Source organism: Calypte anna, chromosome 4 (assembly GCF_003957555.1).
Source record: "Calypte anna isolate BGI_N300 chromosome 4, bCalAnn1_v1.p, whole genome shotgun sequence".
In the NCBI taxonomy this organism is placed as follows: domain Eukaryota; kingdom Metazoa; phylum Chordata; class Aves; order Apodiformes; family Trochilidae; genus Calypte; species Calypte anna.
In genome coordinates, this window is record NC_044247.1 from 3019752 (window position 1) to 3141647 (window position 121896).

The 121896-nt window shown below is 43.9% G+C and overlaps 1 protein-coding gene across 2 annotated transcripts; it reads right to left on the bottom strand.

Moving 5' to 3' along the window:
- Positions 1-54639: 54639 nt before the first annotated feature.
- Positions 54640-118830, bottom strand: LOC103535635 (gamma-aminobutyric acid receptor subunit beta-4). 2 transcript variants are annotated; one of them, XM_030449011.1, is made up of 9 exons: positions 118534-118830; positions 114690-114778; positions 95065-95132; positions 77771-77991; positions 65013-65095; positions 60742-60879; positions 58569-58721; positions 55585-55829; positions 54640-55089 (listed from the first exon to the last, which is right to left on the bottom strand). In XM_030449011.1, exons 1-9 carry the CDS (start codon positions 118611-118613, stop codon positions 54712-54714), a joined length of 1455 nt encoding a protein of 484 aa, XP_030304871.1. In that variant the 5' UTR covers positions 118614-118830; the 3' UTR covers positions 54640-54711. The 2 variants fall into 2 exon arrangements, with proteins under 2 accessions (XP_030304871.1, XP_030304870.1); XM_030449010.1 differs by having other exon boundaries at positions 55573-55829.
- Positions 118831-121896: the final 3066 nt, after the last annotated feature.

Here is a 121896-nt window from a genome sequence, read left to right on the forward strand (position 1 = left end):
GTGACCAGGAAACGATCCTGAGTGGGTTTGATCCTGTTAGCTCCCTATTACATATATGCACAGCCATAGAACTGCCACATCTAAACCATTTTTTGATCAATTTTTCTGTCAGCTAGTCAAACTTTAAAAATCATGTGTGTTGTCTGCTAATAAGAATCTAAACATATAACAGTGGATAACAACATTACTAGTATACAAATGCAGTGCTCTGCTTAACAATTTTTATCCTGATTTTGAAGCAAGGAAAATGGGGTCTGAAAAGACAAATCTCAGTTAGCAAACTGTTGACAAGTTTGCATGTGAGACAGCAAGACTGTGTGTACTATAATTTTCCTCCTGACTTTGTTTGAAAGATTCCAGCCCAAGTCAACTCAACCCACCCTTTGCTGATTTTCAACATTAGATATGTCCCCAACTTTTTTTTTTTTTTTAACATTGCTTTCAGACTGACTTTCTCCCAATTAAAATCCAATCCCTGAATGGTTGGTTTTTTTCCTTGCTTCTAAATGTTGATAAAAAAGGTTTTTCTTCACTCCCTCAATTTGATGTGACAGGCTCCTGACATGAATAATGGACGTATTTCTTTCACAGGCAAATCAACTTAATTTAGCATGCTTTTATACTTTCAATAGCAAAGCCACAAGCCTGGAAATTCCAGAAGATCCTTTAGGTTTGCAGAAATCTTTAGAATTAGCAGAAAATGTATAGAGTAAACAGCACTTATTTTGTCAAAATACTCGAATAACTTCTATGCTGGAATTGAAGATGACTACATCACTTCCTAATCAGACTGTGATTTATATTCAATTGAGGCTGAACTGCAGAGGCTCAGCCTGCTATTTTGTTAAGGGAGAAAAAAGGGTAAGAGGAATAAATTATCACAAATATTAAATAGAGCTCAAACCCAAACTCTTCTAAAACTGAAAGAGAGAAGTGGAATTTGAAGGGGAGGTTTACCCAATAGAGGCTGCATTAGGAGAACTCCATTCTGTGGCCATTTTCCTGGATAGTCACACCTAAAGGATCTGCTGCTTTTTACAGGGTCCTGCTGCCCAAGCAATGAGGAAAGAATAAGAATAATATTTATCATTTACACAGGAGGACAAGGGATGAAAACAATACACCAGCTTCAGAAAATAACCTGTATATGGGAAGCCCTATGCACCGATAGGTTTTGTTTTAGGGAGATCAAACTTAGTGCCCTGTCTAGCTATGATATCATTTTTTTAAGGGTAGCAGCTTCATCTCTGGCTACATGATGCTGGAAAAGGTATATTAATGAGATGCTATAAGGTTTACTTTATTTTAAATTCTTCTTTGAAACTTCAGAGTCACTTGGAATTCCTCCTTGGCTGTGTGGTTTCAGGATGTACTGGAACAGACTGGTACCTCCTTCTTGACCTGCTATAAATCTAATGTGGAGCTGTAAGGGTGAGCTCTGCTCTTTTCTGCCACAAAACTCTGAGGAAATTAGGAAAACTTTCTCAACTTGCCCTCTTCACCATTAGGACTCAACTCCCAGGACTGCTGCTGGTCGAAAGCAGCCTAATAACAGTATCAAAGGAAAACAGAGGTTAATTCTATTGTAATTACTTATTATCAGAACACAAGCAGCTGTAACAACTCATTCATTAAAGTATCCTGATAGTGTGGATATTAGTGAATAGTAGATAGGTTAGCTTGAGGAGTACAAACTCCATTGCTAAAAATAATTGTTTGTATAATTAACTGTTAAAAAAAACCCCTTCCCTTCTTTTCAGCACTAAATAAATAAAATAGAAGCTTTAGTTTAAAACATAATTTTCTCAAATGAAATGATACTTGACTCTAAGCCATCAGCCCGGGTAAGGGAAAAACATGCAGATGCTTCTTTGGATGAAATGTGGTTCTGTAGCTAACTGGATCCCAGCATACCTCCAGGTCTGCCTGTAATAAGTAGTTAATCAGCCAATTAGAGGAACCAACAATTACAATTGGGAAGAAGGGAAAAAGCAAAGAAGATGGGGGAATGAGTCAAGGTAGGCTGTAATCCCTTTGAAAAGGTTTCTAAAATTAACTCCTAAATACATTCTACCATACCTTGACTGATTTGTTTTCCCCTTTACTCCCCCTTCTCTTTTTCCTACTCACTGGGGCAGCTAATTGCCTGATTAGCTAGCAATTACCTTGGGGACCAGCTCTGCATAGAGTCTCTTTTAATCCAGAATTTTATTGACAAAGGCACCAGAGCAAATTCATCTCTAGTGCAAGCTTGTTAAAGTGAATGGGCTAACACCCAGGATAAAGTTGATCCGTCGTATCAGAAGCACTGTGTTTTTAAAGCATTTGGTTAACTCAGGACTTGTAATATTAAATTCCTTTTTGGCAAAATCTGTTCATTTTGGCTAGAAGAGAGGAAGCTTGTGTGGGAAGTCAGTCAGATGGCCGATAACTCTCTCTGGCTGACACCATTGCATTCTTGCTGGCATGGACTTTTTATTTCCCATTTTCCATACTGATTAATTTTTCTAAATTCTAACTCTCATCAAAGCAGCAGCTCCAGAGGGCAGGAGACATCTCTTATCTCTGAGCAGTTAGCCTGGTATGTGTACAGCAGACATCCTCAGCTAGGGGAAGCTGTGCCTACACAGCAACTACAATCAGTACAGTGCAGCTTAGCTGTAGTAGGTCCTCCCCCAGTCCATTTGGGCCATTTTTTACATGACTTTCCCTCTCCTTGTTCCTAGCATTTCTGCTGGCCTCCTGCAGCCCTATGAAGGGTATTCTGTGTTGTAAGAATCAAACGCAGTGTTCTAGGCACCAGAAAACCCAAATGGGAAGCTGCAACTAGAAATCCTTTGGGTTTGCATATGCCTGTGTTGTCTGGAGGGTGGAGGGACTGACTGCTTCTGCTGTTTCTTCAGGCTGTTCTGCTGGGAGGAAGTATTGAAGGGGATGGACCTTACACATGGTTACCTGGCAACAGGTAGAGCATGATATGGGAGGGAATGAAATTTGCATTTTGGAAGAACTCAACCCAAAGAGCCAACTTTGAACATTTGAGCCAAAACGTGGAGGCTCGGGTTATTGAGGGATCTGGCAAATTCCCCAGAATACTCAGACCTAGCAGGAACACATCACTCCTCACATGAAAGGGGCTCTATTTTACAGTTTCAAACAGTACATGAGTTAAAGACAGGCTTGCCTGGGAGGAGAACAGCTTAAAGACAAGTAATATTGTTTATCTATGAGGGTGATGGCTGGAGGAAACAAGGTGTTTTTCTTATGGCATGCAAGGATGTAAAATTCTGCTGCTGGTTGTGGTTTTCTAGGCAGGTAGATGAAACAGTAACAAGTTTATCATGAAATCTGTAACTGTGCTGTTTGTGTTGCTGCAGTCGGTGCAAGCAAAACTGCAGGGGGGGCAAAGAAGTTTTGCAAATTTAGAGACAGGAGCCAGGGACACTAGTCATAAAAATCACAGTGTAGAAAGGTAGAGGGACAGAGATGAGAGATATGGTTGCATCCTGCTCTATGCAGCTGTCCAGAGCCAGTGTGCAGTGGTGACATGTTCTGTAGCCAGGTATATTAGCTGAAAAAAATCACCATTTCTACCTGAAGCCAATTCTGCATGGGAGTTCACTTTCATTCACAATACTGAAAGGGCATAATGTGAGCATTTTCTTGCTTAAGATGAAATTTTCCAGACTAACACAAGCTATCTTGTTAAAAATGTTTATGTTAGGGTATCCAGGTTTTATCTGGAGCAGTTTGGGGGCACTCAGAGAAGCCATTCCATAAATCAAGCAAGCAGCTGGGCAGTGGTGACTTCTGCACCATAGCAACAGCTGCCTGCAGAGTGGACATCTGCCTGTTCCTCCAAGGACTGAAAAAAGGGAATCGTAGCTGCTTCAGTGCACCTTAAGTAAGGGTAAGATTTCCAGAGGTTATTATCAGTGACTAGGATTTCACCTTTCTAGACAAACTGTCATGACCCTTTCACAGAGAACTTGAGTTCAAAGGACTCAGCTGGTTGTTGTTTTCTAAGCAGGCAACTGTTCTGCTTCTGTATAAAACTATTCTGCGTAGGCCTGTAAGTCCCTAAATAATGTTAGCAATTTGGGATAAGCCTAATCCTTTCTCTTGAAAACTTCTGCACTGTGATATACTTGAAATGAGAGATTTGGGTTGGGAAAACAAAGAAAAAGAGGGGAAGGTTACCTTCTTTTTTTCATAGTGAAAACATGTTGTCCAGTTCAAGGAGAAGCTGAAAAAAAAAACCAAAAAAAAACCCCAAACCAAACCAAAACACACACGCACACAAAAAAACCCAACAAAAAACCCAAAACAAAACAAAAAACAAACAAACAAAACCAAAACAAGAAAAACAAAAAACAAGCAATGATGTGATTACTGAGCATCACTGGAGGAAAAGAGGTGCATGTTGTGAGAGTCAGGACTGAAGTAGTGTCTTGGATCCATTTTATCAGTCAATGTATTCCTAGGATCAAAGAATTCCTAGGGTCACTTTAGGTGAGCAGTGTCCTTGTCCAAGGATTAAGCTTTGGTAGGGGCAGGTGGCTTTTTATTCTTACTTCCTCCATGTGTGCTCTTCCCACAAACCATTAGCAGAGGATTTCAAGAAGTGCAGAGAGTATGAAGGGATTGAATGGAAGGTCCAGGAACATATCCTAGAACCTCTTATAATTGACAGGTTTTCCTATAGGCTAGAGAAGTGCTTTTCAGCTTGAGCCTATTGAGATCTCAAAGTAAAAAGGTGGATGCTATGCTGGGCTATGCATTTAAACATTTTAAGTCTTCTGTCCTTGTAAAAGGAAGGAGAGAAACAGAGGTTTTCTGTAAATTGCTTAGTAGAAGGCAACCTGAAGATGGGATTGTTAGTCCTCTTAGCGAAGAATACCAGTTTGAGACATTCCATGTCTAGGAAACTGCACATCATGTTAGAAGTGATAAGATTATTTATTTCAGCTTTTGCAATCTTTCTTGTCATAAACTAGCCATGTGTAGTCATAATCATAGTAAAAAGGGAGTGGATAGTGTGTTTTTGAGGTTTGCTTTAGAAATAAGAGTGTGGTTTCTGTATGTAAAGCTAAAAGGAGAAATTTTTTATCCTATTCTAATTTCTTATTCATTCAATGTCTCTTAAGGTTGAGTTTCCAATAGTCTTTTGTATGACAAATAAGAGGGAGGAGAACCCTTAATGGGTGCTACTCTCCTACACCTGCACGGTGTCAGCAGCTGGGTGCTTGGGTGAAAGAAATTTGTTTTCAAAGGTGTTTCAAAGGTTCTGTTTCATTTGGAGACTGGGATTTGAACAGTTTTTGTTCACTGCTAAGTATAGATTAAAGCTGTAAAGGCCAACAGCTTAAGCAATCAACCCATCAAAACAAAAGTAAAAATAGAAAAATATTAAAAGTAAAAATAAGTAAAAATATTAAAAAGTAAAGTAAAAATATTAAAAAACAGGACAAAAGGAAAAGAAATTACTGCTTTTTAGCAAATCAGTCAGCTCACCCTTTGGGCTGTGCACTGTGCTTCTGCCCTGTAGTCCTTCTTGACAGGAGGCTTTCCCCTCCCACTTGTGCCAAAGGTGACCACAATAATTCAAACGAATTCACAGCAATGATAAATTGTCACCTTAAAAAAAAAATCAAATATACAAAAATCTACTTCTCTTGTCATCCTTCTCATGCCCCCATGCATCATTGTACAGGCTCTGAAGAGACAAGCTGGCTATTACAACGTTGTCAGGGCTCTGCTAGTTTTCTAGTTCAAATCCTTGTTCATGCTGTTTGCTAAGTGCTTGTTCACTGTGACAGCTTTCAGCAAAACAGAACACACTGAATGCTTCTTTCCAAACAGCTCTGTCCTGCTGGGTTTCAAGTGAAACAAGCCCTTCAGACTTCATCATGTGAACTTTTCATAAGGAACAATCTCCTTTAGACAATTCCTTTCAGAGATACTATCCGTGAAACTGGGACTTGGGGATGAGGTGACATCACAGCCTTCTTCCTCTGGCCAGGGTCATGGCCACCAAAGTTGTATTTGTCAGGAGGCCTCCACGTGGCATGGTGCATGATTTCCTTAATTACCTAAAGTTTTCCCGTTAAAAAAAAAAATCTGCAACATAAAACTCTGTTTTAGTACATTTTCTGTTGGAGGAAAAAAAAAAAAAGCGAATGCTTTTATGGAGTCAGCAAATCCTGGGTCATAAAAATCATAACTTAGTACTGAAAACATCACTCACATGCAGTTAAATCTTGGAGGCAGATGTGCCAGAGCTGGCAGACCAAAACTGAGGTTGATCTTTGCTATTTCATTTTTTGGTATCTGTACCTTGTGTCATTCCCTTCTGTCTCACTTGCCTGTTCTCTCCTTGGTAGCATCCAGATGTAGAAACAAAGAGGAGGTTTGATGAACAAGTCAAGGTGCACGTGTTCTTCCCACAGAGCTAGCTAGTGGGCATGGGAATGGGGCAAAAAGGGCTGGGTTAGGGAATCTAGGAGCAAGCAAAACACTGCATGTGTTTCAGCAGCAGGAACTGAGCTCCCTGGTCTTGTCTTATTCCATTGCTGAAGAGAGACCTTAGAAAAGTGCCACCACATTTCCAGGAGGGGGATGTTGAATTGGTGACTAGTGAAAAGTATTCCAACCCAGCTGACCACCACCTCAAGCATCTGCCATGCATGGGTAGGGGAGAAATGTGTGGTAGAAGCACAAGAGAAACTGATATTTCTTTTTTACTTTTATATTGTATGAAAGAACTGTTCTGCACTGCTTTACAAAAAAAAAGAACAAAACCCCAATGTGCATTAAAATGTCATTGACCTTAAGTAACTTAAAAACCTAGTGGAAAACAACATATAAAAATGTCCTTCAACCCCAAGTGGGTTTTGGTCCTTCATGAAAACATCCTAATAGCATGTGAGCTGCCTGTTGGTGAAACTGGTGATTGGAAATACTGTTTAACCACCATCCACGTTGAAATATATACCCATTATGAGCTTCAAAATGCTTCTTTTCCTTAACACAGTTGTATATGATGTTTTTTTCCAATAATGGATAAAAAGCTTAAAAAGTTCAATGGGAAAGGAGATTGATATGCATGGGACTTATTAATAGGAATGGATTCTGATATCCCAGCCTAAACTTTGCATTTTCACCAGGTCCCTGTGTCACATCCAGAATCATAGGAAGTAGGTGACAGCTTTGGAGGGCAGCTGTGTGGACCCACATTTAAACAGTGCATTTGTGGTTTGACAATGCAAATGAGGCAAATCAAGGGCTGGCTGTTGCCAGAAGGATCATAATGCCTTCTTTCCTTTCACTGCCACTCATCTGAACAGCTAAACTTCTAGCCAGGCAAAAAATGGTGGAATGATGCTTAGAAACATAAGAGAACAGGATGCATTGGAGCACTAAGTTCCTTACACTAAGAAAAGGTGACATAGCAAAACTGATGGAAGTAGACAGTGCCCAAGACTGCAGAAGATTTGCAGTGCCCTCAGGTGTCTCACAGAACTGTGGACCTCAGAGAGTATTTCTTCTATCTGTGTTTCTATAAATGTTTCTGAGCTAGGTTTTGTCTGGGTGACAGAGTCATTCTGTGGGCCAGACACAGTTAAAGGACAAGTGATAATGAAAGTTGTCATTCCAGTCTTCAGAAAAGGTAAGAAGGAAGATACAGGCAATTACAGATGTGTCAGCCTCACTTCTATCCCTGGAAAGGTGATGGAGCAGCTCATTCTGGAGGTCATCTCCAAACACTTGAAAGAAAAGAGGGTTATCAGGTTTATCCAACATGGATTTACTAAGGGAAAATCCTGCTTGGCTGATGTGAAACCTCTCTATGAAGGCATGACCAAATGGGTAGATGAAGGGAGACCTGTGGATGTCATATACCTTGACATCAGTAAAGCTTTTACATATGGTCTCCCATGTGGAGTCTCCTTCTCTGGAGACTTTCAAAACCCACCTGGATGTGTTCTTGTGTGGCCAGCCCTACGTGATCCTGCTTTGGCAGGAAAGTGGGAATAGAAGATTTCTAAAGGTCTCTTCCAACCCCTAATATTCTATGATTCTATGATAAATATAAAAATTTTCTTGACAGCATATGTGCTCTTCAGGATACTTTCTGTACTATCTTTGGATGAAATTAATTGAATAGACTGGAAAAAAAAAATTGCTTTCTTAAGTCCAGAAGTAGCAATTTGTTTTCTAGATCCATTTTTAGTTAGATTGGGGAACAGCACTGATCTGTCTGAATTTGGCCAATAATTCAAGATTTTGGAACACCTTCTTGTGGAGAGGCCAGGATAACTACCCTGAGACAAAGACAGGAGATTAACTTGGCAAGATTCAGCAACAACATCTCTTTGGGAAAACCCAGAGTGTAGACTTAAAAATTTTGTGGATATGGGGACAGGTAAACCTTTCCTATCCTATGATATTTCCACACTGCATCTTGTTTCTTTTGTTAAGGGAGCTGGGCTGTTCCAGCTACATTCTCTACTGGCATCATTCCCTCCATCCTGATTCCAGTAGTGTATGCAGAAGCACTTGTGTCCAGGACACAGAGGTTATTGACCAGCAAGTCCCTCCTCATGACAACATATCCAAGAACCCTGCTAAATAGAAATTCTATTAAAGGCATCACTGGAAGGTTAGAAAAATTAGTACATGATGCAAAAGGAGGCATCTCTTGGGAATCCACTTCCATTTTTTCTTCACCATCAATGGGGTTCTCTGGGGCTGAACCACTTCAGTGCTTTGAAGTTAAAGGAGTAATTGGGATAGTGACAACTGTTTTTTAAAATCATAGAGTTTAGCTACTCATAGTAGTAGACAAACTGACCAGGCAGCTTCCTGGATTGCTAGCTGTGGTCCAGGACTCATTTACCTGTGCAGAAATAACTAGGAATGTGCAACACCAAAATTTTAGATGTTCCTTTTAATTCTATTTGTTTCTCAATGAGAAATATTGCTCACAACTGCTAGAAATTATGCACTGGCCATATTATACATTTTTCCTGCAAGGTTCTATATCAAGTGATTAAAAAATTGGATCAGGCCTGGTGTAATTCCACAAGTTATTCATACTCCTGTGTAAATCTATGTACATGTGGAGTTGTGCTATTGATGAGCTAGTAGCTATACTTTTTTCTATCTGCATCCTGTCTTAATGATAAATCACTTCTATGTGCAAGTTCACAGGTATTTCCATACCCAAATAAAGAAGGAAAATTAGAGGTTAAATTTTAAAGATATTGAACATGTTATATATCTGCTACATTTCAATTGGTGATGGAATTCCTCAGTAATTGTGATCCCCACATTGACATGGAAAAGAGAGACCATTTTCATGCTCGAATGTTTACGTCCATGTCTTTTCACAACTCAAAACCACAATGCTGTGTAATTCCCATTGAGACCACTGGGAGTTTTCCTTACTCTGTAATTTGAGATTATAAAGTCATTTTAGCAACAGTTGGTGACTAATCATTAATTCTGCTACAGAAAATAACCCCAAACAACAGTAGAAGAAAACGACCTCTGAAGAGTCCTAGAAGATTTACAAATCATTATCCTATAATGTCTGTTTTAAATTTAATCATATGAAATCATACTTGACATTAATGATATTGCTTTAATGTGGTTTGCCTTAAAGTGTTCATAATCTCCCTAGCTGTCTAGTTCACAGTCATCTGAATCAGGCAGTGATAAACAACCAATTCCAGGATCAGCCACATGTGGAAGTTGGTCATCCAGCTTAGATAGTGTAACCTGTGGCTGTAATTTACAGAACCTCATAACTAAACCAGCTTCTGCTTGTTCTTTGTCCTTTAAATTCATATAAGACCTTACTTATACCCACAGAAGAAAGAAGAGTAAGAGTAATGTACTCCAGCTGGAATTATTTGCAATCAGGTATTGCATTTATTTATGCCATGTAGATGTACATAAATCCTCTGCTTAGCTATTTTTCTTTAAAAGTTCGTATCACAGATTTTGAGTGCAGGCTGAAATAAATACAAACAAGTGCATTCATTCAGCTGAGGGGTTCTCCCATTCACTCCTCTGAATTCTCTCATCACTCTCAAAAATGAGAAGCACACGTTTCCAAACGAGGGAATGAGGGGGGGCACTGGGCTTGAACTTTTTCTATGCAACTCTTGCTTTTTCACGATTCATTAAACCTTTTCTCCCTCGCCTGTAATTGGACTCCTCTCATTTACATGCATGAGGGATGCATAATTCTGAGAGAGGAACTGTGGTAAAAAAAAAAAAAAAAAAAAAGTGAGAGAGAGAGAGAGAGAGAAAGAGGAGATGGCCAGAATGCAGGAGACATGGGAAAACTTGGCAAGAGCACATAGCAGCACTGTAACTCTGGTTCTGCTGTGCAGGGAAGGGAACTGCTGCTCAGAGAACATTGGGCTGCCTCGATTGACCCTGGGGCCAGGGCTTACTTCAGTCTTTGCAGTGACCTCAGAAGTGCTGCCCTGTGTCCAAGGCAGCAAACAGTTCAACTGCTTGGGATTCTCTGGCCATTGGCACCGGATTAATTAATTAATTATTGCTAATAGAGCTTTGGGTGCTACTCTGTGGCCTTCAGGTCTTAAATCCCAGCCACTAAAGCTGAGCTGTTTTGTTTTTTTAGGGAGATTGGAGCCTCCTTAGGGAAGAGGCTCTGCCTCTTCATCCCCTGCACTATGGAAAATAGTTCTTTATATCCAATGGATTTTTCTTTCTAAGACAATGTTAGATGTTTAATAGTAATATTCCTCCTGTTCATGGTGGGGAAAGTCTCCAGCAAGAAGATGAACAGTTATAGTTGGCTTTATGCTTAGTTAAATTACTACTCAGAAAGCTGATCCTGTGCTAAGTAGAAACTGCTCCTCACTTCCTTTGCATGGGCTCTGCATATTTATGCAGCTCTTAAAGTTGTCATGCCACTGCTGAACTACATTAAAAATACTCTTATATCATGTCTCTCACTAGTAATTCCTAATTTTAAGATGAAAATGTATTTGAGCTCATTAGATACTGAATAACAGGATCTAGATACTGAATAACAAATATTACTTTTTAAGCTGTTGCTTAACTATATAAGGCATAGACCAGAGTGTCTGCATGTGGGTCAGGAAAAAATTAGGCCCTGCAGAAGGATCATTTCCTCTCTAGGGGCAGAGGCTCTGCTCAGTCCTGCCCCTGAGGCTCTGCCTGTGGCTCTGCTTTCCAGCACACCCTCAGGGGGAGCAAGCAAGAATATTATTTTTCCTGGTAAAAAGATCACTAGCAGATCTGCTGAGTAATACTGTGGTCAAAGTATAAATGCCTTCACATTTCAGGTGAATTTTTTTGCAAGAGAATATGCAGGGCATTTACTTCTGGAGGGAGTAGCTGGCTTTAAATGCTTTTCTCAAAAAATAAAATTTAAAAATAAGCTGATAAAATAGAAAATAAAATTTAAAATATCATTTTTTAAAAAAAATTCTATACACTTGAAAAATTAAATATGACTTGATGCAATATGACTTGATGCCTTATGCTGGTAATTATTTGGTAATTTTCAAACCCTTAACAGAAAGAAGTAATGATATTACCTTATGGTGTACTGAGAGCGTTATGTCTACTCCACTGTTAAATGTAGAAGCTACTGCTTTTTTTGTTATATTTCTAATTATTTTTTGTAAACTCATGGAGTACATTTGATAACAGAAAATATTTAAACGTTATCAGAGCTAGTATTTGTTTGCATCCTGTTCAATTGGAAAAGTTTCTAAGGAGCAAAATAAAACTACTCCTACAAATATATAAATGAGCATTTCTCCTAGGCTCTGACTTTATATGCTCAAGTCATCTTTTAGCATAATTTATATTTATGAGTTGAAATAAACTAGAAAATCCCAGCAGGGAATGGGCAGCCATGCTTCTGAACTTCAGTGTGTCCTTTTATTTTGATTTGAATGGTAAGGCTGTTGCTTTAAGCAGGAGAAAATACTTATACATTAGTTGTACTGGCCTGTTGTAAGACCAAAATGATCCCCAAAACTGGATATACATCTTTCCAGGTTGATTAATGAGAAGGGCTGAAAGCAAAAGTAAACACTACCCTTATAAAATAAAAGAAGTTAAAAGATAAATGTTAAGGACCTTTTTATTTTTGTAGAATAAAACAAGATTTAGTAGCTTTGCACTTAATTTAAATGAAAAGAATTGCTACCTTACATATTGGACTGATAATGCAGGGGAGAGTGAAAACAAAACTCTCTTTGTAGCACTGACACCTCCCATACTTGTTCTGAAGAAACTTTTCCCCTTGCTATCTGCTAGCCAATTCTAATTAATGCTGCACATTCCTTCACTGAAATAATTTAACACATAACAAGGGGAAGGGGGGTGAAGGAAAAAAAAAAAAAAAAAAAGGGAAGAAACTCTCAATGCTGATGATTGCCCCGTTCAAATTATGGGAGTGAAAGCCTTGGGCCCCCTAACCTACTGTCTATAAAGCAGAGCTTTGAAAGAGAGCTGCGACCTACAAAAGCTGTCAATCTCCCTTGCCCCTAAAGCCTGGGTTCACATGGATTCAAGTGACAGCCTCCTCCCCCACACACAATACATCAATCTGTCTCTCCCCTCAGCACCCACAGCCCATTGTGAGAGCCGCAGGTGCCTCACAGCACCCATGGCCGCCCCCGCGCTCCCCTGAGAACGCAGCACAAAGGGGCCCGGGCAGGGCTGGATGAGGTGCTGGGCTGGGCAGATGGGCCAGGAGCTGCCAAGAGGTGGCTGCCAGGCAGTGGTTTGGGGGTTTGACTTTTTTAAGGGGAATGCCTCTGCTTCAGTCCGGTGTCTTCCCTCACTCTGACAACTCCAGCCACCTGCAAGTGGCCAGTGCTGGTGTGGTACGGGTTTGTGGTATGGGTTCGTGGTATGAGTTTGTGGTATGGGTTTGTGGTATGGGCTGTTTGGTGCTCAGTTTCTGGCATCTTGGGAAGAATCTTGCAAATGGATGGCAGCACTTTCTGAAGTATCAGTTAACACAGAGGTGGTGGCTGCTCCTGCTAGGTGAAGTGAACTGCACAAAGGGGCTCAAACGACCTTCCCGCCATCTTTCATCTATTTCCTGACTGACCTGTACCTGTTTGGCAGAAAGGCAGCATGGGCACATTGCTGCTTGGGCACTGAAGGACAGTCCCATGGTCTGTGCTTCTGGTGGGACTAAAAAGAACTCAGTGGCTATTTGATCCTGAGCTTTGCTTGGTAAAGATACAGTCTGTAATAGTGTCACAGATTTTCTGTAGACTGAGAGTAAACTGCTTTGTCACCTGATGTCTCAGTTGCCCCTATGGAAAATGGAGTGAAGGTTTCTCTCTGTAAATTTGGGGGGATTGGGATGTGTCTGTGTTGTTGTACAATGCCAAGCACAGTTAATTTCTGCTGTATGACAAATTAGTTGCAATGGTAAAGTAGATGATAGAGAATATTTGCATCTTATGCTACGTCTTGCTGATGCACAGCAGTAGAAGTGAAAAAGTGGCACTTGTTCACCTTCTGCCGCTCTCCAGGTCTGAACTGTGAATGTTTCCTGTCCCCCACTCTTTAGATCTGCATTAATTGATTCAGATTTGGAGAATCCAGAGAATAGCTGTGTGTAGTGAAATGAGGGAACCAGGTGCCACTAATTGCCAGGTAGTGGGCATGAGCTTGTGTTAAGCCCACCTGTGCCTGATTAAGGTGGGCCCTAACTGCACATGAGCAGGATTAGGGGGCCAATAAAAGGTGAGGCCTGAAGCACAAGCTCAGCTCATTCCTGAGCAAGCCAGCAGAGAGGCTAGCTGATTCTGGAGCAGTAGCACTGAGCCAGGCTAGTCAACCCTGAGGGCAATATTTGTGAGTTTCTGCTGGAACACTTGTTTGGACCTTGGAGCACCGTGACCTAAGAGAGGTTTGTCTTGCAACAGCTGTGGAGCTTAATGTGTCAGGGAACTACACAAGGAAGCTGGAAGCAGGGAAAAAGATGCTCATCCATACACATGCAGTTAAAAGTAGTGAATAAGTGGCCACAGGAGGGCCACAAAAAGGATCAGAGTGCTGAAAAACCTCTCCTCTGAAGACAGGCTGAGACAGTTGGGGTTGTTCAGCCTGGAGAAGAGAAGACTTTGGGAGACCTTTTACTGGCCTTCCACTACCTGAAAGGAGCCAACAGGAAAGCTTGGGAGGGACTTGTAGTGATAGGACAATGGTTAATGGATTTAAACTGGAAGAAGGCAGATTTAGACTAGATATGAGGAATAAATTATTTAGTGTGAGGATGGTGAGACACTGCAGCAGGTTGCCCAGGGGAGTTGTGGATGCCCTCTCAATAGAAGTGTTCAAGGGCAGGTTGGATGGAGATGGGACGAACCAGCCTGTTGTAGTGGAAGGTGTGGAAATACCTAGATGATCTTTAAGATCCCTCTTAACGCAGGCCATTCAATAACTATATGATCAGTTTTGGTTTTTTCTGAACACTTAGAGCACAGGTCTATTCTGATCTCTTTCAGTGGAATTACATACTCTGCTTCTGAGTAAACCAAGAATCCTTGTAAACCCAGAAGTTATCTTGCCTTTACTGAAGTTAAAATATGAATGAAATAAGTTCCTTTCAATTTCCCTTTATATTTATCAAAGATAAACAAGCAAGTAAACAAAAAATAACAGCAGAAGCTTGACTTTTAAAGTTCCTTTCCAGATAATTTTGAAATTCTACGAGTCTCCCTTTCTTGTCTTCAGTGTCACAGCTCCACTATTCCAGAGCTGCACCTTCACCTTCAGGCTTTGCTGGGCAGTGGGGACATCCCAGAGCTCAGTAGCATGGCTGCTATAGCAATGTGAGTCCTCCAGCACTGAGCTGAGTGCAGGCTAATTGCTGAAGTATTTCCTTTACTTTTTGGTGAGGTTTTGCTTCATTGGTTGCAAATTAAAGAGACATTTCAATTCAAGTCAGCACACTGAAATTATGTTTTCTCTGCTTTGAGCTTGGTCCTTAGATAGATATATCCTTAAAAATAAAAAAGGAACTGGAGACTAATTTGGTTCTAAGCATCATTTAGAAATCAAAAATGTCAAAGTGCAGAGCCTATTTGTATTTGTGATGATAACATTTGTCAGTGAAGACAGGTAAAAATCATCTCCTTGCAGCAAAATGTATTCCACTTTGCTACCTGAAGAGCTACATTTCAGATGGGTGATTTGACTACATCAGCCAGAGCCGGGGCCGTGCAGCTCAGTCCCAGCCAGGTGAGCCTAGAGGCAAAACTGTTTTGAGGCAAGTTTTGGGCCTTCTGCCTAAATATATGACAAAAGCAAATTCAAACAGACATTGGCCTATCTCAGCACTTTCTTGCAGTATACAATGATCATGTTGCCTTTATACTTATGATTTTCTTCACTAACTTTCAAGACTAGATGAGTGGATTATCAGTGTATTAGAACATGGAATAGCTCAGCTGTTTCAAGTTGAGCTTTATATTCAATAAGTTCCTAATAAGTAAAAATTCTCTAGCTTTAAGTGTAGGACCAAATTATTAAACTGGAGGCTTACAGCACTTCTCATCCTTGCTTCTGGGAACGTTGCTGTCAAGTAGCAGCTTTTGTTTCCTTTTCAGGGCTGAGTTATCTCCAAAGTATCTTGATGATTCAGAATTTAATACTGGTTATTAATGACAGGGATGCCCAAACTTTGCTGGGACATGACAAAGCACAAACCAAAAATTATCTGAGTATCATCATACGTTACTTTTCTTCTTGACCACAGTCTTAGCTTTTAAAATCTTGTGGCCAGAAATGTCATGTAAGAGTTTCCCTGAAGCCAGCACTTTATTAAAGATTTTAGAGACACCTTTTAGAGACACCTCAGGCAAAAAAATATCTGATGTGCCTGATATCTCTATTGTGGTTATCTGCACAAGGAGACAGGGCCTGGCAGCTCTTGCTAAGCAGTGCTCCAAATCAAGCTTTGTTCTCCTGAACTTAGGAGAATCTTAAATCTTTGCCTGGTAAGGGAATAAGTAGCTAAAATATGGCCACTTTGAAAGTAGCTGCTATCATGGAATAATAAATATATTAAAAACTTGTCTAGCTCTTCAAAACACCTATCAGCTTCTTCCTAGCAGCCTCTATCACACACACACAAAGGCAACAGGCCAGACACTAGGATGAGTTTAACTAATCTGAAGTAGTGTTTGCAGAAAGGAAACTGAACTATGGAAGTGATTCATCAGCTGTATATTCAGACTGTTGCACTGGGCCTTAATTGCTTCTGTTAACATCACATTCTAGAGCTCATTAGTGATAAACAGTGTATATTAATATAATTCAGACAAGAACTAAAGATGAATGCGGAAATCCATTTGCTGTGATGGCCATTAGTCAGTTCAGAGCTGTTGAATGATGCTTGAGAAGCTAATATGAATTGGGAGAGTCAATATTTCATCAGACAGATCCTCTCATTTTCCTGTGAAAAATGTCTACAAAAATTTACTTAATGAAAATTGCATGCTTAAAAGGAACACATACTATGCATTGTCCTATTGGCCTCCTCAACATGTCAAATTATAATGAGTGGAGAAGTCCAATTTTAGGTCTGATAGAAGCATGGCCACTTCAGGAGAATTGTCCTGCTTGTCATAGTGGTAAATCTGGCTCAATGTTGCTGACTTCAGTGTTTTCAATTGCAGAGAGTTCTCAACTTCATTTCCATTCTCTGGCTCCAAGCAGGTCACTGGGACTGTAAATCACTCTATGTTAGGGTTTTTCTGGATATGTCTGACTGACAGCACAATCTGTTGCTTCTTGTTCTTAATTCATAGTAAGGAAATCCCACAAGTAGCCTTGAATCAGGTATTATAAATATGGAATGTACCAGTGTAGTCTTATTCACACTCAGGAGCAGTTGTAGAGTTAAGTCCACCTGCTTCCTCCCCACACACCATTTCTTCTCCCCTGTCTCTCTGAATGCCAACAAATGTCCATTTCTCTTTATAACTTTGTGTTTATTGCCTTTTTTCTTAGGATGTAGAAGACCCACATTGCTGGCAGCCTGTGTGATCTGAGGAGCAAACACGGTGCAGGTGACACAAAAGACACAAGCAGCAGCTTCACCCCTGCCATGGGACTTCTATCCACAGGTCTGGTGAGGCACATCTGTTCATCTGGTGTTTTTTCTGTCAATTCAAGGGATGAAAAAATGCAAGGGAGTTTAGCAAGTAAAGGTAGGGAATGAGGTCCTGGATATTTGAATGGGCTTCCAGTTGTGGTGTAGAAGTTTCAAAGAGAATCTGAAACATCTCAAGAGAATTCAAAGGAACTTGAAAACAGAACATAAGGTCTTGAAGGTTAAATTTGAGAAAGTTTTTAGTTTATTTAAAAAATAAAATGGTAGAGAAGTAGTTTGGATATTGAGGTTTTTTTATAAAACAGGGTGTCTGGAAAAGAGGTCTTTCTATGTATGTTTATAAAAGGCCTAGTGAGATTTAACAACTAGAAGCAGAAATTCACTACCTCCAGAGGGTATGTCATTTCTTACTAATAAGGGGATTGTACAATGAGAAGTCTTGCTTGACTGAGCTGATGGAGTGTAGTTGTCTGGAATACAGCCCCAATATACACTTTATTAAATTTCTGGGGAAGTTTTTGTAACCTTTATACCCAGGGGGCAAGACTGGATGTCTGCAGTGCTGCCCAGCATTGTCTGCAGATACCAAACTTTTATGGAAGTTGGAAAAGTGCTAAAAAATCAGCTGGATGCATTCTTACAAAATTATACATTATTTCTCTTGACAAAGTTCAAATATAAATTGCCTGTCCTTCACCAAACAAGCCCCAGTTTCTCCTACATCTTTTTGGTTGCTCTCTGCCATGTGATCCATCAACATAAATTACTCCAACCTACACTTGAGGAAGTCAGCATAAAGATATCTGGTAATAGAGATCACCTATTCCTTGTGCTGATACTGTGCCGCGGAGCTTAGGGTGATAATTGCTAATGTCAGCACAATGATCCCGTGTTTAGTCTCGTTTCTTACTTATTCTCCAGAGCACTCATTTCTTTCTCTTTCCAGTGGAATTAAGAGGGCATTTCAGTTTACAGGAGGCAGCACAGCTGATCCCTCTGCCTGCATTTGCCAAACTCCCGGACTTTTCAGAACACAAAACGCCTGAAGTTACCCTTCTCGTGTCCCTCTCCAAAAGGCTGGAGTTGTCCAATCTTCACCGCTAATCCTGCCTTTATTTCTCCCACATGAGAGCTGGATCCGGTTTGCGGCTCTCGCAGGAATAACTGAACAGCGAGGGGGCTGCTCCCCGCGGCGGGGGCGGCCGGGGACGGAGCCTTCGCCCAGCGCGGCCCCGGGAGCGGTTCCGCTCGGCAGTCGCGGGGCTCCTCCTGCCGCTGGGTCCGCACGGAACCGGGAGCTGCCAGGCCGGCGGGATTTTAATTTATCCTCCCCTCCAGACCTTTTTTCAGCTGCACAACGCAAGGCCAGAGCTCTGATAATTCCCTCCTTAACCGTGGCTGATGTCCAGGGAAAGCACTGATGAGGTTACTGCAGTTTTTCTGGGGAAATGAGTTAGTTGCACGGGAGTGCTCTTCTGGTTTAATTTTTCAAATGTATAGAATTTTTTTTAAAAAAAGATATTTTAAATTTTATTTTCTATTTTATCAGCTTATTTTTAAATTTTATTTTTTGAGAAACACACTTGCAGAAGTCTAAAACATTGACCGTGCATGATCTAAAATACATGCCAAAGAATCAGTTCTAATATTTTGTAACCTATTTAGTGGATCATGTCAGCAGGTACAGAGCAGCTGATCACTACTATTAAGCTGAAGAAAATCTGAATTTACACCAGCTGATTTACACCAGTTACTTACAGAGTAAGTACCAGACTGGTAAGTAGGCTTCTGGATTTCAAGTTAGAAGACTCTTCTAACAAAGTGGTGAAAGGTAGTCCAGAAGTTTGGTGGTATTTTACTGAGTGTGTGAAGGGATGAAAACTGTGCAAGAAATTGTATGGGTGCACTGTACTATTGCACCTGGAGATGTTACAAATAAATGGCACCTTCCCCTTACATAAGATCTTCTCTTTAGTTTTATTACCTCTGTTCTCCTCTCTCCTCCTCCTCGTGACCAGATGTATCTGTGTGGGATAATATTCTGAACCCAAGGAATGATGGACTAGTCCAGTAAGACCAGGGTAGAAGGAGGGAAGTTGTGTCCCCTTGTAGCACTCTGGAACAGGTGGTGGAGTTGAGAAGTGGCAGAATGCTCTTATCTGTGTTGGCCTGTGGACTCCTGGACATGGGACTAAGTGGCTTTTTGGGCAAAGGTACCAGTGCTCTGCCAGATCCTGTCAGAAGTGATTTTCAGAGTTAGTTTCCCACTACCCAAACCTCAGTGGCCCTGATGCCCATCTCCCACAGCACAGATGAAAATCCCATGTCAATCCCTGCCAAGGGATTGGTATCTCACCAGCTCTGTCCTTGATGCTGTTTGGTGTTTTGGAACTCTCTGCATCTGGCATGTCTGCTTTAACTTCTTTATGCTCTGTGACACTGAAATGGAAGCAGTGGTTACCTGAAACAGCCTTCTGAAGGAAATACTACCCAGCTCCAAAGGAGACTGAGCCGGAGAAAATGTCCAGAAAGATGCTTGAAATCCAAACCCCACCTTGAAAGGTCTGAACTGTAACCTAACAGAACCTTTGGCTCTTCTGCTTTGTCGTTGTTATCTCTCAACAGAAAAGCCTCTGATGAACAGAGAGCTATGTGCAGTATGGGGCAGGAATGATTTGTCACTGCCATCTTCCCACCACCTCATTGTCCTGGACCCTAGAAACAAGAGTAATGGTAACAGTCATGTAAATACTCTGAGCAGCTTCCTATCTCCTCCCTTTGCAGTTGTGCTGATAGCAATCACCAGTATGAAAACCCAGCTGCAGCAAAGGAAACCAGAAACCATTGCTGGTAAACTGTGTTCATCTCTGCCTTAAATGAGGGTAGAGTACTGCACTTAGATCAGCTACTTGCTATCACTTGCTGCCCATCTTTCTTTTGTACACCAACTACTGAGCAGAATGTGGTTGTTCAGCTGTGGGTCAGTCTGCAAGTGCCTAAAACCAGGAAGGTGCCAGGAGCTGTTTTACTTCTCATAGCTTCACAAGGTATGTGACTTTTGGAAATAACATTTTTCCCTTCATCCTGAGTGACTTGTGAAGCAAAAGGTAAACCAAGACAGCAAAAAAGATGAGCAGCAAAAGGATTGTCACTGTGAAGGGTACAGAGTCATTCTGAAATCCAAGATTTTTCTGTTTGTGATACTTCAAGGATACCCCTGCAATGTAATAAAGAGTTTTAGTTTATATAAAAAGTGCATTATATTGTAAAAATTTAAGAGTAGCAGGACTGGATTATGGAGAACCCAAGCATAGTGTTATGTGCATTACTGACATGAGGAAAAGACATTCAAGGGACACCATCTGGCACATACAACCAGTGCAATGCATTGAAAAAATGCCTATATTGTTGCATTCTGTGCTTTACTACTTTAGAAAAAATTGCTTCTCTTATCATGTCCACACTTTCTTGCACCAGGAAGAAGTGGAACAGGAACAGCTTATTCTCTAGCAGTAAAACCCAGAATTGCTGGGGATATACTGGTCAAGTGATTTGCAGTCTGCTGGGACAGGAGGACTGGAGAGAGAGCACATCACTTTTGAGAGCCCCATTTCTCCTGAAGCTCTCCTGAGGTATTCTTTGCTTCGAAATGCACTTTTCTGATCTTACTGTGCTGCAAGGTACCACCTCCAGGCAGCATGGTATTTTCTTGGAAAGTCATAATTAGAAATTGATAGAATGGGAGAGGAGTTTTTAAGCTAGAGTTCTTTTTCCTCAGGTGTGGAGAAACCATTCACAACAGAACCAAGCAAAAGAAATGTCAAGCATCCTTCGAGGTTGTCATGAAATCCTCATAAAGGGAACCTGGAGGTGAGCATGACCTGATAGCTCCCTCTAGCTCACACTTCACAGAAGTTCTCTCCATGTTACCAGTGGGTGTTTTTCTACTGTGCTTTGCCATATTTCATGGTGAGATTATCTTTCAGAGGCTGGGCTTATGAAGAAAATTCAAAAAAACAGGGAGAGTGCAGGGAATTAGACTAAAAGAGTATTTTTCTCTACACATTTAATCACAGTAAAAATGTAAGTATAGCACCATGTGAGGGAGTGTTTACATTGGTGCATCTGCAGTATTTTACCCTCTGCTAGCCAAACCCATTATTTCATGGATGAAATAGAGTCAGTTGCCATCCTCCCTTATTTGTAGAGCTGATACAATGCTCTGGCAAGGCAGCAAAAACTCTGGCAGCTGCAAAAGAGGAAAGATATAAACTCCTCAGGAATGTCTCAGATTATGAAAGAGCTTTGAGTTTGGATTCAGTAGAAGTTGATTTTGTTCATGCATCAAAAAGGAGGGAATTGTCCATCTTAAAGCACCTCACCCACGAGAAGAGCTTCCCCTTACCAGGTGCCCCACATGGCACAAGCAACAAAAACTTGCATGTCCCACTGGGTGGCTGCCCCATGATTGTGTCCAGAGTGTTAATGGTAATGAGAGCTATACCAGGGGATATCTTCATCAACAGGCACTTGTCTGAACTAAGACAAGTCCATCAGATCCTTTTCTAAAGTAATGGTTTTGTCCTGAAACTGGTTTTGGTCTGCTGGCAGTGACACAGGCTTTTGTGACAAGCAGTGGTTTCTCCCATAGTGTTCCTGTTCCTTTATAAAGTGGCTGTGGCATGGCAGGAAACACAGGAGTGGCTCCACCCCTAACCTGGGAAACATGTTTGTCCTTCTTCTGTGCCATGTGGCTGCTTACAGGCTACCCAATGAATACCTTGTCTTTGGAAGAGCATGGGAATGAATCAAAACACTGTAAGGAGCTATTTTGGGGTTTCCTGATAGGTTTTGGTGCATGAAGTCAGTGGAGCTGTATTCACTTACATACCTTGGGATTTCTCCCACCTGCACTGAGGAGTATGGACTTATTTTCCACGTCATGACAGCTGGAAGTAGGGCTTGTTACTCTGAACACTTAGGGCTCTGATGTGGAACTTTTCTCTCTTTTAAAATAGACCACCTGAAGCTGGTTTGTTATCTCTTACCTCTGAGCTGAGAGGTCTGACATAAGATGACAAACTGACTGAGGGGGAAACTACTTTCATTGTAAGACTGTGAGCAAAGTTCTTGGGTGTTTAGAGAATTTCTCGTGTGGTGAGATTACCCTGAGACCCTTATGATTACTGTAGTTCAAAAGCAGCTTGTTTGTGGCACCATTGCTAAAAGGAACAGAGTGCAGAGATGCTGAAGCAGAACTGCCTGCAGAGGACTGGTCCATGGAGCAATGCAGATTGTAAGGGACCTCTGGAGCTCACTTACACAACTGTCTGTGCAAAGCACAGGTCCTGGCAGGTGGCTCAAGGCTTAATGCCACTGAATTTCCAACTGGCTCATCTTTTCAACTGAGTTCTTTCTTCAGGCCCTTTGTGGTCACAGGGCTGCGTGGAAACTAACAGGGGTCTTGTGTGATGGCATAATGTGACACTTCCCTATGGAAAAGCTGCGGGCAGGACTGCCCTCCCTGCCCGCTTTCCAGTCTGGATTGCAAGTGGGATCTGAGTTAGCCACGTAAGAGGTCACACCCTTGGTACCAGCAGATGGAGATGCTGATCCCTTCCAGAGTTGCCGCAGCTATTTTAAAACCACTTTGCAATGATCTTTGGTTCTTCTGCCATCGTGTGGCTGACAGAGGGATGCAGGGCTGGTTATCCGCGTGGTAAAACCTCGGTTCTCTTAGTAGTGACAGCTTAATGAATACAAGGTCTTTTAATAAGGATTGGCTGTGAGGTTTCTCGCTTGCCTCAAGGCTCCTTCAGAAAAAAAGGACTTAACAACTCTCGGGTAGCTCTCTACTCCCGGCCAGAGAAGGGGAGTACTGGGAAGGCCTCCGCAGCTTGGAGTGGAGGAGTCTGGAACCCTGGATTGCTGGCATGGACAGACTGAGCTGTGCAGGGTGTCCCTGTAAGGGGGCTGGTGGATAAAGAATATGTTTTCTTCAGCCAGCCTGAAGATGCAGCAGTGCTTCAGTTGTACCCTGCATGGCTCTGGCAGAGGGGAGCCGAGTCCTACCCCAGTAGGACTGCTGATGAGTAGGGTGTTGGAAAGTCATAATTAGAAATTGATCGAATGGGAGAGGAGTTTTTAAGCTAGAGTTCTTTTTCCTCAGGTGTGGAGAAACCATTCACAACAGAACCAAGCAAAAGAGATGTCAAGCATCCTTCAAGGTTGTCATGAAACCCTCATAAAGGGAGGTGCCTGGTAGCACAGAAAGTGAGATGGAGCACAGAAAGTGGTGGGAGCCATTCTTGCCATGGTGGAGTGGTGGGAGTCAAGGTTCTTGCCAGCAATATCAAGGTAGCAATAACAGCAGTGTGAACAGGAACATGCATGAAACTCCCAGCACTAGTGCCTTTTGCTGAAGGTCAGGCTTTCCTGGATTGCAGGCTCCATACAGTTTAGCTCAGGAAGGTGCAGGTTCCCTAGAGGGAGACCATCAGGGTGAGGGGTTTAGCTATCTTGTCAACCTCACATCTTCCCCTCCGCACCACTGCCCAGATCAGTCCATCCCATCTCATGCTTGTGACTATCTTGTGCAATGTCCCTGCCCAAGTCATCACATATGCAGGCAGATTCTGAGTGCCAGGGGTTCTATAGCCCCCTGAATCTTTTGTATAAGGAGAAAGCATCCAGTAGCTCTCTAATGAGAGGTCTAACGTGGCCTGAGAATTTATGTCTTTCAAATGAGAATTGGATAGCTGATGAGATCTCTTTTTCAAGTACATATGCTTCCCATTCCTACAGTTGTCATTTTACCCATTATAAAACCCCAAAGATTGTATTAATTTGATTAAAATGAGAAACTTTGAATGTAATAGAGTCATAGAATATTCATACTAAGTTCATATAACCATGGCACAAAAGCCAATGATATGCCTTCTCCTCTCCCCTCCCTCCCCCTAGCATCCTTGGTAGTCAATAACTCAGTAATTCAGCTACTCAAAATGAGACATAATAATCCACTCCTGTGACTTGCTGAAAGACACAGCACAGAGCTAAGGTTTCACTCTCGAGTTTCCCAGCAACCAATCCATGACATACCACAAAACATATTATAATTCAGCTCCTCAGAGAAAGAGAAATCAGTGTCACAGAAAAGTAGAGCTCTTCCACCTCTCTGTGGTAACTGTCTTCAATGGCCTTATTCTCTCTTTCTGGCAGGTCAAGTTTACTTTGTTTGGGAGGGCAGAAGGTCCAGTTATCAGAACTGTCATTCGAGATGGCATCTGCAGTTTCACCCTTCCTTTCTGCTGTATGGCCTTATGTCCCCAGAATGCCCACTGTCTCTACTGGGAAACCAAGCAGGCACAGATAAATCAAAGTTTCCTACATCCCACCCATGCCCAGCTGACATCAGTAACTACAGTACAGATCTATCTAAAGATCTACAGTACAGCTATCAGATGATAGAAGATGTGAAGAATCATAGCCTTTTGCTTGCTTCTAAGCTTTCTGTCAGTTTTATTTGTTGCATCCAGATGTTTTTGGAGAGAAAAAGGTCAACAGTCAGTGCTCAATCACTCTCTCTATTCTGCTCATATGTATATATGGACCTTAGATGAGTTATTGAAGTTGCATCTGGGATGGGGCATCCCTGGTGGCAAGCAGAGGCTGTGGAACAAGTGGCTGGAGAGCAGCACAGCATAGAGAGGGACCTGGGGCTCCTGGTTGATGGCAAGCTGAATATGAGCCAGCAGTGTGCCCTGGCAGCCAGGAGGGCCACTGTGTCCTGGGGTGCATCAAGCACAGTGTCACTGCCCTGTCAAGGGAGGGGATTGTCCCACTCTACTCTGCACTGGTACCCTGAGTACTGGGTGCAGTGCTGGGTACTGAAGTACAGAAAAGACATCAAGCTTTTGGAGACGGCCCGAAGGAGTGCAATGAGGATGGTGAAGGGTCTGGAAGGGATGACTTCTGAGGAGCAGCTGAGGTCACTTGGATTGTTCAGTTTGGAGAAAAGGAGGCTGAGGGGTGACCACATTGCAGTACAGGAGTTCCTCATGAGGGGAAGAGATGGGACTGGCACTGATTTCTTCACTCCTGGGACTGAATAGAGGACTTGGGGAAATGGTAGGAAGCTGAATCTGGGGAGGTTTATGTTAGATAGCAGGAAAAAGCTTTTCATCCAGAGGGCAGCTAAGCAATGAACAAGCTCCCCAGGGAAGTCACAGCACCAAGGCTGCCTGAGCTCAAGAAGCATTTGGAGGAAATTCTCAGGCACATACTGTGTTTCTTGGATTGACCTACACAGGGACAGGAGTTGGATTTTATGATCCTGATAGGTTCCTTCCAACTTGGAATAGTCTATGATTCTATATTTGATAGTGTAACAGAATAGATACTGAAATTCAGTATAGCACAGCAATAAAAAGCATTTTGATAGACTGATAGGTTCCTCCCCCAAGGTAAGACATTTGAAAAGCTTGATTTTCAACATTTTTGCCTGAAAAATGATTTAAAAATAGAAACATTTCCTTTGATACAAGAAATCTGGCTTCTGCTAAGCAGTGCTGTTGAACAAGCACATTCAGTGGTGTTTTTCCTCTATTGTCTCTTTACAGAGAAAAAACTCCATGCTGCTCCCTTTCTAGGTGACATCTGTTACCAGTGAGAGGATGTGACAGGCAGTTTAGAAGTTTCCTTTTTCACCTGCTCAGGAAAGGTGAGCTCTGAAACTGGCAGCAGTGAAGGGATTTCTTGCCACTTTCTCTTTTTGAGCTTCACTGCAGGTTTGTGCCTTGGGACTTCATCACCCCAGGGAAAATACATCCCACTTAAAAGCACTGGAGGCAAGATAACTCACTGAAGGAAGTAATAATCAGAAGGCTTAAATTATCTGTACAGAGGGCTGCATATTCACTGGGAAGTGCTTAGATGTTTCATATTGATCAAATCTGAAAACAGAGAAGGCAGTCCTGACATGGTTAACAGAGAAATGATAAAAGTAGCATTTCTTCTTCTATGTCCTGAAATATTACTTCTCTTCTCTTTTAATTTGTGCACAATTTTGGTCTTCATCCATTTTAACAAGAGCAGTGCAGAAGCTTTCCTCTCAGGTGTTCATTTTTTTGGTTTTTTTTTGTATTTTCTTTTTTGCCTTTCCTCGCTTGGCCCTTTTTCTCCAAAGCACTTTCTTGAATGGAAAATGGAAGCCATCTGCTTCTAATGCCAAGCTGCTTGCAAATGGGAGCAGCCACTTTACTAAACACAACTGCCTTCTGGCAGAAACAGACCCACCTGGGACTCAGATCTACAAGTGGACAATTAGCAGCCAAGTAGTGGACTAAAGCTAGTTATTTTTAATGCTGCCCTGAGGAGATAGGTCAAGAAAGGCAAAACATTATTATAACCAGCAAACTGTAAGCATCTGAAGCTTCTGAAGTGCCTAAAATGTCTGCATACTACATTTCTGCATAGGACCTGGTAGCTGGAAGATATTTTTCTCATCATGTTTAGAGCAAGAATCTATTGAAAAAGAAGCCTGAAGCACCCTTGATGACTATTTTTCATGTGTCCATTTTAAAAGCCAGTTTTGTGGGGTTTTTTTTTTTGCTCCTCATGTGATGATTTTTCAGTGCTGGCTGCCAGCACCACTGGTCCCTGGCAGTGCTGGAATGGCATCTTCCACTTGTGCATCCATGAGGTGAGGTGGTGGCTCTGTGCTAAATCCATGTGTCCAGAACCAGATTAAAAGGGCAGACTCCAAGTGATCCACCTGTCCGGGCTGCCAGAGGACCTGAAAAGGAGGTGCCCACAATCTCCTTATACTTCTTTGCACATCAGCACCATAAACCAGCATTGCTGGTCAGTGAGGGTGTAGATCAGAGGTGGACACTGCAATGGAGCAGCATTAGGACCAACCACCTATTGCACTCTTACTTGCCTGTAGTTGCTGTGATGCAATTTACCATCAACAGAACAGTCTGACAGCCTTGAGCTGTGGGTATGCCAGGGTGAAACTGCAAACCTGCTGGAATCACTTCCCCCAGAGCAGACATCTGGCTGGACTTTGCTCCTTTTAAGTTTTTAGGTGTGTTTCTTGAAGGAATTGGGTCATTAGAGACACAACTGGAACCTCTTTGTCTGAATCCTGCATGTACTGTTACGACTGCTCTTCAAACCATAGTCATGTAGTGCTAACTTGGCAGCTGAGTTCCCAGAATAGCTGCACGTGATTTTTTTTTAAATCTGCCATGATGTCAGAAAATTTCCCATTTTAGCTTTTGCCTCATCTATCAGCTATAACTTGCTCATGATTGCAGAGCCATAAATAGAGGCGAGCAGTTAACGTAGTCGGAGAGTCACAAAATCATTTGAAGAAGTCAAAGATCATTAAAGAGGGAGCCAGATTCTCCTACATGGCTTTTATTGCCCTAACCTCATAGCGTGATGAGAGTCATTAAAATGTGAGGGAAATACACAATGTTACATTGTATGCAGGAAAGCTCTTTTAACATATTGTACATCTGTCATTGTGAAAGACCTCAGACACCAAGTAGATAAATGTTTTTTCTTGGCCTAAAAAAGTCAGAAGCTGATAAGGAGGGACAGACAGAGGAGGGACTTGCACTCCGCTTCCAGAGCATTATTTGTTTCTCCTTGCAGTGGCTGGAAGGAATAATATCCTAGAAACAGACTATAAATGCATCTTTGGGTGAAAGCTTCCATACATATCAGAAGTGAAAGAAGGAATCAGTAAGTCTGCCCACCTGTGGGTGCCTACAGCTCCACAATTGAAAGTACCCAGCAGCCAAGTCCCTCAGCATAAGCTGAAAGCTTCTGAGAGCCCAGGAGGGTGAATCCAGGCTGCACCCCTCTCATCCTAAAACCCTGTGAGTCCTTCTGAGGTTGTGCCAATTGGTAAGGCACTTGTCTTCCCAAAAAGACTAAATCCTACATCACTTCTAAACGTCTATTCAATCAAAACACTGAATATCTCTGCCACAGCCAGTGAATCAAACTCATCACAGAGCCTGAACAGCAACAGGCTAAGAGGCTGTTAGGGAAGTTATTATTTAAAACAGAAACAGTTGCTTTTCTTTCTTACTCGTAATTTACCACAAAGCAAGAACATTTAATTGCACAACATCTGAAAATATACTTACATGTACCTACTACTTAAGGAGACTGTGAGCACACTCACAATTATATCATTATATATATTATACATATAATATATATAGAATCATGAGATTATATCATGCAATCTTCTGGGATAGTTTTAAGTCTGATTTAAGACCTCAGATTCCAAGACCTGCCACTAGATGGTAATAAAAACTAAAATCATGAAACTAACTGGGTATCAACATCTCTGCCAACTGCAACCTCAGGAGTTTCCCAACACTACACCAAAAACCCTCTTTGTCTCTGAGACCAGAAACAAGCCACTTGCCCCTTCAAAGTTCAGCAGACCAGCATTACCTCCTAACCACAACAACTTTTAGTTCCTTTAGTGCAAGAAAAGCTCATGCCCAGTGGTCCCTGTGAGTGGGGCCGACTGCCATGGTCACAGGACAGAGCTACCCCACATCACAGTCCCTCCTAAGGCCACGCAGCAGCTTTAGGCAAGTCTTTCCTCCCCATTCATGCAGACTCCCATCTTCCTAGAACCTATCCATGCTTCATGCACTGCTTCCAACTGAGCTGGACTTCCTAACCTGCAGATCAGAGCAGAAAAGTTTTTACTGGATCTGTCACAGAAAGGACTGAGAGAGACTGTTAGGCTTTGTGTCATATTAGAGCCTTCTAGCCTAATTGTGGCTCACATATCCCCCTCCTTCACTTCATTTCAGGTAAGGGGGAGGTATCCTGCCCCCACTTTATACTCAAAAAATCACAATTTCTCTCAGATTGCTGAATCTACTGAAAAGCATTCAGTAAACCTGTGACTAATTGTAGCCTTCATCTTGCCAGAAGCAGATACAATATACCAGACATCAGAGCAGGTCTGATTGCATCCTTTAATATGGAGACAGTATTTTTGGATCCAAAATTATCAGAGACAGTCTGGGACAGAGCTAGATTTTCAGCAGAAAGATTCACATGCCTATTCAGGCTCTTCTACCCAAACAGACCCCACCTAAACACCACCTTTTGAAACACTAGGCACTCGCAGAAATTTACTGGATTGTAGGTGCAAAACCAGCCTCAGAACTAGCATGAGCTCAAAGCCAGTTCAGAGCTTCTCTTTCATCATCTAGTCACCAATAAACCAGAGATTTAGTAGAAACACCAAGATTATCTTTTATATTTTAATCAGATTTATTTCTCTGTGGTTACCTGAACTAGCTCAGTCTCCTCTCCTGTGGTCAATTCCAGCGATAGAAGTGTGGGGGGGTTCATTGCTCTTCAACTAACTAATTAAGTAGTTGCTCTTCAATTGCTCTTCAATTAACTAATTGCTCTTCAATTAACTAGTTAATTTCTGGGATTTTTCCTTCATTCACAAGCCTTTCATCCTGACTTTAGAAGAACCACCAGGCCGAGAACTTCAGCCACTCACTTCTAACCTTTTCTGCATACATTAGAAGAGAGCACACTTGGTCTGTGCTGTACAAGGTGGTCACAGCTTCAGGAGCCCAGCTTTTCTTCAGATACAAAATGAGGAGTGGGAGAGTTTTCCCACTGCCAAATGGGATAATTCATTACATTTCTTATAGCAAGGCAAAACCAGGGCACTATGATCCCAACCACTGAGGAGTCCCAGAAGGTGGCACTTGCTTTTCATTCTGAGGAAGGTATCTACAGAGCATCCCCCTTGGGATGGCAGGGGCTCCACCTACTGCCACTTCCACAGGGATTATTTTCTCCCTCTAGCAAGATTTGAATATCCTGAAAGGAAAATCTTAAGTAGAACACTTAAAACACTCAAGTAAATGGGACTGCTTGAAGCACTGCACTGCTCAGGAGGTGTCAGGAGCTAAATTATTCCAGAAGCACCGAACCATATGCTGTCAGGAACAATCCTCTGTTAGCAGAGAGAAGATAGACAAAGCAGCCTGATAGATCCCTTCTTTCTATCCAACCATCTATAAATTCTCTGTTAATGACTTGTAATTGTGTCCTACATGTCAGGACACATTGTGATTCCTTGCTTGATAAAGTGTTGGGGCCAGTAAGATCATTCAATTATCTGCGCAGTCCGATGTCTCCCCCAGCACAAAAATCCTCCCATCCCAAATTGGCAGGGATGTCATTCTGTCCTTCTGAAGGGCCCACGGGGAAGGGATCAGAGCAGAGAGGAACATTCATTCTCCTCATTTAAAAATGCAAAACACATTCAGGACTGCATGTAATGGTCGTGTAAATCTTATTCCCATAAAGTGTCTGCAGGGCTAATGCGTGCAAGACATTAATCATATTCCAGCTTCTCCCAGATGTTAATTCATCTGCAGAGTTTTTATTTTAAGGCTTTGTGTATGTTTTCAAGAGGCAAAATAGTATCAGCAAGAGCTGGTCTACTCAGAGCAGAGATTTCCATGGTCAGGAACAAAGCCCACCTACCAAGTCCCTGCCTGGCAGGTTTCACTCCCTGACTGAGCCCTCCCTGGCTCAGACAAGTGTCACCTCACCCTCCATTCAATGGTGCCCTATGGTGAAGAAATCTGTCTAAGGGACAGTCAGAAATATATTTCCAGATCACTTCCTTCAAGTTCAATCTGATTTATTCCCAGTCGGTTGTTTGGCTTTGATCAATGGCATAAATCTTAATTATTCCTTTTATATTTCATTTAAAATTCCAACCACTGCCTCCTGGAATTAGAATCTGATTTGTGAATAAACACTGTTTCCTGTTATCCCACCTGCCTGAAACGTCTTACTAGGAAAGACCCCATGATGGGGAGGTGACAGTCTCTCAGGGAATGGGGTCTGCTGCCTTTGGGAGCAGGAACATGTTTGTTCCAGACTGAGGAGTACCACACCACATCCAGAGAGATGGCAGACACCTCATCAAAATGCTGCACAGATGAATTTTCCTTGGCAAGACAGCAAGTGACTCCAAGTTACAGCAGCAGGGTCACCATGCATTGGTGATTTTACATTACAACTTCTGTTCAAAGTTCTTTACTGACATCACTCTCCACCACCACATCTGCTCACCCATCTCATGGGTCTCACCAAGTCTATTTGTGTTCCTTGCAAAAGCAACTTCCCAGATTGCAAGGGTAGCCTCCCTGTTCAGCCTGCACGTTTTTCCTTCAGGTAAGCCCAGGAAAGAGGGGGAAGGGTTGGTCTCATGTTTACCAGCCAGGCAGCAGGTCTACCCTCAGCCCATTCTAAGTCAAGAGCTATACTTAAGCTCTGGCACAATTTCTGGGTCAGTCTTCAACCAGTCCTGACTGAAGTGCTATGTGGGCAGTTATCTTCCCTTGCCTCATGGTGATCACAGGCTCATGAGAGTTTTGTACTGTCACCAGTCTGCCTTGTTCAATATAGTGAGGTTAAACCTCACTGGTGAGGGTACTTCTGGCACTGTGGTCACCCTCTGTCCCCAGCTTCATTTTCCTTTCCTTGGCTTTCTTGTCCCGCTAGATTTCAGGGGTAGACAAGATGGGAAAGGGAAGATGGAGGGAGAAAATCCTTTGCCTGTGTTCAGTCACTGGGTAAACAACATAAGCTGAGACAGGATGTGATGCTGGTTTGCAGCAGGCAAATCTAGGAATCAAAGAACAAAGTGACCTGGTGGATAGGGAATACAATGAACTACTTTCTACTCTCCTGTGTACAAACCTTGTACTGATCTTGGAAAGATGGTGAGAAGAAGAGCACACATCTCCTGGCTTTGTGAGCATACAATTAGCTTGCAGAAAGCTGCATTTTCAGAATGCAGCTCTGGTGAAAGCCTCTGGTAGACTCCTACTGCTTTCAGTAGCACTCATAAAGAAATCCAGAAACACCAGGCATGTTGCTGTTGTAAACTGATGAATTTGTCAAGCATATTTTTACAATTTTACCATGCTTTTACGTGGTGCAGAATCACAATCTCTTTATGCATTTGAGAGAGCTTAAATGTCTTGAATTGCTTATGATGGAAAGATGATTTTTTGCATGCTGATGCCATCTACATCACATTGAGGTAGGAGTTTGGAGGCAGTATGTGCCAAGGTTAGCAAAAGAGCAGTTTACCATGGTACAACAGTGTATGAGTTTTGACTTGGGAAAGTGGGATGTGAGCTGTAGTGCTAGTATTGCTGGATTTGGGAGGATGGGTGCCTTCCCTGGGATCAGAAGAACTCCCTTGCATTGGGTTTAAAGGGTGGCATGGGAAGAGTGTTCCAGCCCCTTGGCAAGCAGTGTCAAGAATACTGTCAAACACTGTCAAGAATAAATGCACCTTGCTCTACCAGGTGGTGTGGCCTTAGGGTCTGAAGAGAGGGCATGTGTCCCAAAAGATATGGGGAGAGAAGTGTCAGATCTTGTTAAATATCCCATGGTAATTTAGGGAAGGGAGAGCAGCCATACTCTGCAATATACAAATGCTCCTGCTAAGTCAGATGTGTGATGGGTCAGGAGATGTATTGGCAGTTCCATAGGTGAGGTGTTTGTCCCCTGGGCCCTTTGGTTAGGAATCTTCACAGCCCAGCTCTGTCCCTGGCACTCTGCATCCCTGTTGATGAGGGTGGCCCTGCACAGAGCAGGAGGTCCTCAGCATAACACAGGATCAAATCCCTCTTACAGAGGGTTTTTTGAGCTTTTACTTCTCTCTTTGCAACATATAAGTGCTCCCTGGTTTCTGCTGTATTTAATAACAATTGAAAACTCACTTTCTTTCAGCCAGTCTTCAGAAGAGTCCCTGTTGGAGCAATTTAAACCCCTTCTTTCCTTAAGTAAGGCTTTAGCTGACAGCAGCTGTTTCACTGTCAGTAATGACAAGTGGAAAGGAGTGTGGAGCTGAACGTGAAGGAGAAGCAGAAGGAGCAGTAATGGAGTAAAAGTAATGGCCCATCAGCCAAACTGGAAATGGTGATGTGTGGGAAGAAGGTTCAGAGGAAAGTGAACAGTGGAGAAGCTGCTGAACATCTCAGCCAAGCCTTTGTGTGGTTGCTCAGCACTAGGGATCATTGGTGTTGTTGTGATGATATTCCAAGCTATCAGTCCCTTATCTCACAGGTCAGGCTGCATCAGTGGGAGCAGAGTTTCTCCAAATCATCAGTCCAAGTCTCTGACTGCTGCTTTTGGAAGTTGGTAGTGGGTGGTTCTGGGGTTCCCCATGCTTGTGACTGTGGACCACAGCTAAGACGATTAATGTTGCGTTGTATCTCTTGTCCTCACAGATGTGACAAGGATGTATAGGCTGATGGAGCATGAAATTATGGTCTCAGCCATAACTACAGCCCATTTGGACAAAATATCTCTCTACTTTCTTGTGAGGGAACAAAAGAGGAGTCTTCTGAACACAGGTGGGGCCGTGTTTACCACTTAAGTAGACCCTGTGAACGACAGAGAGATATTGCCTCTGTTCACAAGGACCAGAACTGTGAGCTGGGGGCAGGCAGTGGCACTTAGGAAGAGGGAATAACTTTGTACTGGAGAATCCTTCTCCATCACATGCCCATCTTCATGGTTCATCCCAGCCAGAGACCATCTCTGGCCTTGCTAACACTCAGTGGAAAGCAGAAGGGGTGAAGGAGGCATGGGCTCTCCCTGTACAGCAACGCAGGCACTGGGGGCTGTTAAAACTCCTGCTTCTTTCCAAAACTAACCCTGCCTCTTGGACTCATCCCAAAGAGCTGCATACATACATCAGGTGCATTAACAAGTAGGCTTTAACATACCTCAGCAGGCAACCCTGGCCCTGCCCGGCCTCCTATGGCACAGCTGGGAAGACCAAAGCTGTCATGCACAAGTGCCAGTCTGAATGATGGTGACAAGGGAACAAATTTGACTAAGGAGTAGGGATCAGGCTCTGCCCATGTCTTTCCTGACAGCAATGGGAGTTTGGAGAGGAGCTGGTGTTGATTTGATGTTCTGTGCTTTATAAGGAAGGATGAGGAGCAATTAGGGGAGGATCTGGTACCCAGCCCGGTTTCACACAGCACTATGTGGAAGCAACTCGGCTCCTGGCACTGTGTTTTTCAGCCCTTCCCCTTGCTCTGGGTGCATGGAAACACTCTTCTCCTCCTTCTAGCCCTCCACTCTGTAATTTAGAGAGGCACCATGGTGCACAATGAACTTGAGTCTTTTCAAACCTCTCATTGGGAGCTCAAGAGGGGAATTTCCCTATGGGATCACACTTCTGATGTGACTTTGTAACAGACACTCATTATCAATTAATTATGCATTATTAGCATCCATTACTTGTTCCTATTATGTGTACATACATGTGTAGCACTGAATAACAAGGAAATTGTGCCAAACAGTTAAATGGCCTTCCACAGAGAAACAGCCACGAGAAGGAGGCGTTTATCAAAAAAGGAGGGAGTTTAGTGAGGACTGGCATCAAAGTGGATGGGGGAAGGAGGCAAACAGATTATGCAGGAGGAAAGGCAGGACAGAAGGCAAGAAACTGGAAGAGACATATGAAATACAGACTGTTTTCATCCAAGTGGCTGAACTAAGGCAGTCATAGGAAAATTGGGTCAACCACTATGGCAAAACAAAATAAAACCCTAGAGATCAGTAAAGTTAAGGGTAAGTGGTTCCTTCAGCAGGAAGGGAAAAATTTCCTTTATGGTCTAGTCTGGTTTTGAATGTTAAGCTAAAGATAATTTCCGTCAGTTTTGAAATTTTAAAAATATTTTCAAAATATTTTCAAAATATTTCAGTTTGGTATCAAAACAAAAAAAAGTTTTAACTTGTTCTGCATGATTTTGGCTGAAACTGTTTTTGGAATTTGACCCAAATTTGCACAAAAGTTGGGTGTACCTCCAAAAGGGAATTTTTCCCTTTTTGAAATCAGCCAGAACTAGAGCAGAAAAGCAGATCATCTGACACAGCTCAGAGATGCAGCTTGTGTGAAAAACACCAGAACTGCATCAAAGCTGGAGAGGGGAAGCTCAGATTTTCAGAAAATTACAAGTGTCAAGTTCTCAATTTCTTCTTCTGGGAATTCTCTTGTTTAATAAACTCATTCTAACAAATTAATCACAGCCCCTCTGGTATTCAGCATGTATCATAACCATTTTTAAGAGTGAGGAGAATATTTAGGGCGAAATACAGGAGCCAGTGCCAGACTTTGTAGAGATCTACAGCTACCTCAGCTTTCATACAGCTGAATTAACTTGCTCTTTTCACATGCCCACTACTTAATATATTCATGGATGTCTGCTTCTTAGCTTTGGTCTGTGCTGAAATGATGTCCCCAAGATAGGGAATCATAGACCCATAGAATGTCATATTGGAGGGGACCTCAGGGATCATCTGATTCAACCCTTCTAATTTTATTGTTTATATGATATGGAACTTAAAATGTTCCAAAGAGGGGGAATCCACTACCTCCTCTGGGAGACCATTCCAATGTCTGACTGTCCTCAGAGTGAAAAATTTTCCTTTTGTGTTCAGTCAGAATCTCCCAAGGAGCAACATGTGCCCACTGCCCCTTGTCTTGTCCATGGGACTCCTTGTGAACAGGGAATCTCCTGTAAACTGGACAAAGAATAACTTTTTTTCACAGGAGCATCCAGTGTGCTGAAGACCTTGTTTTCAAAACCAATATAATTAAATCAGCTCCAAAAACAAAACCAACAAAACCTGCTTAGGTCAGCTTCTAAATGCATTTCCTTAGACCTGTGCAAGTGCTGGGAGGATGCCATGATTTCCCATGGCAATTTAGTCTGAGGCCATGTGGAAAACATTACAATTAATTTCCCTGCCACCAAAATAAACACTTCTCAAACCAGACTGTGTACACCCAGACTGGAGTTGTTCATTTGAATCAGCTAAGAGTTCAGATAACTGGTGCAGGCAGAACCTGAACTATGTGGACTTGATTTGCTCTCTCTGCACAGGGCAACGACCCATTCGGCTCTTGACTCATGTTCTTGCAACATTCCACATTGTCAGATGTTTACAGGAGGCAGAAATAGAGCGATTGGGCCTATCCTGGCCTGTTTTCCTGGCGTCCAGTTTAAACAGCACTCAATCTAACATGGACTTCCCCTTCTGCTCTAGAAGGAGAGTTGGAGGTCAGAAAATCACTTGCTTTCCTCAAGGAAGCTGGGAAGGACCAGCTGAAGTTTGCATTAAAAGTACCTGTGCTGTGACAAGCATCACTGAAGTCAGGGAGTCCACCTGGGACACTCCTGGTTTTAACAATCCCTGAGATGTGGTCCTCTGTGGCACCGTGCCACAGAACTGCAGATAACATTGCTTCTGGTACAATCAGTAAAGCTCAGCTCAGAAGAAGGCAGTGATGCTGAGGAGCCACAGCTTCTTCCAGCTACATTTCAGAGAATCACTATTAAAATTTCACAAGGGAAATTGTTTATGCTTCAGTGCAGCGAGCAAAAGCATTCCATTTCCCTCCTCTGCCATTCAGGCTAAATTTGACTCTCCTTGACACTTGTATCTTTGAAATACATCCACTGAATTTAGTCTGGATTTCCACAGTGGAACCTGGGAGCGGAACATGGAACCTTATTTATTTATTAAGGTTCTATGGGTTTGAGATTTGCTGTTGCAGTGGGAAACTTCATCATATTTTTATGCTCAGTTGCGGAGGATTCAGTGCTACATCCAGAGGAACAGAGCCAATTAGCAGAGACAGGGCTGCAGATGTCTGCACATTGTAATCCTCCTGTGGCATTGCTGAGAGTGCCAGCTTCCAGGAGATCCAAACAGGGTCTTCCCTGGCTGAAGAGACTTTGACGTCGGTGCTGATGCTGAGGCAAGGGAGACACAGGTGGATTAAAATAGCACAGCTATTATCAGCTTCACTCAAAATTCTAGTTCATTTAAATTCATTTGTCAGGCAAACAAGAAAACTGGCTGCTTCCTTGAGCTACTGTTCTCCCTCTGGCTCCAGAAGCATCTCAGTGCCAGGAACAGCAGACTCCAAGGTCTCTCAGCAACGTGGCTCCTGGGGATGGTCCTAAATTCTTTCTAAACACAACCAAGTGCTGGTGGCTCAAGTTGCATGTGCTACTGCACAGCAGTGGGATATAAGGATGTCAGTCCTTTCTACTGTCTCAGTTACTTTTGAGGTAAGGAACCATCCCACAAAAGAAGTCCCCATAGGCTGCAGGCTTCCTTCACTGCTCCCCTCTCTCCTATCTTCTCCCTCCACAACTCTGTTTCCCCTCCCTTACCCCTTCTCCACCCCCACCCCCTGTCCCTGCCCAACCTCCAGATGAGAAAACATTTTCCTTTCTCCCTTCCCAGAGGTGATTTTTGCTGAATTCATGAAAACAAGATGAACATGTTTCACACACAGCTGCCCATCCTCAGAGATCACTGGAGCGAGAGCAGGAGCTACATCACTGGGTGCTCTGCGGCAGAGCCCCCGAGACCCATCCTCCCCATCCCTGGGGATGTGGCTGCTCTGCTGTGTTCAGCTGGGTGTGAGAAGGGCTCATTAGGGACAGTGGACTATGGCAGGCTCTGGCCATGGTGCAGGCAGTGCAGCTCCAGTGCTCTCTTTGCTCTCTCTCCTCCACACTTCTCTGAGGAGGATCCACCTCCTCTCAAACCTTTCAGAGCCATCCCCAGCTGGACACATGCACTTCTCAGCCTTCCACTCCAGCCCTGAAGTATGTGAGCAGCCTGTCCAGGGAAGGGGAATTTAAGACAGGGAGCCTGGGTTTTTATTTAGTTTGTTAAGTGCTGCAGCTACTTCCCAGAAAGGAGATACTGAGCACATGAAATGCCTGACCTCATCTAGAGCTTGTCATTAAGTTTGTAGAGGATGGCACTCCTCTGAGGATGGGCTTTTCAGAACCATTTGCCCTCCTGAGCAGATGGTGGAGCAGCCTGTGACTTGCTGCATCCCTGGTTCTTGTTCTGCCAGTCCTTGTGGAGCTGTGATAACCCCTTGACATGTTGATTATTAAGGATCTTGCTAGCTCTGCTCTCTGATGTGCCAGCATAACCTTACAGATTTCAGGTGTGCACTGGGCCTCAGCTCTCCATCAAAAAGAAGAGGGTAATATATCACCATGTCAAGGGACTGTGATGGGCTCAAGCAGAAGGCTACCAAGGAGTATTCATATGCCTAAAATATGAATTCAGCAGGTGGCAGTGATTTTACACAGCTCCTCAACAGTGCTGACCATAAGTCTCCTCAAAACAGAGCTAGCAATACAAATGTTGGGTGGGAACAGCTGCATTTACCCATAATGACACTTGCCATTAGTTTTTTGTGACACCAGTGCCTCAATGCCCCTGAATCTTGACCTCACCATAGAGCTGGTCTGTACTGGGTGCTTAAGTGCAGCCCAAAGCAGAGATCGCATCAGAACTGTACTGGGTCTGTGGACTGGCACCATCACAAACTGGAATGACACTGCTTTCAAGATTCTTCCCTAGACACTTCTTGTGCATGAAGATATCTCCACTCTGTGGTCTTTTGCATATTGTAGACCTTAGGCTGTTCCCTTTCACTAGTCACTTAGATAACTCAAGCCAGTTTTACCCCTTCCAGGCACAAGAAGCATCCCACTAATTTGAAGCAGCTACCTTGGTGTGCTAATTGCTGTCCACATCTCCCTCAGGAATGCATTCCCTCTCATGGGCTTTGCTTATATGAGAACATTTAAAAAACCTTGTGTAATAGCTCTTGAACTTCCCTCTCCTACTGACAAAATAACCTGCTTGGATGTTGTGGGGTAGGCACTGAACGTTGTGGGGTGAGCAGTGGATGTTGTGGGGTGAGCAGTGGATGTTGTCTACCTGGATTTCTCCAAGGTTTTCTATTCAGCTTCCCACATCTTCCTGGTAGAGACACTGCTGCATTATGGTCTTGACAAGTGGTCTCTGTGGAGTGGTGAAGTGGCTGATAGGCTGCACCCAGAGGTTTATGGTATCTACATCCTTTTGAAACTGGCTCCCTGTCACAAGTCAGGTCCTCCAGGGATTGATATAGGGCCAAATGCTGTTTAATAACTTCATAAGAGATCTGGATAACAAGATCAAGTATACCCTGATGAAGTCTGCTGATTATACTAAACTGAATGAGAAAATGGATGCTTTGGAAGGGAGAGACACCTCGCAGGAAGTCCTGGACAGGTTGGAAGGACAACCTTTTCATACAATTAGGATGCCCCAGGGTGCACAATAGCTTCTGCCAATGCACCACTCACGTTTTCATAATTGCCCATAAGACTTTCTTCCTCAGTTGCACAGCAGGAATCTTACCCTGCCTCCAAGGAGACTGCAATCCTTCCCCTCACTCCAGCTGGACAGCTCTAGCAGTAAATAACATCAGCTCATCGAGATGACATGCTGCCTCTCTTTCCTCACCATTGGAGGGGAAACAAGCTCTTCTCTGCACCAGTGATCCTGGTGAATTCCCCATCAAGAGCATAAATGCTCTGCAATTCTGTGATGTTCCAGTGGACAGGCTACTGCATCAGGGGATCTGAAGACCTGAAGTTTCTGCTTTTCTTGTTTATACCATTCTTGGGTCCTCCCTCTTGCTCTACTTCCATACCTCCTGGGGCATTCACATGCTCCTGTCATGTGAATCATAATCCCTGTTTCATAACATGAAGCCAGGTAGAAATTTTATCCAACAAAAATGTAAAAAAATGAGCAGTCGTGTACTTCTATGCCACCCTTGCTTCCACTGCATAAATTCAGGTTATTTCTTTGTCCAGCAAAGCTGATCAGAATCATCATTGCAAAACAGTCCAAGACAAGAAAGCTATATACTTCTGTGGGGGTGTACTCATATATGGATGTTACAGGACCTCAGGAAATTTTGGACCTGGTACAGATATAGAGTTAGACATAAACATTCAATAATCATTAATTATTTGCTTTTTATTTTCTCCAAAATCTTGATTTTTGTCTTGAAACCTATTACCTGAAAAATAAACATTTAATGGCAGATTCCTTTAATTTATCTTCTGATAACAGGCTCCAGCAGTCATATTTACAAGAGCTTGTCTCCATGACAGAAATTTACTTTTTGTTTTTAAATGCAAACACAGCCCTGGATGGATTCCCAAGAAATAAAGAACATGTTGTTTGGGGTCCCTTTGTTTGTTTTTGTTTATTTGGGGTTTGTTTTGTTTTGTTTTGTTTTGTTTCTGGTTTTGTTTTTGTTTTAATGAGGACTTAGAACTAAGCTCGTGATTAATGCACCGAAGTAAATTAAACCAGTTGCCAACTTTGGTTTAAAGTTGGCTCATTTTCACCCATCTGATTTTGAAACAGCAGAATGTATTTTGCTCAAACTTAAAAAAAAAAAAAAAAAGCTTATATTTGGGAAAAGAAATAGAGATTAGAAATATAAAATAGTAATAGTATTTGTATATACCTCTTGGGCATCCAGTGCTAAGCAGAACAATGGCAGGGGAGATGTTTGTCAGAGCAGGATGATGTCCTGGTGCAGCAGTTTCTGCTCCAGCCAGAATGCAACTGATGTTGCTCAGCCAAGTGCTGACTTTCTGATCCTCTCTTAAAGGAAGAGGTTCAGGCAGTACCTGCAGCACCTGCCTGTAACCTCAGGGTTTTAACAAACTGGGCAGCAGCTCCTGTTGTGATCTTCACAGCTCCCTAAGGAGGCTGCCTCTCCACATAGGAACTGAAACATGAATTTGGTTGAAAATGGACTTACCATTCAGCAATAAATGGACAGAATGAAAGAATATACATGGATCTACCCTGTGGGATGGGGTACATGGTAGATGGGCCATGTCAGAACATTGTAAGCTCTATGTCATGCCACCAAATGCTGGCTTTTTCTGCATGGGAAGAGTTCCTGAGTGCTTGTATAGCAGAAATGTTAGACATGGAGCACAAAGAACACATCCTTATATCTGCCATATCTGCTGATAGTACTCCTTATTTCAGTGAGATACTTTTTAATTGGTCTTGGACGTTTACCTGATAGCATCTCCTGAGAGAGTGGTGTGAGTGCTAAAGCTAAAATCTTCTGTTGTCATGTAGCTGCAGGTACAGGGGAATGGGTAGAACTTTTTTCCATACCATAATTAGGGGCTGAAGTAAGACCCTTCCTTGACACATTATAATGACCTCTAGGGAGCTCTTCTAAATTCTAATTTAGGACCTGACCTGTAAATACACAATGCAAATGAGAGTTATATTTATCACACAGGAAATTAAAGGTGAACTTTTGTCCTAAAACTGGTCATAAAAAACTGTCATAAAAAAAAAAGCTGTCTGGAAGGGCTTATGTAAATCCAATTTTTAGAAACTCATCAGGAGACAATATTTCCACCTACAAGACCATGCTGCCATGATTTGTGTCTTCAGCCTTGCAAGACCACCAGCCTCCTGCATTGTGCTTAAGATGATGTCAAAACTTAAGCCAAGCCACTGACCATTAGGCTGGGACAGAGCCTGACATGCAGTGTCTGTGTCTGGGTTGTTTGACCCCAAGAACTTCCTGGTGGCTTGTAGGAAACAGATTTTATGGTTTGGTGGTTTTTTGATGAGTAGCCAAAGGCCTTAAACCTGTTTTGGAGGTAATAGGCCCCTCTCTTTCATGGAGAAGGAGCCTCCCTCCCTTCAGCAGGCATCTCCTGGGATGCAGCATTATTTCTGCTCTCTGTCTGCAGCATCCTGCCCAAAGAGACCCTGCAGCCATGGAAAAGCCCTGTCTTCCTACATAGCCCCTCAGGTTTAAGAAATGGAGCAACTGAGCTGGCTGTGCCAAGGGAATAGGGAGGGTATCTTCAGCCTTTTTGTGACTGCACAGCTCTGTTTAAGGAGAAAAGGTCCATGAGCTGGATTCAAGGTTGAATCCTCTGGCTGCTGTTGCATTTCCCATGGGCTGGTGAGAACACATGGAACAGTTAATAATTAAACTGTTGACACAGTGCCCGATTTAGACAGCTGCTTCAGCATCAACCTCATTAGGAGAAGTGTATTGTCTGGGGGAAAGCCACATGATCTGAACAGCAAGCACAAAATGTCTGGGCTCCCTCAAACTATGTGTTGGGGTTGCAGCTGAGTCAGCTCAGCTCCTTCTGCTCTCCAGGCAGAAACTGACTTATAAGGGATTTTCAGCACAGGGGCCATTAGGTGAGACTTGACAAGACAGCTGGCTGGAAAATGTTTGTTGTTCTTATTTTTTCTTTCAAAAACCTGCATTTTTTTTTCAAACACTGAAAAAAAAAAAAAAAAAGAAATCATGGTGATTCAAATGAAATGCTTTTCAGCTGCCTTGAAATAAAACATTTTTATTTCATTTCAGTTTTAGTATGCATTTTGCTCTCAATTTTAATTTTTCTGAATTTCCCTCCTTCTGCTTCTGTCTGCCTGAAAGCAGACAATGAAAATTGTGTTGATACAGGTAAAAACATAATTTATTTTTGGACACAAAATGTTCTGAATATATATCAACAAAAAATGAAACCTTTTTGACACTGAAGATTTCACATGCATTAAATATATTAATTTGAAATTTCAAAACCAAGTCTTTTTTTAGAACCTCTGCTCTTTCTCAAATTTAAGAGGCTATATATTCACTTTAATGAATGATAGTTGGCAGAAATTAGTTCTGCTGGTTGGCAGAACAACACACTATACTCTGCCTTGTTTCAACCTTTCAGACTTTCAGAGGTTGATCTGCAGTGGTATTTCCTGCAAATAGTTAGGAGGGAGTGTAGCAATATTCTTGCATGCTGTTATACAAACTGATCTTGATGATTTCTTCTTTCCAATAGCAAGAAACCTTCTAGAATAAACCAGTCTGAACATGCTATGAATGTTTTTACAAAATTTGCACATCACTTTGGATATTTCTATTACGCAACTTAAGTGTCCAAGTCATTGAAAAGCCAGAGGATTTTGGATGCTTTAATCACTTAAGGGCTTTGGAAAATATGGATCTCTCTAATTATTTGTTTAATCAATAAGTTTACTAGCACCATGAATGATAACAATATCCCTGCTGTTACCAACAAAAAAATCCTTAGCAGAGGTGGGCATGTAGTGGATTTCACAGGCTGGTTTTTGCTGTGAACATTGTAGACCAACCCTATCTGGGCTTCCAGGATGAGTGAATAAATACTGGTGCAGCTTAATAAGGATATGGATTAATATAGCAAAATTACTGAAATTCTAATCTGGAGAAAATAAAAGGACAGAGGGTATTTATCTTGGGCAGATGTGAACCCTGAAGATTGTCTGTGAATGTGAAGTGATTATTAGCACCTTGTCCTGAACTACAACTAGAAGAAATCATTAAAGCTTTTTCCCAGTTGCAGTATGAGATCTTGCCATGGAAACCCAGGGGACAGCAGATTAAACAAAGGAGAACAGGGAAGTAAGGTGAAACTAACAGGGCTAAAATATCACTTTAAATTAAATGCGACAGCAAGGTGAGGAGTTTTTCTAGCAGTTAAACATCAACACAGTTATCACCTTAATAAAATGAAGGCAAGAGGAAACAGAGCATCACAGAAGGTCTCTGGAATAGCAGGTTAGCAGGAACACACCATTTCAGATTTAAAAGATTTCTGTTGTGCTGCTCTCATCTGCCACATTCATTAACACACTCAACACTATACACTTGCTATTTCTCTTTTAAAGCTACCAAATAATTGGGGTTTGCTGTTTCTGTTGGGAGGCCAAAGCTTCTTCAGCTTTGATCTGTAGTTTTGGTGAGTCTGAGACGCTCAGGGGTCTGAACACCCAAGACTGAGAAACAGCTGTCTAGGTCACACATTAGGTTCTGAATAGCTTTAGCTTTAAGCAAATCTGGGGTCAGTGGGAAAGAAGTCCAAGGGGAGAGTGCAGGAATGCTCTCTGGGCATCCACACTGCTGCAGCTGTGCCAGGAGGCAGCCTCTCAGCTCAGCAGAGCTGCAGGGTTTTTAAAGACATTAACTGTCCTAAAAGGTGGTGAGGAGAGCTAGAAGCTGGAAGGTACTGGTTTTATATTACATAGACTTCACTGAAAAAAATCCAAAGACAAAAAAATCTTCCTCCTCATCCGCTGCTAAATAATACTCACATCTGCTGAACTGGCTGTAGTCGGTGTTGGAGAGGAGAACAAGGACAGGATTTCACAGTTTGAATGCTGAATGCATCATTTTTTTCCTGACTTTTCATCCTAGCACCTACACTGATCCCAGCAAAGAAGAGATACAAATACCTGAATGCCCAGATGGAGCATATCAGTGTCAATATTCCTGCCTGAGTGTGAGAGACGATGCATCTCTGCTTCAGGGATGCAAGGATGACTTGCACATCCAAAAAACTTCTAGGTTACCTCAAAAGACTGAGCCTTTTAAACCTTTAAAAAGAAAGCTGGGAGCTTAAGACTTGGATTATTAACATGAAATACCTCAATGTCTTACTCTTAGGTGCATAAATATTTTCTGAAAACAGTCCTGTCTAATCTGCTTTTGGTTAGCATGGCAAAGTCTAGAAGTGTTTGCATACTTTGTTTGCTTGTAGAAATATGACTCAAGAGCCTTTGAAAGTGTAATATCTGATCTTTACTCTTCAAAGGCAGGGTAAGTTACTCATCTTATGGTGGAAAAATAGGATTGGGGATTTATTCTAATTTTCCCCTGTCCTCTAGGCAGGACCTTAGAGCTTGTGTGCATCCCATGTTGACTGTTTCTCCTGTAAAGGCTGCATTTTGTAATTGTCACTTTTTCTGGGTAGGGGAAAAAAAGCAAACCCAAAAGCCCAAGAAAGATTCCTAACCAATTAATAATTAACAGCGTTCAAGCACATTTATGTGTACATACAGCATTTGTTAAAAAAGAAATAATTTTTGTGTTTTAACAACTCTTTTTCAAAAAAAAAAGAAATTAAAAAAAAAAAGAGAAGAAATGAATGTACACATTACAATGTTTTGGCACTGGTGTGGACCATTTTTAAAAACACTTGTTAGTATTTATAATGGTTTGTACAAAATTGTAAACTATTTTCAAGTGAGTTTGTTTTTACTTCTGTTCATCTTCACTTTTCAAAAACTGTCAATGCAAGAACTAAAATACCCCAAACAAAACCCCAAAACAAAATCAAGGCAGCTCTCCTCACCCCTTCCCACCCTTATCCCTGCCTACTTTCCCCAAAAAACAAAAGAGGAAGGAAACAGTTTTTTCAATCATCCAGCAGTAACTGATGAGCACACCCTTCCTGGAAACCCTCCCATGGCACAGGTTGGGTGCCAGCATCACTCTGACTGACACAGGACATCTCTGAGAGCAGAAAGTGCCACCCATCAGCCACACCTTCCCACCTCTAGAGTAGACAAAGATGGCTCCTTAAGTAATTTTATTTTTTGTTTGTTTTTCCTTTTTTTCTTTTTCCCTTTTTTTTTTTTTTACAAAAATTTCTACATCTACACTTTGCTAGAAACATTATTTCATTATTTTTCTTTCCTTTTTTTTTTTTTTTTACATTAGTTGAAGCAGAATCTGCTTTTGTGAAAAAAAAAGACAAAGATCAAGGTCTTACTTCATGCAGAAAATGCAAATTAAAGATCATAAAAATGGGTATTTTGCTCTGTGTGTTTGTTTGCTTTTTTCTTTTTCTTGTTTTTTGTTTTTTTTTTAATGTTGTACAAGATGCTATGCAGCCACTCAGAGGATGTTGAGATTGTTCACAGCAGTCCCTTTATTAGTATACATGGACGTTGATCTCCCTGTCCTGTTGTCATTGTTTTCAACTGAGATTTTTTTGTCTGACTTCAGCCAAAGTAGGATGTCACCAGTTAGAGAAGATATTGCTGCTTTTTTGTCTTTAAGGAGGAAATGGATGGGTGCAGTTTGAGAGGATGATACGTTGGTATAAATGGCCCAGGCTTCCCTGGGAAGGATACCCCAGCCTTGGAGATCTGATCTTGATTGCTTTCATAGCTCTCAACATATCCCCGTGGTGAGTACATCATGAGTGGGCATTTGTCCTCCAGAAATCCTTTTGAAAGGGGACATGATTTAACAGAAAGACACAATATTATGACATGCTAGGCAATGGAAAGAACAAATACCACAGACTGGACCATGGTCATGCCACCCAGGGCCACGTGTACCTGCCACCTGATGGATTTTTCTGGGTGACTTTTGAAGCAGTCCTTTATTCTCAGCTTTTCCAATTTCTTCTCCAGGATCTAGCCATTCATCTTTCCAGATGTTAGAAACTCCTGTCTGTGGCAACACCTATCTGTGGGTGTTTCTAGGGAGTTGCTCACTAAGAAACTTCCCTTTTAGTCTACCAAGCACATTGGCCCCAACTCAGTGAAGGTGTCAGATCCAGGCATGATTGTGAGCAGATGCACAAGCATCAGGAGTACTCCTGTGCTCAGAGTTGAGCAAGGGATGGGGCCTTGCTGGACTGGGGCACTGTGTGGGTTTAATCTCACCATGTTTCTCTGCTTTGTCCATCCCCTTCTTGCTTCAGTGTGATTGAAATGGCAGAAGGGAAGGTTAGGGCAACCTTATTGCATCATCACCAAGCCTTGGCTGGGCCTGAAACTCAGGGATTTCTGCCCAGCCTCTGCCTGTGTGAGGCTCTGGGACACTCTGCCTCTCTCTGCCTCCAAATTCATGTGGCATGAGGCTGGTGAGATCTCTAACAGCTCGGGATCTGCACTCATAAAATGTATATTCCTGTTCAAAACACCCCTGATGGGTCACCAGATATCCCTGAGAACTTAAGGTCCTGGTGGGCCCCAGTTTATGGAGAAAGAAGGTTAAGCATCACCAGCTATGTCAGCACCAGCTCTCTCACAAGGTGCACCACCTCTTTGGCCTCCCACCTGACATGTCATGATATTGCACAAAGGCCACCATTGCAATAAGGAGTTACCTGCTCACCTCCTGCACTCACCACTGAACCCTTTGATCTCACTGGAAATATCCATTGCACTGCCAAGGCTTGGTGCTGCAGCAGCATAGACTGTAATGGCCCAGGACTCAGTCAGGGGATGGTGATGAGGAAGAAGAGGCCAGACAGATGTACCACCCTTACTGGGAAAAAATAAAGAGGATCTGCTCAAGGACTGGGTGAAGCTGAGAAAGTTCACTACAGTGTGGGGCAGAGCACCTTCCATTGAAGAGGGTGTGCTGATACCTTTCTCTGCAGAGGAGAATTGAGATCAGCCACAGAGAGGAATGCCTCTGCTAACCTTACACAGGGTGTTCCTGATGCTGAAAACCAGGCCATTGCCCCTTGTCTCAGCCCCCAAGCAGCATCAGTATCACAACAATCATGTTTCCCTTCCTTACTGGCCTGGCTTCTCCCAGCCTACTGATCCCCAAGCCCTCCCCATCAGACTCAGCAGTGCCATGGCTTTCTGTGCAACTGGGCAGTGATGAGCCACATGGTGGAATATCTAGCAAAGCACACTGCCCAGATTGGTGTGGAAATAACAGAGAAGATCTTTGATCCTCCTGCCTACACAGTCTCTCCACTGGATGTCCAGTAAGATCCCCAGATAAGAACTGGACCCATCATCAAACTGAATATGGCAATTAGCCCTGGCATAGCACTGAGAGCTGGGAGGCATTAGCCTTTACAGAAGACAAACAATTATGATCCACTGTTTAAAACATATTGAAGAATTATCACCCTCTTCAAAAAATTGTTATTCACCCCTATGCTATCTCATCCTTTCTAGAGGAAAAGTCTGCAGGTACAGATGTCAAACTCAGCCTGTGCAAATGATAAAATGGGTCTGCCATTTCTCATCTCCACACCTTGTCATACACATACATATCCAATATTACTTTGTGAGCACTTTCTGTCTGTGGCACTGGCAAGTTCTGGCTTAGATGGAAGCAGGCAGCCCACAGCATGGAGCTGAGAACAGGAGGTCTGGGATTGTCTGGGTCCATTGTCTGTAGCATGGGATGATGAGAGCAAAAGCTTCTTGGAGCAAGGGACCACATTTTGTTTCAAGATTTTCTAGTCTAAGGAACAATGGGCTGCTGGAGATCATGCTCACTGACTTCTGCTGACAGGAATCTGCACAGAAGATGTCCCTCAGGCCAAATTCAATCAGTGTCCTACAACTGAGCCCACAAATTTGAGTGACCTCATTTTCAGAAGCCCAGTTCTGAACTTCAGTTGAAGAATTTGCCTCTGCAAAGCCACCAGCCATTAAAACTGGACACTTCCTGACACTTGTCACCCTAGAGTACATCTCAGGGTGGAAAGCAGTAGCAGCAACAACAGCTTCTCAAAGAAAGTTCAGGTTGCCACTGCCTTTAGTGCATCTGCATTATTTAGTTTCTGCACGTGATACCTTGTACAATCTTCACCCCCTTCACTACATCCAAGGATACAGTAAGGCATAGTGCAGGCCACCTCTCCAGAAAGATCCCATGTGCATAAGAGATCAGGGTCTAACTCACAGACTCTTTCCCTTGGCCTCTTCTTTACTTCACTTGGAGGTGGATCAGAGTGCCAGCCCTAAGGTCACTGTCCTGTCAGGCTGTGCCTCTGTTCAGGCACAGGTTTGACCTCCAACCCCTGTGGAAAAAGTCTGGGAAAATGTGCTATAGTATCAGTCTGGAGGACGTGCTTCTTTATTATACTTGTCACCTTTCAACTGTTCTTTACTTCTGGATGTACAGAATGATTTTTATTTAGTTTACATCAAGACATTAGAAATCAAACATTAAAAGAAAAAAAAGAACAAAACCAAACAGAAATCAAATGAAAAATTAAATCCAAGCCCCAACATCATATACACCTTCTCCTCCTCAGTCTCCATTTCCTCCCTCCATCCCACCCTTCCTCTCTCCCAGCATCTGTTAGCTCTTTCTTCCAAGACAAGTTTCACATCTGTCCCCTGACCTATGTCCCTTAATCAAGTTCTAAGCCTCCTGTAAAGGCACTGTACCCTGCTTAGTAAGTCCAAACTCAGTTCTGAGAAAGCATTTGGTAACCTGCATGGCATTTCTTGCCCAGTTGGCCCTGATCTCTGACACCAGGGCAGAGCTCAGCCACTACTCCAGCTTGGCACAGTATTTATTCCTCTATACATCCCAGCCCAGCTCCTGCAGCATTATCCAGATGCAAATTACTGTTCCTGTCTAAAGGGACTGACCCATACTTATGGCAGAGCACCTTGAGCCTCCCCCTATTTCCCAGCTCCTGACCTCACCACCTTCCAGAGACTGCAGCCTCTGCCCACCAGGTTCTGCTGCCATGGTTGGGTGTCCTTGAATGCCACCTGCAGCTTGACCCAGCCTGTCTGACCTCAGCTGAGGTTTTCAGTGCTCTAGTCCCTCCAGACCTATTTCACATATATTTTCATTGCCTCTGCCCTGTTCAACTCTCTTCCAACAACCTCCCCCTCATCCCATCCTCTCCATTATGATTTCAGTAACTGCCTTCCCTGAAGTCACTGCCTTCTGCAGCCTTCTGGTCTGTAGCTCCAGAGGTTTCTTCTCTGCCTGATAAGGGCTCAGAAATTTAAAACCCCTTCCTTGCCCCTACAAAGAGACAACAAATCCACCCTACCCCTTATCTCCTCCTGCCAGAGCCTCTGGAGCAGATCTGGCCAGACTGGTCAGATCAGTTCCAAGCATGGCTCTGTTTCTGGGAAGTGGATGTGCTGTCTATTGGACAGAGGAAGTGCCAAGCCTTGGAAGGTTCTCTACTTATTTGCAAGACATAAGCTGCTGGCATGGTGTCAGATATGCATGCAAGAAAGCTGGATTCTAGTTAAGACCTAGAGCCCTGTTTGTTTCATGCACTGTAAATGTATCCCTATACACACTACAGCCTGGTTTATGCATGAAGACATGAATATAAAGGTTTACATTTTACTTTTACCCTAGTAACCAAAGCTTTACTTTCAGCTGTGGAATAGCAGGGATTTGCTATCACAGTTCTTCTCCTCTTTTGCTCTTTGTCTCTTCAGTTCTTAATAATCAAGATCAAGGGCGATAGGAGGGGAACAGGTAGAATTACAGTCCCAAGGTCCTAGTTCCTAAAGGTCCCTGAGTGACAGCACTATACAGTATCAGAAAATGAAGCGGTAGAGTTGAGTTGGCCATGTATAACCTGAGAGAGATTTAATTCTTACTTCTCCTCCTTCTTCACCTCCTCCACATGCCTGTCTTAGGCTGTTACACATGGGAAAGGTGCAAAATATTCTCCTTCCAGTCCAGCTCCATCAGGAAGTCTGGACCATCCTTTATGCTCATGTTACAGACTGCTAAAAAACATCAACCAGCGAGGAGCAATCCTGTCCCAAGCTGCAAACCAAGCTCCAATCAGAATTAGCTTCTGCACCACTGTAGCAGAATTCAGAAGCTCCACTTTGGGCCAGCACTCATTCTTTCCTCACCCTTTTCCCCACTGTTCTCCCTTTGTGAAGCAAAGATGGCACACAAACTGCAGCATAAAAATCCCCTCCATCTTTGCAATAAAATGAGTCCTGTACTCACTGCAGGAGAGGTTCATGCCTCACCTTTCCTCCTGCATGTCATAGCTTGACATATCTGAGCCTTGTCTATGATTAAAATTAATTTTGTCCTTCTCTATCTCCTTCCTCAATCACTGCACTTCAAAACAAGACATGGACTTGTTGCCTTTCTTATGGGTGGCCATAGACCACTATAGAGCTGCCACCTCAGGTCTAGAGGAGGGCATTTCTAAGGGTCTTCAGCATTCTTCCTTCACCCCTGTAACATTTCTATTACTCACCACACAACCTAACAGGACACTTGGTTGCTCTCCAGAATTCTGCCCCATCACCAGAAATTATAAGGCAGTTCTTGAACTGTGAAAGTCCTGACTGCGTGCTCTTTGGCAAAGATTATTGTGAAGGACCAAACAGTCCAGATGCCTGGATAACTAAGACTGACTCTATGAAGTAAAATTGACCTAGTAATACCAAGTCAGAAACATTCAAAGAGAGAAACTAGTATGACACCTGATAATAAGAGAACCCAGGTAACAGAGAACCAAGGCAAAGGAGTCTGGCTCACAAACCCAGCAAGTGGAGACATCAGCTGAGCAGTGCTTTATCCCTGGAAAGCTACTGGATTGTCACTTTGAAACTCTGGACTCAGTCTCTACTTGAAGTTTCAAATACTTAGCACAGCCTCCCACCCCCCCCCCTCACCCCTACCCCTTGTGCCTCATCTCCAGGTGCTGGGCTGGACCTGTGAGGCACTGGATGGGGTCAGTCAGGACCCCACTTTGTGTGGGGCTGCAAAGACCACAGGTGGGTTTTGCATCATCTTTGTGATGCTGCCCCTGCCAGTCCTGGGGACCAGCTGAGCTAGCTCTTAGGTGGCTAATTCCTACCACACATTTGTCAGGCTTTTGCTACCACTATCAAATTACTGGAGTTCCTGAGGCATCTCCCTCAGCTTCATAACTTCTTATCATATAGCCATTTTTCTCCCTCCAATCTTAATAGGTTTCTTGTAATGGCCTCTTTTGTCCTTTCTTTTGTTCTGACCACCCTTTACATTGCAATCACATACATAAAGGGTAAGTGTTTAGATATTTTATTTAATCATCAATCAGCTGACTAGAGTCCCTTTAAAAACTGAACCTGCTGATAGGCAGTTTCCATCTGGGAACTGCAGCCATCTGACATACATATATTCACCTCCATTACACTGCTGATGTCATAAAGCATAACCTCTACTTCTCTTAAAACATTTAAAAGCTATTTCCAAGTGGAACATCACCAGAAAGAGTATTTAGGCTAAGCTTTAACTTCCTGTATATGATGTATACAAAACTACCCAATCTAGCCCTAGTCCTATCACCCACCTCCATTCACTCTTCAGACTTTTATTCCTATAGAAACCCATCTAGACCATAAAATACAATAACATTGGGAAATTTGTTTTCAACAGCATCACTCTTGAATGTGAAAACCAGTAAGAGACTGGTATGGAGGGCAATTGGGAATCTGATTTTACAGTTGTGTTAAAAGCTTGGTGAGCCCAGGGAGGCCTGGACCAAATGTGTGCATGCATGAACATGAGAGAGGGAGACAGATATAAGGGATGACTGAGAAGGATTGATGCTCTACTTTTCTCCTCAGGGTTCTATTAGTGGAAAATGCATAAGACACATTACTGATATAAAAATAACTTGTTACTCTGATGAGCTCTGATTCTACTTCCTCAAAGTCAAGAAAAAACTTTTCATTACTTCAGTGTTGCTTGGTCAGGCCTATAATGATTCACATTTCTATAGCACTGTACAGACATAAATTAATGAATGAAAAACGTGCATTAGACATCTGTAATCTCAAAACCAGGAATTTATCAGAGGACCACTCTGCTCCACTGAGAAATGAGAATCAAGGGGAAAAGATGATAAAGGGATGGTTGGAATCAATTCAGCATGTGTGTGTTTGGCAGGTAAAAACCTCCTTCAGGTAAGAACAAGGTTCCTGTCATTACTGCAAGAATAGCAGAATGACCCTAAGGTTAAAGGTTTGCACTTGTGAATTTATTATCTTCATGGCTTCTGTTAATATTATAAGGAGATTATCAATCATCCATGATTGCCAAAGGGGCCAATAATTCAGAGATTTTCCTGAAAGTCACTGACTCCTTTGGAAAAAGTTGACCTTGCTGTCCAAGGCCAAGTTATCTTCTGTACCTTTAAAATGAATGCCTGTGGATGGAAACTGCTACGGACTTAGGGACTTCCACAAGCACTGACAAACTCAGCATTTTCATTGCAACTTTCACCCTGGTCTGTCTTTGAAGACCATTCTCTTCCAGTGGGATAGTGCTCTATGGAATCTACTGCATCCTTAGTGACATCTTCTGTAAGAAGGGACACAGGATGCTCTTCTCTACACTGTACATGTATTAGCAGACAGAAAACAAGGCCTAAAGAAGCAGAACAGATCAGAGGGTGCCAGCCCACCATTTCCTTCTGAACTTCTTAGGAAAGGGGATAGGTAACATTCCATTTTCACCCTGAATTACAACCAAGTTAAACGACATCCACCCTTTCCTGCACCTATAGACTGTGGTCACTCAGTGGACTGGAGTGTGAAGTCCCGTGTCTGGCACAAGGAACAGTCAGAGAGGGGGAAGGGTTGATTTTTCAGAGTCCTGCAACTGCTTTTTTCCCCAGATTCAGTTAGAAAGATGCAGGGTGGGAATGGCCAGGAACAACTCCTCTTTTCAGGGCTGAATCAGCTTACTCTACAAAAGATCAGATGCCAGCATTGTACAGCAGCTCTTTCCCACTGCTGATCCTCAAAGTCCACTCTTTCCTTAGCAACTACATATCTGCACAATCTACCTCCCCATCTCTGTCTCTGGAATACAAGCCAGGACTCTGATCTCCAACCTCACGAAGCTGCAATGAGCAAACAACCCTGCTATTCCCCCCCAAACACTGCCGGTTAAATGTTATTTGTGTTCTCTTTCTACAAAAGACATTACAAAACCCCCCTCCCCAGCTCCCCTCCCCAGGAAACATGCTTGTACACACACACATCCATATCTACATACATGCACACGCACAGATGTGCCACACACACTTTCATACAGGAAAAACAGCTTGCAAACTCCTGAAGGTGGAAAAAGGCAACTTGCCAATGTGCCTCTGTTTCTGATAAGCTCCCTCCTCCCCCCTCCCATAACCCCACCTTGCCCTTCCCTCCCAAATAATTGCCTTGTCCTCCCCTCTTCCCAGCTCTTCCAAAATAAATATTATTTTTTATTTGTTGGTTTTAAAGATTCTTTTAGGCTTCTAAGCAAGAGAGAGGGAGAGAGAAAAATAAGAGAAATGTCATAGCATGAGAATGAGCCCCCAGCACTTCATGGATCCATGAAAGAACAAACATGAAGGGCTTAAGAGCAGTGACAGAAGAAAGATTAAAAATATAATAATACGTGGAAGAGAAAGATGAAATTCAATAGTGAAATGGAAGTGAGGATAGTGCAATAGTAAGCACAGCCAAAGATAACCCATCCCCCACCAGTTTTTCTCTCAATTTCTTTAAATATCCCTCCCCCCTTTTTAAAAACTTTTGGGGGTTTTGTTGGGTTTTTTTGTGTCTGCATTTTTCTTTTTTTTTCTGTAATTTTTCTTTTTTCTTTTTTTTTTTTCTTTTTTTAGTTTTGGGTTGTTTGTTTAGTTTTTTGTTTAATTGGTTGGTTTGTTTTTTTTTTTTACAATGGTTTAAGTCCTTCAGCAAGAAACCAAAACCAAGACAAACACATTCCTCCCTGAAACCAAACTCCCTCTCATATTCCCTTTTGTCCCTTAAACACACCCCCCCCCCCCAACTCAGTGGTTCTAAATGTGCTGAAAAGAGAAGAGTAAGCTTAGAATAAACCTAATGACTCAAAGGAATAAATGATAATGATAGTAAAGAGCAAAACCCAAACCCAAAAGACCACAACACTCCTGTGTTGTCCTTGTCTGAGTGTATGTCCCTATCTCTCTCAGAGGCTGCAGGCATCAATTTACATAGTACAACCAGTAAACAAGGTTGAAGAATCCAAAGGTGATTGGAAAAATGATCCGTGACCATTTGTCAATGGTGCTGACATCTGCCAGGTCTGGGATTTTGAGCTTCAGCTTTGATGACCGCCGGCGGAGGCGGCAGTTGGCACGGTTGCGGGCTGCAGCATGGTGGGTCAGGGGGACATGGCGGTCCAGGGTTGGGTGGTGACCAAATCCATCCCGAGAGGCCAGCTGTTTCCGGAACTGGATTCCTGAGCCTTCAAAGGACATGACAGAGTTTCGAGAGTCGCCGACGCTGCTCATCATGTCCGTAGTGAGCAGCTCGTTGTTCATCTCCAGAGTGCTGAGGAGGATGTTACCGTAAGGGTCAACCTAGAACAGGGAAGACAGAGAGAAAGGTGTTGGAGATGCCCTGTGTGCAATGGACGCAGGGCCACCGCCATCAGGGATGATTTTGAACTGTTTTCTATGTAACAATACCTCTGATTTGGTCATTTGTGAGCTCTGAACCTGGACTTCTGCATTTGAGAATGTTGTCCATTGATGCTGGAGTAGAACTAGCCACGTGCTCACAGCAAACGTTTGAGCAGGGTGGTGTGATTCTGCAAACACCGTAGGATCGAAAGCCACAGGGGTACTTTTGAGTACACCTGCCCCATGCAAGAGGATGGTCCTGATGAGACTGGCTTGAGGATGATGACAACATGATCGAGGAGAAAAAATTCCCAGTAACCACCAGACAGGTGAACTGGATTTCCTCATGATGAGGAGAAAGGCTGCTCCACAGCTCACCCAAGACTGAATGAACAGTGGAGAGTCTGGATTCTCCTGTCACAAGGAAAGAAGGGGACAAACCTGTTCTCTCACCCTCTTCTCCTCGTAGCGGTGACGCTCGTTGTTGGCCTTGCTGATCCGCTCACTCTGTTTCTTCTGCTGCCGGGGGCCTCGCCCAAAGAATATGTAGTTGACAAAAGCATACTCCAGGAGTGCCAGGAACACGAAGACAAAGCAGCCCATGAGATAAACATCAATAGCCTTGACATAAGGGATCTTTGGAAGAGTCTCTCGCAGATGGGTGTTGATGGTAGTCATTGTAAGTACCGTGGTAACCCCTGGAAGGAGAGGGTAGGTGCTCTGTTACCAGGGTGCAGAGGTTTTTCTGAAATGCAATTTTTAGCTTCCTCATCCCTCCTCTCTTCTGGACAACCACAGAAAGAATGGGAGCAGTGCAACTGAGAAAAATTGTCAGTAGCCTAAGCCCAGCTGCCCAGTACCAATCAGTGCAGAAAACAAACCAGCCACCAACAGAGGGAGAAAATGCCAAAGCTGAGAAAATGCCAATCACCAGAATGATGAGGATGAGCATCCTCCCTACCTTGGTTTTTTACGTCCTCCCTGATCCTACTTCTTTCTGTCACTAGGGTAGGAAACATTCATTTTTGTTCTCAGTCTCTCAACCTCTTCTCTCCCCTTTTTTTCACACCTTGAATTCATCAGGCTTCCCTGAGAACTACTGAATGCCTCAGTATCTTTGTCACTGATTACCACTAATAATGTTCTGTGTCTTTCCAGAGCCATGAATAGGACAAAGAGTGAGGAGATTCCCTCTTCATGCTTTGTAGACTCTCCATATCCTTGACCACATCACTTTCCACCTTCCTCTCACCAGCTTCACCACTCACTAATTCAATTATCATATAAACTCCCATAGTTCCCACACTCTCCTTTTTAGGCTTATTCATATTTCCTGCTGCTTAAATATTTCTTGGTTTCATTGAACACTTTTTTCCCCATCTACTCAGTCTCCAAGTCAGAGCCTGGTGCAGTCTTTTGCTTTGCTTTTGTTTTGGTTTGGCTTTTTTTTTTTTCCTCACAGTTTCAGTCCTCTTCATCTATTTCTTCTCAGTCTCTTCTCTTCTCCAGACTGTCAGAGTGGTCTTAGATCTGCCTCTTTTATAGTCTTCTGCCATCTTCAAAAAGAGAGCAATAAGCCTTCATGCTTCTTTTGAGGGCAGTAACTTTTCCTCTTAAACCTAGTCTTATTTTCCTACTTCTTTAGCTTAGCTGTCCTGCTTTTCTTACTAACTTGCTCATCTCTTTTTTTTTTTTCCTAGTGTCTCTCCTCCTCCTCTCTCTCTTGGCAGCTTTCTTAGTATCCATAATCCTAATTGATCTTCTGGTTTCAGTCCTATCTTTAGAGTGATGGCTCTCAAACCTCTCTGTGCATCTTGGACCTCTGCTTGTCTTTTTCCCACTTACCCTCATTGTGTCTTTTGTGTCATTCCCAATAAAAGTTTTAAGGAACTAATATTCTTCAATTCACAGAAAAGTAAACAGAAGGGAGATATATTTATATACATCCAATATACTATATTGTCTATATTTAGATTGCAGTTGAAATATCCAGAAATCTGGGGCAAGGAAAGAAGGACTAGAATATTCTCCATGTCTCCATTAAGAACTGGACAAATCGTAGTGGGGGATTACAACATAGACAAAGAAGAGCTTTTTGACTGTCCAAGCAGGAAAAAATGGACATAAAGGGACCATAGGAGGCTGTGGAGTTTCCCTCTGAAGCTTTTTAAGGACAAGTTAAATAGAAATCTGCCTGGGATAATTTAGGGAGAGCTGTTCCCATTTTGATCTTTCTCCTCTAAATGCAGATGTCAGCAGAAATTCAACAGCTGTGCATCTTATGTCCATCCTTCTTGTACTTTCACTATGCCAGCAATATCCAGCATGGTCTCTTTTTCTTCTCACACTGATCATACTCTTCTCAATGCAACTTACCTTTTAAATTTACTATGATCTTTTTGTCCCCTGCCCATCTCCCTGTTCCAGCATCTTTAAGTAACACAGCAAAAAATCTACTCTTACACCGTTGAACAAACCTCCTATAAGTCCTTTCCAACTCTGTCTTCTCCTAGAGCTAATTTACACTCCTAACCTTTTCTAAACCTCTACCCATGCTTCATTATCTCTCTGAATCTTTTCCCACTCACAGATTAAATTCTTCTCCCTCCTTGGCTCTCCTGTCTCCTCTGAACTGCTATTCATGTTGCACAACCCCATTCTCATATGCCACCCATCCCCACTTTCTCCTGTCCCTTCTTCAAAACCCTCATCTGCAATCCACACACATTTCCTTTCTGTTGCCTAGAAGACCTAATTTTTTTTCCTCTTATAGGAAAACATTCCTATTTAGGTGAGCAGATACTTAAGAAAAACTTGGACTTTAACTGTTGTTTGCTTTGGTTAGGAAGGGCCTCGGCTACAAAAAATGTCTGTATTGGGATTAATTTATCATGAAAACGTGGGATACCACTCTCATGTACCATGTGTAATGGCCACTCTTTGGCCACCTACCTTCAGCATTTATCATCCATCTAACCAGGCCTGGCACACCTGTTGACCAAAAGGTGCCCAAACTTCTTAAGAAAACAAGTACAAACCAGACTGAAGGAACTGCTGGGCTCACAGTATGTCTGAGTCTCCTAAACCTGAGAAGTTGTGACCATTTATTCTTTTCTTATAGACTTAAAGTTGTACCCACAGAAATTTATGGCTGGACTTTTACTCTTTCATATAATTCAGTCTCAAGCGTGGGAGGTGATGGTACTTCTGAATAAAAAAAGTCAATCTCAAGTTTATTCTCAAAAAAAAAATTCCTTCATTTAGGATAAAAGCTTGACAGGCCTATGCAGCTTAGCTGGTACCTTATTAAAAAAAAAAAAAAAGTATTTTCTTTCATAGATAGAGCTATTCTCACTGATCTCCCTCAAAAAGAAACCAAAACCAAACCAAAACAAAAACCTACCACCTTCTTCAACATATAATGAAAAGGTACATACCCAATGCCACTCGTGCAGCAGAAGCATCATAATTGATCCAGAAGGAGACCCAGGACAAGATGGTGATGAGAATAGATGGCATGTAAGTCTGAAGGATGAAGTAACCAATGTTTCTCTTAATCCTAAAGCTCAAGGATAAACGCAGGTATGAACCTGTCAACGAGATGTTACAAGAGAGATCTTGTTTGAGAAGAGGGCAAGGTTGTATTTATGCTAAAAGCTTAGGTTACGAATTGAAATTTTATTTGAAAAATGTTCTCAAGAGACAAGGATATGAGAAATCTATCTTTTGTTCTTCACTTGGTTTTGCAGACCCATCAGTTTTTGGAAGGGGGCTCTTCAGACTCTGCTCAGGTGGCTCAGAATATTAAGAAAGGAAACTCTATATAAGGTACATTATTATATCAGACATCTTGGGATAATGTCTTTTCAGTGCTGAAATTGCTGCTATGGTATGTGCCAAATGGATACAGGCTTACACAAGAGACTTTAACCCTACATCTGGATGCAATGAGATTTTTTTCCAGTATTTCATGTGTTAGCTTCTCCCAACAACAGTGAAGATCTGAATCATATTTTTCCCATGTTGTTCTAAAAATGGGTTATGGTCAGTCTGGGCACATTCATATGCAAATAAAGTATTGTGAGTTAATCTGCAAGCCTTCTTTTTTTTTCCCAAGTTGTTGCAACTTTCTCCTAATCTTTTAGAAAACCTAATGGGAGTAGTGAGGATAATAAGTACTTTTAAGGTATTTCCACTGTAGCAAGGTCATTGTGACAATGACCTCTCTCATTGCTGTGAAATAAAGTCCAATAAGCTATTCCTCCTTCCTTAGGCAATAAAGTAGCCTTAAATATGAGTATAATTGTGGGTCAGCAACTGAAGTAACAAGAGGACAGTCTTTAATATTCAAGGAGGCAGACTGGGAAGTAGGAGGTTATGTTCTCTCACCATTCTGTGCCATTTGAGTAGCCTGAACACAGTACTTCACCAGCCTTTTTTTGAAAATCTTATCAATTTAGACTGTAAAGTTCTTTTGGAGAATACTGAATAGATTACCATTGCAATAGTACCCTTCTCCTCCCCAAGGCCTTACTGTAACAACATCACCATCTGCCAAAACTGTGATGGACTCAGGCTGTGATTTCATGGCAGTTCACGATTCATCCTGTTTAACAGGTGTGTTGCACACTGTATTGGCAGTGAACTACATCCCAGATCAAAGCAACCAAAAAACCAAACCTCTCCAACTCTCCAGCACATAGCATCTGAATCATCCCAGGTATTCTCTCCAGATCTTTTATTGCTGTGCACAGATGGGTCTGCACCATTCCACAGACCCCTTACTCTTCAACTGATACATCCTTCTGCTACCAATGCACCTCCATTAGCTTCAAGAACTGGTTGCAAACCACACGAAAATAAGCTAAAGGTTGAGAGCCTTCTAAAGAGGTTGTGTTTGGAGCTCACTGCATGTTTTGACCAAGAAATTAAAACAATTGCAGCAAAAAAAACCCCTAGACTGAGTATATTAGTTCCTCAGCATCTGAATCAGAGGAACAACTGCATTGACATTGATCACTCAGTCCTGGGGAGGCCACACCTTGAGTCCTGTGTCCAGTTCTGGGCCCCTCAGTTCAGGAAGGATATCGAGGTCCTGGAGCAGGTCCAAAGGAGGGCAACTAAGCTGGTGAAGGGACTTAAGTTCATATCCTATGAAGAGAGGCTGAGGGAGCTGGGGGTGTTCAGCCTGGAATAGAGGAGGCTCAGGGGAGACCTCATCACTCTCTACAACTCTCTGAAAGGAGGTTGGAGCCAGGGGGGGGTTGGGCTCTTTTCCCAGGGAGCCCTTGTCCCTGGGAACCCCTAAACCTTGCCCCTTGTCTCAGCAAGACAAGAGGGCAGGGTCTCAAGTTGTGCCAGGGGAGGTTTAGGTTGGATATTAGAAAGAATTTCTTTACGGAGAGGGTGATCAGGCATTGGAATGGGCTGCCCAGGGAAGTAGTGGATTCTCTGTGTCTGGAGATATTTAAAAAGAGCCTGGATGTGGCACTCAGTGCCATGGGCTGGGAACTGCAACAGTAGTGGATCAAGGGTTGGACTTTATGATCTCTGAGGTCCCTTCCAACCCAGTTGATCAGCACATTGCATCTTCCTTTAGCAGAAACTCACCAGTGGTGAAGACCACTTCCCTGCTGACCAGCCTCTGCTCAATGATAGTGAACTGGGGCAGCTCTAGCACCTCCATCCCTGTGACAGCAGAATCATTTCCTTGCCAGAAGAAGACAATGTCATCAACCGTGTAACCATCTGCAGAGGGAAAGAAGCAGAGAGAGAGAACTAAGCTGACAGCATGGGTAGTAAGGTGGTCTGGAAAAGGACCCAAAGGAAAGGCTGACCACCAGATAACAAACATGGCCTCTCATGCACTTTTCTTCTTCAGCTGAGCTTGGGAGTACAGTCCCCAGGAGAAGAGGAAAAAATTAGTCAGAATTCACATTTTTAAATAGAATTCATAAGAACACAGTGAGAAGTGACCCATCCAGCCTCGAATTGCACTACAAAATCTCTATGGTTGAGATGACAGGGCCTTGTGCATCAAAAGCCTCTGACAAACACAACACAGCATCTTGGGTTTCAAAAACTTCCTGCTTTTACCAGAAGGGGGAGACCACACAATACGATCTGCTGGAGACTAAGTAAACAGAGCATTTAAGTATTAAAAATTCCCAGACAGAAAAAGATTTACAAAAGCGGTTGAAAAGAAATTGGAGTATCAGAGCATTAGTACTTCCAGTCAAAAAAACCCCCAAAAAACCCTATAAAAAGACCCCAAACCTAAACAAAACAAAACAAACCAAAAAACCCCAAACAAACAACAAAAGACAAAAACAAAAAAAACCCCAAGCAATAATGGGAAAAGTGAGGTGAGGAAGTCAGGCTGGTGACAAATACTCATTCCTTCTGTTTCAGGGTTAATGGATTTATTAGCTCAGACAAAGGTACAGCCTCTTACTTTAAACTCAAACCATACATGACAGACAGGGTTGCACAGGCTGGAAGTGCTGAGGAGCCTCAGTCCCAGAAGAGAGACTCTCCAGGTGCTCTGGATCCATGGGGAATGAGGGCACTGAAATCATGCAGCTCTTCTGCCAATAGTGGGATGTTCACAGCTCTGCCCATTGCCCTTATGGGCAAGGACTCATCTCTACTTGAAAATTAACAACACTGATGGCACTGATGGCTTTTGTAGCTTTGTGATTATTGCTGTACAAGGAGTGGCCTCTTTCTAAGCAAAGTGCAGAGTTTTATTGGGAGCACCTCTGTGTGCAAAGCAGCAGTAAGATATGTACGGGCTTTGGTATGGCACGATGCTAGGCTTCTTTTAGAGCATGCACCTCAGCTGTGCCCATAAAAAGCTTTTGTTCTCAGCCTGCACTGCAGCATGACAACCTGCCTCATCCCCATGTCCTCACAGCAGGGACAGGTGGCTCTCAACACCCAGCAAGGCTACCATCCTCTAGGGAGAGATGCCATCAAAACTAGAACCAGTGTATTAGTGGGATCAGGGGAATGAAGAGCTGTGGAATGTAACCTGGAGGAAAAATACTCCTACCCAGCCTTAGGGGTCAAGGGTTTCCACAGATTAGAGCAGAACCTTTGGTGTCATCCTGCAGCTACTGAGTGGACAAAGAGCTGAGCAACCTGGTCTGATCTCACAGCTGACCCTGCTTTGAGCTGGGATTCTACGTAGAGATACCCTGAGCTCTGCTTCCCAAACTGAATTATTTGATGACCCTGTAGTCTCTATGCCCACATCCTGCACTCTCAGTCATTGCTGTGTTTATCCAGGGGTGCTAAAAAATAATCTTCCAAGTGCCATGCCAGATCTGCGTTTGGTCTAAAACCCCCCTAAACCAGGACTCTATCTCCTCCCTGACTGCACACTCCTGCTCCCATGGCAGTAAGCAGTTAACCACTCACACCCATGAGCCCACAGAGATTCAGGATCCCGAAGTCATCCTATCTGCTGCAGACTCTGGGGTGTCACAGTCTGTTCCAAGTGCCCCGTCTTTGAGAGCTAGAACTGGTATTTGCATCTGGTGGCAGCATCTGTCCCAGAGCACTGTGTCCAAGTAAGTCTGGAAAGCAGCAAGAAACAGCCACATCCCCCAGTCCTCCCAGTGGTGAATTTCAGTGGCTCAAACACTCCTACAATTAAAACCATCATGTGCACTTTTACATTTGAATTCATCTGGCTCAGACTTCCAGAGTTCTGAATTTTTTGAGGTTAGCACCAAGCCTGTAAACAAATCACCTCTCCACTTCCCTTGCAGTAAACAAACAAGATTGAGCTATTTAGGTTTCTTACTGAAAAACATGTGCTCTAGTGCTTAAACCATGTCTTAGCATCTCTTCCCAACCTCTTCTGATTTCTCAATGTCCTTTCTAAATTTTGGAAACCAGAGATAGCCAGAGCCTCTTTCCCTGTCTCAAAAGCCACATACTCAGAGGCCAATAGATCCCCTGCTCTGACTCACTGCTCCCCTGCTTTATATAACCAAGGTTCACTCCAGCTGTTGCTCTACTACAAAACCTCCAGCAGCAGTGCTCAGGGCTGCCATCCCTTCATCATTTACCCCTGTCAATACCCATGTAGGTACAGGTTCCTCAGTCAGCCTTCCCCACACTCCTGCATTTAGCTGCATTCAGGTGCATTCTGGATGTATTCAAATTGGGATGTATTCAAACGTGCAGCGAGCAAGACATGCAGACTGCTGTCTTCACCATCCACAAATCTAACAGCAGTGACTTCAAATTTAATTCCTAATCAGCAATGAAAATGTCAAATTACAGTAACTAATTTTAGGAGATGGCACAGTTAGCTAGCTCTGTTCCATTTATTCTAGGACCTGCTTGTACTGGGCACTGATTTTTGGTTTTTGGTTTTTTTTTTAACTATGGCATTGTGCAGTATGAAATCAAGCATGCTTTTTGAGAAGCCATTTTTAAAAGGGATTTGAAATGGAAAGGTTGTGCAGTCTAAAAATAAAGTGTTTCACTTTGATTTCTATCTTTAAAAGGAGAACCAGATTTCCATTTTACCTTTAAAAAAGTAAGAGAACTTATACAAAGACAAGTCATTTCAACCTGAAATATCATAAAGTATTGATACAATGTCTTAAAGCATCAGATTAGCAGCCTGTTTGCTATCATCAGGTTTTTGCTGAATCCTGGCACACATCTAGGCAGAGGTATGTGGGGTGAGGACTATTTTGGGGTTGGAGGGATGGGATCAACAGGCAGTGCCAGCACTGGCTTATCTCCTGCAGGTACATTCCCTATGCTTCTGTGAAGAAGATACTCCAGCTGCCCACTACTGCTTTACAAATCAAGCACCCCAGCACTATAAAAGGGCTATCTGGGTGGTTTGTTTTAGGATTTTTTAAATATGCTTTGCTTTTTAAGCTAGACACCAAAGGGCAGTTATTCTGGAGTTGTATGGACTTGGTAGCAAACAAAATGGAGCCCTGTGAATTTCAAATGTGCAAGTGTTTGAAAGACAAAAGCTCTAAGGAAGGGAACAATTGAATCTCTTCATCTCTGTGTGGATCTTAGAAATATTGTAAAGAAACATAGCTTCAAATAACAAATTGGCTTGACATGTCCCATTAGGAACAAAATTGCAACATGGGGAAATGTGGGTAATTCTCTGCCTTCTGTTTTCTTGGTTGCACCATAAACTATTCTTAAAATGCTAAGGAGTGCCAGAAATGACATGTCATTAGTGCCTCCAGCAGGACCTCATTTACATCCCATTACCCTCCACCACAAAGGCTGCAAATGTCTCTGCATCCCAAGCAATCCAAGCAGCAAACTGGAAGGGGGCTCCCAGGCACAGGCAGGGTATGGCACCTTCCAACTCTAGATTCTGTGGGACCTCCTTCATGAAAAAAGAAATTTCCTGATAATCACCACTGAAGTTATAGTATCATGACTGTAAGATCTGCTGCTCCTGTGGGAATACTGCTGTGCATATCTGTGAGGGAGTTCTGAACCTCATCCACCAGCATGGTCAGGAGAGGCTTTTCCATAGGAGCCAAGGGAAGATCCAAGCGGGGAAGGACTGCAGGAGGAGTAGAGTCCCACATCCTGCACAGAGCCACAGCTGAAGGCAGGCTCCCAGGGATCTCTAAGAGCTAAGGGAGGCTTCCACCATCCTTCTGAGGGTGAGAGTGATTTGAATATCTATTCTCACCCACAAGGTTCCCTCAGGATGAAGCTTGGATGAGGAGGACGCCTGGTCCTGCCCCCAGGGGACATCTTCCAGGAGATGCCACCCATAACACGCCTGGGAGACATCCCATGAGCAGGAAGGTGTGGCAGTGGGTGGGTGGCAGTGAGTGACACTAAATGGCAGAGCAGAGCAGAGGGATACGCACAGCTCTCAATCTCCAGCGTGCAGTTCTGCTGGTCCAGGGGGTACCTCCGGAGGTCCATCATGCAAGCAGCTGTGGTGGTGATCCTGAAAGGGAAAGGGAGAAGAAAAATCAGTTGTGTGTTTTTTCTAAAAAAAAAAAAAACAAAACCAAACAAAAAAGGAGAAATGAAAGGCAGACGTGAAAGTAAGGATAGATCTAGGACTGCTGTTTCCCTGGAAACCAGGGAGATCCATGGTAGGAGGTGTGCGGGGCTGGGGGCTGGATGCAGCTCGCTCTCAACTGCATGGCTTAAACCTTTGTGACTCATGTCAGCAAGGCAGTATATCTCTGTTAGCAGTGTAGGGAGGGATTTGTGTTCCTCCTCTGTCTCTCCTTGGAGAGACACAAAGAAATCAGGAGTAGGCACAGCTACAGGCAGGAAGGAAGAAGAGAGGCAGTTTGTAAGAGGGGGACAGGTGACACGTATCGGTAGAACAAAAGATGCTTTGATTAAATTGACCAGCAACGACCTATGGAGAACAGCTGTCCACATTATCACCACCCCTTCCTCCTGAGTTGCCTCAGTGACCCTACTAGAAGCCCCCCAGCCACATCCCCCTCCATCGTACCCATTTTAGCACTGCCAAATCCAGAAGCCCAAACCCCATTGACAGGGCCCTTCCACTCCAGTGGGCTCTTGGCTCTGGTAACAGAGTCACTCTTGTGCAACCAACTGCATGATCAAGACTCATGAGAGACACATGGGGGAGTGTGTGCATCCTCCTGCAAAATTAATTCTTAAAGACAATGAGGGTCAGTGTTGCTTTAGGGGTGTCAGAGCACAGAACCAGGGCAGGATGTACCCACAAGTGAAGTTCCCACTAGAGTACAAGGAGGGTTTGGGTGTATTCCATGTTGTACACAAAAAAAACCTGCTCTCAGGAATGGGGAATTTTGGGGTGGAATAGATGAGGGAAGGAGGCATGAAGCAAGGATAGAGCAAATCAAAAGCCTGGCAATACTGCCAATTATCAGGCTACCTCTGTTTCTCAAATCTATTGCTCCCCTCATCCTTTAATGCAGTTTTCTTCCTGTGCAATGTATGTGTGCAGAGTGCTGAAGAGGGGAGGGAGTTTGGTGCATCCTCCCCCTTTTTTTCAATTAACCATCTGGAAGGCATTAATCAAGCTACACATTTTTACTCTGTAGGCATAACCAGTGAACTGTTAACGAGGAAGCTTTATCTTCTGAGCCCTGTGGCCTGTGAGAGAGAGAAATGAGAGGAGAAAAAAAAGAAAAGCGAAAAAGCAGAGAGGATGACATGGCAAACCAGGAAAAAAGGAGAAAAAAAAAGAAGGAAAAAAAAAAAGGAAAAAAATGATAGAAAAAGAGACAGAAAAGGGGGAGAGAATGGGTGAAGCTGGACAGAAAATTGTAAAGGTCGGGGGGGGAGGGATGGGGAAGGGGGAAGGAGGGGTAAGAACCTGCAGCAGAGGGATGCCCCAGTGGGGGTATCGAGGTGGGACTGTAGCAGGAGAGGTGAGCAGCCCCCCCCAGAGCTGCTGGCTCTTTAAGAAATTCTGTGTGCTAAATTTATCTCTCTGCTGTCTGTGAAGACTGTTTGTAGGAGATGAAGCCTTGAGGAGAGCCTTTGCCATTGCCTGCTGTGCTATAAATAGATCCAAAGAGACAGAGGGAATTTATATATATCCTCACTGGGTCTAGATACAACATTGCTACTGCCCTCCCTCTGAGCAGGGGACCCAAGTGAGATCTTAACCCTTTTATCTGCAGTGCTGTTGGGGTGGAGAAGAAAGCTCAGGGAGTAGGTAGAAGGATAATAGGACAGGAGCCACTTAAAAATCATCACCATGGCTCTGGGATTGCATGTATTTCTTTTACATTCTTCTAGTTTGGCATCTCCAGGAGGACTGCCCCTCACCCTAATCCTCCTGGATCAGGGAAGCTGAGCACAGGGAGACTCTGGTGGAGAAGCAGATCTGAAGCACACCTGGAAGGAGGTGCACCTTGCCAGGAAAGCCCTAAGCAGCAAGGGTAGAGTCCATTCTGGCCAAGAACTGAGGTCAAAGAGTCACAATGGGTATGATTCATCCCCCTGTGCTGTACACACCATAAACTGTATATATTATACTGCATTCATGGGAAACAGCAGTTACAAATGCATTCTCCTGTTTTCCCTAAAGTGTGAAATGCAAAAATGTATTAAATGAAAATTTTCCACTCCATTTGTGGGACCCTGAGGGCTAAAACCTTTCCATAGTGTCCATCCCAAAACTGCAGCCTGACTGGTTAACTTGGGCACTCAAAGGACATCCAGAGGAAGCCTTTTCTGGTTTGAGGGGGACCCTCTCACCTCTTGACAGAATTTGATTATCACCTGCAGTGCTGGTTGGAAATGCAGAGCATGATGCAGTGATCTATGGCTACCATACAGCACCAAATCTTGCTCACATAAATAACCAGCATAAATCCAGGGCCACTCCAATGATTTTTGCAAGATCAGACCAATTTATATCAGCAGATTTACATCAGGGCAGAATTTAGCCCTGTTGATTCAAAGAGAACACCTCATCAGGACAGCTAGGACAGAAAGGAGAAAAACAAGATTAAGAGGTTGTCTTTCCTAAAAAGTCAGATAATTTCTCTATCTTTCCAATTAAAGTGCAGATGTACCCATATCCTATCATCCTCCAGAGATAACCCAGCTGGGTGCAAGTCCCAAACACCTGGTGATCTGCCCATGTAATGTTGATTGGGCATGTGGGAATTAGGAACATGTCAGGTGTAGGTTTTTTTCTTTTTTTTTTTTTTTTGAGCCGTGGTAGCACAACTTCACAAAGCTGTCCTGGGCTGTAGTTACCTGCTTGTCTTGAGCATCTCAGACATCTGTAGTGCCATACAGCCAAAAGTGCAATGTGCCTGGCAAGCTCAGGGACACCAGTGCCACAGCACAGCCTGGATTTGCAGCTCCTGCAGTATGACAAGATGTGAAGTACAGATAGTCTAGGGCACCAGGTTCAGGCTTCCTAAATCCTGGTAATACAACCCTATCTGCAGTAAAGCAAGTAATATCCTAGAGAGAAAGGGGGTGTTTAATGCTTTAGGCTTCAGATCTCTAAAAGAATCCTGGCCACACACTTTCCCACACTTTGCTTGAAGTCCAAGCTGTGGGGTGTCCCACAGCATCACAACCATGTCATTTGTTTACACAGTACCTGCTGCTCTTGGTGAAATGTCCACCTCTGGTACCTGTGACTGGCTCAACATTCACTTGTTCCTAAAGAGTCCAACAAGGGACTTGTCTAAGTCCTTTGATGGCTGTGTACTAAGGGCAGGTGGGACTCACACAGGGTTGAGAAGCTCCACTCATGTCTCACAGTCAAAGGGGCATAGAAGCAAAATTCAGGTACCCCAGTGACCCTGTGGGATCACAGTATATGCCATCTCTGGTCCAGAAGGCATGATTTGATGTGTATAAATATTGATATAATCTGAACTGCTGTGTGAAGAGATGTGTTTGCTTGATTCATAGAAGACAGCACGGGGAAGACTAGAGAGACAGCAGTGACTGACACTAAGGAACTCCTGTGTCTCAAACATGGTTAACAGGCTGTAAGAAGTGGGAAAATGAGGAGAGGATCAAGAAGGGGAGGACTCAGGAGTGGAGATGAGAGATGAGAGTAGATAGTGCAGGACAGAAGTCTGTTTGGGCAAGGAAAGAGAGGAAAGGGATCAAGAGAAGCAAGGGGTAAAGCAGCCTGGGGAAGGAGAGCTGGAGAACTAGAGGTTAAAAGACAGAAAGAAGAGGAGTGAATTCCCACTCCATGAGAAAGAAGATGAGGAGACAGAGAACAAATCATTGCCTGTAAACAGCTCTAGACAGAGTGCCTCTGGGAGACCTGACCAAAGTAAAAGGGAACAGAGAATGTGGAGGCTGGGGAAGGTACCACCTTCCTTGTGGTGTTATCAAGAGGCGCTGGCACCCAGCCAGGCTTCTCCTTCTCCCTCCTCCTCTCCCACTTTTCTACCCACCTCCTTCCCCTTTTAAATTCAAAAATTTGTGTAGTATGAAATTTCATCTGCTCTGACAGCAATACACAGAGACACTGCCCATTGGAGGGAAGAGGCTTGCCTGAGCTTTGCTCAATGAACTAGTCCTGATCCTCCAACCACCAAGCCTGGCCATCCTCACACCATAGAACCATAGAATTGGCTGGGTTGGAAGGGACCTCAGAGATCAAGTCCAACCCTTGATCCACTACTGCTGCAGTTCCCAGCCCATGGCACTCAGTGCCACATCCAGGCTCTTTTGAAATATCTCCAGACACGGAGAATCCACTACTTCCCTGGGCAGCCCATTCCAATGCCTGATCACCCTCTCCAGAAAGAAATTCTTTCTAATATCCAACCTAAACCTCCCCTGGCACAACTTGAGACCCTGCCCTCTTGTCTTGCTGAGAGCTGCCTGGCAAAAGAGCCCAACCCCCCTCTGGCTCCAACCTCCTTTCAGGGAGTTGTAGAGAGTGATGAGGTCTCCCCTGAGCCTCCTCTTCTTCAGGCTGAACACCCCCAGCTCCCTCAGCCTCTCCTCACAGGACTTGTGCTGGAGTCCCCTTCACCAGCCTAGTTGCCTAACTGTACCCCTCCATCTCCAGCTTTCCTTCCCTGCCTCAAACTCTGCTCACTTCACAGGCCTCTGGGTTAGCCCCCCTCATATGTCACAGCCTTTACACTTCCTTCCCCATAAAGACAACATTCATGCCCTTGTCCTAATAATTTCTCCTGAGGTCTATAGGCAGTTGTACTTTCAAGCAGCCAATATCTCACTGCTCTGCTTCTCAGCTGCTCAGCTGGCAGATGGACACAATTCATCTGAGGAGAGATAGGGCTGTGGAAAAAACACTGTACATTAAAAAAAAAAAAAAAAAAAAAAAAAAAAAAAGAGAATAAGAAAAAGGAAAATAGGGACATGCATTAATGAGATGTCAGACAGCTCTGGCACAGTGGGCTGATGGAGGTCTCCCTTTTCTGCCAGTAGTCAGGGGATCCAAGCAGAAGTCAAAGTATCATGGATACCTTGCACTGGAGGTATCCCAAGAGAGGTAGAGACCACCTCTAGAAAAGCAGCCAAAAAGCTCTAAGTGACACAGGGTGAGTGCTAGGTCTGTGTTTGTTACAATCAGGAAGTCTCTGCTCACCTGAAGCTTGTATTTACCAAGCAGATGCTAACACATAAAGGGTAATGCAACCTCACCCTGATGTCCCTTTGCCATGGCTGCTCTGCAAGCAAACCTGCAAACCCTGCAAGCAGCAGAAGGTGGCCCCACCACAGCTGAGTCTCAAACATGAATGCTCAAGTTTCTGCAAATCACCAGTTCTTCACTAATATTTCAGCTCTCTGACATAAACAACCCCAGCGATTTCATTCCCTTTCTGATCCTCCTCATCACTGTTTACTTATTAATGCATTCTTCTGTCTCATTTGGAATGATTATATAAGTTCACAGACAAAGAGCAGACCTTCAACCTGCTATTAAAACCTGCCCTGGTTGAATGTCTTCTCTCCATCTCCTCCTTATCCTGTTGCTGCCCACCTACAACACAGGGATCCTTTCATCTCCTGCTCCAGTCAGATCTCAATCTACCAAACTTAGGCTCTGAAGGCTCACAGTTTGCATCCATCCTCTGGCTCATCTTTAGTGTGCTGGGAGAAAAAAAAATCACCAGCTACAAGTATACAGTGCAAAAAAAAAATTCCCCAGAATGGCATCTGAATTCAAAAGAAGCAGATCCAGACTCTAAAGAGGACTGGGCAGGAGAGGGGAAGATAATTAATTTTAAGGAGTTCCTAAAGCAGGTGAAGTCTGTTTCTCCTTAAGCCTATCCTTATAAAAGAAAACCACAGCATTGTCTGCATTATAACTCTATCTATACCAGCAAATTAAACATGCCTGGCACTGGTTTCTGGGGTCAGTGTTAATTGGTATGGGACAGCCTTTGTCTACACATAAATTCTTACCCTCCAGAAAAAGGGTCTGGCATGCAAAATGCCTACTGAGGGTGGTCACCCACCTCTGCTGTGCTCTAACTGGGAAACACACAAGAGATTGCTCATGGGCACAAACCAAAACCAGGAGACAAATTGATTATACGTGCCACCGAGGTCCTGTGCCCGAGAGTGTTGCCTGATACCTTTGGCTTCAAAGGGCTGCTTCTTAAAATTAATTATGGATGAGAATATCACAAATACCCCATCACTGCCTTCCTAATACAAGAGAAGACAGAGCCAGCAGTTCAGGCGCCTACCCTATTTCACAGGTATGGATTAAGGGACTTTAGGCAGGGACTAACATACACAATCTCAGAGCAAAAAATATTATGTTTGGCTGATGGTTGCAACTTTTTTGATTTCAGATCTCTTGAGAAGCTGAAGATACTCCTGAGTCCCTAAGCTGGATGCAGATGAGGTGTCACAGGATTTGTGCAAGATGATCCCATGGGGCAAGTTAGACTCATAAGGGTGGTGACTAAGAGTAGAGAGAGAAGCAAAAATACTGTTTTGCTGAACATGGGGAAAAAAATATTGAAATTTTCCTTTATATTCTCAAAGTCAGTCATAAAAACGTGCTGGCGTATGTCACCTTCTGCCAGGCAGTAAGCACAAACTTTGAAGTGCCTGGAGGGATTTATAAACCCGTGGTGAATTTTGCCATTCTTTCAACACAATCTGATCTTTAAAAACTCCTGGAGGTCATATTAGAACCAAGAGAAAGGCAAGGCTATAGAATATTTTCCCCTTGCATGTTTGCCTAAAACTGACTCTATAAGCTTTGGCACAATCTTGCTAAGGTGATTCTATTTCCAAAAGCATCTGTGCTTTCCTAGGCATCCTTAGGCAAACAACAGTGTGCACTACACTCAGATGGGGGAGAAAAAAAAATCTTCTTCTAAACTAGTACTTAGAGTATCAGTCATCTAAATCAACTGTTTTACCAGCCTGGAAGACTACAAAGCAGAGTTGCCAGGGCTGCAAGGTTTTGCTTTTCTGCCTCTATTATATACCAAAGGGGCAAGTTGGATTGGGGGATAAGAGAGACCCAAGTGGAACGTATTTAAAATGAGAATCTTTTGTTACTGTTGCTTTAGACAACAGTGACCTGAACTTAACAGATCAGGAGGTCCCTTCCTTCAACAGCATCAGGCCAGGATGAAGCTGAATTAATAAAATAGTAATCCGTGACTTGAAGCAGTGAAATTTGGCAAAGAATAGACAAGGTCCAGGGATGATCTCAGACTGAAGGCTAGGACAGGATAAGCAGGTAGACTAAGAGGTGCTACCAGGGTGAGCTAGGTGTTCAGGGCATGTAAGCATGTCAGTGATCTGTAAGGAGACGGTGGGAATCAGCTGTGTGTGGGTACTTCTTGACCTCTATTTTTGCTTATAAACAAGTCCCACTTACAGGAGATGTAGCACAGTAGTCTCAGTACAGAAAAACATTCCTCAGTCTTAACCCATTAGGCCATCTTCTCTGCAGTAAATCAAGTAACACCCATTGAGAAAACAAGAACATGGCTGCAAAGAGCAGACTTCAAGTGAGTGAGGAGCAGGAGTAACCATTCTACCAGATGAAGACCCCAATAACCCCAGTATGGGATCTGGGGAATGTAATAGAGACAGGGCTGGCTCCTGATCAAGCTGCAGGCTGGAGGTGTGAAGAAGTCCCCAAGGTAAGCTCCATCAGAGTCCCAGGCATGAGAAGAAGGGCAGAGACAGGGTAGCCCTGGAGATACCACCCAGCAGGGTGAGATGTGACAACAGATGATGAGAAGGAGCAGGGGGATGCCTGACACACACCTCTTAACCTGCACTGGTTCCCTGTGTAAGGCGAGTTAGAAGTAATGCTGTAGCTGCTGGACCATGCAGGTCCACAAGCAGTATCCTGCTTCAGTGAGAGGGCTGCTGTCCCTCAGGAGCTGCTACAATGCAGGGAGCAGATGACTAATGGGAACTTATCCCCATAGAAAGCAGAAATCAAGTGCTGCCAAAGCAAATACACACAACCTCTCCCTTTATAACTGCAAATCTTCAGTTGTTTGAACTCTGACAATTCTTTCTCCCTTGCTGTAAGTACTGAACAGGTATTTACACTGATGGAAATAGAAAGGGCCTGCTTGCCCGTAGAGTACTGGTCTCAGAGCCCAAATATGCCTTGGCACCTTTGCATGCATCCCAACTGCTTCACCTCTAAAACACACCTCATTGCAGTGACTATCATGGACAGGAATAAAAAAGAAACAAAACACATGCACACACTCACCAAAACTACCAACTTTGCAGGAAGAGATACCACATTCTCTCTGCATAGGATTTAGTCTCTGTCATCAAATTCCTCTGCAGTTTTTCAGTTGCTCAGTTTATATTTCCTGGGCTCCTTGACATCCAGGCATTGCATCTCACTTGCTGTCCACCCAACTTGACACCTGCCTCCCAGCATCCCAGCTCTCCTGCTCCCCCTGTGAGTTCAGGGCTGCAGTCTAGGCTCCTACTATGATAGAATCTGTTTTTGTCTATAATTAGAATGAAATTAACCAGCTTTAAGATTTCCTTGAAGGATGTTTTAAAGCTGGTCTAAAAAGGATTTTAAAAGTCCGTAGGACAATTTCAGCCTTGTTAGAGTTGTTTCTATTTTAGGTTTCTGGAAACAGATAGCAAAATACTGATGACAGCAGCATTTGACAAGAGTCAACTTTTTGCTCTAAAAAATGGATGCTACGTGGTCTAGAAAAGGAAATAAAAATCTTAAATATAATGTATATAACATATAGCTTGTATGTGTTATAAAATAAATTTTACTGAATATCATTCAGGGGTAGACTACACAGTCTAAAGGCTGAGAGACAGGCACTGGTGATTCTCTACATTACCCTCAAAACCTCAGTAATGGTAATAAAGCAGGTTGAGGTGAGGGAAATGTTGGCATAAGTGTAAAATTCCCTATATAAAATTGAGAGTGAAGCATCAGCATTCTCTGAAATGCTTTTTCTTAAATGAAAAAAATTCATCCCTGATTATTTGTTTAAAATTTGATGAAATTAATGCAATTTTTGACAAAAATCCATTAGAGGGAATAATGTGTGGAGCTCAGCCAGTGTTATCCAGCTCTTCCTTGCTATTGTATCCACTTGTCTACACCACCCAACATCTGATTGCTTTGTCTTTATGGGTACTTTCTTTCAGATTTCCTTCATATTGCAGACTTTCCACATCGGTTTATCACTTGCCAGTTGTGTGCCACGGGTGACCAGCTCTCCTTTGCTTCCCAGGCATTTTTAGTTTCTGCAAGATGTTTAGGAGCCAAATGAGTTCAGGCACCATCACACCATGTTACATTTCCTGAAAACCCTGGCAGTTCTGCTGGTTTACATCCTTCCACCCCAGTGTTTTCAGAGATAAGCATGCCCTCTGGGCTGGAGCTGGGCTCCAGGCCCCCATCTGGCCACCTGGGATTTCTGCCATCTGTTGACTCGTTTGTGATGGGGTTTAGGGAACACCAGTCCTGACTCCAGCCCTGCAGCAGCTCAGAATCACCTCCCTGTGCAGCCCACTGCTCTTTATGCATTCCTTTTTTGGGAGAGCTGGTAACCAGATTTAAATCCAAGCCCAGTGCCAGTTGATTTTGGAGTGGGCTTTTGTATCAAGCTCTTCCTTAGGATGCCACTAAATTGTACCTGCTGCACTCCCTTCATCCTCTAATTTGCTACTTCTACCAAAACCAAGCATATGCTTTTCTGACACACAATGGAATAGAGAAGAGACATAAGAAATAAATAAATTTAGAACAGATAAATAAATAAAAGAACCTTCATTTACTCATGGAAGCAAGTTATCTGAAGCCTGATCTTGTTCTCACTCAAGTCAGAAACAAAACAGTCATCTGAGCTAGCTTGGACTTGAGGGTCTGATCCAATGCCTGATCCTGATCCTCCTGCTCACTTGAACACTTGCTGAAGACAAGGGCCTGCCAGAGTGTCACCCTCCCCAGCCCCTGACTTCAGAGACTGATGAAAAGAAAAATTACTGGTGTGCTACAAATAGAATGATTGAGTCACTTTGCTAGAGGATCAGCTCAAATGAGGGTGAAGTGACTGGTGAGAAGGTAGCAGGGGAAGGAACACAGCTGTGGTATCTTGCTCAGGGGAAGCTAAACAGGCAAACAAAGGAAAAGAAACAGACATTGCCTCCTTTGGCCTTCCACCATGAGGGCAACTCCATTTCATGAATTATCTGAAAAATGCAAGGTAAGAAAAGAATAGGCTCCAAAACACAGGGAGTACCTGTACTTTTCTTCCTGTTTGCAGGACAAGCATAGTTGCACTTTTACAAAAATAAAGGGAACACAGGTGAATATTCAATTACTATTTTCTTACTTGCTTACAACTGCTGTGCACCTGGCTATGTATTTTTTGATAGCATCACAGTTGTTCACACCTGCAAAACTGCATCTACTGCTTCTGTTGTCAGCAAAATCACAGGTGCAGGAGGAGGTACAGAAAACAGCTCTAAAAAACACTGCCCATACCACTGTGAATAAAACTAGAGGGACTTCGAGAATTCATAGCACATGGCTTATCCCCCAGAACCCCAGTGCATCCAGGATAGTAAAAACCAGCCATCCTGACCCAAGGTACTATTCAGGAACAAAAGCTGCTGTTGCTCAGTGCTTAATTTTTGTGATTGCCCTTTTCTCCAGGGGCAAGAGAGCAGCTTCCAGGAAAACCAGCCAAAAGTTAAAACAATGCAGGCAACTCTTACTATGGTGCTGGCAATCACGGAGATAAGCAGCTGTCGTTTTCTTTCCTTTTGCCTGAATGCAATTTACTTCATCTGACCCACCTAAACAGGCCATTCGAGGGAGCCAAGGATGCTTCCCCATGCTGCTGCCCCGGGGGAGGGAACAGCACAGGAGAGCAGCACTGCTTGCAGTGTCCCACCATGAGCCAGCCAGTCCTCCAAGGACTTCCACTGCCTGTCACATGTGCTGTAGGGTTCACACTGCTCATTATTTGAGATAAGTGGCAGCTGATAAAAATATACTATCATTTCTGCTTCTTCTGATGTGCAGGTGTCTGCAAAAATTTCCCATCAGCCTGGGGGAGGCAGCAAAGAGCAGCCTGACCTTAAAGAGTATTCTTTGCCCCTCCTTTCCAAGAGGATCAATTTATGCTCCTGCCTACACCAAGGCAAAGGGTCTTCTTGCCTAGCCTTCACTCTTGTTTTAACACATTGAGAAGATTTTGAGTGGTCAGCTGTGGGAAGGCTGCAGTCTTTCTGGTGGGTCAGTAATGCTGGCTCAGGGATCCCTGGCAGTGTCAGCCAAGCACCACCAATGGCCCGAGGCAGAGAGATGGATGTATCTCTCCCAGAAAGGGAGATGCAGAAGGAGAAAGAGTCAAATAGGCAGGCATTTGTTGCACTTTCTGCTGTCTCTGGGCCTGTAGAAGGAGGCATCCATTAACTGGAAGGAAAAAGTAGTATATATGTCATCCCTTGTACCACCACCTGTCCCTCAGCACCAGTGGTGACTGCTGCTCTTGTGGCTTCCCAGGTCTCTGCCACAGCAAAAGCACAGGGCACTGTCCCCTTGCTACCCTGGCAGCATGATACCCTCCTGGCAGCCATACCCTCCCCAAAACAGCTCTGCTACTTAAAAAGGAGGAAAAATAATCATTTAAAGTCAGACTTTTCAATGAAACGTGAAGCAGCAGAGGAGCTGATGGTGTAATTGGGAAGGGTGGGTGTACCTTCTTCAAAGGAGAAAGGTCTTTACTCCCCTTTTGCCACACTGGGCTGTAAGCCCAGAGCTGCTACTACAATCATTTGTGAATGTGAAGGCAGGTCTGAAAAGCCAGGTGTGAATTTTGGTAGCTGAAAACAAAAAAAACAAACCACACTGTCCTTGGAGAAAAGGTCAAAGTAGATAAATAAAGGGTTCAGAATGTCATTGCCTAAATTTCAGCTACAGCAACCAAAACCTGCAGTCTTATCTACACCTGCAAACCCTTTTAGCCCTCTGTCACTTTCATTTGACTTTTTTACCTACCCTGCAATCTCCACACAGGAAGGCCAATCTTTGTCACAACCACTGCCCACAATCACAGCAGTTTCAAAGGCTGGGGACTTGCCTATGTCAGTTTATTCCAGACACCACAAAATCCTCCTCCCTAAATACCATTCTGCTACTAAATATCAACTTTTAAGCCTCAGTCTTGAGAACGTTCTGACTGGTAAAGAGTCATTTTTTTTTTAACAGTACAAAAACATGTCACCAGTCTCATGCTCAAAAACGACCAAGGCAATGTGGCTCAAATGCTACAAAAATTCAGCCTCAGATGCAAGAGCAATGAAGTTCCATCACCATAAGCCAAACTAGCAGAAAGTTATAAGCAACTGAAAATGAGTGTTTCAAATGGAAGAGCTATGCAAATATCAATGACAGTGACCTGAGACACTCAGACAAGACTATTCCCATCTCCAAAGCTTGCCTATAGTAGGACAGGAAACTTTGGAGGTCTGAAGGAAAGAACCATTTCCAGCTTGGAGGAAGAGCAGATACTTAAAACTGTGCAACACTTGAGTAGCTTTTAAGGCCTTGCCTTACCAGAATAAATTTGGAAAGGAGTGGGAGGGGAGCAAGGGATTGGATGAGATGTCATTCTCAACAGCAACCAACAGAGATTAGAGCAGCTCTTAGACTTACCTCAGCCCATAGAGCACAGTCCCATCAGGATGGAGCCGAATCATGCGGTTCTTCACTGTCACCCCGTGCAGAAAGGACTTCTTGTCATTCAGAAAATAGGTGTCAGGCAGCCAGAGCTGGTCAGCCACCCGATTGTCCAGGGTCAGGTTGAGAGGAAGGTCATTATAAGCCAAGCGTTTGTCCCGCCAGCTCTGCTGGAAGTACATGGTGATGGTGTAGTCCTGGGAGAGAAACATGGAAATGTCAGCCTGGATCCAAGGGAGGGACATAATTCAGCTCCTCCACTACTGCCACTGCTTAGACCTTTGGTGGGTTTCCAGATTCCTTGGCACACAAATGTTTGTGTTAACCCCTCTACCAGCTGTGGAGGACTATGCTTTGTTCTGGGAAAATAGAAGCAAGTGTGAGTTTTGTAGGGAACAAAATTACATTACCTGGCTCGAGTCAAACAAAACTTTACTCCACTCATGTTGTCCCAATCTGATTAGAGTTTGGCTGCAAAACTAATAGTAGGTAGGACAAGCAACAGTGGGCTACACTATGCCAAAGATTCTAAGGACTGGTCACCCATTTAAGTCATGGAAAGGTGTTTGGACACAATGCAGTCACACTTAGCCACTGCTTGTTACCACACAATTGCTAAGAGCTGATTTTACTTCAAGCAGAAATTCAGGAGATTCCCAAGGGCACATGGAGAATGTCTCTTTGAGGCCAAGGTATCAAAGTCAACCCAGGCCAGCCATGACAAGCTATTAGCATTTATATGAGCTAAGTTGGGAGTTCACTGCTGTTTTCAGGGAGGGACATATGTGAAGGAAATCTGTCACCAGTGAACCATGATTGGCTGGTAAAGGGGCAGCTCCCTAACCATCCCCAGCTAGCACAATTGCATACATATCTCTTGGTCCTCTTCTATGCAATAGTAAAATGTTAATACTTAGAAATTCTGATCAAATAAGAATTTAATACAGAGTAGGTAGAGTTGTTTGGTGGTCAACACCTGTAGCTCTGGAGAAACCATCCTAGTTGCTGGACAGTAACAGCACATCCAGGGGAGACCGAGAAGCCTCAGATCAGCTGGTTCAGAGATAGAACTGTGGCACCATACTAGAAGAACAATTATTACTTCTCAGGTAAATGAGTAGTACAGGAAGGAGTCTTGTACACACAAATGACAGAAAACATTCTCACAACATGTATTAAATAGGCTAGGAGCCAAGATTTTGTGGGGTATTAAAATAGCAGGATGTTGATTAGGAAGCAGTCACAAGTCTTACTAACAACTGCCTTGCAGAAAACCTTGATTTTTCACAAGTCCTTGAATAAAAATCATTTTTGCCAATGCATACAAATGATCTAGAGCACATAGGACCAGAGATGCAATTTTGCTTCCCAAGTAGCTACCTACAGTGCCACAGGAATCCTCTTAACCAAACAGATCTGCATGGTGGGTGTTTCTGCTCTGCAAATTCCAGCTCTGTGCAAGGGGCTGGTGAAGACCTCACTCATGCACTAACATCTGGGCTGAGCACAGAGGCATTCTGCCTGCCTGTCTTCTCTCACCTGACTTCACTCAAAACTAGGTTTGATTGGTACCTCTGAAAAAAAATAATCCCACATTATGGGTATGCCAGCTTTCAGGCATTTACCTGTGATTCAGAAATCTAGACCCACACCATATCTGAAAGATCACAGAGTAAATCTATGGTGTAGACTGGCTACAAAAGCTCTATTTGCCATTTTCTGTGTTACACTGAAAAGAAGAAAAACACAGTGATAGTTTTTTGGCCAAAAACTGTTTTGCTTTGCTTTTTAAAGGACTGCTAAAATTCTGCCTCAGAAGAATCACAGTCCATCTCTCAGGGGCAAAAAAATTTTTCATTTTGGTCAAGACCTAGCAAAGGAAAATGTTCTCTCTGGTACCTCTCCCAAGGTGTTTCGATCTGCATTGCAGCGAGAGCACAGAGGAACAGAGCACCTGAGTTCCTGGAGCCTCTTACCCTCCTTGGCACAGACTCCTCCCTTACCTATGGGAAACTCTGCTACAGCAGCATCATTTCCATTCTCCCCTTTAAGAATGCCACCCCACTGAAGTCTGCTGCTTCACTGACCTGCATTTTCCTAATCCTTAAAAGACCCCTGCAACATCGTACCCCTAACCAGCCACTCTACTGGCATTTCAGGCTCCTGCTAGCCTTCAAGAAGCAGCAAAGAGGCACTGATCTCCAGCAGTAAGAAAGGCCCAGCTCCTTACAAAGTGAACAGTCATTAGCACCTAACAGATGCACCTTCTAAATGCATCTTCTCTATTTTCAGGATTGATGGGAAAAACCCAGAATTGTGCAGAAATAAAAGCCTACATCCTAGCAATCAGGCTGATGATGTTCTTCAGGTACAGACATTTGTGGGGAAGGACAGCCCAGCCCCAGGTTGAGCTCTGTCCTGCAATTTTCTTGGGCTTCTTGGCATAATGGATTTTTTTTGGCAGTGTCATAGAAGTCTGGAACACTTGATAATCGTGGCTGATCTAGTGCCTGAGGTTTCCCTCAACCCCTTGCTCTACTGATTCCTGTGCTCTGCTTCCCATTCTCCTGCTTTCCCTACCCCATCATCTTGCTGAACAAGTAAGCAGCATTTCCGGGCAGAAGGAAAAGAACAAGGAAAAATTTGGTCTTCCCTGGCAGGACAAGGGCTGCTGACATACTGATGGGCACAACACCAAGATATGGGGAAGATGGATGTTCTGCCTCTAGTCCCCTGGGAGGGCACAAGGCACAGAACAAAGAGCAGATGGAAGCATTGTGTATGGCCTGCTATAACAAGTGAGAAGGAACAGTACTCAGGAGGGAAAGCAATGAGCTTGCCTTCCCCTCTATACCCTAAAGCCTGGTCAGGCAGTTATGAAGTACCTGCACAACATCCTAGCATCATGACCTGGCCAGGATCCAGAGCTGATGAGATCTTAATCATAGTCTTTCTTTCAAAGACAGATAAAATAATGACCAGTGGTGACATTGTTCTTCAGAAGCAGAATGGCCAGAGGGAGCCAATGCACGCAGTGGTTCATAAGTTCAGGACTCATAAGTAATAAGCCTGTTTTTTTCTTCAAGTCTTGAAAGACAAATCCTTTCTGGTAGGGCTTATTTGTCTTGAGCTAATATGAGGCTTTCCCAAACCTCCTTGTAACCAGTGACATTCACAATCCTACTGGTGCCACAGATACCACAAGCTGGGGTTCCTAGCACCACCAGAAGACAGAAAGTTGGCCCAGTCATCAGGCTCAATGAAGAGCTTCAAAACCAAACATACCTAGAGCCCATGAACCCCTCCAGCTCTTCCTTCCAGCTCACCACTGAGGCTGGGTGGGACAACACAGCTGAATTTCCACGCTGCCTGTGTTAGGGATAAGCAAGAGGACTTGCTCTGCATATGGGTACCCAGAAAGCAGCTTTCTTCACCACCACTGCTGGAGGAGGAAGTGGGTAGTGCAGACAAATAGAACTTCTGAGAGTTTCTCTCAGGATATTCAGCCTTTTGGTATCTGCAATCTTGTGCTAGTGAATTCCAGTTTAGCTCTTTCCTGTACTTTCATTGCTTTAAAACAAATAGAAATCCATGTTATTCTTTTCTGATTCCCTGTAGTGCTTGCATTAAGTCAGTAAATAATCATAACCCTATGCCACTAAAGCTTACAGGGTCCCACCCCCTTTTAGACCGAGTTGAACACAAGTAACTCATGCACTCAGAAGTAGTAGAAAAGCTCTGAAAGAGGCAGGAAACAGCAAGGGGGTGAGGGAGAGAGAGTTGTTTCACTTTCAAACAGAACAGAGCCAAGCGGTGGCAATATCTTATATTCTGCATTGAGCTGTTGCACAAGAACAGACTGAAGGCAAGGTAACAGAAATAACTTTCCATACAGTGTGTGAATGAAGTCAAGGGCTTAAAACTATTTTGGAAGGTTTAGACACTAACATGGAAAGTGGAGTCCAAGTCCTAAGAAGAAGAGACTTACCGGAAAGAACAGCCCAAGGACACAGAGCCTCCTGCTGCAAGGCAGAAGCTCCATCTTCCAGCAGAAAGTCTTAAGAAGTATCCCTCCTGGACAAGGTGCATCATAAACCCTCAGCACATAGGAGGTCATTGGCAAGTTGGGTGAAATATTTTTCCTTTCTGCTGTGACCTCTAGAGCCTCCAGTACTAAGCTTTTCCAGAGGCAGAAGTCTGCGTGCTTCCTGGGAGCTACGCTGGATTCAGAAGACAGGATTAGAAATTGAAGGAATAATGTATGTAGGGGTCAAATCCTTGCTCAGAATACAATGTTTCTGACAACATGGATATCTTCTCTGCCTGGTCCATTTTTGTGGATCACAAATGACTTGTCTACCTTTTGGGTAGGGGCTTCAATAATGAAGGTGACTATTCCAAGTTGGAGGCTGCATTTCACCTAAAGTTTGGAAGATACTTGAAGCAATAACATTTCTGCAGGGCAGAGTGCACACTGCTCTTCTGCTACTGCATGACTTTGGGCATGAAGGATAAAGGAGGTTTTACAACTTTCTCCAGAATTAGCTGTGCCATTTGACTTTTTTCCTCCCATTTCCCCTCCACTTCCACTTTGATATAATACTTCCTTTTGGAGAAGTGACCAGATTAAAATACTTCCCCATATAAACAAATTACATATAGTCTCCTTGTCCAAGATCACAAAAGTATATTAGGAAAGCCAAGATGCTCCAGAAAGAGGGAGAAAAATAGAACATGTGACTTGGTAAAAACCAAGCTGCCACTGCCAAAGACTAATGAACAGTTTGTTGGCTTCAACTTCTTTGATGATTAAACACTAGCTCCTGTTCCAGTCATTCTTGGGAGAGAAATTAAAGGACAAAGTAGACCTCATGTTTGTTTCAACTGAAGGAAGGGGCAGGGGAAATAAGAGGAATTATTTTTAAGGGGAGGAGACAGGATGTGCCTGCTATCAGTTGCAAAGATATGCAGCAGTGTGAAATGTACAGAAAACATGAAGGACAAAGCAAGACTGCCACAGTTCTTCCTTAGTGAGCTAGTTTAAGAAAATTATGCCTAAGGGATCATCCATTTCCATGCAGATAAACCAAGGGGTCTCCAACCCTGATAAGCATCACTTAATCTGACATATGTAAATACCTGATAGCAGTCTTTCCAGCTCTAAGACAGCACAGTCTGTTCAAACTCCAACCTTTGTTTAGGGCAGAAGGCAGCAGCTCTCATACTGGACTTTTAATAGGGAGAGTATTCTGCCAGAATGCTGCTTTAAATTTCTCTTTTGGTGTAAGCCAGTGCCCAGTTTACAAGCTTGAAGTTCTGCATGACAACAGAAAGTGACAACTGTTTTAGATGCTGCCTTTCTCTCTGTGCTACAACTTCACAGGTGAGAAAACCACAGTCTCTTTCCAACTCCCCTATTTTTTTATAACCAAATGTCAGCACTGACTTAGGGATCAGGAAGAGAACCTTCCACCTGCAATCTCTCAGCCAGTAATGCAAGTGGACAGGAATGCAAGTCCTTGTGCTCTTGAACTCATTTTCTTTAAGATTGGAGAAGTACTTTGCATGGAGATGTTCCTCTCACTAATTTGATCTACTTTTGTAGTAATTTGGATATGTTTAATTGCTGAATGCATGTCCAGAAACTGGGACAGATATCAGCTATATCCTTAACAAGAAAGGGTGTGCAAGTAGTGTCATTTTGTTGCTCTGTTTCTCTCCTGACATGGTCTATTGCTGCAGCACCTTGAATGGTGCAGGCCCTGCAGGTGTAAGATAGAGGACATCCCTAGCTGGGTCCTAAGCCAAAAGGGCATTGATCTGCCCTTTTCAGACTTCAGAGCCTGTATATCAATGCCCTGTGTGAGCAGGAGGCAACACCAGATGTCATCTGGTTAACAGCCCCAGTCATGCGGGAAGCAGAGGCCAAGAGGAAAAAGCCAGAGCTGCTGGGCACAGGGTGATGACCTGCTCTCTGAGCACTGGCAAAACAGCATCCCCAGTGTTAAAGGCAGCAATCCTGAAGTCACCACCTGCAGCCTGACATCTTCCTCAGGCAAGCTCTTAGAAAACAGTTCTAGGCAGTTTCTGTTCTTAAATCATACAGGCTGTGAACTACTGCGTGCCATTTCTGTTGGTCTGCCCTCCTCACTCTGTTCCCCAGGAACTAATAACCAGGAAAAACCTAGAGCCCCTGCTACCAACAAAGCTTTTTTGGTTCCTATACCTTCTCATGCCAAACCAGCAAAGAAGAACATACACTTTGTCCAAACAGACAACCAAGGCCACAGAAGCAAGCCCATACTTTAAGGTCAGAAAAACATGATGTATGAATTTGATCAATTTTCAGGCTAAAACTCAAAGGGATGGTGTTTACACTATCTTCTAAATGATAAATGGCTAGAAACTGGTAAGAACTTACTGTACTACTAGGAGAGCTAAAACATGCAACAACTAGGCTACCAGAGTAAATTAAATATGAGTAAGACTTTTGAACATTACCAAGTGAAGATAATGGTTTCTAAAGCCCACAAAAAGATAGGTGAGGGGAAAGGAATTATGCCAAGGGAAAGATATTGGAAGACCACTCTGACTGGATTGGTGACTAGTAAAACTCTCAACCAGGTGAAGAGGATGTTTCATTTAAATAGAAGAAGGGTACAGAGAAGTGAAGATTTCTGGTAATGTTTTGGAGAAATTCCATTTCTGTTAGCATGTGCTCCTCCAAGAACCCTCTTGAGTTTAACCACTTGAAGTCAGCATCTCTCAGCAAGCAAGAGGTAAGAATGTGATAGTGGAAAAACATAATTTCTCTAAAACATCCCCAGAACCCTTCACTCCTCTGTACCTTTTTTCTACTGCTCACCAATCCTCTCAGACTGTACCCTGAGCAGAAGAGGTTCTGCAGCCCTTCACACAGACACTGGCTGGTAGAGATCATGGGGAAAAGTCTAGAGGAATGCAGAATTAAAGCAGTTAAGGGGCTTTATAGCCCCTAAAGATGTTATTTTCTCAGGAGGTAGCCAGAGATTAATTCTTTAAATGACATAAAATGCCTATGCCTAACATGTTCTGGGTGGAAACAATCACCTCAACAAGGCCAGCACAGATAGGCTTGATCACAAGTTTAGAATGGTGTTTATTCCCTGTAGAAAGCAAAGTTTGATTATGTAGGAAAAGTAACTGGGAATAAACAGCTATGATGAAATGCAGAAGAGCAGAAGGTATTTCTGGCAATAGGGTTCAGTTAGGTGTCCTAAGGGTAGAGGATGGCAGCCCTGTGGTTTGAAAAACAAGGCCTAATTTTCAACAAACCCAAGCAAACTGGGTGCAAATGCTGCATTTGAAAATGCTGTGAGTTCTGCAGACAAACACCAAGTCTGTATCTGAGGTGACTGCTTCTACGGTGAGAATTCTGCATAGCTTCATCTCCAGCCCCAAAGTTGAAAAACTCAGTAAGAGGGAGCTGTCATTAGAATAAAAAGGGCTAGCAATCAACTATGGTGTGAACAGAGCACTCTATAGTTGTTCTGGGGCAGCCACAAAATAGAAGTATCAATGGATCTGTCCTAGGAAACAATTTCTGTTGCTTCCAGACAGTGTGCCATCATGGATTTAACCTACCTCTGCTTCCATTAGTGGGTTATATTCTGCCTTTGGTCATGTCAGGCTAAAGCCAAGGGAACCAGTCCAGATTGACACCAGTAGCAGTGCACACAGTATGGCCCATGCTACTGCTCTTCCACTTCACTGATACATCTCTGGACTGTGGGGTCACAAACCTGATGGAGGAGTGCAGTGTAGGTAACTGACATTAGTATTCAAAATGCAGCTGTATGAAATACTCCTGATTCTGCTGAACAAGCCAAGATTATTACAGGATGCAAGAATCAAAAGGAGGTTTTTGCAGGCTGGAGAGGTCCACAGGCAATCAGACTTTGACTTCATGGCCACGGATAGTGGAGAACAAGCTTCAATCCCTGTCCATGCTGAGTGAGTGCTTTCTGCAGTACCAGGACCAACAGTCCTGGAGCCAAGGAGCTCTATTTGCAGAGCTGGCTGAAAGTTATTGGCAGGGAGCCCATGTGAGCTTGGTAAATAAAGTATCCAGATAACAAAAATACCCAAAGGCACTGTTTAATTTATCTGAGGGTTCTGATACATCCACTAATATGGAGAAGAAACAGAAATCTTGCAAACAGTAACAAGAACACAGAGCAAAGCCATCCTTTGAGAAAAGTGCAACACAAGCTACCTGGTAGGCCTGATGGCTCACAACTTGTACAACAAAATACCTGGTGTTCACTTATGGGACTAACAACTGAAAAGGAAGAGAGTGTGTGTTCAGGAACCAGGCTGGGACTCCAGAAATCTAGGCTTGGAAAGGAGCTTGTAAGCCACTTTGAACATTAGCTGCAAACTCCTGATAGATAAAAGGGTCAATACTTCATCTCTCTGTGACCTAGAAATGCATCAAAGGGGTTGGATAGTGAATCCATAGGCTTCCTTTCTCTGCTGTCACAATGGAGTTAAAGGGAGATCCTCTGGTAGCAGGTTGCTGCAGTGGAAAAGGGAGATGAGGTCCAACCTGCAAGCAGAATGTTTTGCTTTAGCTTCTCTCTTCTCTAGAGCCTCAGATGAGATCTCAGTGCACCCTGCAAAGACTGGGCAAAGCACAGGAGGACATACTCCAGCCTGGTGACCCACTGCACCCTGGCACAGATAGCATACGGCCAGCTGTGCACTCCCTGCAAGCAGTGATGTGGAAGTGGCCAATGGATCTTGGCTTTACCTCCCTCCTCTGCTGTTTTTTCTGGCTGGAGTCAGCCTGAATCACCTCTTGCAGCAGGGACTGCTCACTTTTCATCCCTCACTATTCTTCCCCAAAATGATCCCTCTCCTTCCCCAAAATGATCCCTTTCATCTGATTAGAGGATCTTTCTGAATCTCCAAACAGCTCAGCAGATCATCTTCCTTTTACCCTTTTCCTTTTCCCCCTTTTCTTTGGATGTTCATTTTTCTCTGTAGCCTAGCAACTCAGCACAGATTCAGAATATTAACAGCTCCTGTCCCCACACATGATTTTCTCCAGAGGCCTGAAAAACACAACAGCAGAAACACTAAGAGGGGTAGAAGCAAGCACAAGAGATGTAGGGAGCATGCAGGAAGCCTCTACCAGCATTCAGAAATAGCAAAGCTATTCAGCTGTCTTATCTGCCACTTTCACTTAACATGTAATAACATGCAGAGCTATATATAGCTCCATTTATTTAAATATTCAAATAGCAATGTGACACACACTCATATTGGATCTAGATTCTATATTAAGGTGCTGGCACTCTCAAACACATATACTTTCTATTGCTAGATGCTTTAAATGTATATATGACACGATGTCAGAAGGTCAGATTCTCAAGATCTAATCTGGTTTTCAATCAAACCAGATGTCACTTTCACTTGTGGGAAGATGCTTTAGCATTCTGCAGCAATCTTTTCCAATGCTGCAGCATTGCTATTGAAACAGGTGGAAGTTTCAAACACTGCTCTCAAATACAGACAGGACATATATATATATGTCTGTGTATATATATATATGTATATATAAAGGCTGTGGGAATTCTGACTGTGTAAAAAGAATTAATAAAAACTTAAGTAGGAAAAAAAAAAAAAAGACGGTTTTATCCTGTAAAATTTCCTGCAGCTGCAAATCTAAATACTACAGGAATGCTGGGGTACAAGCTGAAGTGGTTCATGCCACCACCATACAATACACTGCCATGTTCAGATCTAAAGATATCTTGGCTGATAAAGGAACAGATGGAGGACTGCAATACATAGCACTGTTCAGTTAAAGCATGCTGGGGTCTATATAGCCACAGACTCTCATCCTCTCTAGCATGACTTCAGTCCTGCCATGGGGTGGAGTCACCTATGAAATGCAGTGTGAATTTAGCCTCTTCAAGAGAGCACAGAAACGTTCTCATTTGGGAAATGACCTAGTGAGCAAAACATGTGAACTCTGTTTCTCAGTACTTAAGCAAGATTCACTCGGCCCTCCTGAGGCTTGAACTTGTGATAGTGAAGGACCTGAAGAGCTGCTCCTTAGGGATGACAGCATCATGAAAAGATGCACAGGAAGGAATCCTTTGCAACAAGCATTGCCACCACGTGTTATTTGTGCTGCAAAATCCAAGGTCTAGGCTAGGAATCAGCCAGTCTACTCAGTAACTTTCCCATAACCAAGAATTTCCAGTTATGCAAAGAGCCTTCTGCAAGTTCTCCCATTAAGGTACCATGTGAATGCTACAAGATCCCTAGGAAGAAAACAGCATGGTAGAATAGAAAGCCTCAGAATCATTCTCTAGTTCAGCAATTCAGTCTTTCTTCAGCATAGGGCTTGTTTCAGCAAGGTTTCCACAGTTCCTGATTTACTGATCTATGCAGATGGCAAAACCATACAATTCAGCCAACAAAAATCTTTCATTCAAGGACATTATCAACGTTGAAAACATCAGAGTTCTGCAGCACAAGCATAGGAGACCTCTTTATAGGGGAAGCAATAAAGCTGTCCCTTCTCACATGTACTTCTTCAGGCTGTGCAGGGGCAAGGACCCAGTAGGACTTCTGCTTTCCAGGTTGCTCTGCACTGAGACTCTGAGACTTCTGTCTCACCAAGAATTGCTACTGCTGTGTGCAGCTCCTAGCTTTCAGCTGGCCCCAGTATTTGAAGAGACTGCTTGGTAATCTTTGGGTTGTTACTTAGCAACTTAACTCTATATTGCAGTGAATTTACCAGGCTATCTGTAGTTAAGCAATATCAGATCCAGGGGCACAGGGACAATTTCGTCATAGGATTGGGATGATCTGTGAAACATTATGGAAGATAAATAATTTTTTCCCTTCTACAAGCTGCCATAAATGCTGTAAATATTGACATATGAGTCACACTGACCTATTTTCTTTTTTTTTTTAAGCTGGAACAATCTCTTTGCAATCAATTTCAGAACCAATGAACTGGGAGTATTTCAGGCTCCTTCACAAGTTTTGCTTTATTCTTAACTATTTTGTGCAAGAACCCTACCCTCCTGTAAAAGTAGCATCCCTGTCTTTCAGACAGGAATGGGACTACTTGCTTGTTTAAACTTGAGCATAGCATTACCATCCCACTGCAGAGCACTTCTGAGGCCAGGTGCTGTACTTGTCCTTATCCTAAGGGTTAAACCTTAGCCTAAGGGTTCTCTCAGCACAGTCAAGGGGATTTCTCTTAAAGAAAAGCATACTGTGATTTGAGCAGATATCCACACCTGATTCTTGACTTTTTAAACTGTATTAGCACTGGTGAAAATCATCCTGAGCCTCAGCAGTCCCAGGATGTCACCACTGCAAGGATAGACAAAGCAGACTCAAATCTAGCACTGGCAGATGAGTCCCTGATATCTGCTTTGTTGTAGAGATGTTTTTAGGAGTTCAGTATATTTTTATTAAGCACATTCCTAGTACATCTACAGATGAGCCACAGAGCAGGCAGCTGTATCTCCTGCCTGCAAGAGACCAGCTCAAAGTTGCTATGTCTAGAGTGGTTTGGAGGTTATTCTCCACCCTGCTACAGCCATTTTTTATTTCTCCAAACATGGTATTTCTCCAAACATGTCTAGGCTAGGAAGCTGTGTTGTGTACTGAAAAAAGCCCAGCCATCCACTGTGTCTTCTTTCATCAAATACACCCAGCATACAGCAGAGTCAAGCCCATATGTTACTGTGCATGAACATCACAAAAAAAAAAAAAAGAGATTTAACTAGTCAATGCATATTCATATTCCAGTGAAAATAGAACTGCAATCTGATCAGGACAGGTTTCACCACTAAGGCTATTTCAAGTGTGTCTAATAGATGGAAAATTAGAGATAGTGAGATGAGTGATGCCCCATTTATGATGACATAACAGCCTGTAGGATGGTCCTGGACAAGAACACCCTTATACACAACCTGATCCACTTTCTTTTGGGTTAAAAGCCAATTTAAAACCTCACAGCTCATTGCTGTCTTGGAACATGCTTCACATCTCTCCTGAACAGGGAAAACTTCTTTCCAAAGCAAGACAGCTTGTTTTTCAAGCAAGCTTTTTGGAAACTGGGAAATAACATACAGAATGCTTCCTTACATAAGTTGCAGAAGTTGCAGTGTAGTTTGCCAGTGTGAGTTGAGCCATCCTGATGAGACAGCAGAGTGGGAACAGGCAATGGAGGAGCAGGGAGCAATGAGCTGAAGCATCAAGGTCAGCTATGCCAAGCATTCTGCACAGATTTCTAAGCTACCTGCACTGTAGACTAACCCCAAGCAAAAGGTCTTGCCAATCCCACATTGTTCCTCTAACACATATTTCTGCCAACATTGAATACTTCTATTTGGAAACCTTTTTTTCTTATGCTAGCCCTCTACAACAATCCTCTTGTAACTTTTCAACTTGTCACCAGGTTGATAAAACTTTAAAGTTAGTGATATAACAAACTGAAATGATGCTATTGCAGATGTCGGAAAGCATTTTAGGATGACTCAATTATAGTAGCCACAAAAATCACAACGAGCCTGGATGCTCCAAGCTGTCTACAGTGTGCTGATACACAGGAAGGAGCAGGTTTAGGACTGTACAGATCACAGAGCAGGAAAAATGAAGTGTTACGAAGGGTAACCAGCTCTTATTTCAAATGCATACAAAACTTGTCGTTGCTTTTCTTACAGTTAATTAATGCTTCAAGGGAGCCTGAACTGTCTTGTACTAGAAAAATATGTCCCTAAAAGTTACCTAGAGAGAAAGAAGGCTACAGTTGGAAGTATTGGCCTCTAGTCCCACCATGCAGCAAGTACAATATATCCTGAAGAAGTCAGACCTCAGCTGTCTGTTGAAAGGACATGCAGGAGCTAGGGGAGACATCCAGCCTTTCTGAAGACATTGGTACTAGATAGCACCAGAACTGGATCCACCAAACCAGGTTGATAGAAACAGACCATTAAGATGACAGTGACTTGGACCAGCATTCAGGACAAGTACCACAAGGGCAGAAACCTGCATGCTGCTCCAGCACCAGAACTCTCCATTCTCCTGGGACAGACTCATTGACAACTTGGGGATCCTACTAAGAGGTCTGAACATAGCACTGTCCAAGTACCAGTGTACCCCAACAAACATCTTCAAAATACTGTATGTTGTTCCATGTACTGTAGTTCAACCACCTATAGCAAAATGGCATTTAGCAAGTAAATTATCTAGCCTGTTTCCTCGAAGAATAACTAGGAGATGCCATCATTCCATTCATTTCAGATCATCTGAGGTACTGAACATTATGAGGACATTCCCCCTTTCAGCCTGCCTTTAAAACCCCAACTTGCAAATTCACACAGGATATGAAAAGACTCCAGCTATGTCTTTCATCTTCATAGATCAGCATTTCCCAGAGGGTCTGCCAGTCAAATGTGTCCCCTCTCCAACACCTATTTGTGCTGGCCCCTGGAATTCTTTCCCAGGCATTTCAATTGATGTCACTGATCTTGGCTCTGCAAATAATCCTTCTAATCACTGACAAGAACAGAGGCTGCAGCTCAGCATTGCTTAGCAGGGCTAAGAGGAGTACACAGTAATAAAGCATTACTCTAGCAAGTGAGCTTGAAAATATGGCTGACCACACACAGGCAGCAGCTACAATGAACAAGAGGGTGTCATTTTTTAAAATTAAGGACTGTAGCTTTGGTCCCACATCACGGGGAGATCATTACAAAGCCAACACTATAGTTACAGATGTCCTGCAGCATAGCATGACTCTGTCTTCTGAGCTGTACCATGGTACACTAGCTGGGCGTGGACCCCGAGGAGATGGAGATGCATCACCTTGGTATAGCAAGGCAGCAAGAAACACATACAGCTGGCTGCAAAGCATTCAGTATATTAGTGTCTGGGACTTTCAGAATAAAGACCTAACTATTGTCTTTGCAGAGAGTTCTGTATCTCAGGATTCAAGTGTCACCACAACAGCATTTTGAGAACACAGTTCCCACTGGAGTGAAGGCAAGGAGTGCTTCTTAGATCATGAGTGGAGCTGTATTCCTCCACAGCACCACATGCAGATGGACTCCTGTGGAGAACAACTTTTTAATCATTCAACAGCTAGTAACTGATTGCACTTGTTCCTCACCATCACAGAGCCAGCAGACTCCAGGAGTCCCAGGGAAAGGTATAGGGGAGCTGGGGGCCCTCCTCAGCCTGCCCAGACCCACACCAGGCCATTGTTCCCAAAAGGATGTCTGAGGATAATTAATTAATCCTACAAGGGGCAGTAAGTAATAACACTTCTTGTGGAACAATAGAAGCTATTTGGTTGCCATAGCAACTTATCTTCACTTGTGTGCCTTTAATTTATTCACAGCACAGTCCCTCTCCCAGTCACATAGGATGCCAAAAAATGCTTTGTTTTTCTTGCTGGTATCCAAGTCTAAGAGCAGGGAAAGACACAGCATTTCCCCTGGGGCACCGGTCACACAGAAGAATGATGCACATAAAATCCCTTCAGCCTGGAAACTTAGATTGCATAAGAACTCCTCTGCTCCCTAAATGTTTGTTCTTTAAGATGATTCTGATTTTTTTAACCCCTTCTTTGAAGCTGCCTTAGCATGGCATGCTTATGGATCTTCATCTTCAGTAGGTTCTCATATAAGGCCACTTTGTCATCCCCTCCCCACCATATGTAGGAAGGGTAGGCAGGATATTATGCTTGTCAAAGCAGACACAGAGCCAGGAGGGATAATAAAAAGCCCAGAAGTGACATGCTTTGGCAGTATCAACAGAAGCATGGCATGGACAGTGCCAGGTGGCCATCTTGATTACAGCCATGCAACAACCATCAAAACACTCGATGTCCTTCAGTAGTTCTGCCCAATTTCTGCAAGATACACAGCAGCAAGTGGATGGAGATCCATGCCAGAAATTTGCTCTCCTGTGCATTTCACAGAGGTCTTGTTGTTGCTGTTTCTCCCCACCTCTGAGCATATGTATTTGTTCCAACCACCCCATGGAAGTGGGAAGCAGGTGTTTACAGGAGAGGGGAGAACATTGCATTCACATGGCAAGGGTTTAAAAGTATTGCTAGAGAATGGCTGCTGGGCTAGGACACAGAATTCCTGGCCACAGCAGCTCCAAGAGGTGTATGATAAATCACTAGATCAACCTGAATAGTTCAAGGACACCTCTCCAGCAGGAGTTTCATCTTGAACCAGCAGTGCTCAGCTATTTTCTCAGGTAAACAGAGAAAGACCAAGGCAGTTGCTACACGTAAGCTGAGAACCAAATCCTCACTCTCTCCCAGCTGTGTTTGTGTAAGCTGAGGTCTTAATCTACAGGCCCAGGTGCCAAATTGTTGATGCTGGCTCTAGCAAGGAAGGTGACCTTTATGGTTCACCATATAGAAAAACCCAAGTCCAAATTGATACTGATGGAGGAGATGGCTCAAAGTTGTGCTGCCCTGACAGGCAAGATAGATGGAACTAAGTTAAGCCATCTGGCTCTTCTAAGTTGAGTCTAAGCTCAAGCACAGCTACTCAATACAACGGGGACATAGGTCTGTACCTGAAATTCCAATTGTACACACTGTCCAGCACCACTGTTACTAAACTGAGGTCTATTTTGCCATCCAGATAATTAGAGTGCTGGTGGGATGATAGGAGACAGTCTGCAAAAGAAAGTGTTCCATATGAGAACCTGAAGGTTCATGGTTAGGCCTTTACCCTGGGTCATACCAACATACACACTCGGGATTCTCAAGCAGTTTGGAAACAAAAAAAGACAAGTCAGATTGTCTGGCTTCCCTTCCTCACCCACTCCTGTGGCAGCAGAATAGCTGCTGGGTCAGAGAAAGAGGGCAGGATAGTCTGGAAACAGATAAATAGGACAGGAGCATTGAGACCAAGGTTTTAATTGACTTAAACAGCAAGAGTTCTAAATTGGCCTAGGATTCTCCTGTATTTGTCAGAAACCAAGGAACAGGACAGCTGCTGCCAGCAGGTCTCCACCAGCCTTCCAGTCCACTCAGTGTCTTGGAAAGGTGAAGAGTTTGGAGAAAAAGCCTCTGGGCAGAAGAGAGGAAGGCAAGGGTAGGCAATGATCAGCACAATCCATGTCCTCTGCTAAGTACTAAGGGCTTCTGAGACACAGATAACACAGGCCTGGCTGTGTATTCAAACTATTACCAAAATAATGAACAAATTTCATCCCAAAACATTACTATATTAGCAGATAATTTTTTCTTCTTAGTGTTACGAAGAGCTCCAGCCTATCAATGCCACCTAAAAAGAGATCTCCATTTGATGACTCCATTTCTAGTAGAGATCTTCAAAGAAGTACCAGTTACCACCAACAAGGACAAAAAGCCACTGACTTGGCAGGCACAGGCTGACTGTAAAACCAACCAAAAAACACAGCTCACATCTACTGTTTGGAATAGGTATTAATGGCCTGGAGGGGTGGGTGTGCAACCAGTACAGAAGAGTAAGGGATGAGACCCTTTGCATAAAATGCCACTAGCTCCAGAGATGCCAGCAGGGATCCTCCAGCCACATGTTCACAAATAACACCAGGGATACCTCACACTCATCAAGCCTAAGATTTTACTTCACTCTAGGAAGTGAACTACTGTCTTTCAACATATCTGACCACATCACAAATGCTACCAGCAGAGTTAGTATGTGTCCCACAGAGGTCTCACATGTCAGTCCTGTCTATCAGGTGTTATTTCAGTGAGTTCAGGATTGTTTCAGTCCCAGACTGGGGGAACAATTGACAGGCAGTCCCATGTCATTCAGTGGATGGAAGGAGCAAGGCTTAGACTGAAACCAGTATGCTAAGAAAACCTCCTTTCCTATGGCCCAGTTAAGTGCTTGTTTTTATTTCTCATCATACTATACATGGAGAAAATGACATATACTTTAGGGAGGAAAAAATGTCTTCAACTGGAGTTACCATCACCCCCCAAAATTGTGTCTGTAACTGATGAAAAAAATACTTCATCAGTACCATACAAATGCAGTTTTTATTTCAATAATTTCCCAGCTTCAGGGAAAATCTGTAGTACTTCAGTGAAGGAAGTAGGGGTGTAACATTCCCTGCTTTTCAGAAGTGCACCCTGAGATGTCTGGTGGCTCTGAGAAGCTCTTGTCTTGGAAGCACATCTCCATCAGATAATAGAAGAATTCTTTAGGCTTTTTGTTTAAAACTCTTTCCACACTTACCATGTTGACTTCAGAGATCTGGTCAATGCTGGAGATATGGATGCTCATTCCAACTGTGACAGGGTTACCTGAAACACAAATGGACTCAATTAGGGCTATATTTATGCCCACCTCCTATTTTTAAAGGATGTCTAGACATTCTTGGATATAATTTAAAATAGTCTCAAACTCCCCAGGTAACAAGGATTTCCAAGTCACATGTGCTCAAATGATTAGAGTAGATTTCTCTAACTCCTGGCCTTACAGATTCACCCTGAGCAGTGGTGCAGCCTGAGCTTGATTCTGATTCTTGGAAGTTAATTAACCCCCTAATTATACATTTATCTCTGGTTATTCCAAATAATGCCTTCAGAGATCATCAGTAGACTCTTATTGGGATTGCTGATTCACCATACAAGAAAAATCAAACCCATGCCACACATAGTCAGGAAGGATATTCCAGATCACTTCTACATCACTCTGTATGCTCTGAGTGCCCAGTCTGAAAACCCAAAGTGAATTTCAATACCCAAGACACCAGACAAGTACAGGGACCAGACCTATCAACTGAGAAAGCAGCAGTCATATAGCAGCTTTTCAGAGCAGAGAGCTCTAATTTGGATTAGAGAACAGATCCCCCATTTTACCATGTGTCATCAGGACACATGGTCATCAGGACACCACCCATCCTCTTGCTGGCAGCCACAGAGCTGTGGTGAACATCTGAACTTTAGATATCCCCTTACCCAGTCACCAAGCTACCCCTCACACTGGAAGTGCCACTGACTGCAGCACACAAGATGAGCTTCTGAACCAACACCACACACGAGTAGCCACAGCCGCATCTGTTGCCTTCTCTTGCCCAAGAGCTGTATTACCACTTCCCACAGATTTCTGGAGTCAGGACAGAACTCAGCCATTTCAGTCAATTCCTCCAGCTGTGTGGGGCATGATCCAGACTCTTACCCAGTTTTGCCTAAACCTCTCTGACCAGCAGGTCCCATAGTCAGGGGACAGTACAGCACTGTCACTGGGGTATAAGCCACATAAAACAACTTGCAGAGAAATACACATCTACTACCAAACCCAACAGAAACCTCCAGTAGCTTGCTGAATTTGCCCCTCTCCCATCATCCCTATGGCTCCAAATCCAGAGCACAAATTCAACCCAGTGCAAGTAAAGCCCCTTTTCTTGTAAATGCAAGGTACAAAACCTCAAGGTATTAATTCTTTCATGGATTCACTGGTATATCTAAGTACTGAAATATTTACAGATAATAATGAAATGGCTTAGAAAGTAATTAGAAGATTGGATGAGAGGGGAGAACCACACAACTTAGGAATGAAATGATTTTTTAAATTATGTGTTACCAGAAGCAGGGAAGTAGTGCCATTAGGTCTGCCTTGTGATTGGGTGTACTGTTAACCAAGGCCCTCTGCTGCAAATTAAGTGGCATTATCCTTTACTGGAATATTAACAACACTGAAAACATCAGAATCAACAACTGTAATTAGGCCTTGTTATGCAAATCTCCTTAAAGAGGCAGTGCTCTTCTCTGGCACTTCTGGCTCACTATCAGGGGTGCCCAGGAAACCTTTCAGAGCCTTTTGAAATCCCTATGTGGGCACCCTCGTAGCAACATATTTGCTGGACTGCTACATTCATCTTTCACAAAAGAACCAGGTGGGAAGAAGAGTCATCCTGAAGAGAGCTGATTCTCCTGCACCCCTCTTTGTGCCAGAGGCTGACAGGGGCATAGGAAAGCTTTCAAGGAAGCCTCTCTGGTATTTTGTATTTTTTTCTCCAAAATCAGGGTCTTGTGATAGAAGCCACAGCAGAAGGAGGAAGTCACTGCTGCCCTGAGGTGCTTACAGACTGATTGGTTACCGGAGGAGAGATGGGTACCATCTGCAGGGCTACAGCAGAGCTGGGGAGCACCAAGCACCTGACTCCTGAATCTTTCTGCCATGCAGAAGAGTCACCATCCAGTAGTTGCCTTTCTGCCTGCTTTGCTTCCAGTCTGTCACCACTGGTACTTGCATCACTGTGGTTATGTGTCCCCTCCTTCCTTAGTGCAAAAAATTATTCTTTCTCCCCTCCGCTGCATAGGTGACCCACTAAAACCAGGAGGCTGGATGGTTATTGCAGGGGAGCACTGACAGTGGCAATATACAAATATTTGTCAAATGCAAAGTCTATCCAATCTAATCTATCTGTCTAGACATTTGTGCTGTGTTCATCACCATGGTTTCTGAGTGCCTGAGGTTATGCAGTGACTCAGTGTCAGAGCCATGGGTAAGATCCAGACCTCCTCACACCCAGTTCCAAGTCAAATGCTGGACTGCCTGTCAGCCACGCTGCTCCCTGGCAGCCTGGGCTCAGCTGCACCCAGCTCCTCTACACATCCAGCAATGCTCCTCTTGGCACTCTCTGCACTGCCAAGACCTCATAACCCCAACGATCATGGCAAGCAGGAGACTTCACTCTCCACTAGCCAACCCTGGGTTTTGTGCCTACCAGCCCACAGGCAGAAGGATATGATTGTCATACAAAAACTCCAAAGATGAAGGCATGCAAAGTTCTCCCTTTACTGGACCTGCTCTTAGCTTGGTCACAGAAAAACCTTCCCCATGTTTCACCTTCCCCATATCTGTTGTAAAAACTGGCTCAGAGTCTCCTCAAGACAAGGATGCAAGAGCATGAACAGAAGCAAACAGAAAAGCATCCCCTTCCTGCAGCCCAACAAAAAACTAGACAAGCTGATGTCCAACTGTGTAAATAGTACACACACACAAAAAAAAGATATTAATTTCATCAAGGTTTATAACTTCAGGCAAGAGGGATACAAAAGTAGGGTATTTAGAATATGGATAATGCCTCTTGTAAATTTGTCCAAAAAAAGCAGAACTCTGCATTTGTGGATTTGAGACAAGGTAAAAGATGCAAACCTGATATTAAAGCTCCATGCTCTTATCTGTGCCTTCCCTTAAAGAAAAAGCTTAAAACTCAAAAAGATTTGTAGACAAGATCATGAGTGAAAAGTTCTGCCACTTTCACCAGTGAACAGCACCCTCACATGTCCCCATCTCTCATCACCATTGGAGAAATCACCCACATTTTGTCCTGAAAGTAACTTGATGCCTGTGAAAAATGTGCTTGGGAAGCTGAAGAAGGAAACAAAAGAGTTTTAGTAAAACCTGTGCTTTTTTCTGCAAGTGATATGTGTCGAATATGAAAACAGCCAAGGCAGAGAACAAGTTGCAATATTTTCCCAGCAACCATTTACTTTCACATTTTATAATGCTTAAAGGCTCCAGAGCCTAAAGTCATGTTGCTACAAAAGCAATCCCTCTGGCATGACTGCAAAGGAGAAGTCGTGCTTCCAAACCTGTGCCCACCTGCATTAAAGCCAGAGGTGAAGGCAGCCCAGATCAGAACATCTCTTCCAGATCTCAGACTCATATCCCAAGGCTGTAGAGAGCAGTGAAGACAATAGCACAAAATTCAGTGTAAAAGATCTCCAGACAGGGGATGCCTACTTCAGCGACTGCCCTGAACTAAGGTCCAAGCTCATTCTTCACTCCTACTCAAAAAAGTTCTTACTAGAGCAAGCCTGGGCTTTGCTGCCATCAGATCTCTAACTGCAATACAGACACAGCAAAAAAGACTCAAAAGCAAGGGACAAATAAACAGATCTTCCTTTATATTATCATCCAGTGAAGCCACACCACTTTTATGAACTGCAGCCAATCTGTAAGGAGTCTGGTTCCTACATTTCTTCTGCCCACATGAACTTGGCAATACTGGAAGAGCCAAGGCTTGCCTAAGGAACAGGCATCAACCCCAAATCTACCCCTTAGCCTAAACTACAGGAAATATAGGAACAAAGACACTAGCAGGGATTTTGGGAGGCTGCACAATCCATATTCTTCGTGGAAACAGATTAGAGTTTCTTTAAGCCACCAGCATCAGAAATTCCACGGTACTAGAAATCTCTTCCTGCCTTTCACTACACTGAAGGCTTTTCCTGAATATTCAAACTTATCTGCAGTGTAAATGTAGTTCTGTCTCATTTCCACCAATAATAATGAAAGAATAAATTAATCCTCCTTAACAACAGCCTTTTTATACTGAGAATACATTACATCCCTCTCCCTTCCCCACCAATACTGTCCTGCCTAGATTAAATGCACCTGATTTCTTCAACTTCTACTCAGCTGTTATTTTCTAAAGCTTTGACAGTTAGTGCTGTTCTCCTCTGGCATTTTGCCTGTTTTTCTACATCTCTATTTTAAAGCATGGTAACCAGAAACCAGCCACTGAAGCAAAAATTGATGCATCACCAGCACAGAGAGAGGAAAAAAATAAAAATGGTCTTGGTGACAGTGGCCATGACCTGGTGGAGTTGAGTATTATACAAGGAAGAAGGGTTATAAATGGGACTACAACCCTGGACTTCCACAGGCCTAACTTTGTACTCTTTAAGGATCTACCTGTAGGAATCTCATGGGCTAAGACTCTGGGAGGGAAGGGAGCCGAGAAAAGTTGGTCAGTTTTAATATCACTTTCTTCAAGCCCAAGGTACATGCATTCCTTTGAGTAAAAAATTGGGTAGAGGTGCTAAGAGAACTGCATGGATTAGCAAAGAACTTTTGAAGGAAGTCTCATAGAAGAAAGAAATTCACAGTTCATGGAAGACAGGACTGATCACTTGGGAGAACAGTTTGAAACCCTCTTACAGTTTGAAACCATTATCCCTCATCTTGTCACTGCATTCCCTACTAAAAAGTTTGTCTTCATCTTTCTTATTGGTCCCCTTTCAGTATTGAAAGGTTGCAGTAAGGTCTGCCCCGAGCCTTCTGCTCTCCAGGCTGTACAGCCCCAACTCTCTCAGCCTCTCACCTCTCTCCTAGGAGAGGTGTTTCACCCCTCTGGACATTTTTGTATCCCTCCTTTGGATCCACTGGAACAGGTCCATGTCTTTCTTGTGCAGCCAGAGCTGAACAGAGTATTTCATGTGGCATCTCACTAGAGAGGAGTAGAACCTATTTAAACTTTCCCCACAAAATTAAAGTTCAAATACCCATTAATACTCAAGCTTTTTCTGACTTATTTTTCTCTTATTTTTATGAACTCTCTCCAACCTGCAGCAATACCAGGCTTCCCAGGATCAGCACAAAAGCTAGAAACAAACATTCTGTGGGTGGCATCAAAACTTTTATTCTTAGAAGGTCATTCCATGATACCCATTGGATTTAAAAGAGCAACCTATACCATGACATTATGCTTTTGGTCACTGTTGTACATAGCAAAAGAAAATGGTGGTTTCATGGCAATTCAGCAAATATGACATTTCCTTTTTGTCAAGGGGGGAAACCAGTGATAATGAGGGACTTGCTGCTCCTGAGGAATCTCCTCCCCATGAAGCAAGCGTGGTGTTTTGGAGCCTGGTCTCTGGGATGTCTGGTGCTGCCAATGCCTGCTATTTCCCTATGGATCCATTGTTCTGCAGGGGCAGGAGGGATATCTAACACCACTTATTCTCATGGAGATTACAGCTAGTACCAAAGTAGGTCTGGCAGATAGCAGTTTCTTCTGCCTGACAGCTTTGCTGCATTTTGCCATAGTTCTTTAGGGAGTGCTTGACAGTTTTTAAGCCACTGAGCCTGCACACAGAGGAAGATGGTGTCTAACCTTGCCAGGCTTCCCATTCATCCACAGCAGACCTGACACAGCAACACCTTGTACGAGGAAGCTAATGAGGATTTCCAGCCTGGACCATTCTGCTCTTCTGGTAGCCTGGCTTTTCACCTCGTCCAGTTAGATGACTGAGTTTGCACTATTCATTTAAGAAGGGGAATAACAGGAATTTCCTAAGATAAATGAAAACTTAGAGAAAGCTCTCACCAAGATGGTGATACAAAGGACAGCACACAGGTGTGATGGAACATCTATAAAAAGGTACAATCATAGCATAGCTCTTGAGCAGACCTTTGGAATTTCCACCAAATACTGAACAAATAGAGATCTTCAGAAAGAAACAGCCTTTCCTCCAAGCAACCAATGAGGCCAATACTTCAGCAAAGAGCCAAGAGAGACAGCACTTGCAGAGCAGACAGAACTGACCACTCAAGTCCTGCTATCCTGGGATGTTGTTTGCAGACACCCAGGGTAACCTTGATAATGGCAGCCACGTTTCCAGCATGTTGTTAAATGACACAGTCCTATAGATCTGAATAAAGAGGGTTTTCTCAAGCAAGCTGTGTCTGCTTGTGAACCAGTGCTAAGAGATCCTTTTGGAGGAAAAATGCTTTTCCCTTGCAGATGTAGAACTCATTCTGTGGGTGTTCTAAGGAAAGCAGTGAGCTAAAGAGCACAATCTGTGAGGAACAGTGGATTACCTAATCCATCTCACAGGTATTTTTAATGGATTAGTAGGCATTAGAGTGGGATATTGCAAATATCCCATAGTAATTTGGAAGAGAGAGAGAACAATCACCGGGCTTAAAAAATAGTGTAAAGGTTGTCCCAGAAGGATTACAGAGAAAGCTAAATCAAGGCTGATTTTAGAAGATGTTGGTAGACAGCTACCTGAGCTGAATAAAATCAAGGTCTCAAATATGCTTTAAAATGGAACAAGAGAGTAGACACCAACCCCTACAGTATCTGTATTACTGATGGACTCAGTTCAGCAAACATCTCTACACAAACAGGTCTTTCAGCATTAAGAAAAATCACTGACTAGACAGATTTAAAGTTGCTTTATCTTCAGTGATGAAGACAGTCTTCTAAAGTCTTCCATATGCATCATCTCTTGCCTTGCACAAGCATCAAGTTTACAGCAAACTGTGGGGAAAATAAGTTCTCACTCTTGTCAGCCTGGACATTTGCTTTCATTTAAAGAAGCACACAGTTGCACCACCTTTCCAGACCTGATCACTATCACCAGTGTGTCCCAAGCATATAACTCTTCAAGAATAACTTTACCAGGAACATCAATTCCCAACTATTATCCACACCCCAAAGTAAGCAACAGCCAACCAGTTTACCTATCCCACTGAGCAGTTTCTTTGTAATAGCAGAAGAAGCTACAGAAGACAGATCCAGGTCTGACAATCAGGAGATGAAGACCCTGGTGCACTGTACTGCTAGAGCAAGAATTGGTTACCTGTCTGCCCCTTCCAGGGACATTCCTTCCTGAGTCCTCCAGGCCACTCACACAGACCAGCTCCCTGGTTTTTCAGCTTGCAGGGAACACTTCATGTTTTCTTTTACATCCCTCCAAGCAGAGCAGGGGCACTTCTATGAAACATAGAACTCTGTAGTTTCACTGAGCCAACCCTGGCAAAAGCAGAAGCAGTGAGCATCCCAGATCCCTTTAGCTCCTGCTCTCCACCAAGAGTAATAGCAGAAAAGCAACAGGGCAAGCAAGCATATATTGTAAATTGAAAACAGATCAGCACAAGCCAGACATTTTTTTTCCTAGCAACAATGTGAAGAATCAGACCCACACTGATCAGCCACCCCCACATTTCTCCACCTGAGAAATTTTCCTCCTACCTCTGTCAAGATCCTGGCAGGCAAGTGCACCTCTGTTCTGGGCACTGCTAGTGAAGCAATCAGGTACAGCTTTACAAGATAGCTGGAGGAAACACAGAATCATTCTTCTACCCACATTCAAACAGCTTTCAAGAGGACGGGTGGTACTATATCTGGGACATCCCATTCCACCTCATCCTATCTCAGTACTTGATGAGGAATGACCTGACTGCCTCCCTCCATAGGACCTTCCCACCCATCTCAGGTGAGGCTGACACACAGCTGAGGCCATTTAGCAGTTTTTCCTGCATGCCAGTTGGAAATCCTTGCTTGTTTTGTCTGTCACCTTCTTTGTGGAGATGTAGCCTTTTCCCAGGGCCCACCTGATCCTTTCTAACAGAGCCTCTCATTAGGGTTTTTGTTAATAATTACTTCAGATGCCCCCCACAATCCCCATGTGCCTGGTGCTTTCCTTGCTGTAGAAAAGGAACACGGCCCCTTGGCTCAGCTCAGAGGCAGAGCTTTGGGGTTGCAGAGTGCCCAAGACTTATGCTCAGTGGCAGCCAGGACAATTTACAGTTCAAATATTTTAAAAAAAGGAGTGAGTCAGGCCTGAAAATATTATGACATTCACATTAAAATCATGGGCCTGAATTAGAAATCATGAGAAGCAAAGCACACACAGAACTTGATAGAACAAGATAGAACTTGTTTGCTGAAATAAACGCTTTCACTCAGGATGCATGGATGAGCAAATCTTGCAGAGCTTTAACATATATAGTCATCTTCAGCAATTCATCAACATAATAACCATACATTAATAACTTGAGTATGCATTAGTTTTTTTATTTTCTGTATCTTCAAACACTAGCAAGGAGCTAGTGTGCAATAAGGAAGAAAAACACGTAGAGGAACTTGTGATTAATGTTCTATTTTTGCTATGAAAGGAGGATAAGAAGAATAATTCAGCTCATAGCCTACTCTCTCCCTCACTTTCAAAAATTTCCTACCAAGCTGAGACCCTTGCCCAGTGGTGAAGAGACTGGGCTTTCCCACAAACCTTTTCCCCAACTGGAGGAGGTTTCCTTCTTCAGGTAACACTGTCCCACTGGGAAGCTCCCACCACCAACCCAGCTGGCCTCCTATCTTGATGTGACAGCCTCTGATGTTCTACCCAGAGCTTTGCCACCTGTAATGGTGAACCCTCTTCTTTATGCATTTCCTATTGAACTGCATGGTGCAGCCACTGAACCTGGATTTTTTCATGGCACAAGTTTATGCCAGCCTGGAGGAATCATCTGCTGTGGTCTCACTAACACAGAGCTCCTTAAACAAAGGAGCCTTCTGGTGGATTTTCTCACTGTGGCCAATGTGTATGAGAAGAGCAAGAAATACCAGGGAATGGCCTCATAGCTGAGAATATGTGTTTGTAAAGTTATCCTGATCAGAAAACACATGCTCGTTCTGCAGCACAGTTGTCATTGTGACCTGTGGAAGAGGAAAGGGCAGCTTTTCAGCTGACTCACGAGCCTTGATCCCAAATGCAAGCATGGGATGAGAAACTGCCATAGGAACCAAGTAAGGCATACTACTTCTGGGTCACTGATCTTGTTAGGGACTGGTCTGTGTAGTTCCTCTACAGTCATCTACCATGACTTCTGTTATTCTCTGTTGTCCCTTCCTGCTGACAGCCTTTGGTGAGATTCATTACATGAGCACAAGAGTAGTGAAGACGTGAACTGGTGAGATAGCCAGGACACTCTTCCCACTCTTTCTAATATATGGCATGATCACACATAGTGAATATGTTACCTGCAGTGTATAATTTTTTACAATACTCAGTCAATGATCATATTTTCAAAATGTCAGGTATTCTGAAAAGGCTAGTGGGAAATGCCCTACTGCTCCAACCACTACAAGGGGAGCTCTTTGTGAACAAATTTTATTCCCATTGCATGTGAGCACCACCCCTATGGCTCTACTCCTTCCATTTCTCTGGAGCAAGAAGTCAGCCCACCTGCCTCTTCCCTTTGGGGACTTCATACATTACTGCAGCTGAAGTAAAGTTAGGGGTTTGGTGACCAAGTAGTGGACCAGAGCACTGAAGGTGCTCAAGTCTGCTGTCATGAATACAGAGCAGTAGCAAGAAGCAGAACATCGTGGTGCTGTTCCTTGTACTGCCAGGGTATTTCTGTGTCATCCTCAACAAGCTGCCCCCTCTTGCTGTTCCCTAGACGTAAAATGGACCCACTGATGTCCCATTATCCCACAGAGAGTGGGGAAGATTTGTTAGTCAGTGTTTGTACAGCACAGTATTCTTGCTGCTGTCTGTCACACAGATCTTGTAAGACTACCTGAGAACAAATCATATCAAAATATAAAATCAAACCCACATTCAGGTCAGCCCTGATTGGAGAATCCTTTTTGGCTGCTGCTGATGTCCAGAGCGCAGCTTGATTTCCAGAGCCCAGGCTGAGCTGGCAGAGCTGGCAGGTAGAAATATCTTATTTTGACTGGCAAATTGAGCAAATTTGACATGGAAACCACTGAGGGAGAATAAATTTGGGACAACAAGATATGATTTTTACAGAGGTTATTTTCCAACTATAACTGTACTCGGAACTAAGAGGTCCTGAGGTCTGGGGAGGAAAACTCAAGTCATGGTAGGTTTGGCTGAGGATCACCCCTGTCACAAGCACAGACAAGCCCTGTCACAAATGCACAGTTCCTGCAGGGCTGCAAAGAGCAGGGGAAGGGGAGAGGGGAAAGATCACAGAAGAAAATGAGCTTTTAGCTCTGACACAGAACCAAGGACAAATGCCAGAACCAGAATAATAGCCTATAGGCACTGCATGATCAGTTTACCCTAAACCAGCCTGAAATTCATACCCTGCTCAAAGCAAACAGTATCACTCCTACAGTCTGGGAAGGGCTGACTGTAAAGAGCTCTGTTTCTTTCCATTTCATGGGAACAGGATCCAAAACTGGATCCCCAGAATAGCAGGGGCTTTTGACTAGTTTATTCATGGTACAAGGATGCACCTTACAACATTCCTATCATGTGAAGTCCTTCAATGGGCTTTAAGTGATCATTAGGCACATCATTTGCCTTGTCCCTGTTTCTAGCCATGTTTTTAAAAGTACATGGTGTTTCACATGAAATATCAAGATATAAATAAACAACAAACCCCAGCATGGGTCATCCACAAGAATGGATCTTGCAAAAATTTGTATCAAATGCTGTCACCACTGCTGAAGAAACATCTTACATCAGTGCAGCATGACACTTTAATAACATTCACCTTTTTATTCTTTGAACCAGACATAGGGGAGAAAAGTGACATGCACACACAAGCTGTTCTTCAGGTAGCAGCAAAACTACAGCATATTCCTTGGTTGTTATATTTTGTGCTATGTGGGTTAAAAACATTTTTCTGCTTTACTGGGATATTGGGAGTCTTAGGAAATGAACAATGCAGATATGTAAATCTGCTCTGATGAACAGCTCTAGGGCTGTGGGAATATAGTTTGAGTAATCAAAAGGACTTGTACTAATGGGTTTTACACTCTTAACGTTTTCCTTTCAGTGGCAATTCCTCAAAGGCAAATTCACTGGCAGGAATCTTGCAAATAGTGAGTATTATGTAGATGTTAGTCAAGAAGGAAGGTGGGTCCAGGTGAGGTGGCAAACACCCTCCAAACTGTCTATAAAATATAATCTGCTTTTAAACAGTTAATTAAACAACAAAGGTTGGAATTATTCTGCTAATCAATAACTTGAATGCATAGTATTCAGCAATAAAAATAAAGAAAATAAGAAGCAAGATTCACTGAATAAATGCTTTGTTAAAATGATGACTTTCTTTTAGAGAGGTATCTCAGAGCCCCTCACTAACCACAATGGAATACCTCCAGCTGTGTTGGAAAGAAGCTGTTCCAGGGACTTAGCAGAGCTGCAGGGAAAGACTGCACCAGCTGATGGTGAAAAGGAAGGAGGAGGGCAATGGGATGCAATCATCTAATATGGGCTTTGGCATCAACATGAGAATGAACATCTCCTTCAGTTCCTGTGGAAGTGTGCTGGCTTAATGGATGACAACAAGAGTTCATGTTCTTCACCTGGCACCAAATCCAGAAAATAATGCTTGGTACTATGAAATACAGCTCTAGGGGAGGCAAACAGATTGCTCAGAAACCCAAATCCAATTGGACTTGTGGGAGCTTGTGGGAGCTAATGTCCATTGCTGTCTTTGTAAAGCCACCCAATACTCCACCAGTCGGTGTCAGAGCTTCCTAGCTCCTTCCTAGAGGACAATAAGTATCCTGTGGGGACTCAGATGAATGCAAAAATAGATTCAACATGCAGCAAGAAGTTTGCAAGCTCTGTCACACTAGAGGAAGTGACTGATGTAAATTCTGAAACAGTATTGCACTCAAAAAAAAAAAAAAAAAAGGAGCAGGAGAAAACAAAATGGATGAAAGTTATATGGAAGGATTCCCACTGTTAAATGGGTGCTACTAAGCCAGTTTTTAATTAAAAAGTCCACACGATCCTTGTTCATTCCTTTTCCTTTTTTTGATGAAGGATGGATTTGGTCTGAGGATGGTGCAGGATGTATATACCAGAGAACAGTGCTGAGAGTGGGGTCCCTGCTTGATCTGCTGAAGAAGCTGATAGCCATTCAGTTTGTGAGGGAGAGGCCTCCAGGAAAGGAAAGAAGACGTTTGTGTAGCTGGGTACTCTTCTCCAGGACTGGATATGTCTCGGGGGCTCTTACATACTACTTACTACTCAAGACACCTAAATCTCACAGTTTTTTGTGAACTCTTCGTGTCTGTCTCTTGAGGTACTGGGTCGGAGCACTTACTGCTGTAGCTGGAATCAGTAGGAGCTGGGCTTCTAACATGCAGCGTGCTAAGTATTCTGGAAATTCAGATGGTTTTGCTGGGCACCTCACAGCAGGGTATACCTTCGACTCCTTGGAGGGGAGGTGTGAACATTTTCATGCTGTACTGGTATGTTTGACTACAGCTATAAAAAGCAACTAATTCTGAGATATGAGCAGGTCTGAATACAGAGCAGACAAGAAAGCGTAAATCCAAGATGCTCTTTGCCTGCTGGGTCCCAGGTTTTGCAGCAGACATGCATCTCATTCCAGTCTGACTCAACCTGTCCTAATCACCTGCAGTGATCACCTCAGCTGGTCCCTACTGGCATGCTCCCAGCCTGTTCCACTCTGAAGGGAAAAGGAAAAGGAAGATCAGCTGCATGTGTAAACGGCATCTCCTGTGTCCTCTTTAGAGGTATTCAGGAGGAAGGAACTGTTGGACTTTGGCTCCTGATGCACCCCCACAAGGGGACCAAATATATATCTGAGGGAAACCCCATTTCTGGCTTTTCTGGACACCTGAGTGTCTGACTTCACAGCCTCAAAGGCCTTTTCACAACATGCATTTCCTATAAAAAGAGCAAAGTGAAAAAACCAGAAAAGTCATCATCTGGCAATGTGTTAACATCTACGTATGTCCCAAGAAGGACTGGATCTTTTTATATCCTGCCACTTCAGTTAATGAAGTAAGACACAACAGCAGGAGGTTGTCATCTTCCTTCTGGATTAGGCCTAGAAAGAAAGTGACCCATGGTCTGGAGCCAGAAGTCACATAAATGGGGGAGGAAGTGAGGTCTGCACAGCTGCAGCCTGGTTTACTGACTTTTTCTTAAGCATCCTTTTCTTAAAACTCTTTTCTCAGGAAGAAAAGTGGGACTACTGGTAGCCCTGGTGGCATATCCACCTCTTCTTAGGCCCGGGTGAAACTGGGGTTTGCAAACCTGCAAACCATACAAGTCCTGCCTCTCCTTCCTCAATTTACTCCTTTTACTCCTTTCCCAATCTGATCCATATTCACTCCTCTGCTTTCAAATCCAGAGCTGTTCTTCTGGCCTGCCAAGGTACAGGGAAGGAAGGATTATACTTCCAGATGTAGCAAGGCTTTGTGAAGTGCAGCATTTCAGGTTAACCTTCTGCCTAGCTTTGGGCAATTTCTCCTGCAGATTGTGAAGGAGATGGCCCTGGCAGGACAACTGTCTTCCTCAATTCACTGCCTCAGAGTGTGCAAAAAGAGTTGGCTAAAGGCATCCCAGAAGCATGGAGAAAATACAATCTCTCTGCTCTGAGATGTAAACCTTTTTGCTACAGAAGTGGGGGGAACAGAACTGGAGAGGTGAGGAGTAAGCCCTAGAAAGGCAGGTTTGCAGCTTCTACCATCCCAGCACAGGCAGCCCAGGACAAGTGCCTCTTCCCTGCCAGGCTGCCCTCACCTTGTCCCCCCACCCTGGCCCTCCAAGCACTCCAGGAACCTGCACTAAAACCAGGAAGGGTCGAGCAAACAGCACTTGTGCCAGCCAGGTTTCTGGCATCTCAGGACACTTACATGCATTTGGGCCAGCATTGCTGGAGCTACTGTTGGTTTCAGCCCTCCAACATTTTAGGAAGAAAAAAAAACACCTCAGCATGTACATGCCTTGGCTTTTTCTCAGAAATTTCTGAATCATTTTGCCTAGAATTTCCTCTTTGAAAAGCCAAAGCAAGCTAACTGCATGGAACCAACCACTGTGTCTCAATCTTATACACAGTGAAAAACAGGGACATTTTCAGGAAGCCTTAACAATGTGATAGCATTGACTACTTAAGAAACCAAATTCCCATTCCTTCAAGTACAGGGTCACTAAGACCACCCATTTCCCAGCCACACAGGGCTGGTGTGCTATGGTTTGGGGCCTCCTCTGCCTCTTACTGCATTTGTGACAGCAAACACAGACACTCAGCCTGCCAACCCTGCTTGTTCCAAGGCCCTTATGGTTCTTCACTTTGTGCATCATCAATCACTTATTTTTACAAGTTATTCAAGCTATTTTGCAGAGAAAGGCTGAGGATTTCATCACCATGTCCACTGATTTTGGAGTGGCTTTTAAAGAAGAAATGCTGACTAACAAGCAGGTAGTGGGGGTAGGCTGGGTCCCCAAGAGAGTGCAGCTGTGATGGAGCAGAGAAGTATTGAGAGGGGCAAGGGGCAGAGGTGAGAAAGGAGGGAGAACAAGATATTGCAGCTATAAAGGAGGCTGGTTGTCAAAGGAGAGATGTGAGACTTGGCAAGGAGTTGGGAAGCCAGATCCATGGCATGGTGTAAACAAGGAGAAGGCTCATTTCAATTCAAGACACCAAAAGTGCTTGTTTTCTTTGGGGAATTTTGATTTAAAAATGGGGCACAGGAGGCTGCTGGACCCACAGGAGTACACCCAGCTGTGTAATATTGAAGGCTTTTCAGACATTCTCTTTTTACTGGGCATTTTCAGACATTGTGCACACCACGCAGGATAAACATTTGGGACCACGCACCAGAGGAGGAACAGGGGCAAGGAGCAGATGATGCCCTCACCATTCTTCAGTATAATATGATCTGTAAATGATGCTGGGAAACCATACAGGATCCCCTTTCTATCCACTCCCAGGAAGCAGTGCCATCAGCTTGAAATTCTTGCAAAGTTTTGGACCGGAAATGTTGCACCAACAGAGCAGCTGAGTCACTGAGCTCAAATGGAATCCTCCTACCATACCTTCATTGCCTTCTCTACCCTGGGGCAATACACTCTCTGTTTGCTTTCCTTTTTTTTTTTTTTTTTTTTTTCTCTTATGGAACTAATGCTTCTGAAAATGAGTGCCTAAGAGCACTTAAAAGAACCAGGCTGCTGCTCTGAAAACTCCCTCTGTCCCCTACTCATGGCTTTGCAGTGTTTTTCAGACCTGATCCACAGCATTGCCTGCTCGTCCAGTCCTAAATAGGGAGCATCCTCCTTATCTTACTGTTGTCTGGCTTGCAGCACACCTGCCAGACATTGCCCCCACATACTGTCCATCCCCTGGGCCAAGGTGAGATGACAGCCCCACTGCCATCTCCCTGTGATGTATGATGCCACGATCACCCAGAGCTGAGAGTAGCCCCCAGCACATCCTGCCAAAACACCTTGCTCGGATCTTGCAGTACAATCTAACACCTCAGCAGACCAAGAGCCCTGGATGGATCTTCCTCCTACCCTGCAAAATCCCTCCTTTGAGGTTGTTCCATATCCCCATGACAATCCTGGCCAGACCCCCTAGACCTCCTTTACAATGGTCTTTTTGCACATCTCCCCAGCACAGCTAGCAACTCTAGGGCTTGCAGGACAGTGGCTGAGAAGTAAGAGAAGACTGTCCAGGGCTCCCCAGGCTGGAAGAGTTTATCACCTGTACCCCAAGTACTGATGTACCTGCTGGCTCCACAGCATACCCTTCAATGCCACCCCCTCTACTCCATCTCAGCTGCTGCCTGATCCCCTTGGGCTGCCCCCACTTTGCTCAGACAGCTTTCTGGAGGAGGTGTTCCCAGTTTTTTCCACCTCCCCCACATTGCTCCAGCTCTCTCCCTTTTTCCTGTGTGTTGATCCATTCAGCCCAGCTCCCCAGATGAGCACTTCACACTCAGTGCCACCACCCCACCCCTGAGAGCCGACCTGCTCATCGGCCTAATGGGTTTTCAAGGGGGCTGAAGAGACGGGAGGAGAGTGAGTGGCTGATGCTTCTCAGCTACTCAGCTCAGCCCAGAGCTAACGAGGCATCTCAAAATTAAAAAGTGAACTGCAATCCCCAGCAGACTTGTCCTCCTTTTGGCATTTGTTGGAGTTCTCTTTCTCAAAAAGGAGGACTGGAGAGCTGTGAGTTGCATTTGGAGCCATTGAAACACCACATCCCAGGGATGGTGGGAGTGTTGGGATGAGGAAGGGCAGCCTGGGGCTGCTGCATCATTGAAACACTGTCTATCTTATAATGGCTGAGAACTGAAGATCTCCCTCACCACAGCAAGCAGAAATGATTCATGGGGACAGGCTCTCCCAGTGCCTCTACAGCCAGGTGGTACCCTGGCCACAGGGCTGAGTAGGTGGAGAACAGTGCAAGGGTGATTGCCACCAGCCCCTGATGTGGGAGAAGGCTAGAAAGAATAAAATAATGCTCTCGTAGGAGGAATAGATGGGGAAGGTGAGCAGGGAAAGAGCAAAGAAGAGAGGATGGTGTATAATATTTGTGGGTATCACTTCTAACACGGGAACCTATCTGGGAAGGACCTTTCTCTGCCTGAACCTCCAGAGTGCCCAGCATCAGCTGCTCTGAACTTTCTGTCCTCAGTGCCCTTATTCTTCAGCTGCAGAGGGCTCTGGTTTGCAGAAGTGTTGTATGGAGTACCTCAGCCTGGCTCACAGGATACTAAGCTGTATCTGCTTTGCTCCAGTCCTGTCCACTCCTCCTGCAGGAAGCTGCCTGTCCAGTGAGACCCCTTGGTAACTACTAGGCCAGCCCCAAGACAGTCCCATGATGTTTCTCCAGGGACAAGTGGCTCTAAGCAGGACCTACCACCCCTCCAATATGCTGTTTCAGTCATTCATAGCTCACCCTAACTGGTCTTCCTGTAGCAAGAGCACAAAAGGATGAAGAGAGACTGCCCCAGAAGAGATGGCTCACACCCATCTTTCTCAGCTGGAAGGCAGCATGGTAGCAGGATGGTCCCAGTGCAACATGAGGAGAGCTGAAGGTCAGTGTCCTGGAGAACAGACCAGCCCCAGAGTGCTGTAACTACAGTTCAGTCCAATCCCACATTTCCTTGAGAGAATTCATGTTTGCATACACGCAGCTTCCAGGTTTTTGCCCTGAATGGCTTTTCCAAATGCACACAATTTACTGGGGGGAACTTTGCCCTCTCCACAACAGAGAGGTGGATGAACTAGAAGCCACAAATGGTTAGATATACCCAGGCATAATCCCACTGGATATTTCCTAGGAATTTATTTGGCCCAAAATCTCAGAGAACTGGTGAGCCCTGGGGACGGCAGTGGTGCAAAGAAACTTCCACTCCTTTCCTTCAGGCTTACAAAGATAATTATTTCCAGCTTTCAGACTCACTTCTCAGCCCACTTCCCACATCTGTAAATGCTGCAGGAGAAATTTGTCCAGGTAAGTTTATCCTCAGGGCAAGGGGGCCAGATATGCTGAGTTAGGGCATCCCTGCACACCAAGCCCCAAAGGCACCATCAGTGATGTTGCCAGCCAGGAGTTCACACTCATGAGCAGGGGGAAGGGCAAGAAAGCATGAAAGGCAACAATAAAATGAGTGAGGGAAAGGGGGTTCCTGTTATCTCTCTCTTTCTCTGCTTGACTAAGAGAAAAAGCAGTTTGTGCTTTAGGAATTCAGAGTAAAATGAAATGAAATGGTTTCCCCAAACCATCCATTTTACAGTCAGGAAGGATGCAGCGCCTGCCAACACTGCCTGTGCACCACACAGACCTGCAAGGTCAGCAGCATGGCCTGTGCTGAGCCCCATGCTACCTTGCCTGGGTGAAGGAAGGGGTGGTCTGTGTCCTGGGGGAGGGGATGCATGCTCTGGGGACCTGGTGTCCAAGCTCACAGAATGTGAAATGGACCTGGGCTTTGGACCTCCAGCCCCACTGCTCTCTGCTGCAACCCTCTGCTCTGTGCCTCCATAACCTTCCTGTTTTACTGGAACGTAATCATTTCAATGGCTTGCAGTTTCTTGCAGTTTCTATGTCATATCTGTGCTTCTCCCCCTCATAAAATGTGACTGCACCAACTCCTGTGTTTGGGGCCGGTCAGCTAATGGGCATATTTCATGTTTCCCAGACTTTAAATCAAACCCTGTGTTCAAAGTAGAGAAGGAAGAGGGGGAAGCCCTGTTTCTGTGCAAAGTGCTTCAAGACTCCCCAAAGCATTCCCCACTGCACTATAGTGACCCCCCAGGTGCCCCCTGTGCACTATGGAGGGATGAGCACCTCTCCCACCACACAGTACAGGGCCCAGCAGTACTTGGTATTGCTGTCTCAAAACCCCTGCTCCATCCTGGGCCAGAGCACTGTGCTGAGGGTGGTGGGGCCTGTGAGCATGGGGAGGGAAGGCAGGGAAAAGGGTGGTGAGTGGATGGGAGTAGATTGGGATGAGGTGTAGAGAAACCAGAAGTTTCAAAGAGAGATGAGTTCAGTCATGTGGTCATGGGAAACTGGAAGAAACCAAGGTGATTTCAAAACTTGATAAAATCAGTGGGGATATTCTGCCATGCCCAGCTTCAAGGCACTTTGGATCAGGCCTTTTGGGAGGAAACTACTCCCTTGTATTACCATGGGCTTGACCCTGGTGCTTCTCCAATGCATCTGTCTCTGCAGAAGGACATCTCACTGTGGTTACAGTCCTTCTGCAACCTACCTATGGGATCTCTCAATCCCATACATCTCATGAAGGGAAACAGCCTTGCCCATTAAAGACTGAAAGCAGCCAAGCTTAGCAGGCTGAAGCCAGAAGTCCACTAAATCCTGTGTGGTCAGCTGTGGTCCTCCACTGCCTGCCTCTCTCCAACAAATGGACCTCAACTGTACCCTGGAGTAGAATGGTACCCAAAGATTATTTCATGTTTCATCTTCACCAAGCTGACAAAGAGAGGGCTCTTCCTGTCCTCCTTTTTGCTCACAGGATGCAATAAATGAATTGAAGATTCCCATATCTCTTACTGAATAAGCAGTGAGGCCGCCAGCTTCCCAGGGAATACTTTATCCCATATTGTTACTGAGAGGGCAACCTGGCAGATGAACTGACACCCCTGCAAGTGGACACTCCACCTGTCTGCAGGGATAAGAGCTGAAAAATCCTGTCATTAAAAACAAGAATGGAGCAGGATGACCTGTTCTCTGTGATGAAGGAAAGATTGGAATAGAGGAAAAAAAGTGTGTCTCTGTCCCAGAAAAAAATTCCCCAGCAATATCAGACTATGGATAATCCCCCAGCTGTCTGCAAAAAAATGGTTATGGCAGGAGATGACACTGGTGAGAGGAAGAGGGGAAAAAGAGGAGGCAGGAAACAAACATGAGGGAGAGGCCATGAGTAGATGAGGGCTAGCAGTGAGGGGGGGAAGTCAGGTGGGAGGGTTCCACAAGGTGTTGTGAGCAGCTGGGCCAGCAGCATAGCCACACAATGGCCCCCATGCTCCGATCCCCATGATCTGCCATCACCATACCTCCAAAGTCAGGCCTGAGGCGGACATCGTAGCCCTTCAGCAGTTTGTCCACAATCTCTTTCACCACAGAAATATTCCCTGTGGATGGGCTGAAAGACAAAAGAAGAGAGTCCTGGTCATTCCATGTGCCACTGGCCCCACAGGAGGAGGTCCCAGATGGGCAGTGCCATCAGGACATCCCTCATGCTACATGGCACCAAAGCACCTGTGTGTGCCACAGACACTCCAGCTGTGGGTATTTCCTTTCTCACTTGCATTTTCTGTCCCTGGAACATCTCTTGGCCCCCATCCTGCACACGAGCCCCACAGGGCCACCAGGGATCCTAAGCCATAGGGAAGGCACAGTAGTCTCAGCAGTTATTTTGACTACTCTTGTGCAGCTCACCCCTATTCCTGAGTGTTGCCCCACTCTCCCATCTTGCATGTGCCTGCATCCCAGCTGTCCCACTGCACTGTACACCCTCAACTCAGTCACCACTCACCACCCTACTCACTGCCTTACACCTCACTGCACCCTGTCCATAGATGGGTGCACACTCATACACAGAGAGACAGAAATTATCCTTTCTGTTCCATATGGGATGTCTGTAGCCTCTCTCTTACAGGGCTCACTCCTCTTCCCCTGCCACTCTGGGCACTTGGTCTAAATCTCACACTGTAAAGCATGGACCTGTCATGCCCCAAGGTCCCCATTACACAAGTCCCTGCCCAGCAAGGGCCCTGCACTGCCACACACCCCAGTGCAATCTCTGCTCCTCAATATACCCAGGTATTTGTTCATATTATTGAAGTAAAGGGAAAAAAAAATAGTCCTTTAATCCTATGGCCTCAACATGCAGCTGATCTTTGGCACGAAAAAATTCATCTTCTGTCACTCAGCATCACCATGACTTCTTAGCAACACAAATCAAGAGATAGAGATAAGGTAGAAGAGTCCATATTTTGTTCTCTGTAACAGGGCAATCATCCTTTCCCTCCCAACCCTCTGACTTGCACACAGTGAGGGGAGCCATCCTCCCTAACACTAATGCAGCTCCTCCAGCCATTTCATCAGGAAGGGAGCTCCCTGTAATAACAAAGCAAAACTGATTGTGGGAAACCAGAAAGCAGAGGATGATAAAAAATATTGAACCTACAAAGTACTGCTGGATATATGGGTTTTCAGGCAGCCTCCCTGCCACCTTCATCCCCTGCTTTGCATGAGAATAGAGACTCTGGCTGTGACAACTGCTGCTCTTTGCAGTCACTCACCACAGCAGTATGTCGCCCTGTCAACACCGCCTCCCACATCCATCCAAGTCAAGCTGGAAAGCTGCACCACAGCACCACGTCTGCCACACAAACACGCACACACAGACATGGATGCTGTCCTGACTGTACAGAGACTGCACGGACTCCCTGTCTGTTCAACCAAGACATGCAGACACGTAAAACACTGGGGCTCAGCGGTACAGCTGTGAGACACGCACACCCGTGTGTGCATAGGTGTGACCACGTCCAAGTCTGTGTGGAGGTGGCTGTGGGTGCAGATATTGCTCCATCAGGTTACCACAGACACTGGGCTAAGGAGAAAATTTATGCAAGAGCACAGAAAGAGGTATTTGTGGGTGCTGAGTTGACTGGGTTCCCAGGTGCCCAGACTCCTGTTACAGGTGTGAGCTCAACAATTACACTGGGGAAAGAAGTGTTTGAGATGCTCTCCTAAGCATGCACCTTACAGGAGTCCAGCCCTTCATTGTATTGCTTTAATCAATGTAAAAAGGTCAGAGATGCCCACAAAGGTGGACATTTCCACAACACTGTGTATAGGCTTGCAGGATCCACTTGCACCTGTGGATTTCCATGCAGGTATCTGAATGAAGTATTGCAACATGCTTTTATATATATACATATGCTCCCTGTGGATTCATAGCATGAACCATCATTTGTTCATCTCCAGGCAGTCATTCCTAGGTACATAGATTTCCATATTCATAGCTTTCAGTATCTGTAATATAGACACTGTGTATTTCTTAAGGGATTTGGTCAGTTCTCTTTAGCTTCACACAGGCCATAAACTAAGAAAGCATTGTTATTCCCTTAATATAGGCAAGAAAAATGAGCAGAGACAGTAACTAATGTGCATGGGGCCTTGAAGAATGGGGTAGAGTGGGAAGAGGGAAATAGGGGCTCTTTCCTCCTCATTATCTACAAGTTGGCCTAGTGAGAGCACAAACCACCATCATGATTAAGGAGAAGGTCTCTTGCTTCTCAGAGCTTCTTTTGATCAAAAAAGCAGCAGTCCTTCCTCTGCACATTAGCCCAGATGTGGGCAAGCAGCTGCATGTAAGTGCTATTCCTGGAAAACGTAGGTCTGTATCCACTTAGGGAGCACAGATATCCAGCCTGAGAACAGAATTTTTTAATACTGTGTCCCTGACTCTGTGGGTGTACATGTGCTTTATGTATACTTGCAGCCAAACACCTACATATATGCACACCATACTGCTGACTGGGGTGTGTGAGGGCATGTGCATATGGCATAGTGATGTGTCTCCAAGGTGTGCACAGACATGCATGCAATCTGTAGCTAAATATCAGTCCTAGACATAAGCAGATATAAACACATATGCAAGGATATGTCTGAACAAAGGCTTTTAATATGGGCATTGCTCTTTACATATCTGCCTGGACACTGCCTCTTAGCATACACAGTGGAACCGTGAGTGAATGGTGTAGGTAAGGCGAGCACGAATGTGTTCCTGTGAACTATGGGAACATAAATCTTTGCATGAACAGATGTACAAGCCTGTGCAGAGACCTGCATGTGTGTGTTGGGAATGCACAGCTCCGTGCGCATGGCTGAGCAAGGAAATGCCACAGCTCCCTCCCCAGCAGACTTCATGCATGCCATCAGCACAGAGATGCAAACCCACCTGCCCACATGTGTGAGAAGGGATGGTGAGGATGAGTAGGCAGTGTTACTCCTATGTGTGAAGGCAGTGGACAAACACCTGTATTGGAGCAAACAGGTGTGCTCTGCTCCTTGTCCAGGCTGGATTGGTGCCTGCACCTCTGGTTCATTGGATCACTTGAAGTGCTCAAGGCATATACCAGGAATAGCTAGCTGCAGCTTGAGTATGTGTGGTTTTAGTACACACATTTACATGGCTACAGGCAAAGCAGGTAAAGCATGTTGTGCTCTGTAGGTGTGTTGTAATACATGTGTGTGCACCCCAATGGGCATGGGGGAATGCAGACATGCAGGGATGTACCTGAATGGATTGCATCCACAGATGATTATGTTGCATGCCATAAATCTGCATGAAGGCACAGACGTAGGCATTGCCTCCTGTACACTGCAGAGCCAGGGCTTTGGTACAGGCACAGAACACTTGGATGTGAGTGTGGCTGCGTGTGTATTGTGTGTGTGCAGACACAGGCATGGCCAAGGCAGTTCTGTGCCGGGGGTGTGTATGCACACACAGCTTGGTGCCAGGCACTCAGTCAGCTCCTGCAGAAACCATGTTTGCCAGTAAAATGCTTCATTTTGCCATTTTCCCTTAGGTTGCATATGGGGCTGGAGGGGGAGGGGGGAGGGACAGACAAGGCAAGCTGCAAGTGGGCTGCAAGGTGGTCTCTGTCTGCAGAGCCCCTGCTCCACATCTCATGTATGAGCTTCCCTCCTCCCCCTAAAATGACATGGACTGGGGAATAACAACAGTGGGCAGCTGGAAAACAATCAGGGGGAAGGACCCCCCCCTCCCCCTTTCCCACATACAGATTGATGGAGAAAACCCCAAACAAAACAATCAAATGCTGTATCAGCCCCCTTATCCTTGCAGCCTGGGATCGCAATCCTTACCTTTGCGCACAGCAGGCGAGACAAAGAGCTGCTAAAGCAGAGACAATTCCACTCAATCTGTCTGCCTGAAATGTCCACATTTCCACAAAGACGAAGGATGAAAAAAAATCTTTGGAGGGGAGGGGAAAGAAGGATGTGTCTTCTGAAATCCCCCTCCAAAAAAAAAGGGGGGGAGGGGAAAAAAACCAACCCCCCCCCCAGTTAATGATTTCCTAGGGAAAAAGAATAATGAAAAAAACCTAAAAGATGTGGGGGAAAAATGTCCCCCCTTCCCCTTCAATGCCGGTCAAAGAATTCGCTTCTTCTTCCTTTCAGCATCCTCTCAACAACAGACATCCTCTGGCAATGGAGAAAATCCCAAGAGAAAGAAAAATAAAATGCCCTAAAATGAGAATGAACTCAGCAAAATGTGAAATCGAATCTCACAGGTACGCAGAAGAAGAAGAAGAAAAAAATTTAAAAAAAGAAGTTAGTGTCCCCTGAGCACTCCACTTGGATTATTTTTCCTCCTGCTCATTTGCCATTCGGTTCTGCAGATGTTGCATGGCTCCTGCTACCCACCTTCAGAGAAGAGGAGGAGGAGAAAGAGTGTGTGTGCGTGAGTGTGTGTGTGCGTGTGAGTGAGTCTGAATGTGTGAGGGGGGGAGATGTGAGTTATCTAGCAATATTGTTTTATTCTAGATATTACCTACTTGCTCCCTTCTCCCTTCTTAATTCCTGAGAAGGAAGGGGAAGCAACCCAACCCCACTGTGTTGTTATTTATTTTAGGGAAATCTCAGGCTCATCCCTTGGAAGGTTTGGGGATTTTTTCTGAAAGGGTTAAAAAAAGGAAAAGCAAACGCAACCCAATAAATAAATACATAATATATGCATGTGTAGCAAATAAATAAATCCCTGTCTGCAGAAAGAGCTGCTCTCTGAGGGAGGGCTGGATGTCTCCCTAGTGCAGTTGCCGCAGCTCCTGTGGAGTTTTGCTGCTCATTGCAAAGTCACAAGAGGAGGGGAGGAGAGAGGGAGTTTGTGGATATGGAGGGGGACCCTCCGGGAAAATTGGGATCCTGACGTCACAGCTGACAACATTGCTAACATTAACCCCTGATGGCTTGCAGAGGGGTTTTTTGTTTTGTTTTGTTTTGTTTTTCTTTCCCAGAGAGGTGGGAACAGAAGAGAGGATGAGAAAGGTGTTGGCATTTTGGCAAGCAGAGGGATGCGTCTGGACAAGTGCACAGCTCGCTCAGCTGCAGACTACTAATAGGTCCTATGGCTGCCTGAAACAGTGTGATCAGAAAAGGCTGAGATTCTTCTTTTGGCCACAGAGATAAAATAGGTAATTTTCTGAGTCTGTCTCTATGCCATAGGCAGATTGGACTGGTGGCCTCCTCCTGGGGAGATGGGGAAGATATGAAGACTCTGGTGGGGCTGGAGACTTCCCCAGGCGATGGAAGCTCAGCTCAGCAGGGATGCTTAGCTTTTCCAAGAGGGTCCTCTGCTACGGGTACAATACAGCTTGTGGAAAAAGGAAGCCTGAACTTGAAGAAATGCTGCTTGGTATTAGCGCCTTGTGCTGTGGCTCTGCCTGCTGAAATCATGACAGCCATTGAAATCTTCACAGTCACTATGCATCAGCGTCTGATCTTTATCTTGAAAGGAACATCACAACATCAGGCATGCAGTAATTTATGTCCATAGAGGATTTTTTCCTAGGAAAAAGAATAGATCCAGAAAGCAGCACTTAGAACACAGAGGAGAAGCGGTGGTCCAAGGAGGAAATGCCCAAGCTCTGCCACCAGGACTGTCCCAGATGCTGTCATCTCCGTACCTTCCTGGCAGCTCAGAGCATATCATCTGAGCTCGTATGTTTCCCCTGCCCTGGTGCTGGCCAACACTTGTATGTGGATGGTATCCAAACCTCTCTAGGCCAAGAAGGGCAGAGCAGACACGTCACTGCTGCTGGGCAGGAAAAGGTCCACAATGCTTCTGAAAGGGCACAATGGCCACCAGGTAGCACCTTGCCAGGACATCTGCCCCAGCCCTGGCTTGACTCTTGGTTTCATAACACTTCCTTCCCTCATGCTTGGCATGGCTCTTCATGGTTTCCTCACCAGAGACACACTACATATAATGTACTCTGAATTTCCTTCTCCCAATAAGAGGCATGGAGAGTGACGATTTTGGGGAGTTTCCCCCTTGCAGGACAGGCTGAGCTGTTTCAATACAGATACAACAAAACAAGGACATCAAACCAAGGAAAAGCTGGGCTGTGTGACACACTGTTCTGGTGTTACAGCTTGGGCCATCTCCCCTGCAGCTCCTGTCAGAAGAGGGAGGCCCTGGGGGATAGCCAGCATGCCAGGTTTGTGGGGAAAAGGAAGGCTCCAGGAAGCTTTTGAATCTATAAGGAGGCTGTGTAAGGAGCAGGGGAGGAAAAATTCTTTTCACCTGCTACTGAGGCTGTGGAAAATTATCTCTGCTTGGTTTAGATCCCAGACCACTCCTGTTTCTCCAGACCTCCGGGGTTTAAGCTCGAAGCAGTAATTTTCTGGGCAGAGACCTGGGACTTGCCACACGCCAGTGAATGTGTCTGCGAGTGCAGAGTCAGAGGCCAGGGTGCAGCGCGCTACCCATGGCCTTCACCCTGTCTCACTGTGTCCTCCTAGGCTGCAGTCAGACACAGGGACTCAACCATCACATCCAGATATGGCAGGTGCTGTTAAGCTGTGTTGTAGCCAAAAACAAGGGCTGCCTGTCTGACTATGCTCTCAACACTGGGCTGGCTGCTGCGGCGAAGATGTGCGCCCTCAGGATGTGCCCTGGCTGCAACACACCCTGGTGTCATGGGCACTACGTGTTTGTCACTTCTCCTAGAATCTTGTGGCTCTAGTACAGCCCTGCGGCTGAGGGACAAAGGGCTGTGAGGACACAGGCCAAAGCAAAAGGCCTTTTCCCACGTGCCTGCTGAAGAAGAGGAACCAGACCAGCAGATGTTGGCTCTGCTTGGTCAAACTCAGCCCCAACTTGAAAAACAGCTGATCTGCCATTTCCACAGGGTGGTTTGTCTCCTCTATGGTCACTTGTGCTTTACACAGTGTGCCCAGCTCTACAGTGCAGGCCACAATCAGCCATGGTATGGATATGCCAGGGTCCTGTGAGATATCCCTAAGTGCACATGTACCACCAGGAACATGTAGGGACGAGCTGCCTTGGCTCCCCTCTCATGATAGCTGTTGTACAGGTATGGTATTTACCTCATCTGCTGCTAGCAGTGCACAGGTCTCCAGCAGCAGTGACTTTATAAAGCATTTCTACTGAATTAAGCTGCTGGGTACAAGGGATAAGCTCTTGGGAAGCTTGGCATTTGCCTC

Coding starts and splice junctions, on each gene's coding strand:
- LOC103535635 (XM_030449010.1), bottom strand. CDS start 118,613: ATGTGGACATTTCAGGCAGACAGATTGAGTGGAATTGTCTCTGCTTTA. Junction 65,096..77,770: donor ACTGTGCTCTATGGGCTGAG/GTAAGTCTAAGA, acceptor TTTCCCTTTCAG/GATCACCACCACAGCTGCTT. Junction 58,722..60,741: donor GGAAGTGGTCTTCACCACTG/GTGAGTTTCTGC, acceptor TCTCGTTGACAG/GTTCATACCTGCGTTTATCC.